Below are 144,179 nucleotides of genomic sequence, written 5' to 3'. Positions count from 1 at the left end.
ATCCTCCTTCTCTCCAAAGAGTAAAGCCCTAGCTCCCTTAATCTCTTATCATAATCCATACTCTCTAAACCAGGCAGCATCCTGGTAAATCTCCTCTGTACCCTTTCCAATGCTTCCACATCCTTCCTGTAGTGAGGCGACCAGAACTGGACACGGTACTCCCAAGTGCGGCCTAACTAGAGTTTTATAGAGCTGCATCATTACATTGCATCTCTTAAACTCTATCCCTCAATTTATGAAAGCTAATACCCCATAAGCTTTCTTAATTACCCTATCTACCCGTGAGGTACACAACACCCAATCTAAGATAGCTTTTCCCCTTGTAGGCTCAAGCACAAGCTGCTCTAAAGCCATCTCATAAGCATTCAACAAATTTCCTCTCTTGCAATCGGAGACCAACCTGATTTTCCCAATCCCCTTCCATATTGAGGTCCCCTATTACAATTGTGTCATTACCCTTATTGCCTCCCCTTTCAAGTTCCACTTGCAATCTCAACCTCACATCTTGGCTACTCTTTGGAGACCCATATATGATTCCCATAATGTTTTTTTAACCCTTGCAGTTTCTTAACTCCACCCACAAAGATTCAACATTCTCTGACCCTATGTCACCTCTTTCTAAAGATGTAATTCCATGTCTTACCAACAGAGCTACGGCACTGCGCATGCCTTCCTGCCTGTCCTTTCAATACACAGTATTGAAGTTAAGCTCCCAACTTCTTTCCCTCTGCCCAACATTCTCTGACCTGTGCAGCAAAAGTACAAAGAAAATATTTGTAAAATCTGTGCTCATGCTATCGAATGAGACTGGATCGTTAACATGCCAATTCATGCAGCCTCCCAGGAAGAGCATACAGTCCCTTAAGTCCTACACCTGGGATTGTGTTGTCAACCCTATGTTAATTAGTATGTATTCTTCCAGAGAATGAGAGATATTCAGTGAAGCATTAAACTGTAGTTTCAACTCATCCCCAAAACAATAAATGGGAACTTTGTGAAAAAGATTGTACCTGACTGTTCCAAGAAATCGGTCTCCCTGCCAAATTCCTGGAGTAAATGTTTTAAAAAGTATGTCAACTATATTGTAATTTTTCTGGGATGGTTCTTTGTCGATTCAAGAAATCTGATCTAGTCATAACTGTACTTTGGTGGATTTGTGTAGCTTATAAATGCTGTCACTTGATCAAATTACTTTGCAAGACAATAGGAATGTGTAAAGACTTTAGAAAGCATGGGGATGGTGTGCATGGATGTACCGATATTCAAGGAGGGACATTTGATGAACTTGTAATGTCAAAAACAATATCACAGAGTTGCAATCATCAAAAAAAGTAAATCTTGGACTATCATTTGTGCAGTACAATAGTAGCTGGACTGCTAAAGCACTTCACTGGTTGTAAACCAAGATGGATATCACACCATGAAATCAATTCTTCTCTTCTGATGCATCTAGAACTGGAGCTTGCCATCTCACAAGTTGAAGGCCAGCTATTTGGGATTGTGATGAGAGAAATCTTTTATCATTGCGAATCTTTGAAGGTGTCTGCCCCAGACAGCTATTGAACATAGAACAGTACAGGCCCTTTGGCCCATGATGTTGTATCAACCTTTTAACCTATTCCAGAATCAATCTAACCCTCCGCTCCCAGATAGACCTCCACCTTCCATTCATCCATCTAAGAACCTAATGTGTATCTGCCTCTACCACCAACACCCATGGCAGCATATTCCATACGCTCACCACTCCCAGTTTAAAAGACTTACATCTCTCATCTATACAGATAGACATTATTTACTTGGATTTCCATAAGGCGTTCGATGAGGTGTCGCATAAAAGACTTACCCATAAGTTAAGGATGCATGGAGTTGGGGATGATGTATTAGCATGGATAGAAGATTGGTTAACTAATGGAAAGCAAAGAGTTGGGATACATGGGTGTTACTCTGGTTGGCAATCAGTGGTGAGTGGTGTGCCGCAGGGGTCAGTGCAGGGCCTGCAACTGTTCACAATATACATTAACGATTTGATAGAGGGGGCTGAGTGTAGTGTATCAAAGTTTGCTGATGATACTAAATTGAGTGGAAAAGCAAACTGTGGAGAAGATACAGAGAGTCTGCAGAGAGATATACTGTTGTTAGGTTAAGTGAGTGTGCAAGGTCTGGTAGATGGAGTACAATGTTGGTAAATGCGAGGTTATCCACTTTGGAAGGAAAAATGAAAGCGCAAATTATTATTTAAATGGTAAAAAAAAATTGCAGCATGCTGCTGTGCAGAGGGACCTGGCAGTGCTTGTGCATGAATCACAGAAGATTAGTTAGCAGGTGCAGCAGGCTATCAAGAAGGCAAATGGAATGCTGGCCTTCATTGCTACAGGGATTGAATTTAAGAGCAGAGAGGGTGTGCCGCAACTATACAGGGTACTGGTGAGGCCGCACCTGGAGAACTGCATGCAGTTCTGGTCTCCTTACTTGAGGAAGGATATACTGGCCTTGGAGGCAGTGCAGAGGAGGTTCACCAGGTTGATTTCAGAGATGAGGGGGTTAGACTATGAAGAGAAATTTACAGTGGGAGGGATTAAAGGAGGAGGGATGGCATTACTAGTCAGGGGCAATGTCACAGCAGTTCTCAGACAGGGCAGGCTGGAGAACTCGTCTAGTGAGGCTAAGTGGGTGGAACTGAGGGATAAGAAAAGAATGACTACGTTAATGGTATAATGTTATAAACCACCCAACAGTCAGCGGGATTTAGAGGACCAAATTTGTAGGGAGATTGCAGAGTGTTGCAAGCAGCGTAAGGTTGTGGCAATAAGTAATTTTAATCTTAACAGATTAAGAACGTGCAGGAGTTCATTGTGTTATGATTTGTTGTGTTCTGTATTGTTTTGTCAACTCTGAGGGCATGGTAACACTTGCACATCTTGAGGCTATGTTGACTGTTGACATAACCAATTGTAACCCCTTGGGTCGCCTCAGGCTCGCTCAGCTCGTTCTCGTCTAGGGGGAGCAGCCTTCGGCCCTGCCAAACTGGGTAATCAGCCGGTGTGGATGCTGTGTGATGTCCCCGCCTCGCCCAAAAAAACAGACAGTACACCATATGCGATTAAATGAGTACAATTTATAAAGATTACTATAACTAAGTGATTAATAACGATACAGTATATATGAAGAGAAAAAGATAAAGAAAAGGCGCTAAACTTATCAAAGTCCAAACCACTTTGTGCACAACCGTTGGAGCTCAATTACTGAAATCTTCTGGCCACCATTCGATCCCTTCCGAACTCCTCGACTCGCAGCTCAGGACCCTCCGAGTGGTCAACCAAGCACATCTAGCTTCATCCCCCCTCCTCAGAGTACCTCCTGGCCTCGGACCCCCGCTTGGGGTCTGTTCCGCACCCAGCTTACAGCATTGCGTCCTCTCTCTCGACCCCCTCGCGCCGATCTGCCCAAAAGCTCGTCAACAAAAGCTTACAGACTCAGAAGAAAGAACATTAATCCCCATTTGGTTTACAAAGGAATACAATTCTTGTTATCAGTAAATTTTAACCCAAACAAGCTTCCAGCACTCTCTCGCAACAAAGAAACATTTCTGCTTTTAACAAAACAAAGAAACCCTTTCCCAACAGTAACAAAGAAAAAAGAAGAAACCCCCTTTATACTCTTCCCCCACCAAATAAAAGTCATGTCCTCATGACTATTAAATAACTCGCCACCTTTCCTGCCAACACACCGTAACCCAAGCACAAACAGTGACATCTCCTCCCCACACAGTAAACCTCACGCCCTGTTCCTCAGGCGCTACTTAGGCCAACTATCTGGGAGTTCCCTAACCCTTCTGAGACCTCCGTACCCCCTCACCTAAACCCTTCAGGCTCAGACACAACTGGGGATACCTTGGGCCCACTACCAACTCCTCTCTCAACCTCTCACTCATGCCCCACACTGCACACAGCTAACCCTCCCCGCTACACCTGACTCAATGGGAGAAGGGCCAAAGGTCTCTTCCTCAATTGAGGGAAAGTCAACAAAAGGCAGCATGTACCACACATCCAGCACATTATCCATTGAATCTGTATTCTTCCTCATTCCTGTGATCGGTAGCTGCTGTTTCATCTTCTCCAAACGGAATCACCAGGCCTGCACTGCTCCCGCAGTCTCTTCAGCCTCCTGTTCAGTATTCACTGCACTTCTCTCCAGCTTTTTCTTCCTCATGACTTCTTCCAGATCAACTTTCAGGTTTTGCACTTCATTTGAACTGTCGATGGTCATCTTCAGGTTCCCTTCAAGCTTCCGCTTCTCTCTTCTGAGATTTGTCTGTAATTTCTTCACCTCCGCAAACTCCCCTCTCCAGGTTCTCAGTTTGCTATTGCCCTCAGTCAGCCAACTTTCTTCATTCTCTCCAACTTGTAAGTCTTCTGAATGGTTCCAGATCACTTTCGCCAGTCTCTCCGTCTTCATTACAAACTTGATTCTGTAGAGACAGTCACTCATGAGCTGCGACCTTCACCAGCCCTGGCACGTGTCCAAAAAACACATTAACTCTGTAATTCTCAGCCGCTCCTGCAATGACCTCACCTCATATTCTCCTAAGGCAAGTCCAAATACCAAGAGATCATCCACATACACCAAAACTCCAAACGCCTCCACATCCCCTATGGTCTTCCACCTGCCCTACAGGAAGGTTGCAAGGGCTCCAGATATGCCCTGTGGCATCTTTTCGGACCCGAAGACTCCTAGGGAATTTATAACGGCCGTCTTCTCCTTGTCGGCCCCACTCATCGGGATCTGGCAACATCCACTCCTCAGATCCAGCACCTTAAACCACATCGCAACACTCAGATAGGCCATCACCTCTTCGGCCCTCAGGGCCATATTCTGGTCACTGACAGTGCGCCTCTTCAACGCACTATAATCCACACACACGCTGCCTACGTCTTCCACGGCTGTAGGGGCCAGTTGCCGCAACCTCTCTCTCTCCGAGGTGTCTTCAGCGGTCAACTCCCCTCCCTCGTGGTATTTCACAGCGTCCACTAAGAGGGTCTCACCCTCAGATACTTCCCCCAGGCCGTACCACCACTGGCTCTTGTTTGAATTCGGTATCGGCCCAATGCTGCTAAACACGTCCGCACAAGCAGCTCGAAACTCTGGGTGCATCGACAAGGCCTCCAAACAACGCTCACCCGCCTCCTCCGGGCAGGCCCCCAAGCGCACTAGCAGGATATTGGTTCTCTCTAGAACAGAAACGCTGCCCGTCTCAACAGTGTCCAGACACATCAGCATTAACGATTCACGAACCTCAGTCTCCTCCACATTTGCCTCTAAGAACTCCATTTTCACTGACCAACAACCGTTGTCTGGATAATCAACGGCACTGGTACCCGAAATCTCCAGTGCCCTCAATGTTGTCAAGGGTAAGTGCTTCCAATAACGGTTATAAAACAAACTGTACAGCAACTTAACTGACGCCCCGGTGCCGAGGATGGCTTTAACTTGACTTCCATCCATCCGTAACAACACCTGCGCACTTGGTCCCTCTAAGCCTTCAGGAATAGGGTCTGCTCCTTTCGGGAGTTTGTTGGTACATTGCTGGGAACGTGCTCCCCCAGAGACCCCAAGCCGTTCCCCCACTGGGCCTCTTCTAAGTTTCCCGACAAGTCTCGAATCAACGGAACAACTGATCCCCTTGACAGATCCCCTTGGCACCAAAAGCAATTTACCTGCGCCCCTAGGCAAAAGGGATACCCTAAAAACTTTCCACCAATCTCCTGCCACAGATATGATAAGCCCCCCAGCTGCAGCATTTGACTTCCAGTCGAACCACACGCATTTTCCCACACTTTCCCAGAACTGGCAGCTGTCACTTCGAGGTAATTGCGCCCAACAGTTCTAACAAAGTCACCAGCCCGCCTACTCAAACTTTCAACCCGTCCCTGTTGCTTTTCCTCAGCCAAGCAGTACGGACAGCCCATGGTCCCTCCACCATTTCGTCAGCACTAGTCGGAACTCGAACAACGACTTCCAGGCTACCAACAGCAGCCACCCCACCCAACACACACGCAGCGATAACCAGTAATCGCACACCCACAAAGGCACATCAGCGCTTCACCGCAGACACAATTTAAAGAGGGTGATCACACAGTTTCCACAGAAATCAGTCCCGGACGAGCACCCCACAATGTAACCCCCTGGGTCGCCTCAGGCTCGCTCAGCTCGTTCTCGTCTAGGGGGAGCAGCCTTCGGCCCCGCCAAACTGGGTAATCAGCCGGTGTGGATGCTGTATGATGTCCCCGCCTCGCCCAAAATCAGACAGTACACCATAAGCGATTAAATGAGTACAATTTATAAAGGTTACTATAACTAAGTGATTAATAACGATACAGTATATATGAAGAGAAAAAGATAAAGAAAAGGCGCTAAACTTATCAAAGTCCAAACCACTTTGTGCACAACCGTTGGAGCTCAATTACTGAAATCTTCTGGCCACCATTCGATCCCTTCCGAACTCCTCGACTCGCAGCTCAGGACCCTCAGAGTGGTCAACCAAGCACATCTAGCTTCATCCCCCCTCCTCAGAGTACCTCCTGGCCTCGGACCCCCGCTTGGGGTCTGTTCTGCACCCAGCTTACAGCATTGCGTCCTCTCTCTCGACCCCCTCGCGCCGATCTGCCCAAAAGCCCGTCAACAAAAGCTTACAGACTCAGAAGAAAGAACATTAATCCCCATTTGGTTTACAAAGGAATACAATTCTCGTTATCAGTAAATTTTAACCCAAACAAGCTTCCAGCACTCTCTCGCAACAAAGAAACATTTCTGCTTTTAACAAAACAAAGAAACCCTTTCCCAACAGTAACAAAGAAAAAAGAAGAAACCCCCTTTATACTCTTCCCCCACCAAATAAAAGTCATGTCCTCATGACTATTAAATAACTCGCCACCTTTCCTGCCAACACACCGTAACCCAAGCACAAACAGTGACATCTCCTCTCCACACAGTAAACCTCACGCCCTGTTCCTCAGGCGCTACTTAGGCCAACTATCTGGGAGTTCCCTAACCCTTCTGAGACCTACGTACCCCCTCACCTAAACCCTTCAGGCTCAGACACAACTGGGGATACCTTGGCTTCCAGCACTCTCTCGCAACAAAGAAACATTCCTTCTTTTAACAAAACAAAGAAACCCTTTCCCAACAGTAACAAAGAAAAAAGAAGAAACCCCCTTTTCGCTATGCATTTCAGTACATGTTTCAACGTTTCGATATGCACAGAACAAATGATATGCAGTAGACAGTGTCCCAACATGCTGCATCACTGCTTGGTATGGAAACTGCACTGTGCCAGGCAGCAAGGCTCTACAGCAGGTTGTCAATGCTGCCCAGCAAATCACTGGCATCAGCCTACCCACCATCACAGAAAGCTGGTGGAAAAGGGCCAGTAATGTAAGGCTCTAAGATATAGGAACAGAGTTAGGCCATTAGGTTCATCAAGTCTGTTCCACCATTTCGTCACTGCTGATCCAATTTGCTTCTCGGCCCCAACCTCTTGCCTTCCACCGAATCTGTTCATGCCCCGACCAGTCAAGAATCTATCAATCCCAACCTGAAATATACATAAAGTCTTGGCCTCCACAGCTGCTTGTGCAAAGAATTCCACAGATTCAACACTCTCTGGTTAAAGAAATTCCGTCTAATCTCTATCCTAAAAGGATACCCCTCTAATCTGAGGCTGTGTCCTCTGGTCTTAGACTCTCCCACTATAGGAACCATCTTCTCCACACCTACTCTATCAAGGCCTTTCACCATTCGACAGGATTCAAAACGGTCACCCTCATTCTTCTAAATTCTAGAGAATACAAGTCCAGAATAATCAAATACTCCTCATTTGACAAGCCATTCAACCCTGTAATTATTTTTGTAAATCTCCTTTGAACCCTCTCCAGTTTCAGCACATTCTTTCTAAGATATGGGGACTGAACTTGCTCACAATACTCTAAGTGAGGCCTCACCAGCGCTTTATAAGTGATCAACATTACATCCTTGCTTTTATATTCTCACCCTCTTGAAATGAATGCTGACATCGTATTTGCCTTCCTCACCACAGACTCAACCTGCAAATTAACCTTTAGAGAATCCTACACAAAGACACCCTATTTACCTAGTTTTTTCGTATTTTCTCTCCATTTAAAAAATAGTCAACCCTTTCATTTCTTCAACCAAAGTGCATGACCATACACTTCCCAACACTGTATTCCATCTGGCATTTTTTTGCCCATTCTCCTACTCTGCCTAAGTCCTTCTGTAAAATCCCTACTTACTCAACACTACCTACCCCTCACCGATCTTCATTTTGTATGCAAACTTTGCCACAAACCCATCAATTCCATCATCTAAATCATCAACATATAATGTAAAAAGAATCGGTCTCAACACAGACCCCTATGGAACACCAGGAGTCACTAGCAGCCAACCAGAAAAGGCTCCATTTATTCCCACTCTTTGCCTCTGGCCAATCCACCACTGCTTTATCCATACACAAATCTTTTCTGTAATACCATGGGCTTGTAGCTTGTTAAGCAGCCTGATGTGTGACACCTTGTCAAAGGCCCACTGAAAATCCAAGTATTCAACATCAACTGATTCTCCTTTGATTATCCTGCTTGTTATTTCTTCAAAGAATTCCAACAAATCTATAAGGCAAGATTTTCTCCTGAGGAAACTATGACAACTGCGGCTTAGTTTAACATGTGCCTCCAAGTACCCCGAGACCACATCCTTAATAATCGATTCTAACATCTTCCCAACCACCGAGGTCAGACTAACTGGCCTTTTGTTTTCTTTCTTCTGCCTCTCTCCCTTCTTGGAGTAACATTTGCAATTTTATAATCTTCTAGAACCACTCCAGAACCTAGTGCTCAGAACCCTGAGGTGTACACCAGCTGGTCCAGATGGCTTATCTTCTTTCAGACCTTTCAGTTTTCCAGGAACCTTCTCGCTAGTGATAGTAACTCCACACACTTCATGACCCCTGACACCTAGAACTTACACCATACTGCTAGTGTCTTCCCCAGTGAAGACTGATGCGAAATATTTATTCAGTTTGTCTGCCATTCCATTGTCCCCCATTACAACCTCTTCAGCATGGTTTTCCAGCAGTCCAACTTCTCTTTTACCCTTTATGTATCTAAGAAACTTTTGTTAACCTCTTTAATATTATTGTCTGGCTTACTTTCGTATTCCATCTTTACCTTCTTAATGTCATTTTTAGTTGCCTTCTGTTGATTTTTAAGTTTCCCAATCCTCTAACTTCCCACTAATTTTTGCTCTATTATATGCCCTCTCTCTGGCTTTGACTTTTCTTGTTAACCACACTTGTGTCATCTTTCCTTTCTTTCTTTTTCCAATAGTTTTATTAAATTTCATATACACAAATACAGAATTCATAAGGATACTTATTATAAATCAAAATAAAATAACACAAAATGCACTATATATAAATGACACTGATACAATCACAGTGTCCCATCTTCAAGATCAATCAAATAAAAGAAATTGAATTATGAAGTACAATAATATGGTTAATTATATTATATAAAAAACTACACCCACTACCAAGACAAAGGTGGTTGGTAAAAAAAAGAGAGAGTACTTTACCATGTAGTGTTTTATAATAATAGCCCAGATCTATATTTTAACAACAATTACAATTCAAAGATTTTTAAAATATTTCAGAAAGGGGCCTCACAGTGCTTGAAAATCTTGGTTAGAATCAGAAATCGAACAATGAGCCTTCTCTAAATTTAAACATGACATATCATCCCATAACCATGGAGCATGTGTGGGGGGGGGGGGGCAACCTGCTTCCATTTAAGCATCGCCCTCCTAGCCATAAGAGAAATAAAAGACAGTATACCCGCAGATGAGAAGGCTCCAAAGTTAGAGCTCTTTCCTCAACAATACCAAATAAGACAGTCAAAAGATTGGGCTTAAAATTAATTTTAAAAAGTACAGAAAAAGTTTGGAATACATCTTTCCAATAATCTTCAAGGCACGAACATGACCAAAACATATGAATTAATGAAGCTTCTCCAATCTTTCCTTTAGAATACTACTTCTTTGGGATGTATATATCCTGTGCCTTCCAAGTTACTTCCAGAAATTCCAGCTGTTGCTGCTCTGCCATCATCCCTGCCAGTGTTCTTTTCCAATCAATTCTGGCCAACTCCTCTCTCATGCCTCTGTAATTCCCTTTACTCCACTGTAATCCTGATACAACAGACTTTAGCTTCTCCTTCTCAGATTCCAGGTAAATTTCATCATATTATGATCACTTGCCCAAGGTAGGGGTTCCCAACCTGGGGTGCCCACACCCCCAGGGGCTGCAAGATGGAAATTCAGGGGGTGCGACAAACAGTGGCTTGTGTCCTTGAGTGACAAGTCACGAGTCATCACTCAGCCAGCTGCCAGTGTGCCTTGAGAAGTGGTAGTAACTTTTGTCCCAAGCACACTCCAGTCTCCCACTGCCTGAGTCGAGAGAGACGTAAACTCACTCCAGTCTCCTGCTGCCCGAGACAGCATTGAGGAGACTCATCAGTGTTACCTGGGAGTTACACCTCAGAGTTGAGGAGTTAGCTGGAAGGTTATGTGTCAGAGTTAAAAATCATCTCATAATGCCAAAATCTTTATACATCCCGAATCAACCATCGAGTAACGACTTCATCTTAAAACCAAACCCGCAGACAGTAGGCAAATTATTCAATTGTAAAATTTTAAAAAGCCACATTTTGATAAAAAGCAGCTGAGGTCATTCATTCGTATTTGTCTCAATGCATTGAAGAAGTTTTTGAATTTCAAAGGTTTTTTTTCTCTTAAAACATTTTTTTTCTTGAATTGTTGATAATTTTGAATTGTGTTAGTTGAGGAGGTATCATGGTTAGCACTGAGGACTTTGAATCATGTGATGGGAGTTCATGTCTCCAGTAATCATCGGAAATAGGTGTGTAAATTCAGTACAGAGTAGCCTAATAAGTTGTGTCGCATCCCCGTAGCATTTCCACCTGACGATTTTTCTTGGCGTAACCGCAGATACTGTCGCAATATAATATTTGAAAGCATATTTCTCATGATACTTTGCTATAGGCGTGTCTGGTTGAGTAAAGCGGTTATCAGATAGTTTCTCTCATATTAGCTCATATTTCTCTCTTTACCCTTAACCCTTCATTAACCCATCATCATGTCAAAAAGAAGGAAATGGAATAATGACTATGTGTGCTTTGGTGTCACTTGCACAACAGGAAATGATGGCTTGCAAAAACCCCAGTGCATTCTTTGTAGTGTTGTATTTTTCCATCTCAAATCTGAAGCCATCCAAGCTTCAAGAGCACTTCAAGAACAAGCATTGCAGAGCTGATGTTGAAGGACATGATGTTAGGTCATTGAAAATCAAAAGAGCTTCCAAAATTTCTGTTGAGAAACCATGACTTCTTGCTTCACAGCAAGTGGCATATAAAGTGGCCAAATCCAAGAAGCCCCATACAATTGCAGAAGATCTCATCAAGCCATGTGTACTGGAAATGGCAACAATTATCCTGGGCAAAGAAGCAAGAAAAAAATTTGAACAGGTGTCCCTATCTAATAATGTCATTCACAACTGAATCAGTGATTTGAGTGAAGATATTTTGGACCAAGTCATCTCAGACATCAGAGCTAGTCCTCTTAAAATCTCTATTCAGTTGGATGAGTCAACTGATGTCTCCAGTTGTAGTTAACTCATCACATTAGCGAGGTATGTCAATGATGGTGCTGTGAAGGAAGATTTCCTGTTTTGTAAAGATCTGAAAACAACCACAACTGCAAAGGATGTAATGCAGCTGGTGAAAGACTTCTTTGCCAAACATGATTTAGATATCAAAGTCATTGGTTCTATGTGCACTGACGGGGCACTTGCAATGCTTGGAAATAAATCTGGCTTTTCTGCATTAATGAAAAAGGAGATTCCAGACTTGCAAGTTACCCATTGTTTTCTTCATCGGCATGCTTTGGCATCAAAAACGTTGCCTCCAAATTTGAAGAAAGTCCTTGATACTTGTGTGAAGATCATCAACTGGATCGTGGGGGGGGGGGGGGTAGGGGCGTGCTTTGAACCATTGCATCTTCAAATCATTTTGTCAGGATCTGGGAAGTGAGCATTCAGTTTTGCTTTCCACACAGAACTCTTCCCTGGAAGAGAGCCCAATGATCCAAAAATTTATGCCCTCCCTCCTACACCAACTCCTTAGCCACGTATTAAACTGCATAATCTTCCTATTTCTGGCCTCACGAGCACGTGGCATGGGTAGCAGTCCTGGAAGGATCATGACGGACCCCACCCACCTTGCTAATGGACTGTTTGTCCCAGTCCCATCAAGGAAGAGGCAACACCACACCCAGACCACCAGACTCAAAAAACAGTTCCGTTTCCCAAGCAGTAAGGTTGATGAACACCTCCACCCTCTAACCCAACCCACCACTACTACTTCATCATTTCCTGTCAGAGTCACCTTATGTACAGTCACGTACAGTGCTTTGCATCTCCTGATGGACATCCAATTGACCTATGTGTATAAGCTAGCTAATATATTTATACTTACTGTGTGTGCTTTATCTGTTGTGGTTTTTTAGTGCTGCATCAGACCCGAAGTAACAATTATTTTGTTCTCCTTTCCGTTTGTGTACTGAAAATGATATGAAATAATCTTGACTCTTGAAATAAAGTTAATCTTTAAATCCTTACTACAAGAGGAATCACAGGCTTGAAATTAACGTAATCTTGCCAAATGATAAAAATGACAAGCAAGAACATAAAGAACAAGCTGGTCCTAGGCAAATGCAAACCAAGTGCAAGCTTTGATAATGGGAAAATGTCACCTAGAGCAAAAACGCCAACTCATTATAATTCATCACGAGTAACTCAAAATTTGTATACAAAATACTGAGTAAAATACTGTGGGTTTTGAAAATCAAAATAACACAGGAAGAAGTAATTTTGCATATACTTCTGTGTGTCTCAGTGCCACTGACAAATATTGCTTCCTTATTTTGGCTTTCTTAGTCCTGTTTATCAGGGCCTAATCTCACCACCATTGAGCATATCTACAAGGAATGCTGCCATATGCAAACAGCATCCATCATCAAAGACCTCCACCATCCAGGTTATGCTCTCTTCTTGCTACTATCATAGGGAAGGAGGCTCAGGATCCAGAGGTCCCGCACTACTAGTTTCAGGAGAGTTATTACTCCAGAACCATCGGGTTCCTGAACTAGCATAGATAACTTCACTTAGACTTCAACTCTGGACTGATTCCACAACATATGGTCTCATCATTGAGAACGTTTCAGTATTAATTATTTACTTAATTTTGTATTTGCACAGTTTGTCTTGTTTTGCACACTGGTTCCTTCTCAGGCTTAGTTTGTGTGTAGTTTTCATTTTCTCTGTTCCACTGTGAATGCCTGCAACAAAATGAATCTCAAGGTAGTATATGGTGACATACACATACTTCGATAATAAACTTACTTTGAACTTTGGATTTTGAAACTCAGCCAAATGCTAACAGCACAAGTCCAACGTTCAGAATTTATCATCGGTGAGATTTTCAAGCACACTGGTCTGGAAGACAACAGTAACTGTTGACCCACAGAAGAATAAGCAGTCAGCAAAGCCACAGCTGTGCATGCAGCTCCCAATGGGAGTGTCACAGGTCCCATTTTAACCTGTGAATGTGTCTGCTAAGCACTATAACACTACCTTTAACATACTTCTGCCTAGTTATTTTTAGGAGATCAGAGTTCTGAAATATACACAGCTCATGTTTAACGCACTGAAAGGGAGTAAGCTCAAATCTCTGGTCACTCACACTTTATGCAAATTTCTCAAACAGCATTAGGTTGAAGGGACCCACAAAACTGACTTAGTCCTATTAAAAGTCCAGGCCACTGTGTCCATATGCCCAACAGCAAATTCCAAGAAACAGACACAGCATTGTGAACAGAATATTCGGAGGAAGTTAACTGGTGGACAGAGGGAAAGATTCAAGGCTTCCTTGAAGGAACCCAGTATCCCCACTATCTCCTGCAAACATCTGGTCCAAGGCCATTCAAAGTATGGAAGAAGAATTCAGAATGAGATTGGGGAATACCATGGCAATATATCGGGTAAATACATGCACATAAGATGCACATAAGCGGGAAAAGGAGAAACTGCACATTCTCTCTGCCATCACGTTCCTGAATGGTCCATGAACCCATGAACACTACTTCGCAATTCCCCTTTTGCATGATTTATTTATTGTAACGATAGTAATTTTATGTCCTGCACTGTACTGCTGCCAAAAAATAACACGTTTCATGGCATATGTCAGTGATGATAAATTTGATTTCCACTCTGATTCTGATCCACCATCCTCTCAGCCAACATGTTGCCCCATCTTTGGAAGAATCAGTGGTTCCCACATTGGCCTAATTAGTCATCTCAGAACCCACAAAACTGAAGTGGAAGCAAGTTATCCTAGATCTTGAGGAACAGTCTTAGAAGTAAAAAAAAGTAGCAAGGCACCTTGCAACTCACTGCCAACAGACCAAGGGAGCATGTATTACCAGTCTTCATGTAAACAATAGATGTTAACAAAGAGAAGGGGTGAATATTAACAGAAAGTAAGAAAATCCAATGCTGGAAATCTGAAATGATCAAAAACATAAAAAAAAACACAGCAAGTGGCTAGATCTGCTAGTGTACACCTTCCATCAGAACCCAAGAACAAATAACTCCATAAATAGAAGGAACATGTATGAGACATCAGTTTCCAAGTCTAGAGTGCCAGCAAATCCTTGGCTTCCAGCTGTGGAGTAATGGAAACCACAAGTGTACTATCAATCGTTCTCTGTGCAGTAACATTGTATTAACATTAAGGTGCGTGACAGCTTCCAGTGCAGTGGCATTCAATTTATGTACATGGTTATGGGCTAGCTTTTCATTAATAGACTAGAGCCCCCATTTTAATTATAAGGGCTGAAGATGAGGGATTTATAACCAATTTTGTGGATATCTAAGAGATGATGTGGAATCACGGGTTGGCTCCTCTCCATATAAAAAGAGCTGGACCCACCTCTGAAACAAGACATCTTTCACCTGCTTTGTAAAATTTGGCATTTATCTCTTGATTAGTTCAAGAAACTGAGTGGTGCTGAAGACAAAAGAGATTACAGATGCAGGGCTCTGGAAGAGCTGAAGCTCAGGTCTATGGCAATTGGCAGAGACACCCGTATCTTGGAAACATCATTAAGATTCAAGATTCAGTTTACTTATATCATGTACATTGAAACATACAGTGAAATGTGTCATTTGCATTACCAACGCACCCGAGGATCAGGAAATATGCAAAAAGATAGCTCTAGTTCATGGGTTGAGATTCTAAATTGGGGAAAGGCCAATTTTGATGGTATAAGAAAGCATCTAGCAAGTGTGGATTGAGACAGGTTGTTTTCTGGCAAAAAACGTACTTGATAAGTATAAGGCCTTCGAAAGTGAAATATTGAGAGTACAAAGCTAGCATGTGCCTGTCAGAATAAAAGGTAATGGTAACAGGTTGACGGAAACTTGGTTTTCAAGAGATACTGAGGCTCTAATTAAGAAAACAATACTGGTACATAGCAGGTAGAAACAAATGAGGTGCTTATAGAGTATAAGAACTGCATGGGAACACTTACGAAATAAATCAGGAGGACTAAAAGAAGGCATGAGGTTACCCAGCAGACAAGGTGAAGGAGAATCCTAAAGCATTCTACAGAAACGTTGAGAGCAAAGGGATTGTAAGAGACAAAATTGGTCCTCTGCAAGATCAGAATAGTAATCCACGCATGGAGCCAAAAGAGATGGGAGAGATCTTAAGTTAAATTTTTGCAACTGTATTTACTCAGGAGATGGACACAGAACTTACAGAAGTTAGGGAATGCAGCAATGACTTCACAGATCCTATACAGATTATAGAAGAGGAGATGTTTGCTGTCTTTAGGGTGGATAAATCCCCAGGACCTGTGGAAGGCAAGTGCAGAAATTGTAGGGGCCCTAGCAGATATTCAAATCATCCTTAGTGACAGGTGAGGTATCAGAGGATTGAAGAATAGCCAATGTAGTTCGACTGTTTAAGAAAGGCAAAAATAAACCAGTAAAGTATAGTCCAGTGAGCCTGACTGGGTAGTGGGTAAAGTTATTGCAAGGTATTCAAAAGGAATGGATACATGAGTATTTGGACAGACATGGACTGATTAGGGATAGTCAGCTTAGCTTTGTGCATGTTAGGTCATGTCTAACCAATCTTAGAAAGTTTTTCGAGGAAGTTACCAACAAAGATGATGAAGGCAAGGCAGTGGATGTTGTCTATCTGGATTTTAGCAAGGCATTTGACAAGGTCCCCCATGGGAGATTAGTCCAGGAGGTTTGGTTGCTCAGTATTCAAGATGAGGTAGTAAATTGGATTTGACATTAGTTTCGTGGGAGAAGTGGTAGTAGATGGTTGCCTCTCTGACTGGAGGTCTGTGAGTAGTGGAGTGCCACAGGGATTGGTGCTGGGTCCATTGTTGTTTGTCATCTATAACAATGATCTGGAGGATAATGTAGTTAACTGGATCAGTATATTTGTGGATGACACCAAGACTGGGGGTGTAAGTGGTCAGCGAGGAAAACTATTAGAGCTTGCAGCAGGATCTGAAGTAGCTGGAAAAATAGGCTAAAAAATGGCAGAAGGAACTTAATGCAGAGAAATGCAAGATGTTGCACTCCGCTAGGACCAACCAGAATAGGTATTATACAGTAAACAGCAGGATATTGAAGAGTGCTGTACAGCAAAGGGATCTAGGAATGAAGTTCCAGAACTAATTGAAAGTTGCATCACAGGTAGATAGGGTCATAAAGAAAACTCTTGGCACATTGGTCTTCAGAAATCAAAGTATTAAGTACAGGAGATGGGATGTTTTGTTGAAATTGTTTAAGGCACTGTGAGACTTGGGAGTATTGTGTGCAGCTTTGGTCACTGACTTGCAGGAAATAAAGTTATGTTTTGTTATGCCTCCCCCTTACTATATTAGTGTGAGAGAGAGCCTGTGGTATGTCGAATTGTTGGGTGAACGATTAGTTTTTGTTGTACTGCAGGTGATGGTCTTTCTTGGGGGCTTTGCTATTGCTTGCTTATTGGGTGTAGGGTGCTGATGGTTTTTTGTGTAAGTGGGTGGGGAAGGGCCATTGCTTTGCTGTTGCTTGTGTGTGGCAGGGGGGAGTGGGGGTGCTTTGGGGATCTGTCGGTTTTACGGTTACTCATTCTTGGGGATACTCTTCTGTCTTAGAGAACGTCTGCAAAGAACAAGAATCTTAGGGTGTTTATTGTAATCATTCCTCTGATACTAAATGGAACTATTGAAACAATTGAAAGAGTACAGAGAAAATTTACAAGGATGTTGCCAGATTGGAGGACCTGAGCTATAAGCAAAGATTGAATAGGTTAGGACTTCATTCCTTGGAACATAGAAGACTGAGGGGAGATTTGATTGAGGTTTACAAAATTATGTGGGATAGAGATAGGGTCATTGCAAACAGGCTTTTTCCACTGAGGTTGGGTGGGACTTCAACCAGAAGTCATGGGAGTTAAGGGGGAAATGTGAAAAGTTTAAAGGGAATATGAGGGTAAACTTTACTCAGAGGTTCATGAGTGTGGAATGAGCTGAAAGCACAAGTGGTGCATGCGAGCTTGATTTCAATGTTTAAGAGAAGTTTGGATAGGTACGAGGATAGTAGGGGTATGGAAGGCTATGGACCTAATACCGGTCAATGGGAATAGGCAGTTTAAATGGTTTGGCATGCACTAGATGGGCTGAAGGGCCTGTGTCTTTGCTGCAATTTTCTACGACTCTATCTTGTTTCTGCTAATGACTCAGTATTTATCCACAATGGCTAATACTTGCAAGGAACACTGGAAATAGCAATGTCCATCATTAACAGTGGCCTGGCTGAGCTGTTCACATTCTGTGGAGCACAACTAGAAGCCTGTGTCTCAAGCAAATAGTTACCAAACTAATCAAAGGGATAAGGCCTGCTTGACCCACTCCCATCTCTCTGTTCTAGATGCAGCTCTGATTGCATAGAGTAGCGTGAAGATTGCCACTTTGACTCAACTCATCTATGCTGCCCGAGGTGCCAATCTAAGCTAGTCCTATTTGCCCACATTTGGCCTATATCCCTTTAAATATTTCCTTTCCATACTTCTTTCCAAATGTCTTTTAAGCGTTGTTATTAACAAGGATGAGTGACTACCCACCAGTCCTAGTGAATACTATGTTCCAGCTTCACACCAAAGAAACACCCTACCATGGTGGATAAAGGTGTGAAATGGAATGATGGAGGACAGATTTGGCAGCTCGCAACTGAGCATCCTTAAGGCATTTTGTAACATCCACAACAGAAATGCCCATCACCAGATCACAGCCCAGCAATTAAGCTTTCTCTAGTTCACTGAGGAGTGCAAAATGGCATGTCTGGTTTAGTGCTGGCCATAGTTAAATTGAGATACCAGCCTGGGCACCTATAACCTCTTACACTAAGAAGCAAAGCAATACGTTGCTGACGCAGTTGAGCTATTCACAGGCAATGGATCAGATTAATTCTCTGTAACACATACAAAATGCTGGAGAACTCAGCAGGTCAGGCAGCATCTATGGAGAGCAATGAACAGTCAACATTTCGTGACAAGATCCCTCATCGGGACACAGCTATTATTCAGCTATTGCACTTCAAAGGCTGCAGATGCTCAAAGAGATTGAAGCACAATAGGGTTTCTGCTGTGATTTAAGTCCTCAACGGCTCCGATGCAAGGCCTCTGCCAAAAACGTCGACTGTTTACTCCACTCCGTCGATGCTGCCTGATCTGCGGAGTTCCTCCAACATCTGCAGAATCTCTTGTTAATTCTCTGTAGTTCACCCACATCTAATTGGTGATGTTGGTAGAAAATTAAATACCTAATGGGAGGAGGCATCTGAAAGAAAATTCAAAGTTAGTGGAACCTGGTAATTCAGATATCATAACAAAGACTACATACTCTACTAGCCAGACTGTTCCAGTACAGCATACAGCTGCAACACTTGCATTTAACCAGCTATGTGGAAGATTATCCAGCTATATCAGCAATGTGGGAGTTCCTTTTCCTGATGGACTGGCAGAGTCCAAGACGATAGGTCACTACCTTCTCTGGGCAATGATGGATAGGCAATAAATGCTGACCTACTGTCAATGCCCAAATCCCAAAAAATAAATATTAAAAAAAGCAAATAGTTCAAAAATCAACCTTCATTTATATTTGCTAGTTAAAGGCCAAAACAAACCTGATATTTAGAGTTGTCAAATGTGATTTATCATTCATTAAAATGTTTTGACTATGACAAGTCAGGTTATGATATTCCAAGAGTCCTGTTTCCATTTCATTAACAATAAATTCCAGTACTTTCCCTATTCCCTATTAACTGCCCTTTAGCTACCTGCTTTCTCTCTTTTTCTCCTGAACAGTGGGTTTACACTTCCTGCATGCCAATCTAGAAGAGTAAATTGTCCAATTCATCAAAAAGTCCAATCTGTCCAAGATGTTTGATTTATTAAACAATCAGGAAGTCCCAAAGATTTTACATTCAGAAATCGGGACAAAAACACATTTCATTCATGCTGCGTAATTTTCATTCTCTCTTGTGCCATTTGTTTTCTCTGTATTTTAAATCATTTCTTCAAAATGTTACTTAATAATGGAATTGCCAATTCCAGGCAGTAATTTCAGACACTTCAGATTAGCATTCCTTTATGATGTGGTGCTCATACCTATTCTATGACTGCTATTGTTTTTTTGTGCACTTAACCAGTGATTCCAGAATAAACTCTACCCGGTAGAAACACTGACAGGGGGAGCTGACAGCAATCTTTCATCCACCATCCATGTGAGTTGACTCTGGATCATTTTTGTTCCTGATGTATTTACCACCAACATCAGGCAGGAGCATTTTATTCAGCCATTGCACTTCGAAGGCTGCAGATGATTGAAGGGTTAAAATAGGATGGTGCTTTTGCTGCGATTTAGGTCCTCAACTATTTAGTCTCTTTTGTTGATACCTTATTGGGCTGAAACAAAAGTGAGTGGTTGGCAGAGCTGAATAAAGTGGATGGTGCAGGTGTTGTGTAGCGAAGTACAACATATAGCATGCAACGAGATGTGTTTCTCAACAATTTCATAATGACCCCCTACTCCCTCCAATCATAATGAAATGTTATCCTCACAGAGAATTAATACTACATTACATAGTGCAAACTATAGCCCCATTACAGCAAGGGTGGTGTTGAATGTCTTAAAAGTGTATGAAAATACATTAATCTCAGATGTATCCAAGAACACTGTGGGAAACTAGAAAAGAAATTCAGAAAACTCAGGCTGAGATACATGCATCATCATTGCAGAGTGGCTAATTTTCTGCCATTATTTGAGAAAGACTGCAAAGAGTGGGTGGGAACTATAAACAGGCAAGTTTCACATCTGCCTGTAGCAGATGTTACCTTTGGGAGGTAAGTTACACTGGACAGCAAAGTTTCTCGAAAGTGTTGCTTCCTCAGAAATGTTTTCTTTGGTTATGAACGACCACTTAAAACTGAACACAAATAAAATTTCAGACTACTTGTACCACACAGGAATTTAGAGAAACAAGAAAATAACTTTTATTGGATATCATGTGTTTAATTGCATAACAGTGCTGATGCTTTGCAATTGTTCAACTAAGCTAAAAATGTTTTGATAATGATTCTCATTTCTATTTAGTGTCCGTGGCTTCTTGCTTAAGTGTCCAACAATAATCAGCCATCATTGATGGATTCCTGTTGCTCTGATAATGTTTCTCCATGACTGCAGAAATTGAATCTTTAGTGACATGATCAGCAGCCCATAATCCATAAGATTCACCCAAAAGTATTCAGAAAACAACATCTTTGTCGTCCAGTGTTACTAAAGGGGATTCTATGACTCTAGGACATCATTCCTTAGATTGGTGATACACTTATAATAAGTAACAGTCATGATAATAAACAAGGAATATTTTCAGTAAGTGAACTCCAAAGAGTTGGGTGAGGCTTGCTGCAGTGCAGGAAGGCACATTTTCATTAGTGTAGTTGACCATGTAAAGAAAAAGGTAGTCAATATTCAGATATAATACAGGTAAAATACAACTTCCTAGGACAACAGGCTACACACAAGAAACAACCTTTCCTCGAATATTTTCAGATCTTGAGCTTTATTTATTTGCCCTGGTGTGATATGAACATGACAATGGTACCTCACTACCAAACCCCATTGTACGAAGATAAGACAACCGTAAGACTTCATTCTGAAATAATCAACAGGCAGAGTCTGTTAAGTTTCAGGAAACATTGGGATCTGCAGTGTATAACATACCCTAGTGACCCACAGAAGCATCATTGCTCTATCTAACTGCATAAAGTAACATTTAGGCAGAAATATTCTAGCTCAATTTGCAGACATTAGGGCACTCAGTTCCTAATCTAAATGGGAGAAATGTTCAGATTGGTCTACCCATTTGTATCTCAAAATATGATCCTAATTAAATAATAGAATCCTGATTTGCATGAAGCAGGTTGCCTTCAGATGAGCAGCACCATATTACTTACCTTAAGATTCTACTCAAGATGAATGTAACTGCCATTTACATATGGACAGCACGCTCAATGACTGATTAATTCCTGGCAGTAATGTTAGTACTTTTTTTGAGGTGGATTGTTGGCAACATTGCTGCCTAGTTTTGATGACACAAAGGTTAGAGTTGTTGTGGATAATGTGGAGGGCTGTCGCAGGTTACAGTGGGACATCAGCAGGATTCAAAACTGGGCTGATAAATGGCAGATGTAGTTCGACCCAGATAAGTGTGAGGTGGTTTATTTTGGTAGGTCAAAAATGATGGCAGAATATAGTACAGTATTAATGGTAAGACTCTTGGCGGTGTAGAGGATCAGACGGATCTTGGGGTCCGAGTCCATAGGACACTCAAAGCTGCTGCGCAAGTTGACTCTGTGGTTAAGAAGGAATACTGTACATTGGGCTTCATCAACCATGGGATTGAGTTTAAGAGCTGAGAGGTAATGTTACAGCTATATAGGGCCCTGGTCAAACCCCACTTGGAGTACTATGCTCGGTAATGGTCACCTCACTACAGGAAGAATGTGGAAACTATAGACAGGGTGTAGAGGAGATTTGCAAGGATGTTGCCTGGATTGGAAAGCATGCCCTATGAGAATAGGTTGTGTGAATACGGCTTTTACTCCTTGGTGTGACGGAGGATGACAGGTGACCTGATAGATGTGTATAAGATGATGAGAGGCATTGATTGTGTGGATAGGCAGAGGCTTTTTCCCAGGGCTGAAATGGCTAACATGAAAGGGCACAGTTTTAATGTGCTTGGAAGTAGGTACAGAGGAGATGTCAGGGGGAAGTTTTTTATGCAGAGAGTGGTGAGTGCGTGGAATGAGCTACAAGGGACAGTGGTGAAGACAGATAAGATAGGGTCTTTTAAGAGACTCCTGGATAGGTACATGGAGCTCAGAAAAATAGAAGGCTGTGGGTAACCCTAGGTAATTTCTAAAGCAAATACATGTTCAGCACAGCATTGCGGGCCGAAGGGCCTGTATTGTGCTGTAGGTTTTCTATATTTCTAACTCATTTCCCAATGTTTGCAAATGTACTACCTTAATGTAGGAAATTTTACTAGCAAAATTCCAGGTTTAATGAATTTTCTGGTGCCAATCTCCTTGTGATTAATTTTATTGTCAGGTTGAATCAATGTATTGTTAGCCCTTTCCTGTAAGATTGAATTTGATTTAACATCAAAGGCTGCTGTTGCCTTTCTGATGGTCCTTAAGGATGCTGTTGGTTTCCATATCAGGGTAACAAGTGCAAAATTTTGACAGTCCACACATCTGTTCACAATTGTATTGTCTACCTTCAGCAATAATGACTTCTCTGTTGAGAGTGTTCTGAACAGTGTTAATGGTTCAAAATAATTTGCTCTCTAAGGATAACAGTCATATTAATAGCAGCTTCCTGAGTGACTGATAAAGGCATTTTCCATAGAATTACTAAGAAATATCGGCCAAATTCTTGGACTAAGTATATGCAATCAGGATGCTTGAACTAAATATTTCAATCATTACATATTGGAATCGAATGCAGTAGTTATTCAAAGTTCAATTCTAGAATCCAGTGCAGAATTGTTTAAGTAACAGGCAAAGAGTTAATGAGAACTACCAGGGTTATAAATCAAAAATAATAACAAAATAAAAGCTGGAAAGGCTCGTAAATTCAGCTTGGATGTGTGCAGAGAACAAATGAGTTCTATTGGGAGGAATTTTAAATGAACTCAGAAGACTTAGCCCATGGGATCATCTGGAATAATCCACCAAATACAAAAGTTCGTTGACTTTCATGAAGTGCAAGAATCAATCCTAACCCCAATATTTTGTTTATAGTCTTACTGTCAGACTAAGAATATAGATGAACCCTATAACCTTAAAAGAAGATGGAAACACATGGGGGATTAAGTAGGTCATGCCAGGAGCGTGGGTTGAAAAGATGAAGAAAGCTGGAAGGGACCATATGAATCATAAAACAGTTTAGGATATGACTGCTATGTGCATTTGGAATGAAATTGAGAGGAAAAGAAACTTCCAACAAAATGTGATGGGGAGAGACTGAACTCACTTGCTGAAAGGATAAAGAAGAAACCCTCTTCACATTATAAAGTTATGCCAAAAATATAGGGGTATACATAAGAAGAAAGGATTAATTGACTGGGTCACTACACTGAGTAGTAATACAGAAGTATGACACAAAGGTTGGGGGTGTTGTGGATAGTCTGGAGGGCTCTCAGAGGTTACAGCAGAATATCAATAGGATGCAGAACTGGGCTGAGAAGAAGCAGATGGAGTGGTTCATTTCGGTAGGTCAGATTTGAAAACAGCATTGTTGTATGAATGAAATCACCGGAGAGAGTTACTGGTAGATACAAAAGAGCTTCTTTATTCGACAAAACAAGGTACTGCAGGCATCATACGGAGACACTTTCAATGGAAAGGTCTGTTGGCCCAATGTGGGGCTCGATATTTATTTGCTAAACACAAAGGACAATTCCATATTAACAAAGTATAGACAATGCTTTCTTTTGAAGCTACATACAAACTTCACACTTCCTGGTTCACATCCATCCCACAGGCGCCAGCAGCGTCTGGACTGGGCTTTTAGGAATCCATTGTTCCAAACCGAATCCACAATATACTTATTTGGTATTTTACGTGGTAAACATAAAGGACAATTCCATATTCACAAAGTATAGATAATGCTTTCTTTGAAACTACATGCAAAGTTCACACCTTCTGGTTCACAACCATCCCACAGTTGCCAGCATCGTCTGTGGACTGGGATTCACAGCTTTTAGGAAATGCATTGTTCCAAATTAAGTCCACAATACATTGTCAAGGAACTGAAGATTGGTAGCCAAAGCCATTTGCTAAATGTAAATTACCTAAATCCAAAAATCATTCTAACATACATAATATTAACGGTAAGACTCTTAGCAGTGTGATCTTGGGGTCTGTGTCCATTGGACACTCAAAGCTGCTGCGCAGGTTTACAGTGTTGTTAAGAAGGCGTATGGTGTGTTGGTCTTCATCAATTGTGGAATTGTGTTCAAGAGCCGTGAGGTAATGTTATAAGACCTTAGCCAGACCCAACTTGGAGTACTGTGTTCAGGTCTGATCACCTCATAACAGGAAGGATGTGTATACTATACAGAGAGTGCAGAGGGGACTTACAAGTATGTTGCCTGAATTGGAGAGCTTGGCTTGTGAGAATAGGTTGAGTAAACATGACTTTTTTGCCTTGAAGCAACAATAAGAGATGACCTGACAGAGGTGCAAGATGATGAAAGGCATTGATCATGTGGTTAGCCAGAGGCTTTTCCCAGGGCCGAAATGCCTATCATGAGGAGGCATAGTTTTAAGGTCCTTGAAAGTAGGTACAAGGGTAATGTCAGAGGTAAGTTTTTCACACAGAGAGTGGTGGGTATGTGGAATGCACTGCCAGTGAAGGCAGTAGAGGCGAATGCAACAGGGTCTTTTAAGAGACTCTTAGATAGATACGTGGGGCTTAGAGAAATAGTGGGCGATGCAGTAGGGAAATTCTAGGCAGCTTCTAGCGTAGGTTACGTGGTCAGCACAACATTGTGGACTGATGGGCCTGTAATGTGTTGAATATTTTCTACGTTCTAAGGTTTTGTAAAATGGGTAAAGAGAGAATGTTTCCATTTGAGGAGAAAAACGGAATTAGAGACTGACGTTAAGATAGTGACCAAAGATTCCGATACAGAATTCAGAAGGAACTTCTAAATGCAAACATTGGCAAGAATATGGAATGACCAAAGCGAAGAGTGTAAGTACATCTACGGGGAGGTTATACAAGATCACGAGGAAGGTATACCTCTGGATTTAGATGGGGGAGGCTAGAGCAGATTATAAAAGCTGGCCTGGCCTGATTGTGTGTTGTAGATCCTGCATAATCTCATTTCAAATCTCGTGTATCTACATGAGCACCTGAAATAGACTACAAAATAATCCAAGAGCTGGGCAATGTGATTAACTTGAATCGCTCTTTGTTTGCTGAGATAAACTCTATGAGCCAAATAGGCTCCTTCAATGCTTTCTCCAAATTCTATGTTTATTTCTGGTTTCTATACTCTTGATATGCATGAACGGTGCAGAAAGACCAGAGATGGGCATGGATATGAGATAGAAAGAGCCAGATAACTTGAGAGGTGCTTTGTGGACAAAACAGGGTGTTCAGCAAAGTGGTTATCTGCTCTGGGTTTGGGTCCAAATTGTGAACAATGGATACAGTGTAGTGAGTCTACTCAATTGGTGCCTCACCAAGAAAGTGTAGTTGGGAGAATGGGCAGTGATTCAGAAGGAAGCACATAGTCTAGTTTGAATCAACTGTGTCTGTTTTAACAATGTTGGATAAACATCAGAGGCTATGTTTTACATGTGAAGTATTTGAAGAGTAGCCAATATTTTGATCAATTTTACAAAACAATAATAATCCTCAGATTCCACCTCAAGCAGGGGAAAAATAAATTTTGAGACTGAAATGTGTCATCTTCTTAAGTATTCAGTATATGACATAAGGTAAAACTTTACATTTTACTTGCTAATCCAGTTGAGTGACCTATTCAATCATTTGACAAGGAAGGCAGACCTTTCCTGTGCTCAGCCTTGGCAAATAGCTTGCTAACTTGTATCAAAGATCATGCAACAACACATCAGATTCACATCTCCTGCCTCCATTTTGGCTGGTCAAGAGATAACCTTAGTTGTAACTATTAGTGAAAAAGAGCATCCTTCATATAACTTGTTTAAAACTGGTCACATTTATCTATCAGTGAAACCATGTTATTAAAATAATTAATCTACGCACAGCTATGGACTGACTTTCAAGGACTCCTCTTGTGTTCTTGATATTTATTGTTCATTTATTATTATTTTTTACTTTTGTATTTGCAGTTTCTTGTCTTTTGCACTCTGGTTGTCTGCCCTGTTTGGTGTGGCCTTTCACTGATTCAATTGTGGTTATTGGATTTATTGAACATGTCCACAAAAAGGAAGCATCCATCATTAAGGACCCACACCACCCTTTTCGCATTGCTACCATCAGGAAGGAGGTACAGAAGCTTGAAGGCACACACACTCAATGATTCAGGAACAGCATCTTCCCCTCTGCTATCTGATTTCTGAATGGACACTGAACCCACAAAAACACTACCTCATTACCTTTTTATTTCTAATTTTTTGCATTACTAATTAACTATTATATACATATTTACTGTAACAGTTTCTTTCTATTATCATATACTGCTGCCACAAAGTCAACAAACTTCATGACATGCACTGGTGATACTAAACTTGATTCTGATTCTGAAAAAAATCTCAGCTTTGTATATGGTGACATACATGTACTCTGACAATAAATTTACATTGAATTTTGAAAAGACTTTTTTTTTACAAGAATTTCAGAAGTAAGTCGAACAACCCACAAATGTTGTGGGTCCCACAAATGTAATCTTAGATTACACTGTTGGCTTGGGAAAAGACAATGGTAACGTAAGGTGCAGATGTGGAGAGCCCGTACACCTGAGTTCTGTACTGGCTACAGTAGAGTTTCTATGTCTTGTGTGATTTACTGATTCAATTTAAAGATTACTACAAGCACTTTATATAAAAATTTATCTGAATAGATGCTTACATTTCTTTGTCCTGCTGTCACAGTTCAAGGAAACAATGCATTTCAGATTTATTCAAATTCAGTGAAATGTATCATTTACATTAACAACCAGCACACACAACTATATGATAGGGGCAAGTCCGGAAGCGCCACCACATATCCCAATGCCAACAGAGCATGCCAACAATGTTCCACAGAACAAGCCGGAACTGTAACAGCCAAACTAGCCCCTTTCCCATCTCTCCCACCTATCCACTCACCCACTTAATCATACAGGTCTCCAACCCCAGAACAAGCAGCTTCCTTAACATCCTTTCATGTCAGCTGTACAGTTCACAATCAGATATTTGAAATCCCCTTTAAGATTATTAGTTGTTCATTGTGTGCTTGTGCATGTTTTCGAAGTTTATACATTGTTTACCTCTTCCAAATGCAACTCCAGTGTTGCAAAGAACTTTATGCACAGTAAAAATATAATCCTCTACTGGAAATCTGCCCTCTTACCAATGACGTAAATTACTTACAAGAAGTACTGTGATGAGTAAGAAGAGTGTAAGAGTGTAAGCATTCTACCTCATTCACAGTCCAAATAAAAGTATGTCATTTTCAATTATAAGGTGGGTCATAGAGATTTAGAAGAGAAAAATACTATTTTTTTACTGTATGCATTCAACTTTCATTAATTTTAAAATGATTACACGAAGCAATTAAAATGAATTTAATTTTAACAAGCATTTCAAGTCAAGTGAAGTTTATTGTCATTTAACTACATACAGGTATGCAACATACTGTATATAATGTATAGAGGAATGAGACAATGTTTCTTTAAACCAGGATGTAAAGCACATAATACAGGATAGCATGAGGGTATGGATAAAATATACAGATGAATCACACATATATAACAAACAAATATTAAACACTATAAGACACAGAACAGATTAACCAATGACACTTCAAATATGATGTGGCCAGCAGTTCAGAAGCCTAATGGCCTGAGGGATGAAAGTTTCTCATCCTGACGGTTCCTTTTTTCTGCATCTTGGTCTCCTGCCTGATGGTGGAAAGTCAAAAAGGATGCTGAATGGATGGGTGGGATCCTTAATAATATTAATGGCCCTGTGTATGCAGTGCTCCTGATAAATGTCCTGGATGGATGGTAGGGAGACCCCTATGACGTCTCAGCTGTTGTCACATATACTGTAAAAAATATACTGTGGAATATACTGCATACTATAGGTTAAACTTACAGGTAGATGTATAGTCAAACCACTGGAAACACAGTATATATAATGAATGGTTATAATGTATTATATAGGGTCATAGCACGGAGACAGGCCTTTCAGTGCAACTATCCATGCCATACCGTTGCCCATCTTTGTCAGCCCTATTTCCCTATGTGTTCTCCACATCCCTCTAAGCCTTTCCAATCTATGAACCTGTCCCAAATGTGTTCTAAATATTATAAATGCACCCACTGATGCACCATCAATAACTCTCTCTGAGACATGAAGGCGAGATATCGGCTTTTATTGACTGGAAGAAAGAACAAGCAGTAGTTGACCACCATACTACATCCTGGAGACTGAGGGCCAGGCTCAGGCCTCAATCGCCTTTATACCGGGGTCTGTGGGAGGAGCCACGGTCAGTGGGAGGGGCCACAGGAGCAGTCAGCAGGGGGCGTGTCCAGACAGGTATATGTAGTTCACCACACCCAATGCCCCCACTTACTCTGGCAACTTGTTCCATACACTTCATCTGTGAAAAACTTGCCCGCCAGGTCTCTTTAAATCTTTTCCCTCTCATTTTAAACTACCATCCTTGAGTTTTAGTCTCCTCTATCCTGGAAAAAAGACTGTCAGCATTCACCTCTCTAAGCCTCTCACGATTCTGTAAACCTCTATAAAGTTACCCCTCAGCTTCCTATACTCCACAAAAAAAAAGATCCAATGTGAAAAGGCACGTTGGGAACAGTGTCCTCAACTCATTCTGTCTACAGTTATGAGTAAGGATTAAATCAGATCTAGTGGAAAAGTACGGAATTATGATAAGATAAGACAGGAGTTAAGGGGCATTGATTGGCAGTAGCCACTGTCGGACAGGTCCACATCTGACATACGTGAGTTGTTTAAAGACCAGCTAATCAGCATGTTACTGTAAGGAATAAGCACAAGGATGGTAAAGTAATTGAACCTTGGATGACCCGAGAGGTCCTAAATTTAGTCAGGAAGAGAAAGGAAGCATACATAAGGCTGAGGAAGCTAAAATCAGACTGGGCCTTAATAGAATATAAAGATAGCAGGAAAGCGCACAAGCAGGTGATTAGGATGGCTAAAAGCGGCCATGAAATGTCCTTGGTGAGCAAGATCAAGGTGAATCCCTAGGCATTTTATTAAGAGGATTACTAAGGAGAGGGTAGGCTCACTCAAGGTAAAGGAGTGAATTTGTTCAAGCAGTTGAGGTACTAAATGAGAACTTTGCACTGGTATTTACCAAGGAGGATTTGAAGGACTGTGAACGCAGAGTGTGAGGACATTTTGTGATTAAGGAGGTAGTTTTGGGTCTTCTGATAAATAGTAATGTGGTTAAGTTTCCAGGTACTGATGACATATATTGCAGAATTTTAAAAGGAGTAAGTGAGGAGATTGTTGGGGCTTTGACAAAGATTTTTTCGCCTTCTTCACAAAAGGTGAGGCCCCAGAAGACTGGAATGTAGCAAATGTTGTGCCTTTGTTCAAGGAAGGAAATAAGAGATTATTAAGGTAATTATAGGCCAGAGAGCCTCACATCTATGATGGGGAAGCTTTTGGAGAGGATACTGAAGGAAAGGATTTTTGCACGTTGGTAAGGCATGGTCAGTTGGCATCACTTTGCGCAGGACAAGACATGCCTTACAAACTTGATACAAGTTGTTTTGAAGAAGTGACAAAAGAGGCTTCATGAGTCTAAGGCACTGGACGTTATCTAATGCACTTTAGTAAGGCATTTAATATATAGTAGGTTGATTCAATTGGAAGATGAGATGCATGGGATTCAGGGTGAGTTGCAGCTTTGGATTCAGAACTGGTTTTCCCATAGAGGACAGAGAGTAGGGGTGGTCAGATGTTATCCTGGCTGGAGGTCTATGACCAGCGATGTCTTTTATTTAGAGATATAGTGCAGAACAGGCCCAATGAGCCACATTACCCAGCAATCTACAAGCCTAATCACAGGACAATTTACAATAACCAATTACCCTACTAACTGGTGTGCCTTTGGACTGTGGGAGGAAACTGGAGCACCCGGAGGAAACCTACTTCATGGGGTGAATGTACTAACTCCTTACAGATGGCACTGGAATTAAACTCTGAACTCTGTAACACCCTGAGCTGTAATAGTATTGCACTAACCACTACGCCACCATGCTGAAAACTCTATTGTGCTTGATTATATAATCAAGGATTTGGATGAAACCATAAAATGGTGGACGAGCAAGTTTACAGATGACACCAAGATTGGTGGAGTCGCTGACAGGGTAAAGGTCTGTCAATGAATACAGCTATAGATTGAGCAGAGATGTAGCAAATGCAGTCTAATTCAAAAGTCAGGTCAAATGAAAGGAAGTGTACACTTATTAATAGACCCCTTAATAGCATTGAGGTACAAAGATCTTGGGGTACAGGTTCACAGTGCACCAAAAGTGGTTACACAAGTGCTAAACATGGTGTAGGGAATGCTTGACTTCATCAGTAGAGTTGTTGAGTACGAGAGAAGGGAAGTTATACTGCAGCTACATAAAGCTTTAATCAAACTGCACTTGGGAGTATCCCATGTAGTTCTGGTCACTCCATTACAGGAAGAATGCGAGACTGTGGAACGGATGACAAAGCAGTTTGCTAGAATGTGCCTGGATTAGAGGGTATGAGCTGAATGGAAAGTTTGGACAGACTTGGATTGTTCCCACCCCCCACCCCCCCAGAGCGTCAACAACTGAGGGGAGAGCTGACAGAGATTTTTAAAAGTATGAGAAGCATAGTTAGGGTAGGCAGTCAGAATCATTTCCCTATGGTAGAAATGTCAAACACCAAGATGTATGTGCTCTTAAGGTTAGAGGGGCAATTCCTTTTACACAGAGAATGACAGATGTCACTTCAATGGAGGTTAAGAGGCTTCTGAATAGTCATATGTAGGGAATACAGGGATATGAATGAGATACAGGAAGAGGACATTCAGTATAAATTAGCATCACATCTGGCACAACATTGTGGGCCAAATGGCCTGTATGTGCTATAATGCTCTTTGTTCTACATGTCTAATCCCCCCTTATAGCTTGTATCCTCCGATTCATTTAAAACCTTGTGAATCTTTCCTGCAACCCCACTACCTTAATCACATCCTTCCTAGTTAGGTGGCCAGGACTGCATACAATATTATAAGTGGGTTTTCACCAACATATTGTACAAATGTAACATTATGTCTCAATTCTTGTACTCAGAAACCTGAGGGATGAGGAAAAGCATGCTTTTCTTCATCACTTGTCAACCAGCATTGCCACAATACAACTTTATTTTTCATTTCTGATTAATTTCTTACATTTCAATAACATTAGAACTTCATATTTATGGTTGTATGGATTACTGATAAAAATATTTTAAAATCTCATACAATGGGCCATAAACCTGCAATACTGCAATAACTATTAATAGTGTTTATGCTAGAAAAATATAGGTGAAATTCTAGAGTATTTTTAAAGAATTGCACTCAAGAGATTTTGAACCTGATACCTGACCAGACCATTAATCTTACATTAGCTTTGACAGGCACAACTAGATCTTGTAAAAGCTATTTCCTCCCCGAAGGCCTGAAGCAATTCAAAGACTATACCAGGCTGTGCTTAAGCACTCGTATCTGCCATGTTGAACAACCTATTCAGAAAAAGCCACAATTATCACGACCACACCTCTTCAAAAGCGACACTTTTCAGATTAATTCACCCTCTTTCACTTAAAATATGCCCAGGGGGACAGCTCAAACACAGGTGTGGGTGTTTTGCCTCTTATCAACAATCCCTGCAGCCTCTCTGCCACCCAATGGTAAAATACCAATTCTGCAAGTAGACGCGCATAATATAGACAATTCTCTATAAAGGCATCTACAGATCACTTAATAGTTTGTTTTTTTTTGTGTTTTTCCAATGTCAGCCTGATTTAAATATTAAACCATTACAGGCATATTTAAATGTTTCACTGTTTTAACTTCACCTAACTAGTAAACACTAGAGAGATAATTATGGCCAGATTATCATCACAACTTTTTCAATTACTTAACCAATTAACTGGAGCAGTTTAAGAAGAGAGTTCACTGACCAATCCTTAAAAGGTCACAAATCCCACAAATGAACAGAACATATTTTCCAAACCTCTGGGATTTGTTTTCAGCCCAGTGAAACATTCAATAATTCTCTTTGTAGTTGGCATTTCACCAGTTTAATTCATGAAACTATCTTCAGTTTCTTCATGGGAATAACTATATTAACATCATGACTATGGAAGAAAATGAGTTTGAAGGCATTCTTCTTTTCTCTTATGATCTATTCCAGATCCAAATACCACCTCTTCTTACCCCGAACTATTGCCAGGCTTCTTCCTTAGGAGACATCCAAATTTCACATCTCCTGTGATTTCTCTACCTTTTTTTTTACCATTGCATTTTCCAAGCGCTTCCATTTAAAGAATCCAACTTCATCTCTCTCAAGCCCCTGATGACTCAAATCTCTAAAGCCCCTGATGCTAATGCTAGCCAATTTTGTTTTATTTCCACCTCTTGTTATTCTAGCCTTTAATTACTCCCCACAGCACAAAGGAAAGATTCATCCCTCAACAGAAAATTTATTCAAAGAAAGTATATCCCAAGTATCATTGCATCTGCTTAAAAGAGCATTCTTACTCATTATAACATTGAAGTATATTAAAATGATGTGCTTCAAGGATTTAGTATAAGCTTCAATTTAAGAATTGATGCGATAACCAAATGAGCTATATAGATGGTCTCAAATACCTTTCTTCAACAGTCCATGATTCTAGTTTCTGGTTACTTTCCAGTGACTCCTTCTGGTATGTGTACGTCTGATGAATACAGATCACGGTTAGAATTCTTGTTTCGTACAGCAAATGGCCTACCAGCATTCATTTTCTTAGTTTGCCTGGTAATCTGATTTGATGGTAACAAACATCCAAATTTATCTCTATACCATTTAGAGGGGCTTAACTTTAATGGGGTTAAATCAGTTTGCTGCTGTAACTCTGCTGGGAGACTGGCGGACGCCCAGTAAAATAACTAAAAAGAAACAGATGAGAAAAAAAAAGAGGATAATTTCTGCAGCAACATTTCAAATGCCAACTCCTTATTGTGTGTGCGTGATAGAGACACACTTAGAGGCACTTAGTTGCATTCTTTCATTTAATTGCATAAAAGACCATCTGTACAATTTAAAAACTATAGTTCCTTCTGAACTGAAATCATATTTGGCATAATCATTTTAACAAATCTACTATTAAAGATGGATATAAATACAGACCAAACTGTCATAAAAATGCCAAAATATGCCAAAAATAGCATAAAATCAAACAAAAGGAGATTCTACACGAGATGTACATGTAATGACATTTCCGGAAGACAAATGGCAATTTAAAGTTCTTTTAGCAAGAAACATTCTGATGGATGTGTTTCAAAGTTATAAAATACTTAGAACAAAACAGAGCAACCAAATATTTTTTACTTTTGGAAATAAAAAGGAGCATTAACGAGCAGTGAGATTTTTTGCTTTCCCTGGAAAGCAATTTAAGTAGGCTTCTCTCTTGAAATTCTTCCCTGTGGCGATTAAAATCAACAAAATAAAAACATGGTGTGCAGTGACATCACCAAGGAATCAGGAGCCTCCTACCCATACTCTGGCATATCATTCTATATTGTTTCCTTTTGCAAACTCCAGAACCTTTCATGTGGCAGTAATAAACTTATAAAAAGTGTTAAAATAACATCAAAGCAGCATTTACATTGGAAGTACTAGTGTTCACTTGACGATACTACAAAAAAAGCAATGACATTATCTCCAGCAATTTATAGCCAATGAGGTAATACTTGAGGCTTTACATGCTGAATGAAAATACATATAATGATTTTCTAGAGTATTACAGGAGCTAATTTGTTTGACATTTCCATTAGGGCTCTAATCAACCGGTTGTAATGCACTTAAGGCTACTTGCCACTTTACATAGTGCCTGTAATGTGCATGGTATATGAATGCAGAGTGGACAATTGGTCAAGTTAATAGTTATGATGCATACTCTGTTAAATTGGGCCTTATGAATCCAGTTTACACAATATGAACAGTGGAAGGGCAGTTTGCCCTTTCCTAAGAAAAATCACCCAACCCTGAACCTCCTTGATTGACTTACATTACATTACCTTCAGGAATCACTGCCAGTTTATCAGGGGTATTTAAGGGAATAGAGCAGTATTTTCTGCAAAGTATGTTATATAGATGTTTTTCTCTCACACACACACACACCACTCTCCCCCCAACAAGACTTTTGCCCAGTACTGTACTGTACATGTCCATCTGACAAGGGTGAAATATGCCAAGGACTAAGACTATCCACAGGAGTGTTTATCAAGATACTCAACACCAACTGCTTCAAGTAGAGTTTCACCTACAAAGCAATATCTGGATTACTCTGCTATGGCAGTGAAAGTAGCAATGGCACTCTTTTTCTGGCTCATCTAATAGAACTACAGTAGACATCAACCATCTGCAGGGTTCGTAGCATCTTGTTCTGTTAGCTCTGGTTAGTGGTTAACTCTGTAAGGAGAGAGAGTCATCTTCTTGAATGGAGCACCAGCCAGTCAAGAATGCCTACTTCCTATGGTTCAAAGACTGATCAATTGAACATTAAGTACTCCGATGTAGGAAAAGCATAGGTTTCAATCTTTCTGCTGACAAAGGATCATACAATTGCGTCAGCATGGAAGGTAGCTCCTCTCTTTATATTTTTCTTAAGGTGTAACTCTCACTTCTCACACTACTCCAGTTGTGCAAAAAAGTGTTCATCATGATTTTAACAGTAAATGAATGTCAAAAATAGTAGATACAAAGCTGCAGATGCTGGATATCTTAAACTTCCCAACCAAAGCTCCAACAATGATGAAGAATGTTTTCCATTTGTCTGGATGAACAATTATCACTAATTTAGAAGAAAAACATAATTTGGTGACATTACACAGCCACACAGGAAATGACCTGTGAGGATACCAACAATTGAAAATAAATGTAAGTGGAGTTATAGCCATGGCGTCACCATGTTGTGCAGAATAGGAACAGGCCTTTAGGTACACCACATCGATAATGACCATCATGCCTAGCCCATGGCGGTCACCATATTCCATATTAATTCCATATCCTTCTATGCCTTGCTTTTTCATGCACCCTCCCAAATACTTCTTAAATATTAGAACTGTCCTAGCCTCCACCACCTCTTCATGTAGCTCATTTAAGATACCAGCTTCTTTTTGTGTGAAAAATTTGCCCCCCAGAACCCCTTTAAACATCCCCTCCAATTTTAAACCCAGTGCTTTCTAGTTTTAGATAAATTCTCAGCTTCTTCCTGAGATCCCAATCATCAAATATCCAAGTTTCAGACAGTTTGATTCACTTCATGTGTAAAGGAACAGTTGCATGCACAGGATACAGAAAATCTGTGATGCTGAAGATGTGCTCCAGAACTAGCTACTGTCAACAGCTAAGCTGTAGAAAGCTAAAACATTGGTAATGTAGAACTGAAGTCAAAGGAAATTAAAGGGAAAATTTATGTGCTGTGCCTATGCTGTGTTTCAGCTCAGATACTAATGCAAGAGTTCCTCAGGACAGTTCATCAACCTTCATCAGCTTTTTTATCATTTATCTTCTCGTCAACATATAATCATCATGGACTAGCTACATAACATAAACATTTTGACGAAGCAAACCTATGAGAGGGTATTGTAGTAACTGACTCAACACCTGGAGACCATTTACTGATTTCACTCAGAACTGATACTGTTAAATTTTAGGTTAGGAGTACCTGTAATAGGATAGAGTATCAAAATAGGGTTGAAATAGAAGATCAGCCACAGTCTTTTTGAATAGCTAGTGGGGCTACTCTTGTTTTTATTTCACTTATTTTATGTCCAGTTGCCTCAAAGTCTTTTACTATTCAGCAGTACAAGCTAAAGATGTGACGGTACATTTGCTGGGAAGAGTACAATATCAACTTGTTGAAATTGTACCCTAGCCAGTAAATATTCCACCGCAACTTTTTATCACTTCTTGAACATTACTCCTTAATCCGAACCTCTACTACTCACAATGACAAAGATAACAAGTTCATTAGAACATCATCAACTCCCCACCGAGTTGTACACCATCTTGATTTGAAAATACATCACTTTGACTTCCCCTCCTTTAATAGGGAAAAGGGTGTTAGAATGAGATTTATTAATCTAAATAGTGCCAAAGAACATTGTGTGGGAGTATTTTAACCTTATGGAATCAAGAAGGTGACGCACGATCAGCTTTTCATTGGAAACTGGAGATTGGTGATAAGTGTTACACAAAATGCTGGAGGAACTTGAAATGCTTGAGGACACGACAGTAGCGTAGCAGTTAGCACGACACTATTACAGTTCAGGAAATCATAGATCAGAGTTCAAATCCGCCGTTATCTGTAGGGAGTCTTTACTTCCTCCCAGTGGAGTGCATGGGTTTTCTCCAGTTTCCTCCGACAGTCAAAGACATACAGGGTAGGTTCATTGGTCATTGTAGATTGTCCCATGATTAGGTTAGAGTTAAATGGGGTTTGTTGTGAGTTGATTGGGTTGCGTGGCTCAAAGGGCTGGATGGCCCTATTCCACGCAGCACTGCTAAATAAACTCAGCAGGTCAGGCAGCATCTATGGAAAGGAATAAATGATTTATTTTTCTTCAGCCCTTTACCTTATCACTCCCAACTTCTCACTTTATACCCCTTCACCTGTCCTCATCTATCACATTCTCGCTTGTACTCCTTCCTCTCCCCCCTCACCAATTTATTCTAGCTTCTTCCACCATCTTTTCCGTCCTGATGAAGGGTCTCGGCTCAAAACTGTTGTAATGTAAGCATTATAAAAATAAGTTAATACTAATTAGGATAATGGTAATGTAACAATACTCCCGCTCGGGGAAGCTGTTTGCAAAGAGAGGCTGCTTCTGGGGTTGGGGGGGGGTTTTTACCTCCGTCTTCTCTGGTGTGCATTTGCATAGCTCGCTGCCATGCCGTATGGTTCAGTGAAAGCCTCTGTATGTAACTATCAGTCTTGCAGATAAAGTTGTTCTTTGGGACATGAAGTTGTCAAGTGGTCCTTTTTCAAAGTTACCACAAAAACATCAGCTCTTTATTTATTTCCATAGATGCAGCCTGACCTGCTGAATTCCTCCAGCATTTTATGGGTTTTTCTGGATTTCCAATGCCTGCAGAATCTTTTGTATTTATGTTGGCATTAAGTGTTAGCCATGCCAACAATGACCATATCCCAAAAATTAATTAGAAAGATAGATGGATGGAGTTCTATTTTTATTTGTGCGAAGATGCAATATGCAATATTAGAAATATTTTACATTAGGCAAAAGTGAAAAAAATAAAGGATTTATTGTACTCGATAAAATACATCTTAAAGAACTGTACAACGCTACACTATTAATTTGAGAATAATAAACCAGAATCATTAAAGGAGTTAGAGCAGAGTAAGTTCATGAGCAGGACCTTGGGTAAACATTGTATTCTTTTCCGTTGTCTGCTTGATATAAATCTTCAAATTTCTGTAATGCATAAAATTTAATGATTTCACTTTTAAGTTGTATTGTTTTATGTAACTTAATTACATGCTATCTTTTTCTAAATCCTTTAAATAGCTGTTGATATTTATGGTAGACATTAGTAAGGAGCCATTTGCCATTCAAGTTTCCCATAGCCCCATTTAATCTTCCATTCTATCTTGCCTTAGGTTTGCCCCAGGTGAGTCTCAATCCTTAAAAGGAGTAGCTCCCCATATCACCCAGTTGTATGTATGGTAATCAGATGGAATCATACAAAGGACTCAACCTGCTGAGCAATTAAAAAGATGAAAGTTTATCACAGGAACAGTAAAACTCTGATAATGAGGAAAGACTCAGTCGTGCTGTACTGATAGATTTTCCATACTATTGGATGTTACTTCAAATGTCCTAACGTTCACTACTCTTAGGTCTTAGATAGTACAATAAAATTTTCCAATGAACCAGGTCAATTTAAAGGTAGCAAGGGAACCAGGACCACAGCAACTTGAAAGGAAGTGCAGGCACTGGAGCCCTGGAAAATAAGAAGTGATCATGGGAACTGAGGCCATGCCAACTGGGAAGGGAGTGCAGAAATGGGCTTCCCAGCAAATGCGGAGGCAATGCAGGAACCAGGTCCCTGATGAGTGGGAAGGGAAAATGAGAAACAGTACCTCTGTGAGTCAAACATGAATGCATCAAACATCACCTTGTGGGCCAGATGGTGAAGCATAATATTTCTCAATAGCCTGATTGTGGATTATCCGGTTTAGTGTATATGGGAGAAAAGTTACAATCAGATCAGCAAACAGCTTATTAAATGGTGGAACAGGAGGGGCCAAATAGACGATCCTTGCTTCTAATTCACATTTGTTAAAACTGCTGCCTCCTTCACTTTAGCCTAATTAGATTAGTTGTGGCAAGTTAATTTAGTAAAGCAAGTTTAAATGTCAATTGGCTAATTTTAAATCTAAAGTCTTCTTGACATGAGCCAGTGGGAATCAAGGTGAGAGCAAAATGCTAATGAAAGAAAATGACTAAGACCCATGGAAATATTGCAAGCTATGGCATTCCTTACTACTTTCTTGTGAGCCATTATGATAGCATTTGTTTGAGTTACTTTGGATTACTCTTAACACTGAACAGTTTGGAGAGTTTCTGAATCACAGCCTGATGAGTTGTACTTCAGAAAAACAGCAGGAACAAGATAGGCCTGAAAACATAAGCGGAAGTTGCAGAAAGGCTATTACTGGAGAGGGAAAACTTGCAGAAGGACCATCAGATGTGCAAGGACACTCAAATCTAAATTATGAAATCTGTCAGAATCCTGAACAGAAGAGCAATAAATGCCATTTGATGTTGAGAGGTATTACTAAAGAAGTCAACATCATGCCAAAATAAATCTTTAGGCGTTTTCAGCTTCTGACTGAAAGCCTCCTCAATGATTATGGAAGGCTGCACTCTATGCAACATGCACACATGTGGGAGCTGACTCTGCAGAGGAACATGTTTTCACAGTTTTAAATTCAGAAACTCCAGATGTTGAGTCAGTGAATGGCAGTAGTTCATCTGGTTGCCAGGGATGCAATCAGTCATGCAGTTCTGACGTTAAATTCAAAAGTTACTTCCTGCTCGCATACTGTTCCTTACTGGAAGACCACAGGACTAGCAGAGGTATACAGAAACTCTACATGAAACTTCCGATCCCAGAATATGTGAAGGAATTTTAAAGGGCTAACACAGGCTAAAGAGATTTGAACCAATAGATTTCCCAGTGCACAAGTGGGAAACAATCAAGTCAAATGTCAAGAGATCCTTAAGGTTCTTCAGAAGGTGAGAGAGAACTATTGGGAAAAGCATAAACTGGAGAGAAGCATGCAGGATCTTTTCTTGCAGCTCCTGGAGGGCATCGATGGGGAGGAAAAATCCAGCCTTGTAAGGTGTCATTGCTCAACCAGCATGTTCTGAAAGCACCTCCAAATTTGTGACCTCTAGCACCCAGAATCTAAGCACAAGTTCTGAAAATACTAAAATAATTCAAAATTTCAGTCAATTCTGTTTTGGGGCTAGTGATTCATCCTGACCAGTCCTGCATAGATAAGGCAAAAAGATTTTTAATAGTCTTGCATTACACAATGGGATGTACAATTGCCTTGTCAAATTGGGTCAGAAGAAGACCTTTGATAGAGTCACATATGCAAAAAAACAGATTTGTTCTATTGAAAATCAGTTTAATCTGGAGAATGTCAATTTTGTGCACATTTTTAAATGTCTGAGTACCCACTGGGAAATTTATGCATTGTAAGTTTAGCAAGAATTCTGTTCTCCCAGCACTTTTATTCTGCCAAAAATCTCTCAGTGTTGTCAACAGTGGTGCAACATTTGAAGCACTGACATTTCCAGCCCAAAGGCCTGAAGAACAATCACTTACTCACAGAACAGATAGTTTTTACTAAAACTTCCCCTTAAAATGTACTATTTAAAAGGGCCACACACCCAGATTTTATTCCTTTTCCACAGTGAGAACTGTGAACTCCTCTGACCACCAACATAACCTCAAAAATGTGCCTTTACTGCTTCTGCCCACAGAGGTATGGGTCACAGTCAGTATCAAATTGTTGGCCTAATGGTTGTTCCAAGTTGTTGATGATGATGAACTTTGTCACATTCCAAGGCTTGCTGCTGCATTAGAAAGTCTCCAAAATTCTGGAATCAAGAATAGTTTAACTATTTTCCCTTCTGCCTGAGGGGCAGGCAATAGGGCATTTTGCTTCTCAAGGTGCAGGCATTCATAGGCTGCACACATGACCAACTGAGCCTACACTGGCAAACTCCTGCCAGAAGTGGCACCAAGGCCAATTGCTTCCTGTAAGCACTGTTCTTCACCAGTTCATTCATGTGTCCCCTAATCCTTTAGGAGCACTCTCCCACCAACCTCTCTTCACAGAGGCATCCATTCATTCAGTTACCATTTTCAGTGATATGTTACACAGGCAAACCTAACAGCATTGTTCGGTAATCTTGAACTTGAGTTTTCATTCCTTATGCAATCCTTTTCCAACTTTCATGAATATCAAGGGCTGCCTGCAATGTTTCTGCACCTAAAAAAGGCGTAGTCTACTTCCTAGCCCATGACTTTCAAGTATTGAGATTTTAAGGATGTTACCAACCATTACTGAAGACACAACAATACTTCAGTTAACAATGCCCATAAAAAAAGTCCAATTGTGTAGATAAATATATCAACATACAACAGATTCCAGTTTCCTAGTTCCAATGGGATTATCCTCATCATGTATGTATAATCCCTCTACATCTCCATCTCAGGAGGCTCTGGGATCCTTTGGTTCTTCATGAGCTGTCCAACTAGTTACCCTTCACCAACAAATTCATCTGCCTGGCTGAATATGCTGAACAATTTTTTCTCTCAACCAAAGGTATAGGTAGATGAACATGCATGAGCCCAAGATATTCTGGGGTACATGGAGCAGTCCTTGTTTCACTCTTGCTTGGGCCACTTAACAACTCTTTTTGCATTACATTGATAACTGTATTGTCACTGGTTCCTAGATTCACAAAGAATTTGAAAAAATCACTACTTTTGATGCTAATTTGCACTATGTTCTCAGTTAAGAGCAGACGCAGGCCACCTGGACCCTCAAGTATGTTCCACAATTAAAATGATCATAGCTGTCTATGTTGGCCTCCTCTTTACTGCCAGTTCTTCATACATCCTCAATTCCCTTATCTTTCAAAATGTATCTACCTCTACCTTTAATACTTCTAATGATCTAGTTTCCATAATTCTCCACACAGATAATTTCAGATTTTTGCATCTCTCTGTGAAAAGATATTTCTGCACACCTTGATTTTACATGGTCCATCTCTGGATCTTCCTTTCTTTGATCTCTCTGATTCTATGCCAGCAGAAAAATTAACCATATAAATTTGATGCTCAAAACATGGTCCCTAAACAGGAGGAACCAAATGCAGATAGGGTTACTATTTTACAATTCCAATTGCCCGCCATTTTAATTCTCTATCATATTTCAATTCTGAACCATTTGTGTCTTCCTGCATTTTTATATTAAGGCTCAAAATAAGCTTGAAGGTTGACACCTTGTATGGGCATGTTACATCCATCTGGACCATTATATCACATTGAACAATTTTACGTAACTCACTGGTAAGTTCAGCTGCAAGTCATATATCTGTAATACTAACTCAATTTTCTGACTCCAGTAACAGTGGTGAGCATTTCCTATAACTCTGCGCTTCATGAATTTTAGTTATCCCTCTCATTTTCATATTAACCTACCAACCAGACTGTTTTACAATTTATCACTAAAAATAACCTTAGCCTTCCCTTTATCACAGAAATTCCTTTTGTCCTATCCACCCCTCCCTTCTCTGCAACTTAAAAGTAACTTATTTCCCTCTTTTGCAGAGTTCTGACCTGAAACAATAACTCTGTTTCTCTTTCCACAGATGATGCCTGAGCTGTTGAGTGTTTACAGTATCTTAAGCTTTTATTCTATGTTCAAGTTTCTTTCTCACATATTTGCACTTGTGTAAACAACCAACACATCAGAGTAAGTGTTGCCCATATTACAGCACCAATAGTTCTCAACAGAGCAACACAGAACACAACAAGCAACAAAACAAAAACAGTATAAACAAGCCCTCTTCCTTCCTTCCACCTACATACACAGTCCTTTAACCCCAGGTCAGACCATCGGGTCAAAGGTTCAAAAGTTCATTTTATTGTCACAGTATGCATGTATAATACAACGCCAATATTTGTCTACTCCAGATAGCCATTAAATGCAGAAAGACTATGGGTGCTGAGGAAAGAAAAGACATCAACTCCCCACCAATCAGCACAAAAAAAAGAAAACTTGTAGACCTGAAAATCTCTCACTTGCCCGCCGCAAAAAACAGCCACAACAACAATCAATGACACCCTATTCATAATAATCCCTGACCCTTTCACTCACAGAAAAGACATTAACACCAAGCTCTCACACCCCTTCACACACAAAAAAATTAACAGATCACCCAGCAGCCGCTTGTCTACTGAGAGAAAACATGGAAAAACTGAAGGAAACCAATATAAATTCTAGTTCAATAATCACATAAATCTCAGAATATGGGAATCATCTTTTCATCTGCATATGAGGAGAACAGCCACACATACTCAGTCCTTCTGTAAAGAGTGATCGCTAGCCTGGGCCCAAATGTCACCGATCAAGGTTAAACGTGCCAATTTGCCTACTGACCAGCTCTGTTGGGAGCCATCACCGACCTTCTGCATTCACCTCAATGTTTCAATCTTCCTCGCCACTTCAAGGTGGAATTATTCATGACCTTGTGCTTCATCGCTGGGCTTTTCCATGAGTTAGCTTGTGTTCTCAGACCTTTTTGGCCACCCCACCTCTGATCTCCATGAGGCAGGTCTCCTGACACAGCTCAGCACTGGATCTTTCGATTGAGATTTGGACTGTATGTCACAGGCTTCAACAGCTTCCGTAACACAAACAAGACAAAATGAACAAGCAGAAGGTATAGGAAATATAAAATAATTTGAAAGATTTGCTATCTGGAAGCTGTCGCCTGAGGAATTGTTGTTTGCTGGTGCCATCTTGAGAGAGAGACACACACAAACACACACACCTCGATCCTGAGCATCGACCTGGCTCCATCTTGAAATCCGAGATGGAATTGGAATATTTCAGGTTTCTAGCAACTGCAGAGTTTTGATTCTCATGATCCTGAATAGTTTCTGATGGACTATATCAGGACTATATTCGGGTAGATGGAGCTCGTCAGCCTGGGAAGGCAGTCCATCTAAGAGAGGGAAAACTGATTTCAAACCTCCGCTGTCTTGCAGCCATACCCACTTATGGGAAAGGCTTCGGGAGTAAACTCTGAGGAGGACAAATCCAGAGCTGGAGTCCCTAAGACAGTCCGACGTTGCCTTCAACCTCGCTCTGGCAACTCCTGCGACGACACTGGGGCCAAGTTGTATCTGCCTTTGCCCTTCCCTTGGACAACATCGGTGGCATGGAGAAGGAAACTTGCTGCATGGGCAACAGCCAGTCTTCCATACAACCTTGCCCAGGCCTGCGCCCTGGAGAAGACTTTCTAGGTGTAGGTCCATGGTCTCGTGAGACTAACGGATGTCATACATATCAGAATCTTAAATGTATTGATGAGGTTGGAGCACGTGACCATGTTGCACCTCACAAATATGTCAAATATCACATTTTAAGTAAAAGCATAACCTAATATCTATTATCAAGGATAGCTACAAGACTGATAAAAGAGAGGAAAATGAATTTATGCTGACAATCAGTGATGACAGAAGAAAATAAACAAAAGCAAGATAACCAGACCCATTTTGTTAATGCTTTCCAGGGCCAGCATTGAGCAACACCTACATGTACTTCCCATCATACTGAATTCTGACTACTATATACATGGTAAATAGTAGGGCATTGAGGAATGCAGTAGAACAGAGTCATCTAAGAATAATGGTGCATAGTTTCCTGAAGGTAGAATCTCATCTGGACAGGGTGGTGAAGAAAGCTTTTGGTATGCTGGCCTTTATAAATCAGAGCATTGAGTATAGGATTTGGGATGAAGTGTTAAATTTGTACAAGGCATTGGTGAGGCCAAATTTGGAGTATTGTGTACAGTTCTGGTCACCGAATTATAGGAAAGATGTCAACAAAATAGAGAGTACAAAGGAGATTTACTAGAATGTTACCTGGGTTTCAGCACCTAAGTTACAGAGAAAGGTTGAACAAGTTAGGTCTTTATTTTTTGGAGCGTAGAAGGTTGAGGGGGGACTTGATAGAGGTATTTAAAATTATGAAGGGGATATATAGGGTTGATGTTAATAGGCTTTTTCCATTGAGAGTAGGGGAGATTCAAACAAGAGAACATGAGTTGGGAGTTAAGAGGCAAAAGTTTAGGGGTAACACGAGGGGGAACTTCTTTACTCAGAGAGTGGTAGCTGTATGGAACGAGCTTCCAGTAAAAGTGGTAGAGGCAGGTTCGATACTGTCATTAAAAAAAAAAAATTGGATAGGTATATGTACAGGAAAGGAATGGAGGGTTATGGGCTGAGTGCAGGTCAGTGGGACTAGGTGAGAGTAAGCACTCAGCATGGACTAGAAGGGCGAGATGGCCTGTTTCTGTGCTGTAATTGTTATATGGTTATATCTAGGGAAGCAGTCCAGGCTACCTCATTAAATATATTTAAGACACAGTTAGATAGACTTTTGCCTAGCAAGAGAATTAAGAGTTATAATAAAACGGCAGATAGCTGGAACTGAGACCCCAAACAAATCAGCTATGAACTTACAGAATGGCAGACATAATTCTTGTTCCATTTCTTATGCTGTTGGGTGCTTATTGCTCTTAAGTTCTTATACATTAAAAAGATAACAAATCCTTAAAATCAACTGGATCATACTTCGGAAGACTGAAATCAAACAGGACAAATAATTTCTCCATCAAGCTTCTGATTGCTATTCCTAAGATAAGCATTTAAAAAATAAGAGATGTGAAATCACACTTAATTGTCCTACATTACCATGAAGTAAAAAGTAACAGCGGTTAATTTATTCAAACTACAACTTTATTCATCTAGATAGTCTTTCTAAACAACTCAACCACATTTTAAACTACATTTATTAAACAAATTCACTTTGCCCTACCTGCCATTTTTGTTATCCAAGTGATTTATGGTCCTGAAAGCAAAAAAATTACCATGAGAGAAACCAGCACCAAAAAGCACAAGGTACAAAGTATGTGTAAATTGAAAATTAACATCTGCAGCAAATTTTATTTATAATACTTCAAAATAATGTTAATTCTGGATCATACTTTTCTCACTGCTGCATGATATCACATTTTGATGTTCAATCTGGTTGTTACTTTTTCTTAGAAGCCAATGTAAACTGTTTCTCAGTCATGAACAAACAGACAAGTTGGCTTTGAACCTGCTGTGTAAACTTTCAGAGGATTATAGGAAATAAGACAACTACTTTGATATTTTCATGTGTGAAAGTTGCTGCAGTAATAAACTGTTATAATTGTAAATCCTTCAAGGGCACTCAATGAATCTCCAATGGTTAACCATGTTACTTCTAACTCAGGAAATGTTTACGTTCTTCTTGAATGTGAGAATGCAGACAAGGGAGATGATAACTTGTGTGCCAAATCCTTTGGCAACTGAAATTTATTATGCTTATAAATTCATGTTTGCAATAAATGAATGCACAGACTTTGATTTTAGCATATGTGCACATGTGTGTGCACACATATGCATGACACATGTATGGACGTGATGGCATTTAAGTCTTACAAGTACATTGTTGTAGTCCAATAGATTGTGAATAGAGGGATGTATTACACAATGCTAGGAAGTCCAGTTGCGAGGAAGGGAGTGATAAGGGGTTGCTGCTACAGTGGTTAACAAAACTAAATGTAAGGCTAGGAAGCAAGAGGTATGTGATGTTGCAGGAGGAATAGTAGAGCAAAGAATAATCAGAGTATTAGGTTCCAATAGTAATCAGGGGAACAGACAGTTTCCAGGGAATCCTCTTATGGACAAAAACATCTGCAGACATACTGACAGTGCAGACTGAGAGATGAGCGTAGGGAGATGGATGTGGAGGACATGCCCTTACTCCACAACACAAAAAAATCTGTAAAACCATTTATCTTGTAGGTTAATCCCTCTTTACATACTAGAAAATCAATCTCCATGTGGTTAAAATAAACTTGCTCTTAAAAAAAGGGACGAATTGCATTATGAAATTCTAATAGTCCACTATGGCTTGTGATCAGACTCACGTTAAAAAACTGGAGGACTGTTCCAATGTTAACCACTTAAGTAAATTCAACCCACCTATTTACATGAGTTAATATTTAACAAGTTATGAATCTTCAGTGCAAAGTCAGATATATAAAGGTAAGTTAAAATAAGCAATCTGCATGTTTTACTCTTTTAGGAAATGTTAGTTTATAACGATAGTGAAACATATTTACCAAAACTTACATATGCTATAAGTCTTCAGAAATTCATACAATAGTCTACTGAATTGTACACAACCATCAGCGTACAATGTATACCATCTACAAATATACTAAGGCAGCAGAACTTACATTCACAGTCTCAATTCAACCTAGATGGATAAGGTCACCAGCCACACAGGAACACTACCTCATGCAAGCTTCTGAACACATCATGCCTCATCCCAAATTTAAAATAGTTTGCTGATCCTTTAGTATCTGAGTTAGACAGACAGACATACTTTATTGATCCTGAGGGAAACTGGGTTTCGTTACAGTCGCACCAAGAATAGTGTAGACATATAGCAATATAAAACCATAAATAATAATAATTAATAATAATTAAGTTTTTCCAAGTGGAAATAAGTCCAGGACCAGCCTATTGGCTCAGGGTGTCTGACACTCCGAGGGAGGAGTTGTAAAGTTTGATGGCCACAGGCAGGAATGACTTCCTATGACGCTCAGTGTTGCATCTCGGTGGAAAGAGTCTCTGGTTGAATATACTCCTGTGCCTAACCAGTACATTATGGAGTGGATGGGAGACATTGTCCAAGATGGCATGCAACTTGGACAGCATCCTCTTTTCAGACACCACTGTCACAGAGTCCAGTTCCACCCCCACAACATCACTGGCCTTACGAATGAGTTTGTTGATTCTGTTGGTGTCTGCTACCCTCAACCTGCTGCCCCAGCACACAACAGCAAACATGATAACACTGGCCACCACAGACTTGTAGAACATCCTCAGCATTGTCGCATTGTCCAACAGATGTTAAAGGACCTCAGTCTCCTCAGGAAGTAGAGATGACTCTGACCCTTCTTGTAGACAGCCTCAGTGTTCTTTGACCAGTCCAGTTTATTGTCAATTTGTATCCCCAGGTACTTGTAATCCTCCATGTCCAAACTGACCCCTTGGATGGAAACCGGTGTCACCGGTGCCTTAGCCCTCCTCAGGTCCACTACCAGCTCCTTAGTCTTTTTCACATTAAGCTGCAGATGATTCTGCTCACACCATGTGACAAAGTTTCCCACCGTAGCCCTGTACTCCGCCTCATCTTCCTTGCTGATGCATTCAACTATGACAGACTCATCAGAAAACTTCTGAAGATGGCAAGACCCTGTGTTGTAGTTGAAGTCCGAAGTGTAGATGGTGAAGGGAAAGGGAAACAGGACAGTCCCCTGTGGAGCTCCAGTGCTGCTGACCACTCTGTCTGACACACAGTGTTGCAAGCGCACGTACTGTGGTCTGCCAGTCAGGTAATCAATAATCCATGATGCCAGGGAAGCACCCACCTGCATCATTCACGAGGAAATCTGCAGATGCTGGAAATTCAAACAACACACACAAAAAACTGGCGGAACACAGCAGGCCAGGCAGCATCTATAAGGAGAAGCATTGTCGATGTTTCGGGCTATGACCCTTTGTCAGGACTAACTGAAGGGAAAGATACTAAGAGATTTGAATGTAGTGGGGGAGGGGGAAATGCAAAATGATAGGAGAAGACAGGAGGGGGTGGGATGAAGTTATGAGCTGGAAAGGTGATTGGCAAAAGTGATACAGAGCCGGAGAAGGGAAAGGATCATGGGACGGGAGGCCTCGGGAGAAAGAAAGGGTGAGGGGGGGAGCACCAGAGGGAGATGGAGAACAGGCAGAGTGATGGGCACAGAGAGAGAAAAAAAAACAACTAAATATTGTCAGAGATGGGGTAAGAAGAGGAAGAGGAGCATTAACAGAAGTTAGAGATGTTCATGCCATCAGGTTGGAGGCTGCCCAGCTGGTATATAAGGCGTTGTTCCTCCAACCTGAGTCTGGTTTCATCTTGACAGTAGAGGAGGCCATGGATAGACATATCAGAATGGGAATGGGACGTGAAATTAAAATGTGTGGCCACTGGGAGATCCTGCTTTCTCTGGCGGACAGAGCATAGGTGTTCAGGGAAATGGTCTCCCAGTCTGCGTCAGGTCTCACCAATATATAAAAGGCCATACCGGGAGCACCAGACGCAGTATACCACACCAGCCGACTCACAGGTGAAGTGTCGCCTCACCTGGAAGGACTGTCTGGGGCCCTGAATGGTGATGAGGGAGGAAGTGTAACGGCAGGTGTAGCACTTGTTCTGCTTACAAGCACTTGCATCACTGTCAGCTTCTCACCCAGCAGAGCAGGGCAGATGGTGTTGAACGCACTGGAGAAGTCAAAAAACATGACCCTCACAGTGCTTGCCGGCTTGTCCCGGTGGGTGTAGACACATTTCAGCAGGTAGACGATGGCAATCTCAACTCCTAGTTGGGGCTGGTAGGCAAACTGGAGGGGGTCTAAATGTGGCATAACCATAGGCCAGAGCTGCTCTAGAACAAGTCTTTCCAGGGTCTTCATGATGTGGGAGGTCAATGCCACCAGTCTGTAGTCATTGGAGCCACTGGGATGCGGTGTCTTTGGTACAGGGACGAGGCAGGATGCCTTCCACAGCACAGGAACCCTCTGGAGATTCAGGCACAGGTTGAAGACATGGTGAAGTACTCCACATAGCCGGGGGGGGGGGGGCACAGGCTTTGAGCACCCTGGAGCTGACACCATCCGGGCCTGTAGCCTTGTTTGGGTGGAGACGTTTCAGCTGTCTTCTCACCTGTTCAGCTGTGAAGCCCACCGTGGTGGTTTCCGATGGGGGAAGGGTGGTCATGAGAGCAGGGCGGGGGCTGTGAGGAGGGGTAGGAGGGGAGAGTGGAGTCTGTGCTGGTTGGGGGCCGACAACAGATGAATCATGTGGGGGATGGGCAGGGGCCCACAGTGTCAAATCTGTTGAAGAACAGTTTAAGTTCATTGGCCCTGTCCTCACTGCCTTCAGCTCCTCTGTTGCTAGTTTGCCAGAACCCACTGATGGTCCTCATCCCACTCCAGACCTCTCTCATGTTGTTCTGCTGGAGTTTCCACTCAAGCTTCCTCCTATACCTATCTTTAGCCTCCCTGATCTTGGCTTTCAGGTCCCTCTGTATTGTCCTCAGCAACTCCCTATTTCCATCTCTAAACACCCTCTTTTCAGCATTCAGGATGTCCTTAATGTCCTTTGTTACCCATGGCTTAAAATCCTAGAAATTCTTACCAAGCAGCAAGAAGTTAGCACATATGCAAGAAGACAGTTCATATTTACTTAAGAGGCAATTAGAGATGAGCAATAAAGCCAAGCTTGAATTGCAAAGCCCACATCCAAATGCAAATCAACTTAAAAGATTGAAATGCTTGTTTTATTTACAACAAACCTTTGGCTATGGACTGAACATCAGTTAAGAAAAAGGATTTGGCCATGTGGTTCCTCTAGTTTGCTCCATTATTCAAGAAGATCATAGGCAATCTTCCAACTTAGGTATATACTTCTATGTGGTCCAAAAGTTCTTCAATTCCTGAACTGTCCAAATTGATCTCTGCCTTAGATGCCATTGAAAATCAGAACAGGCTTGCAAAAGTTCTATCTAAAATGTCAAAATTAAACAATTATCACAAATTAAAGGTCATGAATAGTATTCTCCACTCTGCTTATCCTGAAATTCTATTTTTCTCAGGACTGTATCCCACCTTGTGCCTTGATCTGTTCAAGCATATTTTATCTAAGAAGGCCCTTCTTATTCACTTGACCAAAGTGTCCAAACACAGCTTCACTTCCAGACTAATCATAATTTGTTCCTTCTACTCAAGTATTTTTCTACTTTCTATTCGAATCTGCCATACTCATACCTCACCATTAACCTGCAAACAACCTAAATTGATTTACAAATATTTTAAAATTGACTTGCAAACATCTAAAATCTCCTTTCCATCACAAAGTCCTTGAATGTGCTGTAACATCCCAAGTTCATGCCAATTCTTTTTGCAGAATTTTGTTTAGATCCCTCTAATCTGGTTGCCAACCTTTTACACTGTCCTTCTATCAAAGTTAACCACAACACCCAATTCTGCTGCCTTTTCTACCTGACTCTTATGTTCTGAAATTCCTTAAAACTACTCCCTCTGTCTAATTCCTTACTCCTTTAAAATCAGAATCAGATATATTGTCACTGGCAAGTGTCATGAAATTTGTTAATTTAGCAGCAGCAGCATATGAGTGCAATACATAATATAGAAGAAAAAAAAATCAATTACAGTATATGTATATTGAATAGATTAACATCATGCAAAACTAGAAGTAATATGTGTTTAAAAAAGTGAGGTAATGTTCACGGGTTCAATTAGGAATCGGTTGGCAGAGGGGAAGACGCTATTCCTGAATCACTGAGTGTGTGCCTTCAGGCTTCCTTACCTGCTACATGAAGGTAACAATGAAAAAAGGGCATGCTCTGGTACTGGGGGTCCTTAATAATGGACGCTGCCTTTCTGAGACACCGCTCCCCAAAGATGTCCTGGGTACATTGTAGGCTAGTGCCCAAGATGGACCAGACTAAATTTACAACCTTCTGCAATTTCTTTCAGTCCTGTGCAGTAGCACCCCCCGCTCCCCCACCAGACAGCGATGCAGCCTGTCAAAATGCTTTCCATGGTACTATAGAAGTTTTTGAGTGTATTTGTTGACATACCAAATCTCTTCAAACTCCTAATGCAGTATAGATACTGTCTTGCCTTCTTTATAACTACTTCAGTATGTTGAGACCAAGTTAGGTCCTCAGAGAGCTTGACACCCAGGAACATGAAGCTGCTCACTCTCTCCACTTCTGATCCCTCAATGAGGATTGGTATGTGTTCCTTTGTCTTACCCTTCCTGAAGTCCACAATCAGCTCTTTTATCTTACTGACGTTGAATGCAAGGTTGTTGCTGCGACACCACTCCACTAGTTGGCATATCTCACTCCTGTACGCCCTCGTCTCCATCTGAGATTCTACCAACAATGGTCCTACCATCAGTAAATTTACAGATGGTATTTGAGCTATGCCTAGCCACATTCATGCATATTGAGAGTACAGCAGTGGGCTAAGTACATACTCCTGAGGTGCACCAGTGTTGATCGTCAGCAAGGAGATGCTATCACCAATCCACAGATTGTGGTCTTCCAGTTAGGAAGTCGAGGATCCAATTGCAGAAGGTGGTACAGGTTCTGTAACTTATCAATCAGGGTTGTGGGGATGATGGTATTAAATACTGAGCTGCAGTCAATGAACAGCATCCTGACAAAGGTTTTTGTGAGTCCAGATGGCCTAAAGCCATATGGAGAGCCGTTGAGATGGCGAGCGCCATTAATCTATTGTAGTGATAGGCAAATTGTAGTGGGTTCAGGTCCTTGCCGAGCCAGGAGTTCAGTCTAGTCATGACCAACCTCTCAAAGCATTTCATCACTGTCGATGTGAGAGCTACTCGTCATTAAGACAGCTAACATTATTCTTCTTAGGCACTGGCATAATTGTGGCTTTTCTGAAGCAACTGGGAACTACTGCCCATAGCAGTGAGTGGTTGTAACTGTCCTTGAACACTCCTGCCAGTTAGTTGCCACAAGTTTTCAGAGCCTTACTAGGTACAGGTGGCCCCCGTTTTTCGAATGTTCACTTTACGACAGCTCGCCGTTACGAAGGACCTACATTAGTACCTGTTTTCGCTAACCAAAGAGGATTTTCGCTTTTACAAAAAAAAGACACCCGCTTTATACGTGTGTCTACCCCGAGAAAGACTACAATGACTGTGAAGCCTTGTGCAGGCAGCTGTTTGCGCATGCATGTACATACGTATGCGTGTACGATTTTTTCTTATCCAAATCAATTTTGGCTTGCTGTCTTCCTGAGTTTGATAAGTGAAACTACACTGAACATACAATATTTCTACTTTATATAGGGTGTATATTTATCACATCATTCCTGCTTTTACTATATGTCTGTGCTATTTTAGGTTTTATGTTATTTGGTTTGATTTGGTAGGTTTTTTTTGGGTCTGGGAATGCTCAAAAATGTTTCCCATATAAATTAATGGTAATTGCTTTGCGATGGTAATTGCTTTACGACATTTTGGTTTACAAATGGTTTCATAGGAACGCTCTATCTTCAGATTGTGGGGGAAACCTGTAATCTGTCGGGGCCTTCTGCCTTGCAAGGGTTCACGCTCTTTAAAGGCAGCCTAATATCAGCCTCAGAGACAGAGATCACGGGGATCAGAAATAGACATTTGGTTTTCTGTTCTGATATCTTTCTATGGTGGGATCAAATTTTGTTTGATAGTGCTCCTGTTAAATAAATGTTAATATCTTCTCGGCACAATACTGACACCCCCCTTTATAAATGTTATAACACCAGAATGTTGTTATATTACCAAAGACAGATTTTCAGACTAATACAAATATGATTTCATATTCAAAATCTTCTGGGAAGCAGATGATTCAAACTGGAAAAGAGACCAAATTGGAATAACTGGAAAGTAAATAAAATGTCTGGCAAATGCAATTAAACCATTTAGTTATTAACACTACTTTCCATAGAACACTACAGCACAGTACAGGCTCTTCAGCCCTCCATGTTGTGCCGACCCATATAATCCTTAAAATAAGTACTAAACCCACACTACCCAATAACCCTCCATTTTTCTTTCATCCAGGTGCCTGTCCAAGAGGATCTTAAATACCTCTAATGTTTTAGCCTTCACCACCATCCCTGGCAAGTCATTCCAGGCACTCACAATCCTCTGTGTAAAAAACTTACCCCTGATGTCTCCCCTAAACTTCCCTCCCTTAATATTGTACATATGCCCTCTGGTGTTTGCTATTGGTGCCCTGGGGAACAGGTACTGACTATCCACCCTATCTATGCCTCTCATAATCTTGTAGACCTCTATCAAATCCCCTCTCATTCTTCTACCCTCCAAAGAGAAAAGTCCCAGCTCTGCTAACCTTGCTTCATATGACTTGTTCAACATCCTGGTAAATCTCCTCTACACCCTCTCCAAAGCTTCCACAACCTTCCTATAATGACATGACCAGAATTGAACACAATACTCTTAAGTGCGGTCTCACCAGAGATTTGTAGAGTTGCAACATGACCTCTCTACTCTTGAACTCAATCCCATGTTAATGAAGCCTAGCATCCCATAGGCCTTCTTAACTACCCTATCAACCTGTGCAGCGACCTTGAGGGATGTATGGATTTGAACCCCAAGGTTCCTTTGTTCATCCACACTCTTAAGTAACTGACCATTAATCCTGTACTCTGTCTTCTGGTTTGTCCTTCCAAAATGCATCACCTCACACATTCAATACTGCCTCACATTAAAAGCTGGACTCTAATTTGTTAAAATCAAATATTCCATATTATTTTTAATGATGGCTGAGTCACAAATAATTTGCCATTGTGTGGTACCAAAGCTGGTTTTCTATATATCCCATTTCTAAGCACCAATTTTACTCTCATCATATAACACATGGGAATTGAAAAATACTGATACTTACTCATTAGGAGATTTGTAATGGTTATGGGAGCCCTTGAGGTAGGTGTTTGTGATGAAGATGGCATTGAAGGATAAGATAGCATGCTTCTGTAGCTGGAAGTATCCCAAGACCCTCCTCTGTGACTCATAGTACCAGATGACTGTGGACCTGAAAGTCCAATGTGCTGCACTGCTGTTGAGTGAGGTGCAGTCCTATTTCAGAAAAGCATAGAAATGAACAGGGTCAATTGCCAACCGTAAAATGTTGTTGTTTCATTGAAAATTCCTCCTCAAAAGGTTTAACTGACTTCCACTGTATTTTAACTATAGTAATAAAATTGTAAAATAAATGTTTTTGTTTCATTTCCCCACTGAGTTTACTTGTTGAAGTTCAAGTTCAAGTTAACGGTTATCTCACAGTGCATACATGCAACCAAACGAAACAACACTCCTCTGGACCATGGTGCAACCACAAAACATATATCACACACAGCACATAAAACAAAATATTATCATAAATAAGTTAATAAAATGTAATTGAAAATGATGCTCAAGAGGTAGTAACGGAGGACAACGAAATGGCGAACGAACTTAATAAGTATTTTGCATCCGTCTTCACTGTGGAAGAACTTGCAGAATGCATGAAAAGCAAGACTGAACTTCAGGGGCTGAAGTGAGTATCATTGCTATTACCAAAGAGAAGCAGCTTGGGAAACCGAGAAGTCTGAAGGTAGGTAAGTTACCTGGACCAGACGGACTACACCCCAAAAGTTCTGAAAAAGGTAGTTGAAGAGATTGTGGAGGCATTAGTAATGATCTTTCAAGAATCACAAGATTCTGAAATGGTTCCAGAGGGCTGGATAACTCCAAATGTCACTTCACTCTTTAAGAAAGGAGGAAGGCAGAAGAAAGGAAATTACAGGCCAGTTAATCTGACTTCAATGGTTGGAAATATGTTAGAGTCTATCATTAAAGATGAGTTTTGGGGTACTTGGAGGCACATGACAAAATAGGCCGAAGTTAGCATGGTTTCCTTAAGGGGAAATCTTGCCTTACAAAACCATTGGAATTCTTTGAGGAAATAACAGGTAGGATAGACAAAGGAGAATCAGTGAATGTTTTTTCTTTGGATTTTTGGAAAACCTTTGACAAAATGCAGCACTTGAGGCTGCTTAACAAGGTAACAGCCCATGATATTATATGAAAGATGCATGGATAGAAGATTGGCTGACTGACAGGAGGCAAAGAGCGGGGATGAATGGGGCTTTTTCTGGTTGGCTGCTGGTGACCAAACCGTGCCCTGAAGGGACAATGTTGGGACTGCTTGTACCTTACTTGGTATGTTGTGAGCAGTTTTGAGCTCCTATCTGGGAAAAAAAACAGATCTACAGGCACTATAGAGGGTCCAGAGAAAGATCACGAGGAAGAACCCAGGAATGAAAGGATTAATAGATTAGAAGTGTTTGAAGGCTTTGGGCCTGTACTCACTAGAGATTAGAAGGGGGGGGGGGAGATCTCATTGAAACCTATTGAATATTTAAAAAATAGATGTGGACAGGATTCCTCTGGTGGGGGAGTACTGACCAGAGGGCACAGCTTCAGAATACAGGAACACCTATAGAGAAACATAAATGAGGAAAGCTTTCTTTAGCCAGAATGTGGTGAATCTGTAGAATTTATTATCACAGTCAGCTGTGCAGGCCAAGACATTGAGTATATTTAAAGTGGAGATGGATAGCTTCTTAATTAATTAAGGTATCAAATATTATAGGGAAAGGTAGAAGAATGGGGTTGAAAGGGGTAATAAGTCAGCCATGATGGACTGGCTGAGCAGAACAGCTCACTGTCCCAGTGACAAAACCTCAGTGGTGGCAGGGTATTAGTCTCACAGGCCAAGGAAAGAAGCTGTTCCACACCTGAGAAATGGCAGATGAGAATTTAACGTAGATAAATGTGAGGTGCTGCTCCTCAGCAGGGCAAATGAAAGCAGACAGTACACTGTTAAGGGCAAGGTCCTTAACAGCATTGCGGAGCAGAGAGATCTTGGGATCCAAGTACATAGCTCCTTGAAAGTGGCTACACAGGTCGATAAGGTGGTTAAGAAGGCTTAAGGAATGTTTGCTTTAATTAGTTGAAGCATTGATTTCAAAAGTCAGGAAGTTATGTTGCCACTTTATAAAACTCTGGTTAGGCTACATCTAGAGTGTTGCATGCAGTTCTGGTTGCCTCTCTATAGGAAGGATGTTCAGGCGTTGGAGAGGATGCAGAAGAGGTTCACTAGGATGCTGCCTGGTTTAGAGGGCATGTACTATTATGAGAGATTTTAAGGAAGGGTAAAGTTTGGATGAATTGGAAGATGAGATCCCTCCCATCCTTTCCACAATCTCTTTGACCTCCTGCCATCAGGAAGAAAGTATCACAGCACACAAATCAGAACTATCAGGCTGGATAACAACTTCTTCCCCCAAGGTGCCAGATTCCTAAACACCGTGCTGCCACCCAGCACACATGTACACCCTGTCTGAATGCCCTGCCTGTCCCCATCCTTAACTCCCAAGTCACAGATACATTCTTGTCCTGCATTGGTCACTTTCACCTTTTATTGCTGCTACTTCACATACAGGTGTCCACCGCTTTATGAAAGTTCACTTTACGCCACTTTGCTTTTACGAAAAACCTACATTAATACCTGTTTTTGCTAACCGAAAGAAATCCAAAGAGGATTTTCACTTTTACGAAAAAAAGGCGCCTGCTTTAAACTTGTGTTTACCCTGAGAAAGACTACCATGACTGTGAAGTGTTGTGAAGGCAGGTGTATGCACATGCATGTATGTGTGCATACATGTACGTGTGTATGCACATAAGTGCCAATTTATTTTTTCTATAAATTGGTTTTTGGCCGAATCTTCCTGATTCTTGTAAGTGAAATTATACTGTACATACATTATTTCTATTTTATATAGGCTGTGTATTTATCATATCATTCCTGCTTTTACTATATGTTAGTGGTATTTTACGTTTTATGTGCTATTTGGTTTGATTTGGTAGGTTATATTTTGGGTCTGGAACGCTCAAAAATTTTTCCCATATAAATTAATGGTAATTGCTTCTTCGCTTTACGCCATTTCGGCTTACAAAAGGTTTCATAGGAATGCTCTACTTTCGGATAGTAGGGGAAACCTGTATTTACTTCTTGTTTTCTTATAATATTTCCAGTAATATTATATAAACATATGCACCTCACAATTTATGTCAATGTATTATTCTTCAGGCTATGCCACTCAGGAACTTGTGTTAATATTATTTTATATAATGGTAGGTGCAGGATCGTAACTCCATGTGATGTGTATGACTATATGTACTGTGTTTTGCACCCCGGCCTCAGAGGAATGATGTTTCGTTTAGCTGTATACATGTGTATGGTTGAATAAACTTGAACTTAGAAACAAAGAAAACCTACAGCACAATACAGGCCTTTCGGCCCACAAAGCTGGGCCGAACATGTCCCTACCTTAGAACTACCTATGCTTTAACCATAGTCCTCTATTTTTCTAAGCTCCATGTAGCCATCTAGGAGTCTCTTAAGAGAACCTATCATTTCTGCTTCCACTGCTGCTGCCGGCAGCTCATTCCACACACTTACCACTCTCTGTGTAAAAAACTTACCCGACATCTCCTCTGTACCTACTTCCAAACATCTTAAAACTGTGCCCTCTCGTACTAGCCATTCCAGACCTGGGGGAAAAGCCTCTAACTATCCACATGATCAATGCCTCTCATTATCTTGTACACCTCTAATTTGAACTTGATTAGGTTATAACACAGTTGGACTTAACAACTAATGAAAAGATATATTGCAAGTTCCTGATACTATTTCCAGAGAGATAGACTTGTATACTTGTACAAATCAGAAACTTATTCCTCACCCCACTACATTCATTTCAGCCATTCAGCTCATCCACACAAATCTTATTTGACTGCACTGGTTCATAGCTTCCATGCATTGCCTATTTAAGTGCTTGCCTAAACATCCCTTAAACAAAGTAATTCTGTAGGACTCCAGCACCTCTTCTGGCAACAAGTTCAAAATCTGACCACAAAATTTACCCTCTTATCCCTATTAAACCTCCTTCCTCTCGCCTCTCACCTTACATGTTTTTAATATCCCTAACCATGGGCAGTGGTTCTTACTGTCTGCCCTATCTATGCCTCTTATAATTTTATATACTTCTATCAGGTCACCCCACTATTTCCATTGTTCCGGGAAAACAAGCCCAGCCTATCTATACTTTCCAATAACTAAAGCCTTCCAAACCAGGCAACACCCTGGTGTATCTTTTCTGCTCTGTCTCCAGGGCTACTAGGTTCTACCTATAGTGTGGAGACGAGGATTGCACACAATACTGCAAGTGTGGCCTAACCAGTGATTTATGAAGTGGCAATATAATGTCCCAGCTTTTACGTTCCAACCATAAAGCTTTGAAAGCAAAAGTGTCATACATCTTCTTCATGACCCCTTTCACCTGTGTTGCCACTTTCAGGGAACTACAGAGTTGAACCTCACGGTCCCTTTGTTCATCATTCTTCAGCACTTTACCATTTGTTGTATATATCTTAACCATATTTGATTTATCAAATGCATCTCAAAGCTCTCATCAAGATTAATCTGCTAATGTTCTACCCAACCTTCTATATCATATATCCTGCTGCAGCCTTGCACAAACTTTCTCACTGTCCACAAACCACCAGCTTTCATGTTAAGCTTACTAATCATACCACGTCCTCTGTATTCACATGCAATATCACAAACAACATGGCTGTCAGCAATAATTCATGCGGTCATAGACTTCCACCCTACCCTCTGCGACCTCTTAATAAGCCAATTTTGGATCCAATGAGCTAGTTTGCTTTGGATCCCATGTGCCTTAAAACCTCTGGACCAGCCTACCATACTGGACCTTGTCAAATGTCTTAATAAACTCCATATGGACAACAACTAAGATCATAGCATCTTTCAACATGGAACTAGGCCCATCAAATCCAATTTGTCTACGCTGTTTTGCCCAGAGAGCTAGTCCCACCTGCCCATACTTGGCCCACAGCTCTCTAAATGTCTCCTATCCATGTACTTTTCTAGATGGCTTTTAAATGTTATAAATGTGCCTGCCTCAACCACTATTTCTGGCAGCCCATTCCAGATAGGCATCATCCTTTGTGTGATAAAGCCATCCTGATGCCCCTTTTATATCTCTTGTCTCTGATCTTAAACCTATGCCTGCTTGTTTTTAGCACTCATTCCCTGGAAAAAAGTATGTACTTACCCATTCCGATGTTTCTCATGATCTTATATACTTCTATCAGTTCACCCCTCAATCTCCTACACTCCAGGGAGAACAGTCTTAGTCTATGCAACCTTTCCTAATAACTCAGACTCCCCAAGTCCAGACAACATCCTGGTATATGCCTTCTGCACATAAAAAGTGGTACTAATTTGAAAGTGTACAAGAAAAGAGGAGCTATGGTTGCATATTCACATCTCATTGAAGTAGGCAAAGGTAACTGATAAGGCTACTTCACAAAATACACACGAAAATTTCTTGGAAAATAAGGAAGTCATGCTAAACCATTGCAAATCTCTGATGAGCCCTCAGCTGGCATATTATATAAAACTTTAACCACCTCATTTTAATGAGGAAACAAAGCCACTGAGGAGTGAAGAGAAAAGACAGACTTCATTTATTGGAGAACCTGATTACTTCCAGGAACAAAGAATGTTATGGAATGATTAAATAAAATATTCCAAAGTTATGACAGAACAAGTAAGTGAGTGTCAATATGAAAATTTCATAAATTGATTAGATGAGTACTGGAAATGCAGGGTACCGGGGGGGGGGGGGGGGTCGGGGGGGGGGCTGGAAATCGGTTTTCTGACACTAAATCAGCCAACTTACAATGGTGTAAGATTCTGAGGCACAAATTCAGAGGAACAGGGTATGAACACAGAATTGAAAGCAGTTTGGCAGGTTATCTCCAATAAGTATCCTCAGATTGTTTAAGCTATAAAAGGTAGGATACTAAAGAAAACAATGATTGAGGGGAGATTGAATTGAACTGTGTGGATTATGAAAGAGTGAAGAACAGAGGGAACAGTGAAATTATTAGAGTGAACTGAGTGAGCAAGAGTGGGAATGGGCAGAATAGAATTGCAATTTAACTGGGTAAACCTTCATTTTTTGGGGGGAAATGTATCACTAACAGATCAAAAACAGCCTTGAATTACATTCACAGTACCTGATCAGGAAACCTTAGAGTGACGTGAGGAATTATATGCAGAATTAAAGGGCTAAAACCTAACTGACATTTGCAGCTTGGCTCGTAACAATGCACGATAACTAATCCGCTAACTATGAGGCAGATGCAGGGAACAAAGAAGTGTTTGTGCATGAGAAAGTTGCTTGTGTAACCATTAACCAAGGATGCCTAGGAACAATCAGAATATGTATGTGATAACGAATGTTTAACAAGCAGCCCCAGACAACACTCGGGGCTCACTTGATTGCAGATTTTGCCAGGCTCTATGAGCGGGGACTCTGTTGTATCAACTCAGATACAAGCTTGCTAATAAACAGTATGCAATTTTAAGTAAACTGTGTTCTGAACCTAAAGTCTTCTGGTAGAGAGGCAGACCAACAGAGGTAAAGGATGAAATGAGGAAATAGGAAGACTGATTATTCATCTTTGACGGGATGGTCTTGATTTACAATGTTCCAGTCTCATAAAGTGGATATAGAACTGGAGGCAGTACTAGGGAGAGCAAAGCCACCAGAAACAAGGACATAGACTACCGTGCTTTTGACCAAGCCTACTCACCTTTAACAGAGTGCATAATCTGCTATGATTATATTTTAGGCTGAGCTAAACCAGCATCTTGGTGCAAACATTAGCAGCAGAAACTCCAATGTTGTCCACTCTGTGGTGACCTCATCACTACACCAAAATCAAGGTGCAAAGAGAGTTTGTACTTCCTCTCTACCACCTTTACTATGAGAGTTTGAGAAAAAGTATACTTTAAAGACCTACTAAGTTTACAATGTACAATTAGCTTGATATCTCACATCAACAAGCCCAACCATGCTAAAACAAGTCTTCCCCATTCAATAGGCCAGATCATCAACTCTCCCATTCTCTTTAATTGCTTTCTGTTATTAAATGTGCAATATACACACAGAAAATATTTTAACCTGGGAAAGAAATCACAGTTGTGTACCGTACATTTTATGGTTTCAATAAGAACTTGTTTTCAAGACAACTTTTTTTAAACTACTTATTAATGAATCCCCAAATGTGGGAAAGGCTTTCAATACATACCTAAAAGACCCTACTTTGCCAACGCCTCTATAAGGCACAGTACCTAAAACAGTGAAATATAATTTTTATGAATGTATATTATACACTTAGAAAATAAAAGATAATCAATATCTTTTCTAGTATCCACAGACAATAGAACTCCACTTAGATAAGATTCAGAACAAGAGTAACTATTAGTTACATTCTGCATACATACTTTGATAAGAAAATGAACCTTTGAACATAAACTCACAGATCCACCACAACAACAGCTGACTTTCAGTGTTTAGCAAATAGCGATTTGGCTTTGGATGGGAGAATCTGTGCATGTGCCCACCCAAAAGCATCAGAGAGACACATTAAAAAGTCATTTCAATTGCTTTCAAGTATCTCTAGCAATCAAGGCTTTTAAAAGCAGCAAAAGCATACTGAAAATATTTTTTAAAAGGATAGCTCAAACAATTTAATGATACTAAATTTACTTATAACCCATTTAACTTACAAAAGTGAGTTAAAATGTTAAAATCCATGTTTATTCTGCATTGTTATTATTTTACTTTGAACTATCACAATGAACTTTTGTAATGAATTGATCTGTATGAACAGTACACAAGACAAGCTTTTCACTGTACTTTGGTCCATGTGACAATAATAAACCAATTCTATTTCCAGAAAGCATATGAAACAGAAGCAGAAGTCAGCTTCATTGCCTTTTGAGTCTGACATACCATTTAGCAAGACCATTGGCCAAAGGATGGGAGAGGGAATTGCTTAGCCTTTTTTCTGAGTCTTTAACACCTGGTTCCACTCTCCTGTAAGAATTCTTCTGAACTCTTGATAATATAGGCCTAATCTCTTTAATCTCTTCCCACCATGTCCCAATATTACTGCAGTGAGACATCTTTGTTGTGATACTCAAAACCTCTCACAATGAAGGGCAATCTATCACTTGTCTTCCTAATTATTTGCTGCATCTGCATGCTGGCTTTCAATAACATGCTCTTGGCCACCTTGATTCATTTTATCTAGAACATTACTCAATTTCTTATCATATAGATTTCTGCTTTTCGGTTTTATACATTAAAGTGGATAACGACATTTTTCTACATTGTATTGCATCTGCCCATTCCCTCTGTGTGTCTATATCGTCTTGAACCTTTTTTACATCCTCTTCGCACTCATATTCCCACCCAGCTTAGCAAAATCAGTAAACTTCAAAAAATGACACTTGATCCTCGCAATTGTTAATATTGATTATGAACAGCACTAATCACAGCCGACCAATCTAAGAAAGATCTATTTAATTCTGTGCTTTGCTTCCTATCAAGTAACCATCTCTCAATTTGTTGAACAACTGCCTGTTTGGCAATTCATCAGAAAACTTTGGAAAACATCCAGACACACAATATTAAGAGGTTCCCGTTATCTATTCTACAACAGTGGATTCTGGTTAATTGGGCCATTGGTTATTTGGAACAATTCTTAAAAAAACAAAAACTAATCAAGAAAATACCCGGAATTCCATTTGTTTATTGCGACTGGAGATAGTTGCCAAACACTTTCTAACTAGCATCAGTTGTGTGCACTTGAGTGGCTGTTACACACTACACTGTGCTTAGAACGAACAGTTTAATAGCGTCTGTTGTGTGTGTTTCTGTTATGTTATCCATTACAGCCAGCGTATGCCAATTCAAAATTCAGTGATCTTTGATCATTTTGTTTTTCATGTTGCCTTTAAAAATTCAAAGCCTTGCCAAGATGCCACAAAAAGATTTGACACTAGCCATAAAAAGTTACCCCATGGGACCAAATTAAAAGCCATCCTCCTAACATCACTCATTGTCAGCTGTCTGTTACCTATGCTAGGAGTCTGTGCTGATTTTGTTCATTTACAGTCAATCTAAAAGAACACAGTAGTGTACACTGGATAAATTCTTCTATTGATAACTATTAGGAACTAATACACAGTTTTATAGTACTATCATACTATTGGTAGTGTTCTAATTTATTCTGTATTTCATTTTAATACATAATTTGTTACTCAGTTAAACCATAGTTTGTCTTTTTTATACCTTTTAACTATTTCCATGAAACTTTGGCTATTTGGGGAAACCAATTAATTGCAGCAAAATTACTGATCCCAATATGCCCCAATTAACTGGAATCCACTGTAGTTATATTCTCAGAGAACTCCAGTACATTACTTTAATGTAACTTCTTTCATATACCCAAAGACAAGAAAGACTGATCACTGTTACATCCTCTGATTATTCTCTCAAGTTCTGGTAAACAAGCAAAATGTTTTCATTGGAACATCACAGCCCTATGCTATCAATGTATTAATACAGATTCCCTATGGCTTAAGATAATTAACCTCAGAAAACCTACAGCACAATACAGGCCTTTCGACCCACAATGTTGTGCCGAACATGTACTTACTTTAGAAATTACCTAGGGTTACCCATAGCCCTCTATTTTTCTAAGCTGCACGTACCTATCCAGTAATCTCTTAAAAGACCCTATCGTATCCGCCTCCACCACCGTCGCTGGCAGGCTATTCCACGCACTCACCGTAAAACTTACTCCTAACATCTCCTCTGTACCTACTTCCAAGTACCTTAAAACTGTGCCCTCTCATGTTAGCCACTTCAGCTCTGGGAAAAAGCCTCTGACTATCCACACAATCAATGCCTCTCATCATTTTATACACCTCTATCAGGTCACCTCTCATCCTCTGTCACACTAAGGAGAAAAGGCCAAGTTCACTCAACCTATTCCCATAAGGCATGCTCCCCAATCCAGGCAACATCCTTGTAAATCTCCTCTGCACCCTTTCTATAGTTTCCACATCCTTCCTGCAGTGAGGCAAACAAAACTGAGCACAGTATTCCAAGTGAGGTCTGACCAGGGTCCTATATAGCTGCAACATTACCTCTCAGCTCCTAAATTCAACTCCATGATTAATGAAGGCTAATACACCATATGCCTTCTTAACCACAGTGTCAACCTACGCAGCTGTTTTGAGCGTCCTATGGACTCAGACCCCAAGATCCCTCTGATCCTCCATACTGCCAAGAGTCTTACCATTAATACTATATTCTGCCATCATATTTGACCTACCAAAATGAACCACCTCACACTTATCTGGGTTGAACTCCATCTGAAATTCTCAGGCAAACACAAGGAAATCTTGAGTCCTGATGAAGGGTCTCGGCCCGAAACGTCGACAGCGCTTCTCCCTATAGATGCTGCTGTGTTCCACCAGCATTTTGTGTGTGTTGCCCGAAATTCTCAGTTTAGTTTTGCATCCTATCAATGTCCCACTGTAATGTCTGACAGCCCTCCACACTATCCACAACACCCCCAACCTTTGTGTCATTCAAAATTTACTAACCCATCCCTTCACTTCCTCATCGAGGCCATTTATAAAAATGACGAAGAGGAGTCCCAGAACAGATCCTTGAAGCACACCACCGACCTCCATGCAGAATATGACCCATCTACAACCACTCTTTGCTTTCTGTGGGCAAGCCAATTCTGGATCCACAACGCAAGGCTCCCTTGGATTCTATGCCACCTTACTTTCTGAATAAGCCTTGCATGGGGTACCTCATCAAGTCCCTTGCTGAAATCCATACACACTACATCTACTGCTCTGCTTCATCAATGTGTTTAGTCACATCCTCAAAAAATTCAATCAGTCTCATAAGGCACGATCTGCCTTTGACAAAGCCATGCTGGCTATTCCTAATCATACTATGCTGCTCCAAATGTTCATAAATCCTGCCTCTCAGGATCTTCTGCATCATCTTACCAACCACTGAAGTAAGACTCACTGGTCTATAATTTCCTGGGCTATCTCTACTCCCTTTCTTGAATAAGGGAACAACATCCTCAACCCTTCAATCCTCCAGAATCTTTCCCATCCCCATTTATGATGCAAAGATCATTGCCAGATGACCAACTTGTGACTGCAAAATTATTATACCTGGAGAACTTCTATTCATTGCAACGTGTTACTTTTAAGGTAAATATTGTCTACTTCTAAAATCAAAAGAGGTTAGCTTTCAAATGTCCTCAAATTAACTAAGAGAAAAAAAAAGTGGAACTTACCCATTCGCCCATCCTGAGGTGGACTAATTACTGATAATCTAGGTGGACCCATAGACGAATCAGACTGTAACATGGCAAAAAGATCAAAAATACATGTAATTAAGAAAAGGAATAAACTGTCCATCCTCAAAAGAATATAATTACCCTCGTTAAAAATACAGTTAAAGCAGGCAAAATGGCTAAGTGAAATTTAGAGGGAATCTCACTGAACCTATTATTACAAACATTCCAGCCCTTCTAGTGCAATAAAGAGGAACTCTACACACTAGTTTTATTAGTATTTAACATACATATTTAATGATATGACCACCTGTATCTATATGATTGCCTTTACCCACTTTCAAAGAGCAAATTCCAAAGCTGGAAGGTTATGGTACAGATGGTAATGAATCATTTGTTACAGAGCTCACCTTGTTATGGGTTCTACATACTTACTTTTCCCGATGAACTTGGTTTTCCATTAAGCTCCATTTTGTGAGCCCTGAGTGGGAAAAGGTATTTAGTTATTTTGACTGAATGGTTTGCAAAAAATAAGTTGCTCTTTTTCTGTCAAAAAAAGCTTCCAAATTTAAATGTTAACAGTATTTTGTTGTATTTAACAATAAAACATCTTAACAATAAGATATTTTAATCAAGGGCATTACTGACAAAATTAATATTTATTCTATTCTGAAAACCCTTGAACAAAGTAACTTCTCCCCATTATATGGATTTAAATGCCAGATCATTAATCCAATTTCTGTACCACCAGTCTGGTAGTATAACCATTGTACAAACATACCTCTGAATATTTATGCATTTATTTGTTGGCAAAAACAACTTTAAAGTACAAGCTTCACTTTTCATTCCAAAATTACGTAGTTGGATCAATTTGCAGTATTGTATTTCATTTCTGCTGAAGCACACTGGCTGAGAAATTCAGATGAGTATCGCATAATATTCCTATTAGTGTTGTACATGTGAAAATCAATTTTGCCCAGAGCGGAACATAATTGCTGTGATTTCCAGGTTGAATCGTGCTATGTCACAATTTTAACTAGATATTTCTGATCATGAATCATGTTTCTGTCTACATGCTTTTGCTTCACTTTTGAACCTAGTGGTGTAATTCACAGAGCCACTGGAGAATCAGTTCATCTGATTTAGATTCAGATATATATTACATACAGTATACATCAAAACACACAGTGAAATGCATCATTTGAGTTAACAACTGACACAACCTAAGGATGTGCTGCGAGCAGCCCACAAGTGTTGCCACACATACCCACAATGTTCAGCAGAACAACACACAGCCAAAACAACAGCAGCAAAACAAGCCCCTCTTCTCCCTCCCACTCTCACACACAGACAAGCCGCCTCCACCTGGCTTGGTCTCGTAGACATCAGGCCGCCAACTTTTATTTATTTATTTACAGATACAGCACAGTAACAGATCCTTCTGGCCCATGGGCCCACATCAACCAATTATCTCGTCGTCATCATGGCTATCCCTCAAGGTCGAGGATGATGGTCTTCATTCCGTTGATCTATTTATGGGCTCTCAAGTGGCTTATGAGTACAATCTTGGCTTTGAAAGTTCTTCTGCATTCAGGACAGATAGTTGCAGATGGCAGATTGGGCTTTGGCTGTTGTTGCCTTTCTTTCCATTTTTTTCTCTTTTCTTCTAATTCTGCACATCTATTGGCTTCAGAAGTTGCTGTTCCTTCTCAGATGATGGCTTCCCACAGTTTCCTGTCTTTGGCGTTGGTTTCCCAATTGTTGATGTCGATGTTACATTTCTTCATGCCGGTTTTGAATCTCTTCTGTTGTCCGCCTCTTTTACCTTTGCCTTCTTTGAGCTGGGAGTAGAAGATTTGTTTCAGCAGACATTCACCTCTCATCTGAACAACATGACCGCTTCATCTTAGTTGGTTCTTGATGATGTAGGCTTCAATGCTCGTTGTTTTTGCGTCACTTAGCATGCTGACATTGGTTCTTCTATCTTCCCCACTGTTATTTAAGATATTTCAAAGACAGCGTTGATGAAACTTTTCAAGTGCCTTCAGATGTCATTGGTATGTTGTCCAGGTTTTTGATGCTTACAGGTGCGTTGGGATCACCGCTGCTTTGTACACTAACATTTTGGTGTCTGTTCAAATGTCAGCGATCATAAAGGACTCTTGTTCAGAGACGTCCAAAAGCTGTTCCAGTGCATTTAAGACGATGTTGTATCCCATCATTAAGGTCGACATTGGAGCAGAGGTGACTTCCAAGATACAGAAAGTGGTCCACGTTTTCCAGGGTTGTTTTGCCAAGGTGAATTGTTGGTTTTGTCTCAGGTGATGATTGGTAGATGATCTGAGTCTTCTTGGAATTGATGGTAAGTCCAAGTTGCATGTATGCACAGTTAAAGGCAGTCAGAATCTGTTTTAGGTGGTTTTCTGAGAGAGCTGTTGTCATCTGTGTATTGGAACTCGATGAGGGAACTTGTGGATGTTTTGTTTTTGGACTTGAGATGGGCAAGATTGAAAAGTCTGCCATCTGTTCTGTAGACAATTTCGATTCCTCTGGTAGATTGTCCTTGAAGATGTGGATGGTTGTCGCAATGAAGATGGTGAACAAAGTTGGGGCAATCAAGCATCCCTGTTTTACTCCTGATCTGACTTGAAAAGGCTGACAGTTACTATTGCTGACCATAACTGTGGCAAGCAATTATACCCATGTGACCAATTAACCTACTACCCTGTACTTCTTTGGAACGTCAGAGGAAACCAGAGCACCGAGAGAAAACCCACGTGGTCACAGGAAGAATGTACAAAGCAGGAGTGAACCCAGTTTACTGGATATGCCAACGGAGGGGACTCAACATAGGACCTCAACTTTTGGATCTGCCAACCTCAGGGTTCAACCTTCAGGCTTTAAGTTTTGTTATCAACCCCAGAACTTGCAGATCAAGGAACTCTGAACTCCAGACTCACACTGACCTCTGACCCTGGGACTTTCCAACCTTGGGGGAGGGGGCAGGTATTATCTCTAGCCCCAGAATTAACATACTTGCAGACTTCAGGCTTCTAACTACCAGAAACACTGGCACAACGGTATCAAACATTGGGCTTCAACTTCTGGACTTGGCGGAATTAGCCTTCAACCTTCAACATCCAATATCAACCCCAGGACTCGCCGATCACAGGGCTTTCAACTTCAGGCTTCGAACTCCAGACTCGCATGGACTTCCAAACCCAGTGACTGCTGACCTGGGCGAAGGGGTCACTAGTCCTCGTGCCTACTGCCTGTACAAGTTGGCAAGTCCTGGGACTTGTCAATATGAGGGAACTTGTCGAGCTAGGGCCTCACCAACTGTTGTCTACTGGACCTGCCGACCTCAGTTACTGACCACAGAGAGCCCTGGTCAACCTGGACCAGGACCACAGCCCTCCATATCCTTACTAACCATATACCTAACTTCTCTTAAATGTTGAAATCGAGTTTGCATGCACCACTTGTGCTGGTAGCTCATTCAAAACATTTACTACCCTCTGAGTGAAGTTTCCCCTCATGTTACCCTAAAATTTCTCACCTTTCAACCCTTAACCAATGATCTCCAATATAGTCCCACCCAACTACTGTGGGGGAGAAAAGGTGTAGGTAGGAAGTGATGTAGATCTACTGTTCTGTCATTGTGAAACCTCAGGCTTTGGGGTAGTAGATCTACTGTTCAACTTGAAGTACATTACCTATATGGAGTCATTTGATCTTGTCACACATTCTAATAATATTCCTTCCTCCATTACCTATCAATCTCAGCCAACTTCATCTTCTTGATATTCTGCCAAATCTTCATTCAGTGATCTTTCATCCCCAAGATCACAAACCAATGTCTCCTCACCAGGCCATATTTTGACATGCTCTTCTCTCTTTGCCAATAATATCCCAGATCGGCTATGCCTCTCAAAAAGTGTATACCTAGACTTTACCTCCTGACTGGACTTTATTACTATTTTTCTTTAAAAGATAGAGCTCATTCAGAAACTTTCACACCCTGATACTCAAGCACTAATGAATTTTCAAAAAACAGGCCCATGAACATATAAATCATTGAGTGACAATAATCTCATGCTAAAAACTTAACACCGCTCAAGACTCAGAATAGTTTACTGATTGGGCCTTATATGCTTCCCATTGTAGTCTGCACTACAGTATTAGTAAGCATATTCCAGGCATGCAACTGTCCAGGTATGGTGGAGATGAAAAATAATGCTTCAGTGGGCAAGGTGTTAGCGTTAGGACCTATGAAAGGGTCACCTTGACATGGGGATTAGTAAAGATCGTGAGAAAAACAGGTATGCCCAGTATCATGTTCCAAAGCTACCATCTTAACATAACATACTTTTCACTGGTGGATGGTCTTGAGTGTGGAACTGAAGAGTACACTGCTGATTTCATGGAAGGTGCTAATGAATAAACAAAATAGTTGCATGTTAACATTTGAAGTTACATTACATTTTTTAAACAATATTGTGCAAAATGTGCACAAAAATTAATAAACACCATTATTACTAGCATAGTGGCAAGTGAAATGAGTTGCAGAAATACAAGTTAAAATCATCTTATTAAAGGCCTACTTCTTGTTTCTTACCAGAATAAAATAGAAATTATGCCTTTTCTTTACACAGCAATTAGAAAGGCTATTGATATATCTTGGTTTATTAAAACAGTGAGATGAAGAATAATTATTTAGTATTGCAATCCTTGTTACTTCAATTATATTTTCTTTCATGTACATTTAGCTTTAGCTCAATTACAACTGAAATCCATTTAAAAGGTAAAAAAATTCACTTTTTCTAATACCTCCTGCTTGAATTTCAACTTATCCTGAACCCTGTTGATTCCTTCCAGTGTTAAAATAAACAGAAACACGTATATCACCCTAGCCCTTAGGGAACTACACTGGCTTCCTAGTGCATTTTCTTCAGAATTCAATAGTTATTACAAATTAATATGATTCATTTCATATGTTATGTCAACTCTGGCTCATGTTGGTAGTATTCTCAACTCCAATCCCAAGGGGTATGTCTTTAATTTCATCTCTTGCTTTTAAAATATTAACAGATTTCCACCATGACATCCAACAACTTTGATTCTAACAACAAGCGTCTCTCTCACCTTTAATATTCTGGAATGACCAAAAGTTTAACTGGACCAGCCAATAGAATACTGTAGCTACAAGGACATTTAAAAATAAAATGAATCTTGCAGTGAATGACTCACCACGTAAGATCCTTCACCTAGTCAGGGACAGCAAGGAGGTGATAGAGAGGGATTATAGGCAGGTGGTCACACCAGGGCCATGGGAGACAGACAACTGGGTCACAGTCAGAAGCGGGAAGGGGAAGGGTCAGGTACTAGAGAGTACCCCTGTAGCTGTACCCCTTAATAATAAGTACTCCTGTTGAGGACAGCCTACCTGAGGGAAGTGGCAGTGGCCGTCCCTCTGGCACGGAGTCAGGCCCTGTGGCTCAGAAGGGTAGGGAAGGGAAGAGGAAGGCAGTAGTGATAGGGGACTCTATAGTTGGGGGTCAGACAGGCGATTCTATGGACACAGGAAAGAAACTCGGATGGTAGTTTGCCTCCCAGGTGCCAGGGTCCGGGATGTTTTGGATTGCGTCCAAGATATCCTTCAACGGTGGTGGAGGCAGATAAGATAGGGTCTTTTAAGAGACTTTTAGGTAAGTACATGGAGCTTAGTAAAATAGAGGGCTATAGGTAAGCCTAGTAATTTCTAAAGTAGGGACATGTTTCGCACAAATTTGTGGGCTGAAGGGCATGTATTGTGCTGTAGGTTTTCTATGTTTCTATCCTCTCCACCATAGGCAAAACTCTAATCAAGAATGCAATCTCTCTATCTGCCTGGATCAGCACAGTCCCAACATTCAACAAGCTTGCCACCATTAAGAACAGAGTAGCCTCCTTTGATTGACACTTCATCCACCACCCTATACATTCATTCCCTTCACTATCAATGCATAGTGTCATGTGTGCCATCTAAGCAAAGGAATACCAATATATTTCGGCCAGGATATTAAGTGTATGGAAGGTAATTTGCATGCATTCTTATGCATCTGCTATCATGTCCCAATAAGTAGCAGAAGCTGTAGGATTGTGAAAGGTGGTTGAAATGTTCCTTTTTGAAATTGCTTGAATGCATGTGGACCAGATCAATTAAACACACAATTTCATTCTGGATTGAATTAAGATTTGTGAAAGTTGTTTGAACTGCATTCTCTAAGGCAAGTGGAAAGTATTCCATCACATTACTGATTTGCCTTGTAGGATGTAAAAACCTGAAGAGAGTAGTGAACACTGCCCAATATCACCAACACATCCTACTCCATTACTAGTAATATCTACAGAAGCTCCCTCAGAAAGACAACATCTATCATCAAAGATTCCCACCATCTTTTCGCAACTACCATTCGGTAGAAGGCCTGAAGTCCCACACTACCTTTTTAAAACAGCTAATTCACTTCAACCATTCAGTTTTAACCCTAATAACTACAGGTGAGCACACTATGACCACTTCCCACTAAATGGGCTTCCTTTGTTCTAATTGTGTTTTCTTGTACAATTAAGTATAATTTATGTTTAATTTATATTTTGCTTGTGAATGTCTGCTTTTGATGCTGCGTGCCTGTGATGCTGCCTCAGATAAGTTCTTCATCACATCTGTGCATACATGTACTTGTGCATGTGACAATAAACTCAAGCTTTGACTTTGAGGTTGTGAAAGGACATCAGGAGTCAGTAGATGGAGCTACTCTAGATTGAAAAAGATTCTGGCAATTACAGGGTTGATACATTTGGCATCAAGACTGGAAAATGCTTGAGTGAAAAAACATTAAAGAATACCAGAGGTATTAGGGGAAAATTCAAAACCACTGTGTAACACGCCTCAATCCAGGCCAACATGCATTAAATTATTAAAATTTGTTGGATAATGGGATTTCTGAAATTGTGCAACCTCATTTTCAGTCAAAATCAGATATTACATTTTTGTAGTAACAGCCCAGGTCTTGGGATCAAAAATATTCCCTGTAAATTCAGACAGGGAATGTTCACCATAAGAAGTGACTAATATTAAATATGTATCATTAAAACTGTTCCATATAGCTCTCTCCTATGCAATTCAAAAAGAAAGTACTTTTTAACAATAGGAACATCTTTACCCTGAATCTGTTTGCACATATCTAAACTTAACATTCACCAAAGTATGAAGTATTCTGTTATGCAATACAGATATTCATCATTCTGATACACAGAAAAAATTATGTGAAATAATATTAGCAGAGTATTAGATGAAGACCTGATTACTAAAATTATCTAAGGATGTAATGATTAGGATTCAAAGAGAGCTTGAACTGAAACTACAAAAAAAGTCAAAAATGTATCATGCTTTTAGATTATTTATCTATGGCAACTAGGGAAGTTAAGAGATTTTCAGATGAAAACAAAAATGCTCAACAAGGTTATCAACTATGCAAGTTATAAGACTCCAGTAACTCTCAAAAATATCACTATAAAATATTCATCAAAGCCAATGGTCTTAAGTTATGTTGCATGAAACACAACTCTTGAGTATTACACTCATACGACTAAACATTTATTTAAAGAATATGCAGATATAATCCAAGTTTTAAGACTGCAAATGTATCAATTGGATAAAAGCAAAAATAGTTTATGGGAACCAGGGATATAATTATGAGCTCAGGAAGTCATAAAAAAAAGTTAATCAAAAATGAGTAAACTTATGAAACGGTCGATTCCAATGCAAAAACATTCTAGTTTAACAAGTAATGGTATATGTGTTTTAGGTCAGGATTGGCAGAGATATGGAATTGAATAACAAAAAGTTTGGAAAGGCTGAATGTTTTTCTATTCTCATTTTCACTTATTTTATTTTAAGATCCAACAGAAATGCCATTCAAATTTAAAAAACAGCTGCAGAATTCATTTGTTGTTCAAATGATCAGAAAATAATAATTCATACCATATATTCAAAAAAGGTGCTGAAAACCAACTTCCACCCAATGAACCTCCCTCCAGAATGGATCGTTAAAAAACAAATAATTCCATTTTAAATAAGTTACCACTGCTTCTAGGTCAAACAATAAGGTTAAAACAAATCACTGAAGTTAGTAAGGAAGTAGTGATTTTAACCTGGATTTTGAAAGCTTGATGATTGTTGGAGGAAGGAAAGACTAAAAAAAAAACTTACATTCAATTCAAGTTCACGTGTACCACCAAATCAAACAATGTTCCTCCAAACTAAAGTCGACGTGAGAGCATCCTTCAGGAAGGTGAACCCATGGAAAGCATCCGACCCAGATGGTATACCTGGACAAATACTAAAAGACCTGTGCTGATCAACTGGCTGGACTATTCACTGCTACCTTTAACCTCTCACTTTGGCACTGAGGTACCCACCTGCCTAAGAACGTGGTAAAATGCCTCAATGACTATTGTTCAGCAACACCTATATTCATTGTGATGAGCTGTTTTGAGAGGTTGGTGATGAAAAATATCAACTCCCACCTAATTAGCGACTTGAATCTACTCCAATTTCCCTACCATCACAACAGGTCAACAGCAGATGTCATTTCAATGGTTCTTCACTCAATCCTGAAACAGCTGGACAGTGAAGGAGCATACATCAAAATGCTCTTCATTGACTGCAGCTTGACATTCAATACTACCATCCCCTCAATAGAAATCAATAAGCTTTCATTTCCAGGCTTCAACACCACCTCGTGCAATTTGATCCTCAACTTCCTCACTTGCAGACCCCAGTCAGTCAGTTTGGATTGGCAACAACATCTCCTACATAATCTCCCTCAGCACAGTTGCACAAGTCTGTGTGCTTAGTTCCTTGCTACACTCATTTCAATTCTTCACCTGCAGCCTATTTAACTCCAACTCTCATTCATAATCCTTGTTCACCCATAGGATCAGCCAACTTCAACCAGTTGCTCGTAGTCTTCAGTTACCTTGCTGCCGGTCAGTTTAGTATCTGTTCTTGCTTGTTTTTTTGTCCTTCATGGCATTTTATTTTGAAATTTATTATTGAATTCACCATTCACCACTACATATTCTCTGCTGCTCTGTGCTCGGGTCAGACTTCCTCTACATTTCCTGACAGGATGAGTGAAAGAGCAAATGACCCAGCAGAATTTGCCTGCTGAAAGGAAGCCATCTGTTGATAGGAGCACATGATCGAGAAGGAGCAAGAAACTATTAACCATCATCTCATTACTCTCAACCAACCAACCCCTAGTGCACCTTACAATTCGAGCTCCAGCCATCTCTGTATGTTATGGACTATGTCAAGATTAGCTTTGTTATTTCTCTCTTGACTAACTGGGTCTATCAATACTCCAGTTGCAATGAATATGAAGATTTTACTACTGAAGTGTGCTGGGTTTTTAACCATCCGGGAAGTGGAAGTAAGTTGGCAAATCAGATATTTCTCCTGCTTCAAGGCTCACCCTCAGAGCTGGATTAAGTGTGCTGGAATGTAGAAGTACTGCTGGCCCATTACCATCACAGCCTCTCGGAGCACTTGGAAAAATGAGTTGAGTCCCCATGAGATGTCCATCAACTAGAAAGCACGCCGTGACGGCTCTACACACAGTGCTTGAGCCTACTCGGAGAAAGGCCATCTTAGATTGAATGTTGTGCAATAACCCAGACCTTATTAGAGAGCTTGATGCAAAGAAACCCTTAGGAGGCAGTGATCATAATATAATTGAATTCATACTGCAATTTGAGAGGGAAAAGCATAAGTCACATGTATCAGTAACACAATGAAATAAAGGGAATTACAGAGGTATGAGAGAGGAGCTTGCCCAGGTGGACTGGAGGAGGATACTGGCAGGGATAATGGCAGAGCAGAGATAGTTTAAGCTTCTGGGAATAGTTAACAAAGAACAAGATAGATATATCCCACAGAAGTTCTCAAATGGCAGGAGCAGACAACCATAGTTGACAAGGAAAAAGGATTGCATAAAAACTAAGAAAATGGCATATTAAGGTAGGAAAAGTGAGTGGGAAGTTGGACGATTGGGAGGTATTAAAATCCAACAAAAGGCAACTAAAAAGCTATAAATAGAGAAAAGATTAAATATGAGGGCAAACAAGCCAATAATATAAAGCAGGATATTAAAAGATTTTTCAGTTACATAAAGAGTAAAAGGGAGGTTGCCTGGAGCATGCCATATGAAAATAGGTTTTCCTTGGAGCGACGGAGGATGAGAGGTGACCTGATAGAGGTGTATAAGATGATGAGAGGCATTGATCATGTGGATAGTCAGAGGCTTTTTCCCAGGGCTGAAATTGTTGCCACAAGAGGACACAGGTTTAAGGTGCTGGGGAGTAGGTACAGAGGAGATGTCAGGGGTAAGTTTTTTACTCAGAGTGGTGAGTGCGTGGAATGGGCTGCCAGCAACGGTGGTGGAGGCGGATATGATAGGGTCTTTTAAGAGACTTTTGGATAGGTACATAGAGCTTAGAAAAATAGAGGGCTATGGGGAAGTCTACTGATTTCTAAGGTAGAACTTCGGTACAACTTTGCAGGCCAAAAAACCTGTATTGTGCTGTAGGCTTTCTATGTTTCTATGAGTTGAGAGCTGATAATTAGGCCACTGAAAAATATGCTGGTGAGGTAGTAATAGGGTCCAAAAATAGAAGATGAACTTAATGAGTACTTTGCATCAGACTTCACTGTGATAGACACTAGCAGCGTGCCAGAGGTCTGTGAGTATCAGGGAACAGCAGTGCCGTTGCTATTACAATGAAAAAGTGCAAGGCAAACCCAAGGGCCTTAAAGTGGGTAAGTCACCTGGACCAGATGAACTACATCCCAGAGCCCTGACAGAGGTTGCTGAAGAGATAACGGATGCATTGGTCATGATCTTTCAATAATCACTTTATTCTGGCATAATCCCAGAGGACTGGAAGATTACAAATGTCACTCCACTCTTTTAGAAGGGAAGAAAGCAAAAGAAAGATTATAATAGGCCAGTTAGTCTAACCTCAGTGGTTAGGAAAGTGTTGGACTCGATTATTAAAGATGAAGTTTCCGGGTACTTGGAGACTAATGATAAAATAAGTCAAAGTCACCATGGTTTCTGTAAAGGGAAATCTTGCCTGACAAATCTGTTAAATTTTCTTCAGGGAAGTAACAAGCTAGGAGGACAAAGGAGAGGAAGTGGATGTTGTTTAGTTGGATTTTCAGAAGGCATTTGATAAGTGCCACACGAGGCTATTAACAAGATAAAATCCTATGGTGTTACAGGAAAGATACTGGCATGAATAGAGCAATGGCTGACAGGGAGGAGGCAGCAAGTGGGAATAAAAGGGGCCTTTTCCGGTTAGCTGCTAGTGACTAGTGGTGTTCCTAAACGGGTCAGTATTGGGACGGCTACTTTTTGCATTGTTTGTCAATGATTTAGGTAGTGGAATTGATGGTTTCGTGGCAAAGTTTGCAGATGATATGAAGATAGGTGGAAGGGTAGGTAGTTCAGAGGAAGCAATGCTTAGATAAATTGGAAGAATGGACAATGAAGTGCTGGATAGAATACAGTGTTGGGAAATGTATGACAATGCATTTTGGTGAAAGGAACAATAGTGCAGATTATATATTTAGGGAGAAAATTGAAACATCAGAGGTGCAGAAAGACTTGGCAGTCCTTGTCGGAAAAAACTCCCAAAAGGTTAATTTACAGGTTGAGTCTGTGGTAAAGAAAGCATAAGCAATTTTGACATTTATTTCAAGTGGAATAGAATATAAAATCAAGGAGATAATGCTGAGTCTTTATCAAGACACTAGTCAGGCACACTTGGAGTACTGTCAACAGTTTTGGGTTCCATATCTCAGAAAAGATGTGTTGCCATTGGACAGAGTCCAGAAGAGGTTCATGATGATGATTCCAGCAATGAAGCATTTAAGATATGAGGAGTATTTGGCAACTTTGGGCCTGTACTCATTGGAATTTAGAAGAATGCAGGAAGATCTTATTGAAACCTACCAAATTTTGAAAGGGCTAAATAAGGTATAAGTGGAGTGGATGTTTCTTGGTGGGGGCATCCAGAACTAGAGGGCACAGCCTCAAAATCAAGCGTCAACCTTTTAAACAGACAGACTTACTTTATTGATCCCAAGGGAAATTGGGTTTCATTACAGTCGCACCAATCAAGAATAGTGTAGACATATAGCAATATAAAACCATAAATAATAATAATTAATAATAATTAAGTTTTTCCAAGTGGAAATAAGTCCAGGACCAGCCTATTGGCTCAGGGTGTCTGACACTCCAAGGGAAGAGTTGTAAAGTTTGATGGCCACAGGCAGGAATGACTTCCTATGACGCTCAGTGTTGCATCTCGGTGGAATGACTCTCTGGCTGTATGTACTCCTGTGCCTAACCAGTACATTATGGAGTGGATGGGAGACATTGTCCAAGATGGCATGCAACTTGGACAGCATCCTCTTTTCAGACACCACTGTCAGAGAGTCCAGTTCCACCCCCACAACATCACTGGCCTTACGAATGAGTTTGTTGATTCTGTTGGTGTCTGCTACCCTCAACCTGCTGCCCCAGCACACAACAGCAAACATGATAACACTGGCCACCACAGACTTGTAGAACATCCTCAGCATTGTCGCATTGTCCAACAGATGTTAAAGGACCTCAGTCTCCTCAGGAAGTAGAGATGACTCTGACCCTTCTTGTAGACAGCCTCAGTGTTCTTTGACCAGTCCAGTTTATTGTCAATTTGTATCCCCAGGTACTTGTAATCCTCCATGTCCAAACTGACCCCTTGAATGGAAACCGGTGTCACCGGTGCCTTAGCCCTCCTCAGGTCCACTACCAGCTCCTTAGTCTTTTTCACATTAAGCTGCAGATGATTCTGCTCGCACCATGTGACAAAGTTTCCCACCGTAGCCCTGTACTCCGCCTCATCTCCCTTGCTGATGCATCCAACTATGACAGACTCATCAGAAAACTTCTGAAGATGGCAAGACCCTGTGTTGTAGTTGATGTCCGAAGTGCAGATGGTGAAGAGAAAGGGAAACAGGACAGTCCCCTGTGGAGCTCCAGTGCTGCTGACCACTCTGTCTGACACACAGTGTTGCAAGCGCACGTACTGTGGTCTGCCAGTCAGGTAATCAATAATCCATGACACCAGGGCGGATGGTGTTGAATGCACTGGAGAAGTCAAAAAACATGACCCTCACAGTGCTCGCCGGCTTGTCCAGGTGGGCGTAGACACAGTTCAGCAGGTAAACGATGGCATCCTCAACTCCTAGTCGGTGCTGGTAGGCGAACTGGAGGGGGTCCAAGTGTGGCCTAACCATAGGCCCGAGCTGCTCTAGAACAAGTCTCTCCAGGGTCTTCATGATGTGGGAGGTCAATGCCACCGGTCTGTAGTCATTGGAGCCACTGGAGCGCGGCATCTTCAGTACAGGGACAGAGGTAAAGAGTAATTTTTTTTTTAGCCAGAGAGTAGTGAATCGGTGCAATGTTCTCCACAAACTGCAGCAGAGGCCAAGTCCATGGGTATATTTAAAGCAGTAGTTGATAGTTTCCTGATTGGTCAGGGCATCAAAGGATATTGCAAGAAGGCAGATGTATGGGGTTGAGTGGGATCCAGGATCAGCCAAAATAGAATGGCAGAACAGACTCGATGGGCTGATTGGCCTAATTCTGCTCCTATGTCTTATGGTCTATACATACAGGAGGCTCTGGTGGATTCCAGTGCAGCAGGCAGCTTTCTGGCTTGGGCTCTCTACCAAGCCTATCACTCACCCCTTCTACATCACAGCCATTGACAGACGTTCCTGGAGATCTGGGATGCTCAGAGCATGCACACGGCCTATGCATGTGAGCATCAGAGGACACCACGAGTTCATCCAATTCCTCCTTACTGTCTCACCTAACTCTCTTCTCGAGTTACTCCTGACTCTCCACTCACGAGCCTCACTTCACCCTTGTAATCCAGTTCACTACTGATTCAGAGGCTGACCTGCCAGACAACTTGCCTGGAATCCCTGCTGACTTCACCTTGTAAATTTGTTGAGACAGAGTAAACTCCCGACCACACCAAACTCCCAAAGGAATACCATGACTTAGCCAGCACCTTCAATAAAAAGGGAAGCCAGCATCCTGAAGCCTCACACACCACACAATTGTGCAATCAACCTCTTTCTGAACACCATCGCTCCCCTAGATAGTTTGTTCTCCTTCTCCCCTCCTGAGACCCAAACTGTGAATGACTACATCGTTGAAGGTCTACAGCAGTTCTACAATTCTACATTCAACCATTCCAGTCCCCAGCTAGTGCCCAATTCTTCTTTATGTCAATGAGGGTCTTTGTCCGTGCTCTACCGTGGACTCAAAAAAATCACATTAACAACTTCTACCCTTGACAGACAGCATATTCAAAATACTCCGCACGGCCTAGATCTTCAACAAACTGGATCTAAAGAGTGAGTACAACCTGATCTGCATCCACCATGGGGATGAGTGGAAGACAGTGTTCATAACCCCCTCTGGCCACTATGAATACTTGGTGATGTCTTTCCAACCTTCAATGAGATCCTCCAAGACACTAACAGGTATGTGTTAGTCTATCTCAAAGACATCCTCATCTTCTCCAAGGGCACCCAAGTCAATGCATGTCACATCCATTCAGTACTCCAGCATCTCAAGAACCAGATGTGCTGCAAGTTAGGAAAATGCCAATTCCACACCCCAGAGATTTCCTTCCTGGGTTACATCCAAAGCATTACCAGACACAGAGAAAGTATGACCGTCACTGAATGGCCTTGACTGCGTTCCCACAAGCAGCTACATTGCTTCTAGGACTTCTCCAAAGTTAACTGTCATTTCATCAGCAATACAGGCAAATTGCTGCTGCTCTCACCTACCTCACAGATAAAATGGTTTGCTGTCACGGACCATGCTTTTCAGGAGCTCAAGGGATGCTTCACCACTGCCATCCAAACCCTTCCAGACCTTTTATGGTAGAGGAAGACACATCTGACATGGGTGCCAGAGTCATTCTCTCCCAGGACTGGATGGGAAGACACACGCTTGTGCCCTCTTCTTGCACAAGTTCAATTCTACACAGCATCTTTTTTATGGCAAAGCAGTTAGAAAGCTACTTGCCATTAAATAGGCCTTGGAGGAATAGAGACATTAGCTGATGGGAAACACCAAGCCCTTCCTGATCTGGACTGACTACCAGAACCTCATACATTCAGCAGAACCACCAACTCAGCCCAAGACAGCCTGGATGGGCCCTCTTCAAGCAATTCAACTTGTCCATCTCCTACTGACTGGGTTCAAAGTGCACTTACAGCAGACACCTTGTCACGACAGTTCAACCCAGTTAAAAAGGAGATCAACCTTCAGCTCATCATTCCATTCTTCCAGATCCTCGCACCAATTATCTTGGACCTTGAGAACGAGATCCACTAGGCCCTAAGCACAAGCCTGCACTGACCAACACACCTGACAGCCACATGTACATGCCAGCAGTGGAAGGCACTCTGGAGGGCCAACTCCTCACATTTCTCCAGCTATGTCAGTGCATGACAGACTCTGAATTTTCTGTAATGCTAGTTCTGGTGGCCCATCATGTTTACAGATTTAAGTCAGTTCCTTGCTGCCTGACCTCAATGTGCCAAGTCCAATTCTTCCAACCAACAATCCCCAGGACTCCTGTGGCCCCTGCTGGTCCCTTGATGTCCATGGTCCCACATCACTACGAATTTCATCACTGGTTTGTCAACTTCTGATGGGAATATAGTGATCAATAGTGGTGAACTGGTTTTTCAAAGGGCCCACTTCATTGCCCTCCCCAAACTTCCATCAGCCATTGAAATGGCAGAACTGTTTCTCCAACATGTGGTTTGCCACCATAGCTTCCCTAAGGACACTGTGTCCCTTCGGGGCTCACAATTCATCTCTCTCTTCTGGTGTGCTTTCTGCTCCCTCCTCAGCACTTCAGTGGGTTTGTCCTCTGGCAATCGTCCATAGACCAATGGTCAGTCAGAGAAAGCCAATCAGCAAATGGAGAAGTTTCTGCAATGCTTTGCAGCCTTTAACCGTTCCATGTGGAAGGAGTGTGGCTGAACTGCAACACAATCTACACACCTGTCAGGATATGTCATCCCTCAAATTGTTTCATGGTTATCAACCCTCTATTGTTCCCTGCAAAAGAGCCAATACTGGTGGTTTGCCAATGCCATAATGCCTGGAAGGGGCATAATACCTAGCTGTTAACCATGCTTACTGTTGCCAGGCTAACCATTGTTGGCACCTAATCAAACAATTCTGGCCTGGGGACTTTGTATGTCTACACAAGATCCTGGGTGCCGTCCAACTTCTTCTTGAATCCATCATTCATTGGAGTTCCACCGGACCCATCCGGATCGCCCTAGCTGTCAGGTGCCAGCTGTAGGGGATGTAGGTGCTCCTTTCAGGCCTGGGCAGGCAGACACCTCCCAGTATCTACCCAGCTAAAGGTATTCACCTGGCACTTGTTTCAACTCAGCACCTGCTTTTATTCACAATCCTTCTTGATAAAAGAGTTAAAGGAGACACAAGAAGCAACTTTCCAAAGATCATTTACAATTAGATGACACATTCACTTACAGTTGTATTAAAAAGGCTACTCACCATATTACTGGTTAGTACTGCAATGAATAACCTTGACAAAGAGCAATAGCCATGCAGTTGGAGTTTCAGGATTTCACAGGCAGGAACCTCCCAGTCTCCACCTAGCCATTTGTTTCAATTCATCACCTGCAGCCTATTTAAACTCAGCTTTCATCCACAATCCTTGTTCATCCATTGAACCAACTAGTTGCTCTTAGTCTTCAGTTACCTTGTTGCCCGTCTGTGTAGTATTGTAATCACTTGTTTTGTGGCCACTAGTGACTTATTATTTCGCAGTTTATTATTCAAGTCATCATTCACTGCTGAATCATCTCTGCTGCTCTGCATTTGGGTCAAGACTCTTACAATTTCTGACATGGAGATCATTTCAAATGTAAGTTGCAGCCCTGCTCACCTTTCACTTTCTCTAGAAACTGACTAAATTGCTTTAGCAATACACTGGGAATCCAGACTTCAAAAATTTCATATTCCTTTCACAAAGTCTATAAAGAACTTTTCTTAAAGAGATTGAATGCTGTGTTAGTGCACTTCAGTTGTCACTGATCGCAAGGAGTGCCAGGGACCAATATCATTGCGGGCAGGTTCATTAGAGCTGTTGGAGAGGGTTTAAACTAATTTGGTGGTGGTGGGGGGGGGGGGGGGGGAAGAATGGGAAACAAAGTCATAAAGCTGAATATGGGGAAGTTGGTATACAACTAGATGCAGTGTGTGGTGAGACTAAGGAAGGACAGGCAGATTATAAGGCAAAACTGCATTTAATGTAAATCAGTTGAAGTGTAGCATGGGGGCAAATTTGAAAAAGGTGGTGAATACAGGACTGCAGGTGTTATTATTTGAATGTATGTGGTATATGGAATAAGGTAGATGATCATATAGCGCAATTAGAGATTGGTGATTATGACATTTTAAGTAGTGGTTAAAAGAAGATCATAGTTGGCAGCTTAACATCCAAGTATACACATTGATAAAATTATGGAGCAGACTTGATAGACTAAATGACCTAATTCTGCTCCATGTTTTATGTTATAATGGTGTTATGGGTTTCCCAGTGACTACAAGAGAGAGTGATGTAGTTGGGCATAATGTTACCAGCAGTTGTAGCAGTAAATGCGAGATTTTTAGAGAATTACCACATGCTACACAATGGGGTGATTGACAGAAATTATCCATTACTACCTGAGCCAAAAAGTAAGAAGGTGAATAAAGAAGGAAGACAAGGAGATTCAGATGCAGCATTGGAAGTTACCAGATTTATGGGCTGCACTTGAGCAAGGTTTTCAATTCCAGCAAATCAAAGCCCATTTCTGGCAGCTGCTTTCATCATCAGACTTCAAAGCTATGTTGTCCACTACTTTAGTGCATGTTTGAGATGTCTGAGATGCCCTGCACACCCAAAGTCAAATATTTGAGTGACAGCAATGAAAGCCCAAATCCTGCCATCCAAAAGGTGTAGAAGTTTCCTTTTCCAGGATTCTCTTGCTACTCCATTCAACAGGGCAACAACTAGCCCTGTGACCTGACAGAGGACAAGGCAACTAAGACAAGTTCTAAACAACTTTCAATTTAATAAACTTAAGAAAATCTGCAAATGCTGGAAATCCCAAGCAACTTGCTTTCAATTTAAAACCCTGGACAGCTACATAGACCCTAACTACAGCATTCTGACATTTATCGCAAGACATCTGAACTCCAAAAAACTGATGGGTAATTTCTGAAAGCTGCTGTAATGCAAGTTAACAAATTTCATGACACATGCCTGTGATAATAAAGCTGATTCTGAATGGTAGTGGAAGTTGTAGCAACTAGTATTGTTATCGACCATACTGTTGGGTTCCAAAGAATGCAAATCAAACTGGCTGACCTCTCCATGTTGGAGAAGACACTTCCCTAGTTCTGCATCAAAATAAAGACTGAACTGCAAGGCAATCTCTCCATTTCCTTAGTCAGGATAACTCTGACAGTCTGCCCATTGGGCTACTATTTGAGTTTCAAGCCAATCATGCTTCTTCAAACTTTAACCTTGTGAGGTTCTTGTCCTGAGTAGAACAAGGCTGACCCTACGACAATCCCAAGAGCAGTGGGTCAGTGGATGGGGCTCCTGGAATCTGAAGAGAAGCCACTTGACAAGCTTCTGCCTTATGCATGCTTATGTGCACTTGAATATGACATTTCAGTGATTATTCTTCTACCTTAGGGGAAGCATGAAATTGCAAACTTTTTATTCACTTCCATAGCCCTTTGGCATGAGATATAAAATCCATGAGTCCCTGATTAACTTATTCCAACCCTGCCTGTGCTTTCAATGCAGCACATGGATATTCACTTGCACACAAACAGACAGCACTTCTGAACAACAGAATAACAAGCAAAACAATAAGCAATTTTGCCCAAATTGTAGATTTCCCAAACAAATGAGGGGTGAGAAATTGCATACACGGTACTCAAGGATCCACATGAGAACCCATACCAGCTTGTCAACATGAAAGTTTATCACTTTTTATAAATACAGAATGTATAACCAACACAGTTCCGCACATAGCAAGAGCATAAGAATATTAGAAAAAGATGCATGAGTTTCCCATTCAGCCTCCTGAACTTGCTCTACAATTCAGCAAGTTATGGCTGATCTTTTAGCTCTAAAGTTATTTTCATTTCCATTTGCCAAATCCATTATGCAGAAATAAATCACTCTATTTTGAATTAATTCAATGACTGAGCTTCCACAATCCTCAAAGGACTTCCTCCCTCATTTGTTCTACTACATACGTACATTCTCAAAATATTTCAATAGACCAATCAAACATGGTTTTCCTTTTGTAAATCCATATTGGCCTTACTCATTATTTTCTAAGTCTCTAGATAGCACATTCTTGATCATAGATTCAAGGATTTTCCCTATAAACCATGCCAGACAAAAGCTTAAAGATTCCATGTTTATTCTTTCCCTCATTTCTTAAAAAAGTCAAGATATAATGTTGCCTTGAAATCATTCCAGAATCTGCATTTAGTGTTTTGAAAGATACTAACCAGTACAGGTGCTATCACAATAGCTACCTCCTTCAAAACTCAAGGATGTAAATCATTAAGTCCTTAGGACCTATCAAGTTTTGAGTTCATTAGCCTTGCTGGAAGATCACCCCCCCGCAACTCCCCGAATATCTACATATTCCCCAGAGCCTGAATAACTAAGTAATTATAATGGGTGACTTCAATCTACATATAGATTGGGTGAACCAAATTGGTAAGGGTGCTGAGGAAGAGGATTTCTTGGAATGTATGCGGGATGTTTTTTTTTATATGAACCAACATGTCGAGGAACCAACTAGAGAGCAGGCCATTCTAGATTGGGTATTGAGCAATGAGGAAGGGTTAGTTAGCAATCTTGACGTGCGAGGCCCCTTGGGTAAGAATGACCATAATATGGTGGAATTCTTCATTAAGATGGAGAGTGACATAGTTAATTCAGAAACAAAGGTTCTGAACTTAAAGAAGGGTAACTTTGAAGGTATGAGACGTGAATTAGCTAAGATAGACTGGCAAATGATACTTAAAGGGTTGACGGTGGATATGCAATGGCAAGCATTTAAAGATCGCATGGATGAACTACAACAATTGTTCATCCCAGTATGGCAAAAGAATAAACCAGGGAAGGTAGTGCACCCGTGGCTGACAAGGGAAATTAGGGGTAGTATCAAGTCCAAAGAAGAAACATATAAATTAGCAAAAAAAGTGGCACACCTGAGGACTGGGAGAAATTCAGAGACCAGCAGAGGAGGACAAAGGGCTTAATTAGGAAAGGGAAAAAAAATTATGAGAGAAAGCTGACAGGGAACATAAAAACTGACATAAAAGCTTTTATAGATATGTGAAAAGAAAAAGATTTGTCAAAACAAATGTAGGTCCCTTACAGTCAGAAACAGGTGAATTGATCATAGGGAACAAAGACATGGCAGACCAATTGAGTAACTACTTTGGTTCCTGTCTTCACTAAGGAGGACATAAATAATCTTCCAGAAATAGTAAGGGACCGAGGGTCTAGTGAGATGGAGGAAGTGAGGGAAATACATGTTAGTAGGGAAGTGGTGTTAGGTAAATCGAAGGGATTAAAGGCAGATAAATCCCCAGGGCCAGATGGTCTGCATCCCAGAGTGCTTAAGGAAGCAGCCCAAGAAATAGGTGAAGCATTAGTGATAATTTTTCAAAACTCCCTAGATTCTGGATTAGTTCCTGAGGATTGGAGGGTGGCTAATGTAACCCACTTTTTAAAAAAGGGAGAGAAACCGGGAAATTATAGACCAGTTAGTCTGATATCGGTGGTGGGGAAAATGTTAGAGTTGGTTATCACAGATGTGATAACAGCACATTTGGAAAGAGGTGAAATCATCAAAGTCAGCATGGATTTGTGAAAGGAAAATCATCTCTGACGAACCTTATAGAATTTTTTAAAGATGTAACTAAGAGTGGATAGGGGAGAGCCAGTGGATGTGGTAATATTTAGATTTTCAAAAGGCTTTTGACAAGGAGATTAGTGTGCAAACTTAAAGCACACAATATTGGGGGTATGTTATTGATGTGGATAGAGAATTGGTTGGCAGACAGGAATCAAAGAGTGGGAGTAAACGGGACCTTTTCAGAATGGCAGGCAGTGACTAGTGGGGTACCTCAAGGTTCAGTGCTGGGACCCCAGTTGTTTACAATATATATTAATGATTTAGACAAGGGAGTTAAATGCAGCATCTCCAAGTTTGCGGATGACACAAAGCTGGGCGGCGGTGTTAGCTGTGAGGAGGATGCTAAGAGGATGCAGGGTGACTTGGATTGGTTAGGTGAGTGGGCAAATTCATGGCAGATGCAATTTAATGTGGATAAATGTGAGGTTATCCACTTTGGTTGCAAAAACTGGAAAATAGATTATTATCTGAACGGTGGCCGATTAGGAAAAGGGGAGATGCAACGAGACCTGGGTGTCATTGTACACCAGTCATTGAAGGTGGGCATGCAGGTACAGCAGGCGGTGAAAAAGGCAAATGGTATGTTGGCATTCATAGCAAAAGGATTTGAGTACAGGAGCAGGGAGGTTCCACCACAGTTGTACAAGGCCTTGGTGAGACAGCAACTAGAATATTGTGTGCAGTTTTGGTCCCCTATTCTGAGGAAAGACATTCTTGCCATAGAGGGAGTACAAAGAAGTTTCACCAGATTGATTCCTGGATGGCAGGACTTTCATATGAAGAAAGACTGGATCGACTAGGCTTATACTCACTGGAATTTAGAAGATTGAGGGGTGATCTTATTGAAACGTATAAAATTCTAAAGGGATTGGACAGGCTAGATGCAGGAAGATTGTTTCCGATGTTGGGGAAGTCCAGAATGAGGGGTCACAGTTTAAGGATAAAGGGGAAGCCTTTTAGGACTGAGATGAGGAAAAACTTCTTCACACAGAGAATGGTCAATCTGTGGAATTCTCTGCCACAGGAAATAGTTGAGGCCGGTTCATTGGCTATATTTAAGAGGAAGTTAGATATGGCCCTTGTGGCTAAAGGGATCAGGGGGTATGAAGAGAAAGCAGGCACAGGGTTCTGAGTTGGATGATCAGCTATGATCATACTGAATCGCGGTGCAAGCTCGAAGGGCCGAATGGCCTACTCCTGCACCTATTTTCTATGTTTCTAACTCTTCAGGCAGTCTGCTGTAACAGATGTTTGTCAGAGCTGCACCAGAGGAATGTCCAACCCTTGTGGGTCAAAGGCTAGCATCCACAACCAAGGCTTTTAGTTTGAATCAAGGTGAGAGAGTTGAAATTGCACTGTTGCCACAGGTCTACGAGAAATATTGAGGAGCTGGCTTTGTTGTGATTTCGTTCTGTTGCCTTCACTCTTCCAGGAGCATCCTGCAGTTATATCCAGGGAATCTCCTGTACTATTGTTATCTTCTTTGTAATCTCTTCATCATTACAACCTTACTCAGAACAAGAGATGTAACAAGATGGTGTGGGATACCATCTCTGGATTTGCTGACACATTGTGCCTTATATTGATTAGCATCCCATTCTTCTGGATAGGTGCTTAATAAGAGAAGCAGCCCACAATTGAAACCCGTATGAGCTTGCCACCATCTAGATGTGGTAGAATTAGCAAGTTAATAACGTGCCATACTCAACTGAGCACAAGTCTCAGCAAATCCTCTTGACCACTGACTGACATAACCAATCTCCATTATTCCATCAGGCACATCCTAGGGTAACCACTAACCAAATACTGATCTAAAATAAGGCTGGGATGTTGCATCAGGTTCTCTCTCTAAATTATTACAGTAACATGAAGAAAGCTTTATTTTCCCCAATAAATACAGCTCCAGAGATGAGGAAAACTCTTTGTGCCATGAGTACAGCCACAAAAAGACAAAGGAGCCTTTTACTTGCCCCTATCAGAATAAAAGAATACTCTCCACCTGCCACAACAAGGCAGATCTGAAGAATACGTGTCTCTTCTCTGCAGCTTATTTGGCACATTGTAATTCTTTGCATTGCTTTATCCAATAACAAGTCTGAACTTCCAATACAGCCCAAATCAACACAATGCCTGCAGCATGTACCATATGGATAGCAGCAGTACAACAAGGGTTCCTCCTACATTAGGGAAAAGCTTTGGTCTACAGGTATCGTGGCTGCATAGTGGTTAGCATGATGCTATCAGAGCTCAAGGTGTCGCAGTACAGAGTTCAATACTGACACCATCTATAAGAGGTTTGTACATCCTTCCTGTGAGTGCATGGGTTTCCTCCAGGTTCTCCAGTTTCCTTTCATAGTCCAAAGACGTACCCATTAGTAGGTTAACTAGTCACTGTAAATTGTCCTGTGGTTCGTTCAGGCTGAGCAGTGTGGCTTGTTGTGCCAAAAGGGCCTATTCTGTGCTGTATAAAATATTGCACCTTGAAAATCAAGGTACTCTAAAGCCTGTAAGTGAAACTCCAATTAGATGTCACTTACACTTTGAAACATATTTTCACTTCCCTTACAATAATAGCACTCCCTCTGCAACAGCACCACAGTTGATTCAGGAAGGCTTCATCTCATCACATTCAATAGTAATTAGTGATGAGTAATAAATACTGACCACCCAGAAACATATAATATTTTTAAAAACTATAAAATGTATTGCAATTTTTATACAGAGCAAATAAGCCAAGTGGTGAAATAAAGAAAAATCCATACTGAATGAAAAAAATATGAATAATATAAAATCAAATGATTAGGACACCAATGTTGTAATGTAAATATGCAAAGGTTATAAAAGGAAAACCTGAGGAATGTTTTTGTCCTGTAGCTGGTCTTCTTTATTCATTTTCCCATTTTCAAATATTACTTTGTGTCAGTTTATTTTTTCATTCCATTTATTTGTTCTTTTATTACCTCAAAGAGAAAGATGGCAGTAATTCATCCAGTCCTGATGAAGAAACTGGACCCAAAACTTGACTTTTCATTCCTTTCCTTAGATGCCGCCTGACATGCTTGTTTGTGTGTTATTCATCAAGTATTTCATTTCTGTTTACTGCTTTGTATTGTCAGGTTTCAGCCTCTAGGTGGTACTATGTAGACATTCTGCAACAGTACTGCATAGTGCCACCTGCAGCTGAAACTGAGAACATTGCTTGGTGCTGATGCAAAGTGCACTAACTGTGAAGATCTCATCAATAAATATATTAAGTACACAAAGTTGATACAGTAATAACTTTTGTAACAAGGTGTAATTAAAACATACCATAGCTGGTGAAGCATTTTAAGGTTTTGTAACTACAATTTCAAATAAATGTTTAGAACAGAAACAATTTTATACTTCAGTCTCAATTGCAGATAATAGAGATTGACATAGACTATTAAGGCTTTACATTAAAAATTGCCCGAAAATATACAGTGCCTATAAAAAGTATTTCCGCACCTCCCCACCCCAGAAGTTTTCATGTTTTATTGTTTTACAACATTGAATCACAGTGCATTTAATTTGGCTCTTTTTGACACTGATAAAAAGAAAACAACTACTACACACAAAATGCTGGTGGAACGCAGCAGGCCAGGCAGCACCTATAGGAAATAGTACAGTCAACGTTTCCGGTCGAGACCCTTCGTCAGAACTAACTGATAGAAGAGATAGTAACAGATTTGAAAGTGGGAGGGGGAGATCCAAAATGAATAGAGAAGACAGGAGGTGGAGGGATGAAGCTAAGAGCTGGGAAGTTGATTGGCAAAAGGGATACACAGCTGAAGAAGGGAAAAGATCATGGGATGGGAGGCCTAGGGAGAAAGAAAGGGGGAGGGGAGCACCAGAGGGAGATGCAGAGCAGGCAAGGAGTGATTGTGAGAGGGACAAAGACAGAAAGAAAGAAAAAAGATGGATAGATAGATAGATAAATAAAAAAGGGATGGGGTAAAAAGGGGAGGATGGGCATTAACGGAAGTTAGAGAAATCAATGTTCATGCCATCAGGTTGAAGGCTACCCAAACTGAATATAAGGTGTTGTTCCTCCAACCTGAGTGTTGCTTCATCTTGACAGTAGAGGAGGCCATGGATAGACATATCAGAATGGGAATGGGACGTGGAATTAAAATGTGTGGCCACTGGGAGATCCTGCTTTCTCTGGTGGACGGGCATAACACCACCTTATATTTCATCTGGGTAGCCTCCAACCTAATGGCATGGACACTGGTTTCTCTAACTTCCGTTAATGTCCCTTTCCCCATCCTTTATTTATTTTCCTTTTTTTTCTTTTCTCTCTCTCCCTTTTTTCTCTCTCTCTGCCTCTCTCACAATCACTCCTTGCCTGTTCTCCATCTCCCTCTGGTGCTCCCCTCCCCCTTTCTCTCTCCCTCCCTAGGCCTCCTGTCCCATAATCCTTTCCCTGCTCCAGCTCTGTATCCCTTTTGCCAATCAACTTTCCAGCTCTTAGCTGCACCCCTCCCCCTCTTATCTTCTCCTATCATTTTGGATTTCACCCTCCCCCTCTCAAATCTGTTACTATCTCTTCTTTCAGTTAGTTCTGATGAAGGGTCTTGGACCGAAACGTCGACTGTACTTCTTCCTATATATGCTGCCTGGCCTGCTGCGTTCCATCAGCATTTTGTGTGTGTTGCTTGAATTTTCAGCATCTGCAGATTTTTTCATGTTTGTGAACAAAAAACAACTATTTTGTGTCAGAGTGAAAACAGATCTCTACAAATTGGTCTAAATTTATTAAATATAAAACGCAAAATAATTGATTGCATAAGTATTCACCCCTTCAAGTCACTATTCAGTAATATGCAACTTTGGCAGCAATTACACCCTTGCATCTGTGTGGATAGGTCCCTATCAGCATTGCAAATCTGGACACTGCAAATTTTTCCCCATTCTTCTTCACAAAACTGCTCAATCTCTGTCAGATTGCTGAGGATCACGAGTGAAAAGCTTTTTCAAGTTTTACCACAAATTCTCAGTTGGAGATTGGACTCTGGACACGGTCACTTGCAGGACATTAACTTTGTTGTTCTTAAGCCACTCCTGTGTAGATTTGGCTTTATGCTTGGGATCATCGTCTTGCTGGAAAACAAATCTACTCCCAAGTTGCAGCTCTCTTGCAGACTGTATCATGTTTTCCTCCAGGATTTCCCTGTACTTTGCTTTATTTTATCCTTTACCTTCACACGCCTTCCAGTGACTGCTGCAGTGAAGCATTCCCACAATATAATACAGCTACCACCATGCTTCACCATAGGGACGGTGTATTTTTGATGACGTGTGGTATTTGGCTTATGCCAAACATATATATTCTGATAGCAAAAATCTCAATTTTGGTTTCATCAGACCATAGAACCATCTTCCAGCTGACTTCAGAGTTTCCCGCATGCCTTTTGGCAACCTCTAGACAAGATTTCATGGGAGCTTTTTTCCCAACAATTGCTTTCTCTTTGCCACTCTTCCATTAAGCTACAACTGGTGAAGCACCCAGACAAGTTGTATACGAAGTATCTCCCATCTCAGCCAATGAAGCTTGCAACTCCTCCAGAGTTGTCATGGGTCTCTTGGTGGCCTCCCTGACTAATCCTCTTTTTGCATGGTCACTCAGTTTTTGAGGACAACCTGCTCTAAGCAGATTTACAGTTGTAACATATTCTTTCCATTTCTTGCTGATTGACTTAACTGTACACCGAGGAGTATTCAGTGGCTTGGAAACTTCCTTATGTCCATCTCCTGACATACTTTTCAATAACCTTTTCTCAAAGTTCTTGGAGTGTTCTTTTGTCTTCATGGTGTAGTTTTTGCCATAATACTGATTTACCATCAGTTGGGACCTTCCAGATCCAGATGTATTTTTACTACAATCAATTGAAGCTCTTTGACTGCACACGGTGATCTCCATTTAACTAGCTGTGTGACTTCTAAAACCCATTGGCTGCATTAGTGGTGATTTGGTGAGTCATATTAAAGGGAGTAAATGTGTATGTAATTATTTTGCATTTTATGTCTGTAATTAATTTAGATCACTTTGGAGAATCTGTTTTTACTTTGACACAAAAGAGTCCTTCCTCTTGATTAGGGTCAAAAACAAGCAAATTAAATCCGCTGTGATTCAATGTTGTAAATAAAACATGAAAACTTCCAAAGGGGTGAATACCTTGTATGGGCTCTGTTAAGTCATTGTTATATTTTTAATTGGTTAATGCAATGACTGAATTGTTATACACACTGGCTCTGGATGAACATAACAATCTAACCATATAAATACAAAATATGTCTGTTGAGTTGCACTCTAATGTTAAGGAAGAACTTACTTGAAACAAATTCCCTTGATGTGGCTGGGGTAGACAATCGTGGTGTTTGCTGTCTGATACCAGAGAGAAGAGCATCAGTAATACCTACAGTATTTTCATTCACTAATATTGTATTATACAAATCAACGTAGACACTTAAATAACTCAGAAGACATCTATGAAGGTCATAGCAGTAATTTACATGGTGTTCTCCTGGAATGGCAAACACCCCTGTGTCTGATAAATGGGTTAAGTTATGAATTCCATTCCCTCCCACAGAGTTCTTCACTTGGGAGCTCAACCTACTTAAAGCAGTGAGCCACTCAGAATCAGAATCAAGTTTAATATCACCAGCATATGCTGTGAAATTTGTTAAACTTTGCAAAGGTAGTACATGATAAATATAGATTAAAAAAACTTATAGTAGTATACATATATGTTTATGAAACAGTTAAATTAAATAATTAGTGCAAATGCAGAATATGTTAAAAAGTGAGGTAGTGTTCATGAGTTCAATGTTCATTTAGAAATTTGATGGCGGGGGAATGGAGCTGTTCTTCAATCGTTGAGTGTGCGCCTTCAGGATGTTAACAATGCAAAGAGAGCATCTCCTAAGTTGTGGGGATCCTTAATGATGGACTCCAGCCTTCTGAGGAACAGCTGAAGATATCGTGGATGCTACAGAGACTAGTACCCATAATGGAGCTGATTAATTTTACAATCATTTGCAGTTTACCTTGATCTTATGCAGTAGCGCCCCACCCCTCTCCATACCAGACGACGATGCAGCTGTTTAATCTAAAACAGCTCTTGATGAACTCCTGTCAAAGTATGACATTAATAACTACCATAGTAAAAATGTTGTGATAGAAATGCTCAAGTTAAGTGGAATCAGAATCTCAATCAGGTTTATTATCACTGAGATACAGTATGTCATGAAAATTGTTGTCTTGCAATTGCAGTACGTTGCAATACATAAAAACTACAGTAAGTTACAATAGAAATATAAATAAATGTAAATAAAGCAAAAAAGTGAGAAAAGTGAGGTGGTGTTTATAGGTTCATGGACCTTTGAGAAATCTTGACAACTAGGACAACTAGCTATTCCTTAAACATTGGATGTGCCTCTTCAGGCTCCTGTATCTCTCCCTGATTGTGGTAATGAGGAGACAACAAGTCTTGGATGGTGATCCTTCAAGACGGATGCCATCTTCTTGAGGAGCTGCCTTTTGAAGATGTCCTTGCTGGTGGGGAGACTAGTGCCCATGATGGGGCTAGCAGAATCTAAAAACCTCTGCAGCTTGTTTTTCTGATCCAGTGCATTGGCACCTTCATAACAGGCACAGATGCAACTTGTCAGAATGTTCTCCATATTACATCTGTAGAAGTTTATTAGATTCTTTGGCTAGAAAAAAAAGGAAGAAGATGGCATCAGTGAACAACATGACCAAGGGCAACATTCTCCAGACTGTTCACGAAACTACCTCTTTCACTTCTTTTACGTCTTCTTACAAATGTAGTTCTGCTACTATTGGAGCCTATAATCTATATTTTGGCGATGTGTTTTCAGGTCAACTGAGAAATATGGTGCTTTGCTGTCTCCATGAGGTTTCCAGTGAAGCGTGTGGCCTCAAAGCCATGAAGCCTGGAGAAGGATTGCCAGCCCATGGTCAAATCCATTTCTCACCAATCCTGCTAATTAAAGTATCAAGGAAGATTGAAATTATCGAGGCGTGACCAGAAGGCTAATGGGTGTTCAGCACTGTCTACCAGCCTCTCGCTCTCTGCAGCTGGAGAAAAGTGTCTGCATGGGACAGTCTCTCTCTCTCTCTCCCACGTGCTCGATGCTGCCGGAGGACTGTGTTGCGAGTCCTGGGTCATGGGTGTGGTGTGTGTTCTCTCAACTTCCCCTTGGTGAAGTCTGCAATCAATTCTTTGGTATAACAGACTAAGGATTAAGTTCAGTGGGAAATGCAGCTAAACAGCAATACATAAATTGTAGATGCAGAAACATCTTTCCAAAGGGGGCTTTAGAGAGCAGGACAGCACTTCTAACTGCTTTATTAGTAGGGAAATCTTAAATGAGGCACTCCTAGTAATAATCAATGCAGAACTTTTTTTTTTCAAGAATAATGCAACTGTGACGAAGCTTACTCTGGTTAAAGTTTATGAAATTTCTTCAAGTTTCCAAATTGGTAACGGAGACTAACGAAGGGTCTCGGTCCGAAATGTCAACCGTACTTCTTCCTATAGATGCTGCCTGGCCTGCTGCGTTCCACCAGCTTTTTGTGTGTGTTGCTTGAATTTCCAGCATCTGCAGATTTCCTCGTGATTGCATTTAATAAATTGTTTTTCCTTTCCCTTTTTCAGGTGTACTGGATCACCTGAACACTTATCTGTCTTTAGTAGTACCAACAAAATTTCAAATCTCTTCACAATGATTAAGACCCAGTGACCCCCTCCCCCATTCAATTTCACTGATACAAAAAAATTCAGTTGGATTTTACCATATGGTTGTTTTGGCACTACAGCACATTTTACATGAACATATATACAGTCTGTGCATACATGTATGATTCTGTTGTCACAGACCAACAGTATTTACTGGATAAACAACCTACCATTTTTGCAACAGTGGACTACAACTGAGATGCTGCTAATGTTGTTGGATCTAACTAATGGAGGAGCCAGTTACATAAAAGTTCACTGCATCAGACAACTTCATATCTACAAACATTCCTTGTCCTGCTCTGAACTGCAATGGTTGACAGATTTATTTGAGAACCCCCTTTGTGAACAGACGTTACAATGATTGGTACTGAAGTTTGGGTAAATGCATTGCTCTCTAAATGGCCTCAATCAATATAATTTTCTTGCAAGACCTCCTTTCCCTCCCCACACCCTGTTTCCAACTGAACAGCTTTGTCCTTGCTATTCTCCCAAAAAAGGAAAGCTCTGTAGCCGCATCCGTGTCTGGGGACATCAGTTTCAGCAACAGTCTTTAAATCAGAAACATACTTCTGCCCAGTTACTACGGGCAGTCAAAACTTGAAAAATTGTGGAGATCAGAAGTGTGTAAAGTTATAGCAATAGTTAGAAGAAATCAAACAGCAAGAATTCTGTAATGCAGCAGTTTCCTTCTTGCTGCTTAATGTGTTCAAGTAGCATATTGAGTGTGACCCCTAAATTTCTACTGACATCACATTTTAGCAGAACTTTATAAATGGATCTACCATTCATTCTTTCGATCTACGAAAGACTTTACCTTTGTTGAAATGTATTCTCTAGTTTTGTTATGTAGTTCTTATTTTCTGCAAGTTCACTGAAAGATAAATATACAATCCATTACGAAATCAAGTTTTATGATTACATTGCATTCTGTAACATATGAGACTGTTATTTTCCCCAGTGCCACAATGCTAAATAACACCTTTCCAACAAGAAAATATTTCATAAATTCAACCAAAATAATTGAAATTCTGCTGTGGTTGTTTCAGATTTCCATAAATAATGATAACTATCAACTTTTCAGTGTCTCAGTGTTAAGATTTTCAGTGGGATGAAAGCTCCAGGAAGGGTTATCAATTAATACCGACACAATTATCTTAACCATATAACAATTACAGCATGGAAACAGGCCATCTCGGCCCTTCTAGTCCGTGCCAAACGCTTCCTCTCACCTAGTCTCACTGACCCGCACTCAGCCCATAACCCTCCATTCCTTTCCTGTCCATATACCTATCTAATATTACTTTAAATGACAATACTGAACCTGCCTCTACCACTTCTACTGGAAGCTCATTCTGCACAGCTACCACTGAGTAAAGAAATTCCCCCTCATGTTACTCTTAAACTTTTGCCCCCTAACTCTCAACTCATGTCCTCTTGCTTGAATCTCCCCTACTCTCAATGGAAAAAGCCTATCCACATCAACTCTATCTATCCCCCTCATAATTTTAAATATCAAGTCCTCCTCAACTATTTACTTTCAAAGGATTTATTACATGCACTGCCAAAAATGAATGTAGGGTTCTTATTTTAAAAAGGTATAATTGTGTACCTGACCAAAAACTAAATATAGGTAGATAGCACCAACAGACTAGTGCATTGGCGACAAAGATTGCATGGTGAGGGTAGAGAAGAAAAGCAAATCTGGAGGAAAATTACCTTCAGCTAGGAAATACAATAAACGATAATGTCTTGATATACCAAACATCAGAAAACTGATGAAGGTAATACATATTATAAACTAGAACCCAAAGTTTTAAAGTAGCCTTAACGTGGCTTAAACATGGCATTTGAGATTAAGAAATATTTACCGCTGTAATTGTTCTTTCTTCTGTATAATATGCTCTGCATAGGCCTTCAATTTTTCATGCTGATTGTAGAAGAAATAGATACATTGTTGGTAAACTTCCACAACTAGTAACAACTTAAATCATTATTTCTACCTTCCCAATAATAAGATTGCTCAAGTAATCTTATTAAAAATGCGAATCACCAGAAAAATCTTAAGTATTTTAACTTATACCATTTTATATCCTATACTTCATTATTTACTCAAACTTGCCTTGTCATTGCACTTAATGCAGCAAGTAAATATGGTCCCAAGAATGAGTCAAGTTCAAATTCAAGTTTATTGCCATTCAACCATACACATGTTTACTGCCAAACAAGACAACATTCCTCTGGACCAAGGTGCACAATGTAGTACATATAACTCACACACAACGCATGCTGTTACAACAAACAAATAATAAGGTACATATACAAGTTAAAAAGTGAACTGCATAATGCTGCTGATGCTTCATATGTGATGAAACCTGGCTGGTGCCACAGTGTTTCAGTAGTCTTACAGCCTGGGGATAGAAGCCATTTCTCATCCTAACATTTCTTGTCCTAAAGCTATGCTACCTCCTGCCTGATAATAGAAGGTCAAACTTATGGTTAGATGGATGGAAGTGATTACTGGCAATCAAAGGCCCTGCGTATGTAGTTCTCCTGAAAAAAAAACATCTCTAATGAGTGGAAGAGAGACCCCAATCCTTTCAGTAGTCCTTGCATTCCTTTGTAGGGACTTGCAGTCAGATGCCTTGCAATTCCTATATCATATGGTAATGCAGCTGGTCAGGACACTCTCTATAGTGCTCCTGAAAAAATTGGTTAAAATGGGCGAGGTAATCCTTGCTCGCCTCATTCTCCTCAAGAAGTGGAGATGTTGCTATGCTTTCTTGTCCAAAGAGGTATCGTTGAGGGACCAGGTAGAATTGTTCACTGCATGCACCCCCAGAAACTTGGTGCTCTTTCCAAGGGGGAGTTGCATATGTACAGTGAGGGAGGAGTCAGCTTGCACCTTCCTAAACTGCACAATCATCTGTTTGGTCTGATCCATGTTGAGACTCCAGTTGTTGCACTCGCAACATTCTACCAGCTGGATGCTGTCTCGTTATCATTTTTGATATGGCCAACTACAGTTGAGTCACCAGTGAACTTGATAATACTTGTTTAAACTGGATCTAACAATGTAGTCATGCATCAGCAACATGAACAGCAACAGACTGAGGACTGAGCACCGAGGAGTGCCAGCTCTTAGCGTGATGGAGCTAGAGATGTTTCTGCCAACACAGACCCAATGGTGGCTAGGATTCAGTTAGGGAGGGAGGTGTTGAGACCCAATGAAGACAGTTTACCCATCAGCTTCTGAGGGAGGATCATATTGAACATCGAGCTAAAGCCAATAAACAACATCCTGGCATATTGATGCACCATCAATAACTCTAGGAGACTGGAAGTTAACGATAGGCTTTTATTAACAGTGAAAAGGGAGCACGACATGTTGAAGACTGAGGGAAGAGCAGTGCCCCAATCGCCTTTATACAGGGGTCTGTGGGAGGAGCCACAGCAGCAGTCAGCAGAGGGGCGTGCTCAGACAGGTATACATAGTTTACCACACATATGAGGTACCATTTTCCAGGTGGGACAGGACTGAGTTTCTTGCTTGATGTTGGGCAAAATTCCACGGAATCTTGCCAGTTAAACAATATTGCTTTCTCGTTGTTCTATTTGCTCAAAACCTTGTGTCAACCGACATCCCCTCATGTACAGTGGCATGCAAAAGTCTGGGCACCCCTGGTCAAAATTTCTGTTACTGTGAATAGCTAAGCGAGTAAAAGATTACCTGATTTCCAAAAGGCATGTTATTTCTTTAATATTTTAAGAAAACTTTTTTATTTCCATCTTTTACAGTTTCAAAATAACAAAAAAGGAAAAGGGCCCGAATCAAAAGTTTGGCACCCTGCATGATCAGTACTTAGTAACACCCCCTTTGGCAAGTATCAGTTTGTAAATGCTTTCTGTAGCCAGCTAAGTCTTTCAATTATTGTTTGAGGGATTTTCACCCATTCTTCCTTGCAAAAGGCTTCTAGTTCTGTGAGATTATTGGGCCGTCTTGCAAGCACTGCTTTTTTGAGGTCTAACCACAGATTCTTGAGGATGTTTAGGTTGGGGGACTGTGAGGGCCATGGCAAAACCTTCAACTTGCACCTCTCGAGGTAGTCCATCATGGATTTGAGGTGTGCTAGGATCATTATCCTGTTGTAGAAGCCATCCTCTTTTCACCTTCAGCTTTTTTACAGATGGCGTGATGTTTGCTTCCAGAATTTGCTGGTATTTAATTGAATTCATTCTTCCCTCTACCAGTAAATGTTCCCCGTGCCACTGGCTACAACACAAGCCCAAAGCATGATCGATCCACCCCCATGCTTAACAGTTTCTTTTCATGAAATTCTGCACCCTTTATTTCTCCAAACATACCTTTGCTCATTGCGGCCAAAAGTCAGCGTCAGAAGTTTCCAAAGGAACATCTAAACAAGCCTGATGCATTTTGGAAACAAGTCCTGTGGAATGATGAAGTTAAAACAGAACTTATTGGCCACAATGAGCAAAGATATGTTTGGAGAAAAAAGCTTGCGACGGAAACACTGTCGTGATGGTGCCCTCATAACTCCACTGCCGAGTTAAGGGCTATTCTTCTTCTTCTTCTTCTACTGTAGCCTCCTAACCCCACCCTCCCCCAATCATTCCCACAAGGAAAGAACAATTTTTGTGAGCATATGATCAGTTTCTTAGCAGTTGCATAAAAGTTCCGAATTCATGAGACTTGCACGTGTGGCTTAACAAATATTAATCCATGACATCTGAAAATTACAGCTAAAATAGAAAAACTAATTTAATCAGTAGCTTTGTAACCAGAGATATGGTTTTGATATTAGGGGTATCTATGTAAATATATTAAATAGTCATATATTCCAACTCTCTTTCAAAACATTGCTTATGAATGGTTACCAATAAATATTCTTCAATAAATAAGCCACACTACATGGGAGAAAAGTTACTCTGTAGATACGGTCATGAAATAAATTCCGGTAGGTTTTAATTGAATATCATGCAGATGCATTTTAGTAGCAATGGTTTCAGAGTCCTTCAGCTAGCAGAACACATTACCTCCTCTATTTCTTTTGCACACAAATGTCTTCTGTGTTTTTCCTGAAAGTCCATTATCTAGGATAGAGCAATTAGAATCACAATTATTACTTTGCTTTCAGAACTAATAAAAATAGTACATTCCATAATAATATTAGATACTACAGTGTATATAATTTTTAGATATCAGTATTAGAGCTTAGTTAAGATGATTTGCTACACAAACAAACTCAAACTAAGGCAACACTGCAATCCTTAAGAGTATTCAAACTAGTCAGGACAAACTGTTGAAAGAAGGATGCCATGAAATGCCTGTGTAAGCGGCTGATGGTGGGTTTTCAGAAATATATGTAAGAGAACATAAAGTCCTGTCACACTAGTAGTGTTAATACTTGTAACATTGCTTGCATGTAATTGCTTATGATATTATTTGCAGCTTACTGCTTCAAAATTCAAAATGGGATGACAAGATATACTGTAAAATTCATACTTGTCAACTGTTACTGTAAATACTTGTGATCACTTTTTTTGAAAAAATGATCACCTTTTTAAAAAAAAAGATAATCCAGCTTTAGAAAGCACAATGCACTTTAGTCAATGATTGTTAGATGCCACAGAAAATTAATAGATCATGCTGACAACCAGCCAGGATATGGTAATGATCTGAGCTCAGGTAAGGTACACCTCAGCTTTAAAACCAGCTTAAAACCAGTTGCTCCGGGCAGATGGGGCTCATTAACCACGGATGGTAGCTCACCTAGGAGAGGGAAAACTCCAATTTCAAACCCCCACTGCTTTGAGGCTATACCCGCTCACAGGAAAAGCTTTGGGAGTAAACCTCGAGGAAAAATCCGGAGTCACAGTCCTGAAGCTGACTGACTGCTGTACCCAGCACCGGCACACAACTCCTACAATGCTGCTGGCACCAAACTGTATTGACTTTCATTGTTCCTTTGGACCTGTCATTAGCAGGGAGAGGTGGTCCCACTGCATGGGCAACAGATGGATCTCCGTATCAACTCTGCCCTGGCTTGCGCCCTGGAGAAGCCATTCCCAGTGACTACCAGAGGCGCAATACCCACGGTTGAGCACAACCGACGGAGGCCACACAAAGACTTCTGCACTGTTATTGTTTTCCCTTATACTACCTCAGTTCACTGTTGCAGTGAAATAACTTGTATGAAAGATTCCTTAAGGTTGTTATAGTCAGGGGTGCTGGAGGGATAAGCTCCCACTACTTATTAAATGCTCCCAGTGTCATGCACCTCGAACAGTCTCAACCATGTCCCTTCTAGCCTTCTCATGTGGCTTAGCTACTAAACCTGGTAGAACCTTTTCTATCGACAGCAGATGGGGCAAAGGCAGGTTACTGATGCCTTAAAACCAGTCTCTGCAGGCAGATGAGGCTCATCAACTGTGGTTGGCTGCTCATCTAGAAGGACAATTTTGATCTCAAACCTCCGCTGCCTTGTGGCTATTCCCGCTCACATAGAAGGCTTCGGGAGTAATCCCTAAGAAAAAATCCAGATCTGGAGTTCCTAAGGCAGGCCTACATTGAATGCAACACTGACTGGCAACTTCTGTGACGTTGTTGGTGCCAAACTGTATCAGTCCCAGCTGCATAGAGAAAGGGAGCCCACAGCATGGACCACAGTTTGCTCTCCATATCATACTGCCCTGGCTTGTATATCACGTAAGCAGCTAGGACACAATATCCATGGTCAAGTCCAACCAATGGAGGGCCACTTGGATGAATGGCAAAGGTTTTTCACTGTAACTCATGTTATGTCCGCACCCCCCTCCTTTGTGAGAATCGCAAGAGCACTAGTTGGGGGGGGTCAGTAGACCCAGGAAACTGGAGAGAGAGACGTGCCGAATACCTCGTTCCACCGCGATGCATTGACCATTGTCTCCTGGAGACGACGTTTGTGGAATGGGGACTATGCTACATGCAAGCCCTCGGGCAAAGTGGGCTGGTTGAGAGAGAGATTGCATCATCCCAACCTGACTGACATCTGAGACCCCGTGAGGAAGTATAAAAGAGGGTCTGGGGGAAAAACCCCTTCAGACACACCAGAAGAAACGCTAACGATCCCGTAGTAGTGGGAAGCCATTTGAAGGAAGTCACGTGCGTTCCATTCCGCGACTGGAATCGGTGACTGGAACCACGGAAACCAGCTTTTAGCTAACAACGGGGAAGCCCGCTCCCCTGATTCAACGGATTTGCTTCATAAAAGACCCGGACAAGTTTCTTTTCTCACCAATCTCTCTCTCTCTCTCTCTCTCCAACAAGTGGAAAACACAGCGGTCCCCAAAAGACTGAAGCCTGCAGGAACTGAGTGACTTTTATATTTCCATCGGACAATATATTATCCCCTAGACCGGGGGTCGGCAACCCGCGGCTCCAGAGCCACATGTGGCTCTTTTACGTCTGTGCTGCGGCTCCCTGTTACTTTGGGAAATAATTGGTTGTGGCGACCCTTTTCCTGGCACATCCGAACCGACTCACAATTAGATAGCCTACGGGGGTTTGCGAGCACAGAGCTTTGGAGCCTCTGCGCCATGGGGGGCAGGTTGAGGGAGGCTTAAAAGTGAGGCTGAAGATTTCGAATAAAGTTTTTTTCCTTCGACTGCAGTTACCGACTCCGTGTCGTAATTTTAGCGCTGCGTGTAGCACACCGCTACATGGTCAGTATTTAATTAAAATGTATTTTATGTTAGTTTGTTAGTTTTTGAAATGTAAATCTAAATTTGAAGATTATGGTGATCTTGTACAATCTAATTAAGACGTTGTGGCGACCCATTTCCTGACACATCCGAACCGGCTCACAATTAGCCAGCGTTCAGGAGATAGCCTACGGGGGTTTGTGAGTACGTGTCTTTTGCAGCATCCGCGCCCATGGGGGGTGGGTTGAGGGAGGCTTAAAAGCAAGGCTGTTTAGTTCGAATAAAGCTATCTTTGACTGCAGTTTACTGACTGCGTGTAGCAACCGCTACAACGTGTTTTTATCGCTGGCTGTCCAGAGGGAAGGTGCTGAAACGCTTTGTCGCGTGTCTGGAAGAAGTGAAAACTTTCCTGGGCAGCAAAGGGCTCAACTTTCCTGAGCTGGAACAGCCAGAGTGGCTGGAAAAGCTACACTTCATGGTAGACATGACAGCGCACCTGAACACGCTGAACACAGCTCTTCAACGGGGTAAGGACGTACAGCCCTGCACATGTTGGAGGATGTTTTGGCATTCGAGCGCAAGTTGACGTTGCTTGCCAGAGATTTACAGAAAGGCACATTGTCTCACTTGCCCAATTTGAGAGAGTTCAAACAATGTCACGACATGATAAATTTGGAGTATTTACATTCTGCAATCATCGCAATGCAAACATCGTTTGGGAAACGCTTCTGTGAGTTCAGAGAGGAAAAAAAACACATTATCCTTCCCGGTCACTCCCCTAAGCATCGATCCATCCCTACTGAATACGACTGCATTGTCAGGTGTGAGTCAACCTGAACAAGTATGATAAATATTTTAATTGCCTATTATTTTACGTATATTCATATGTTTTCATTGTTCAGTGAAATAGTCCTTTTATTTTTCAGGCTGACAGCTGGCTGATGTTATTTTTGATTTGCTGCTGGCGGCAAATTTAAGTTTGGCGTTTTTCATAAATACAAGAAGGACTCAAATAGACGTTGAGTATTTTACTTAAAAGTAACCTTTAACCTAACGTCTTTTTTTCGGAGTTCAAAATGTTTCTGTTGCATGCAGAAATGTAATTTCGTTTTCTCTGCAGGAGTTCATCAATTTCATAAATGCAACACATTATAGTTTGTTTATACATAGCATAAAGGCAAAACAAAACGTTGTATGCAGTGTTATTTCATTTTAAATGTCAAACGGGTTTTGCGGCTCCCAGTGTTTTCTTTTCTGTGGGAAACAGGTCCAAGTGGCTCTTTCAGTGGTAAAGGTTGCTGACCCCTGCCCTAGACAAACGATCAAGCTGTTTCTTATTGATGGTTATTATTAGACCCGCGCTTTTAGATTGAGTAGTGACGACGTATATTATCTGAATGTTTGTATTAATCTTATTTTTGTGCCCCTTTATAAATAAAGACTTTTAAAAATAGTACCATCAGACTTCGACAGACCTCTCTATCTTTGCTGGTAAGTGATCCAGTTACGGGATTTCGTAACACTCAGTACAGGTGACAATATAACAAACCAATTTATCGATTTATTATTTACCTGTACAAACATCTTTAAATATCTTTCACAAACTTTATCTGGCTGTGTAAAAAGTGCCTTAAGATCTGGATCCATCTGTAAGAAAATAATTGTAAGGAAGTATATAAAAAAAAATTTCGGGTTACAAACTGAACCTTAATAAGAGCAAACTGTTTCCTCTAAATATGCAGGTTCCAATTTATGGATGGTTACCGACTATTTTACATACATAGGGGTTAAAATTACAAAAAAACATAAGGATTTATTTAAGGCTAACTTTTTACCTTTAATTGATCCGATTAAAGTTATTTACCAATTGGTCACCAATGTCTTTGTCATTGATAGGTCGGATCAACGCTATCAAGATGATTATACTACCTAAATTTTTATATTTATTTCAAGTGGTACCAATTTTTATTCCGAAATCTATTTTTGATAGAGTTGATTCTAAAATTTCTTCTTATATTTGGCAGAATAAAAATCCGAGGTTAGACAAAAGATACTTTACAGAAGTCTAAAAAGGAGGGTGGTCTGGCTCTGCCGAATTTTGGATTTTATTATTGGGCAATTAATATCCATTATTTTAAATTTTGGCTATGGGACTTGGATATAACTTCGAGCCCTCATTGGGTAAATCTCGAATGTAAATCGGTACAAGGGTTTTCACTGAGTTCTATTTCAGGGACTTTGCTTCCCTTTGCTCTTTCCAAATTGTATAAACAATTAGATAATCCAATAGTTAAATACACTTTATGAATATGATTTCAATTTTTGAATTTTTTTGGGTTGAATCAATTTATTTTAGCAAGTCCTATTACATCTAACTTTTATTTTCTATCCCTCTATTATGGACCAAGCCCATCTGACTTGGAAAACTAAAGGTATATTACAATTTTGTGATTTATTTTGGATAATTGTTTCATGTCATTTGAACAATTATCTAACAAATATAATTTACCTAGGTCCCATTTCTTTCTTTTCTTTCTAAATCTTTTTATTAATATTAGTAATATGGACAGAATACAGATGATATATTGATAAAGAAATTACCAACATACACATTCCCTTACATATGAAAAAAAAACATACATAATAGTTAAATGAGTTTACCAAGACATAAGCCATAAGATATATGTATGGACATAGTAAATCTAAATATTTCATAATGTATAATATAAAAAAAACAGAAAAAAGAAAGAAAAAAAAAACAAAAAAAAATTTATATAATGCAAAACTAACTAATCTAATCTAATAACTATAACTAATAAGTAATATAAAAGAAAGAAAAACAAACAAAAGAGAAGGAGAAAAAAAAAAGTGGGCTGTTTATAATATCTCACAAAAATAAGTATTCATCAATGCCGTCACTTCCGGTCCTCTCAAAATACATAAGCTAAAAGCTGGGAAATCAAATGTACTTGGCACAGGGTCATATTACATCATATGAAAATGTTGAATAAATGGTCTCCATAACTTTTCAAATTTAATAGAAGTCTCAAAAGTACCACTTCTAATTTTTTCTAAATTTAAACATAACATTGTTTGAGAGAACCAATTAAATACAGTGGGAGGATCAATTTCTTTCCAATTCAACAATATAGATCTTCTAGCCATCAGAGTTAGAAATGCAATCATTCGACGGGCTGAAGAAGATAAATGCTGTGAATCTAACATTGGTAAACCAAAAATTGCGGTAATAGGATGAGGTTGTAAATCAATATTCAAAACCGCAGAAATAATATCAAAAATATCTTTCCAATATTTCTCCAAAAATGAACACGACCAAAACATGTGAGTTAAAGACGCAATTTCAGAATGACATCTATCACAAATAGGACTTATATGAGAGTAAAAATGAGCTAATTTATCCTTGGACATATGGGCCCTATGTACAACCTTAAATTGTATTAGTGAATGTTTGGCACATAACGATGATGTATTAACTAATTGAAGAATTCTATCCCAATTCTCACTAGAAATACTAAAACTAAGCTCTCTTTCCCAATCCTGTTTAGTCTTATAAAGGGGCTCTGAACGTATCTTCATAATTATATTATAAAGTTTTGAAATAAGCCCTTTTTGAAAAGGGTCTAATTCAAATAAACTCTCCAAAGTATCTGAAGGCACAAAATTTGGAAACGTAGAGAGTACAGAACTTAAAAAATGTCTAATCTGTAAATATCTAAAAAAATGAAATCTCGGCAAGTTATATCTGTTGGATAATTGTTCAAAAGACATGAAACAATTATCTAAAAATAAATCAGAAAATCTTAGTAATCCCTTAGTTTTCCAAGCTGAATAAGCTTGATCTATAATGGAAGGGTGAAAAAAACAATTAGATACAATAGGACTATTTAAAACGAATTGAGTCAACCCAAAAAATCTCCGAAATTGAAACCATATACGCAATGTATGTTTAACTATCGGGTTGTCAATTCATTTTGGCAATTTAGAAAGAGCAAAAGGGAGAGAAGTCCCTAAAATAGAACCCAAAGCATAAGCTGATACCGATTTAGTTTCTAAACTCACCCAACAAGGGCCAAAAGATCCACCCCCATCTTTCAACCAGCATAACAAATATCTAATATTAGCTGCCCAATAGTAAAATCTGAAATTAGGTAATGCTAACCCGCCTTCCTTTTTTGTCTTCTGTAAATATGTTTTACCTAACCTGGGATTTTTATACTGCCATATATATGAAGAAATTTTAGAGTCAACATTAGTAAAAAAAGATTTCGGGATAAAAATTGGTATCGCTTGAAAAATATATAAAAACTTAGGTAAAATAACCATCTTAATAGCATTAATCCTGCCTATTAGAGATAGAGACAAAGGTGACCACTTAGTAAACAAACCTTTAATCTGATCAATTAAGGGTAAAAAATTAAATCCAAACAAATCTTTATGGTTCTTTGTGATTTTGATCCCTAAATAAGTAAAAGAGTCATTAACTAATTTAAAGGGTAAATTTCCATAAATTGGGACCCGTTTATTTAATGGAAACAATTCACTTTTATTAAGATTTAACTTATACCCAGAAAACTCACTAAATTGAGCCAATAATGATAAAACTGCTGGAATGGATTTCTCCGGGTTAGAAATGAATAGTAATAAATCATCTGCATACAAAGATAACTTATGAATATCTGTCCCACGATTAATACCCAAAATATCCTGTGATTGTCTGATGGCAATTGCCAAAGGTTCTAAGGCAATGTTAAATAGTAATGGACTAAGAGGACATCCCTGTCTAGTGCCCCGAAATAGGCGAAAAGAGGGAGATCTTTGATTATTGGTAACCACTGAGGCTACTGGAGTATGATAAATCAATTTAATCCATGATATAAATATCGGACTAAAATTAAACTTCTCCAACACATTAAATAAGTAAGGCCATTCAACTCTGTCAAATGCTTTCTCCGCATCTAATGAAATCACGCATTCTGAAGTATCATGTGAGGGAGTATAAACAATATTCAACAATCTCCTAATGTTAAAAAAAGAATAACGATTTTTAATAAAGCCAGTTTGATCATCTGAAATAATTTTGGGTAATACCTTCTCCAATCTAGATGCCAGTAACTTAGAAAAAATCTTGGAGTCTACATTCAATAAAGATATAGGTCTATAAGAAGCACAATTAGTAGGGTCTTTATCTTTCTTCAATATTAGAGAAATGGAAGCTCTATAAAAAGATTGTGGCAAATTCCCTAATCTAATGGCCTCCTCAAAAACCTTACCTAACCAAGGGGAAAGAGTAGCAGAAAAAAATTTAAAAAATCCAACTGTATAACCATCTGGACCCGGTGCTTTCCCAGAATTCATTGAGGAAATAGCCCCTTTAATTTCTACATCCGTAATAGGAGTATCCAATATCAAAAGATCATCAGATGATAACCTTGGAAAACTTAATTTCCCCAGAAAAGCTACAACATAAAGAACAGTTGCAACTGCACAGGAAATCTGTCATCTTGCTGATAACTATAATATGCATGAGTTTTTCAGCACTGTCAATACCATGTATGACCTAGGCCCAATCCACTGAAACTAAGGATAGAAAGGAGCTTTACAAGGAAAAATGGGCAGTGTCCGCTAGAAGTAATTTCAAAGAGTTCTTCAACCAAGATACTGTTTTCCACACAAGTATCCTCAACTCCATCCTAAAGCAAAAATTCACGTCATCCTCCCTATCAACCTTGGATGACAAGATGTTGTAAAAGAAATATGCAAACTGATTAACAACAAGGGAATAGGCGGCATTCCATCTAAAGCTAAAATATATCAGAAGAGCTTCAGAAACAAATTCACAGCTTCCTGTCTGAATTGCTTTCTGAATCTTGATCTGGTACCATGAAGCACAAAGGACAAGAAGCTTGAAAGAGGAATTCATGGAGCAGTATCAACTTCTCTAGATAACCATTTCTGACCTCACAAAATCCTTTGACTACATCAGTTGTGATGAACTATAGAATATCCTTCTCAGATCTGGCATCCCTCAGAAATTTAGCTCCATTCTCATTGTGAGCTGCATCAGACCAAGTATCAATGTAGACTGATGTCAAGTAAAACTATGGCTTTGCTTCAATAACCTTTTAAAATCGTTCTCACCACACTTCATCTCCAACAAATTTCTTAATGGAGTGGAGCTAATCTGCATCACAGAAAGACTCAAAATCCCTCACTTTCCCTTCATAATGAAATTTACTCCAGTCTGTCATCAAACTGACACTTTCAAAGGTGTGCAGTAAGAGACTAATCTCAATCTCTTCACAACTTGTAGTCACAAAACACAGGTCTTCCAATCAAGATTTTCCTGCTGTATAAAACCACTCAAAGACACTAAAGGTCCAGAACCAAACTCAGAAAAATGGAAAATTTGATTATCACATGAGCTGCCTTTCAATGAAGACAAACATCAATGAGTTTTACGACAGCCTCCCATGATTTCCATTTTTGCTTTCAGTGCCTACAACCCTGTAACACAATAGCAGTAGGAGTAGGAATAGGTCACCTAACTCCTCAAACGTGTCCTGGCATTCCAAGAGATCGTGGCTGATCTATGCTGGCCTTAACTTTGTGCTATTTCTCCATTTGATCAAACGCTTGATCTTCCAAAAAGTTATCCATGTGCACCTTAAGTACTTCTAATGATCTACTTTTCATGACCCTCTAGGGTATTCCTCATCCACTAAGAAAAGAAATTTCTACACATTTCCCTTTTAATTGACCAGCGTTTTGTATAGTAACTATGTTTCCTTGTTTGAGGCATAACACCTTTAGCATAAAAGTTCTGGAAAAGTGCTATCAACTTGAGCCTTTTACATCCAGTAGGAGGATAGCCAAACAAATGTCAGAGTTTTCTTCCAGAAATATACACAGATCAAATGACTAATTATACTCAGTTGTTTCCAATGGTCAGATCACTTCTTTTGCATGTCTGACACAAATCCCAAAATGTAATGTAGATTAGAAGATGAAATCTTCCAAAGATGTTCTTAATGCTTCTTGAAAAAGTGTAATATAATCCTTGGAAATCTATGGCACATGACAGATTGGAATAGGAACATTCAGGATGCAACTGAGAAATTGAGTACATGCATCAGGAACACACAAAAGCTGAGCATGAACAGTGGAAGGAGTGCACTGTATCTTAACCCACCTCCCTACCACACGGACCATCTCTTAACTCACCTTTGCCAGAATGTGCAAGTACTATATTTAACACATCAGTCACCTCGGAACCCAAAGAATCAAAGAAGGAAGTTATCTTTGAACCTAAAGGACTAACTAACGAAAATGACATGGGATGCAATTCTATCATCTCTCTATTCCTAACTGCATTGTTAACACAGAGATACGATGTACAAAATCATGATTATTTCATCTCACTTGTCTCCATTACAGTGAATGGTTTGCTTTTCTTTCCATATCCTTTACCCAATTCCCTTCCTCCTCCTATTTTCTGTATGCTACTCTTTTGTCATCGTTTTTAATCCCATTTTCTATGTGGGACTCTTCTTTCTGTTCTATGCAGTTTCCTTTCTCCTCTACTTTTATCAATTCTTTTGGGCTTTCAGGAGTTGGAAATTAGCAAGGGGTTTATCCAGGTACTGATCCACACCTTTGGGAGTGATGTATTGGAGAAGATATCTATGTCAGGCCACACTTCAAGCTTGGTTAAAGGATGGGATATACTTAAGATTATAAGATAGCTTCTGGGAGCGGCCAAGTCTGTAAACAGACAATGGCCAAGGCTAAAACTAAATGTCATGCAGATGGCCACATGACAAGTTGGAGTTGGTAAAACTATAAGATTAGGTGTTAAATGTAATTTAAATTTGCTAGCTTGGTTTAATAGCCATGTGTGTTGGAAGGAGCATGAAATGATATTTCCAAGCAATAAAGGAAAAACATTTGTGTAAAATCTTTTACTTGTTTTACACGTATCATTATTTGCCAAGCTGTGTTTTCTTTAGAGAATATACCAAATGGATTTCTTACAGCAAATTTTATATGTGGGGCACTAAATGGTTTAGTGAAGACACACATTCCTTAATTTCACCTGAAAAAGGGAACAGTTTCATCAAACTGTTCTTATTCAAATTCATTTGAGGTTTTTCATATTACAAAAAACTATTCAAATATTGGTTTAATGACAAATCAGTTGTTGAGGTCGCTGACAGCCAAAACAAGGATCATCTGTTATTTATTAAAACTGATAAACAATAAAATATTTAACAAAGTTATCCACACATTTTTCTAAATTATTAGGTAATATTCATTACTGTCTCCTTAAACACCCTACTGACATATTTTACAGTGGTAAAGTGGGTTCTAAAAAGATGAAAATTGGAGGAAAAAAGATTAAGCAGGATATTTGCTTTCATAATACCTTATCTGAAAGGAATACAGTGTGACATCGCGCCTTGCAGACACAGCATACATCTATACTTCCTAAAAGAGAGAATAAATGGTTATAGGTGTTGTTCCTTTTACAAAATATATTTAGAACCAGGAACCAGAAAGGCAACTCAACATAAAATAAATTTGTTTTAAAACAGCTAAGTATAAAACACCATTATTCAAAAAGGGCAGCAAAGATAATGCAAATAATTATAACCTGTGATTCCAATAACAGTGGTAGGAATGATGGTAGAAGAAAATCTAAAATGCAGGATTAATCTGCACTTGAAGAGGTGGGGATTAATCAAAAACAATCAGCACAGTGTTGTGCCAATAAAATGCATTCATGAAGTCAGAATGATTGATGTCGTGACTACATTGTAGACTTCAGGACTTTGAAAGGGGCCAGTATGGAAGGCCGGTCTAAAAGTTAGAATCCAATGAATAAAAGGCAGATTGAAGAGATTCACCAGGATGTTGCGTGGTATGGATCATTTCAAATGACTGGCTGCATTTGGTTTGCCTTTGAGCAGAGGAGTCTTAGGCATACAAAAAAAAATGAGGAGGGCACAGATCGAACAGGTAGGAGGAAACGTTTTCTCCAAAGCAAAGGTATCTAAAATTAGAGAAACATTTAGGGTAAGGGGTGTTAGATTTGGAGATGATACTGTCCATAAGGTTCTTCATAAGTCAAAAGTGAGGCACCAATCTTCTGGTGACTGCAATGTTTTTAATTATACAGTCATCAGAGAGTGTACAGTTAAGTAGCGTCAGCATGTGGCAATAAGTCTAAAGTAGTAACAGCAGGGAACATGCTGGTTTGACTGTTCAATATGTATCTGTTCACACTGGGATAACTTGAAATCTATTTGCCATTTCTTATCCCATCTTCCTAAGTGATCAAGATTTCTTTGCAATTTATGGTAACCTGTTTGCTAACAACAAACCCCCTAACTTAGTTTGATCAGCAAATGATCACAATTTCTCTAAAGTTGATGTTAACATCTTATCTTTATATCCATGCAATGATCAGATTTCAGATCGTTTCCTTAGATGGCCCATTTTCCAATATCCACATATTTTCAAAGGTCCTTTATGAAAATAGTAGTTTGGTTTCAGAATTAATAACCCACTGTTCTTATAGTAAATGAAAGCATAATAAAATTCTGAATTCTTTGTGGACATTAAACAATTTGTTTTACAAATTTTTAATTTCAATATCCTCTTGTGATTCATGGAATTATATACAAAATAGTAATTTTGCAAAGTAATTAACAGCAGTCAATTTACAATTTGTTAAATGATGATGTTATCAATAATGGTATCATGGGGCAAATAGCAGATTAATAACTTACTACCATATAAATGACATTAGGATGCCACTGAATATTACTGGGCTAGAAAACTAATGCAAGTTGATGTAAGCATTGCAGAGCATAAGGTTTTGTCTACCTTTACATTTCAATTGTCACTGTTTATTCTTTCTCTTAACTTCTATTAGCCTAAAAAATAGTCAACTACAACACACACAATTCTGGAGGAACTTAGCCCATCCAATCTGACTTCATCATTGAAGTGATACATATTGTGCGGTACAAGAACTACATTGAAATAGTAGGATTAAACATTTTTACTGAGTCATGTAAGTAAAAATTTCACACTGGATGACTTACAGTGCAGGAGCTATGAACCAGGTATGCACACTCAAAACCTCATGTCCAAAACAGAGTGCCTCCTGTACATAGGAGATCCAAATGATTCACTGTGCGATCAATCGGCCACATCCGCACTCACCACATTCTCGCCATCGATCTGACACAGTATATTCCTCTTCCCCTATAGATGGGAACCAGAGGAATGGGATAAATGAGATAAACTGAGAAAAATGATGAAAGGTCTATCCCACTTGATAGCAGTCAACTGGCTGGCAGACCATCGTGTACCACCATAGGGGGACAGCTTCCCACTTTGTGCCTTCCTGGTTAGCTGATGTCAGGAGCAGTGGACTGAGAATGTCCCCTTCTTTTGATGAAGTATTCATTGACTCATCTGCTGGCTTCCCTGGGACGTCTATCAGTTCACTGATGTATATGATCCAAATGTCACCTAACAATTTGTCCATCTGTCAGCTCAAGGTCTGCTACTTGACCACACAACAGCTGGGAGCCAGTTGTCTTCCTGTGAGATATGCGAGACATTGTGAGACATTGTGAGACATTGTATTTTTGTTTCATGGCCTCCTGCTTCCCATATATTTGCTCCAGCAGTATCACATCTGTTCTCTATAGTGGGTCAGGTTCTTCTACCTTTGTGCCCACTACATACAGCACTGGCTGGGCCTTGTAGAACTTTGGCTGGAACCTGAACTTAGCCACCAGACCACTGTAATGACCTGAAGCCATCAGCTTGGAAAACCCACTAGTGCTTTTGTAATAGAGAATTCAATATGGGGCTCCCCCCAATATGATTGATGCAGAACAGCACCAATGACATTATTTTAATCAAATTTCCGCCGACCAAATTAGGCCATTTGTGCCCCCCCCCCCCAACAACATGCATGGGTAAGTGAAACCACTTCTGCAGAAAAGTCATCAGACACATCCACACTATCTACAGAGTAGCTGAGGAATGCCGAGTTTGGCAATCGTTATTTTTGGTTCTGGTATAATTTGCTTACAGTAGTGACAGCTAACCCTATATCCACGTCAAATTTCACAGGCTAACTGTCCACTTTGGGTGTAACCAAGTAAGGAGGTTGGTTCTGAAAAACAGTGCCCACTTCAGTCCGGCATTCCCCTTGTATGGAGTCGATGATTTTATTCTGCCATTTACTCATGTTGTGCTGCTTGGTGAAGCACCACTTCCAAGGTGCCCTACCTTCTGACAGAAGCAGCAGACTGACTTTTGATGCTTGCAATTGCACCAGTGGGCATGACTTTTACTACAGCAATAGCATCTCTGTGGGTGAGGAGCTAACGGCAACTCTGTGGAGAGTGCAGGCTGCAGGCTGGTGTTTGCTGGTAAACACTGACATTTTTGCAATGGGACAGAATCTCTTGACTGTTTCGTACCAGAAAAAAATCAAACTTTTCAGACAGGAAATCTATCTGGATAAGCATTGCTTCCTTGAATTTGCTCAGGAATATTTTTGTACTTACGTTCCTGTGCTACCAGGGCCGTTCTTGCCATGAAATCATCTATGTTCTCATTAGTAGTCTGTTGCAACTGTGAGGCTCTGAAGTGTGTTGTAAAGACATTGTCCTACGTCCCCAAATGTACAAAGCATCCAACACATCTATCAATTCAGATTTGTTCTCTAGGTGCATGGCATCAAAATCTTTCTAGCCAAGTTATTCATGTTGCTTCAAGTTCTCACTTGAAGCAACATGAAGCAACTTGAGTGAAGACTGTAAGGTATAGGGGCAGAATTCGGCCATTTCATCATAGCTGATCCAATTTTCCTCTGAGACACAATCTCCCCATATCGCTCCAGCCCTGACCAATCAAGAATTTATCAACCTTTGCCTTAAATTTACAAAGACTTGGTCTCTACAGCTGCCTGTGCAAAGAATTCCACAGATGCACAACTCTCTGGCTAAAGAAATTTCTCCTCATCTCCATTTCTAAAAGGGCACTCCTCTATTCTGAGGCTGTGTCCTCTAGTCTCAGACTCTCCCACATCCACTCTAACAAGACCGTCCATAATTCAATAGGTTTCAATTAGATCACCTCTCATTCTTCTGAATTCCAGTGAATGAAGGCCCAGAGCCATGAAATACTCCTCATATGACAAACCATTCAATCCTGGAATCAGTTTCATGGACCTCCTTTGAACCCTCTCCAGTTTCAGCATATCCTTTCAAAGATAAGGGAGCCAAAACTGCTCACAATACTCCAAGTAACACCTCATCAGTGCTTTATAAAGTCTCAACATTACATCCTTGCTTTTATATTTTAGTCCTCTTGAAATGAACACTAACATTGAATTTGCCTTCCTCACCACAGACACAACCTGAAAATTAACCATTAGAGAATCCTGCTCAAGGTCTCCCAAATCCCTTTGCACCAGTTTTATGTATTTTCTCCCCATTTAGAAAATTGTCGACCCTTTCATTTCTTCTACCAAAGTCCATGACCATACACTTCCTGACACTGTATTCCATCTGCCACTTCTTTGCCCATTTTCCTGATCCTTCTGAAACCTCCTCTTCAAAAGTACCTGCCCCTCTATCTTTGTATCATCTGCAAACTTTGCAATGAAGACATCAATTCCATCATAAAAAGACATACAACATAAAAAAAATTGGTCCAAATACAGATCATGTGGAAAACCACCAGTCACTAGTAGCCAACCAGAAAAAGTTCCCTTTATTCCAGCCACTCCAGCCAATCAGTCACTGCTTTATCCATGCTAGAATCTTTCTTGTAATACCCTGGACTTGTTGAACAGCCTCATATGTGGCACCTTGTCAAAGGCCTTCTGTAAATGCAAGTATACAACATCAATTGATTCTCCTTTGTCTGTCCTTCTTGGTATTTCTTCAAAGAATTCCAATTGATTTGTCATGCAAGATTTTCCCTTGAGGAAACTATGCTGACTACAGCCTATTTTATCATGTGCCTCCAAGTACCCGAAACTTAATCCTTAATAATCAATTGCAACATCTTACCAACCAATATAATCAGACTAACTGGCCTATGGGTTCCTTTCTTCTGTCTTGCTCCCTTCTCGAAGAGTGGAGTAATATTTGCAATTTTTCCAGTCTTCCAGAACCATTTCAGAATCTACTGATTTTTGAAAGATCATTACTAATGCCTCCATCATCTCTTCAGTCACCTCTTCAGAACCCTGAGGTATACTCCATCTGGTTCAAGTGACTTATCCAGCTTCAGACCTTTCAGTTTCCCAAGAACCTTCTCCCTAGTAAGGGTAACTTCACAAACTTCATATCCTCTGACACCTAGAATTTCAACCAAACTGCCTGTGTCACCCAAAGAGAAGACTGATGCAAAATACTAACTTATTTTGTCTGCCAATTCCTTGTCCCCCATTATTACTTCTCCAGCATTGTTTTCCAGCAGTCCAACATCTACTCTTGCCTCTTTGTTTGTACTTTATGTATCTGAAGAAACTTTTAGTATCCTTTTTAATATTATTAGGTAGCTTACTTTCATATTCCATCTTTACCTACTTAATGGCTGTTTTAGTTGCTTTCTGTTGTTTTTTTAAAAGCTTCCCAAACCTCTAACTTTCCACTATCTTTTGCTCTATTAAATGCTCTATCTTTGGCTTTGACTTCTCTTGTTAGCAACCATCGTGTCATCCTGCCTTTAGAATACTTCTTCCTCTTTAGGATGTATTTATCAGTGCCTTCCGAATTGCTGCCAGAAACTTCAGCCATCACTGCTCTGCCATCATCCTTGCCAGTATTATTTTCCAATCAATTTTGGCCAGCTCAGCTCTCATGCCTCTAATTTCCTTTAATCCACTGTAACACTGATACATCTGACTTTAGTTCCTTCTCAAATTTCAAGGTACATTTGATCATATTATGGTCACTGACCACCCACCCCCCCCCCCCCCGGTTCTTTTACCTTAACTTCTCTAATCAATTCTGATTCATTGGACAACACCCAATACAAAATAGCTGATTCCCCCAGTAGGTTCAACCATGAGCTGCTCTAAAGAGCCATCTTGTAGGCATTCTAAAAATTACCCCTCTTTGAATCTACTGCCAGCCTGATTTTCCCAATCTACAGGTACCTGCATATTGAAATTCCCGATGACCATTGTAACATTGCCCTTTTGGTATGTATTTTCTATCTCCTGTTGTAATTTGTAGACCACATCCTCACATCATAGTTTGAGGGTCTATATGCAACTCCCATCAAGATCCTTTTACCCTTGCAGTTCCTCAGCTCTATCCACAATGATTCAACATCTTCCCACCCTATGTCATCTCTCATAACCTGATTTCATTATTTTACCAACAGTGCAACACGTCTGTCTTTTCAATACAGTGTGTATCCTCGGACATTAAGCTCCGAGGATCTTAATCTTGTTTCAGCCATGATTCAGTGATGCCTACAAGATCATGCAGACCAATCTTAAACTGCTACAAGTTCACACACCTTATTCTGAATACTGAACGCATTCAAATATAACACCTTCAGTTATGTGTTCACCGTTTTCAATTTTGTCCACTTTTACATTACAACTCATCCTGTTGACTGCAATTTTGCCCTAACAACAGCTTCTCCTCACTACATTGCTTACTCCAGCTTTGCTGCTGATGTTAAAATTGGTCGGAGCTCAATTCAGTCCAGACGGTTTTCTTCCATTGTAGCCAGCTTCCATCAGTTAGTTGTCCCACAGCTGTGGCCTGGAATGGATTAGGTGCTTGAAGTAGAGAGGCAAAAACTACGAAGGACTAGTTTTATGATTATACTTCTTCACTGAGTTATGTAAGTAACTGTACACTTAAAGTGTATGCAACTTAGTGTGGAAGCTAGTAACCAGGCCTGCCAAGATAAAAGATGTGCACTTGAAGGCTGATGGGTAAAAAACAGTGTCTCCCGCATAGAAGAGGTCCAGTTGATTTACCACCCAATTGACTGGATGCAACCACACCCACCACATTCATGCAATCGATCTGATATAGTACACGTGGTGGAGGAGGCCATGGACAGTCAGAATGTGAATCTGAAGTCAAATTGAAATGGGTATCCACTGAGATATCCTGCTTTTTGCAGTGTATAGGGTGAAAATGCACAATAAACCAGGCCACAGTCTGTATCAGGTCTCATCCCCCGGTGGCTAACCATACTTTTAAAAATTCTCTGAATGTTGGCATTATTGGTATTGTTTACGTTGCCTCGTTCTACAATATCAAACAAGTAGCTTACTCAGTTAACTCAGAGAGTACTTGTGTGTCAGCCACTTTAGTGGGTGACTGGCATCACCTGTAGACAAGTAGCTGAGAAAACATGGAGGGCTATGTGGGAGGAAAGCGTGAGTTTGATCTTGGAGTAGGTGAAAAGGACAGCACAACATCATGGGAGGAAGGGTCTGTAATGTGTTCTATAGTTCTATGTTCTTCCCTCAAAGAAGGTGTACTGTAGGACATGACTATGATATGACAATAAAATAGTTATTGAGCTGTACTATTAATCCAGGTCTGGATCATTAGTCCAGTAACCAACACTATTGGAGAATTTATTCCAAACAGGCATGAGAGTTTCTATCAGTGCCTTAACCACTATTTCTTACTCTAACAACATTGTCTTTTACCTCTGTGCCAAATTTTGTGACTATGCTATTCACTTTGTTTGCTACACCGAAGTTTCAAAAGTGCTTTATTACTCTGAAAAGCATCAGATGTCTAAAAACATTGACAGGACTTATAAGATAATTAATCAGATGCTAGGATTTTGAAAGATGCAACTACATAAAATCACATGTACTCTTAATAAAAGAACAAATTAAGTTTTTTAAAATTGACAAATCAAGGCTAAAGTCAGCATGGTTTCCTTAAGTGGAAATCTTACCTACAAATAGTGCCCACTGCATATGTTTGTATTCAAAAAGCCATGGTTTTTGTCACTGATAGTTGGCGAGAAATAAGCAGTAACACAATCCTGTTTTACTCACTGCAGTTTCAAGCATTCAAGCTTGGAGATGCCAGAAATGGCCGGAGGTGAAGATAAGCATAAGAACATAAGAAAGAGGAGCAGGAGTTGGCTATCTGGTCCATCGAGCCTGCTCTGCCATTCAGTAAGGTCATGGCTGATCTCCATCTACCTGCCTTTTCCCCATAATCCTTAATTCCCCTACTATGCAAAACCTTGTCTTCAATGACTTCATTACTTCAACAAATTAGGAGCTACAAAGGAATTGAACCATTCAATAAACTTCTTGAATGTTACAATGAAAATGAAGATTTGAAAGATGCAATTGACCACACTGTATGAAGTCAGTCCATTATCTACATTAGGTAGGTGTCTATGCTGATTTAGTTCATTTACAGTCAATGAATTTTAGTGTACACTGGATTAATTCACAAACAAAAGAAAATCTGCAGATGCTGGAAATCTGAGTAACATACACAAAATGCTGGAAGAACTCAGCAGGCCAGGCAGCATCTGTGGCAAAAAAGCACAGTCAATACTTTGGATCGAAAGCCTTCAGCAGGACTGGAGAAAAAAAAAGCTAAGGAGTAGATCTGAAAGGTGGGGGAGGGGGAGTGAAAAACACCAGGTGATGGGTGGAACTTGGAATTATGAGAGTATTTGTAGGTTAAAGTGCGTATGACGTCAGGACGGGGGTAAGAAAAATGGAAGTCTGTTGAATATACGTGGTTGTTCAATCTACAGCGGTGTCTGAGTCACATCAATACTACACAGTGTCAGAAGAAATCACGGAAAAAAAAAAGGAAGAGAAGACATGTAAAAGATGTCACAGTTACAGCCACCGTCAAGTTTAAGCCTACAAGGTAATCTTGCTGAGAACTGGAAAATATGGATCCAGAAGTTTGAGCTGTTTTGCACCGCTAGTGGCATAGCTGAAAAGACAGAGAAAGTGCAATGCGCTACGTTTCTGCATGTGGCGGGGGAAGAGGCAATAAAGGTTTGCAACATGTTTATCTTCCAAGATGATGAGCAAGATAAAATTGAAGTGTTGAAGAAAAAGTTTCAAGATTACTGCGAACTGAGAAAAAACCTACTGTACATCCAACATGTTTTTCAGGAGGTCTGAAGGACCAACCAAATGCCTATGTAACAGATTTGAAGAACAAGGCAAAAGACTGAGTTTGGACAACTGTATGATTCTTTAATACGTGACAGGATTGTATGCGGCATACAAGATGATCAAGTGAGAGGCAGGCTATTGAGAGAGGCAGATCTTACATTAGAAAAGGCAATTGATGTTTGCTGTGCCCGCGAGATCATGTCAAGTCAGGTTAAAGTGCTCAATGAAGAGATTGAAGTGCACAAAATAAAAACTGAACACAAGCTAGGCCTGGTGAAGCGAAGCTATGGTGTTGAAAAAGAAAATGACATTCTCAAAGACTTTGCTGACTTGTTTTCTGGATTAGGATGTTTACCAGGGAAACACCATATCCAGACTGATCCAACTATTGCACCAGTCATGCATGCCCTGATAAAGATTCCAGTAGCTCTCAGGGATCAAGTAGTGGAAGAGCTACACAGAATGGAACAGATGGGAGTCATAACGAGACAAATAGAACCGACTAACTGGGTGAATAGTATGGTGACAGTGGTCACAAAAAAAAGATGAGAATTTGCATGGATCCACAAGATCACAAACAAGCTATCAAAAGAGAGCACTATCTGCTGCTCAGGGTTGAAGAGGTTGTCTCCTGCATGCCTAATGTGAAACACTTTTCAGTATTAGACACAAATCAAGGTTTCTGGCAGATCAAGCTGGATGAGAAAAGTTCCAAATAATGAAGTTTCAACACGCCCATAGGGAGATATCATTTCCTGCGTCTACCCTTTGGGATTTCTTCTGCATCAGAGGTATTCCAGAGGTCAGTGGCACAAATGATTGAAGGCCTGGACGGAGTGGTCAACATCATTGATGATTTACTGATATGGGGTGACGCAACTGAGGAACATGATCAGAGACTGAGGAGGCTCCTGGAGAGAGCACATGAATACAATCTAACACTGAACAAAAGTAAATGTAGGATCAGAACTACAGAGATCAAATACATAGGTCACATACTCAGTGCTGATGGGTTAAAACCAGATAATGAAAAGGTCGGGGCTGTGGTACAGCTACCACTATCCGAAGACAAGCAAGAACTATTGAGATTCATGGGCATGATACAGTATCTTGCCAAATTCATTCCCAACTTATCAGAGGTCAGCGCTCCACTTTGAAAGTTACAAGACAGCAACACTAAATGGCATTGGGAAGACGAACAATAGAAAAGTTTTGACACATTGAAGCAGTTGGTTACCAATGCACCAGCACTCAAGTTCTATGATGTCAACAAACCGGTGACGATGTCTGTGGATGCCAGTTCAGAAGGAATAGGAGCTGTTATACTGCAAGATGGGAGGCCTGTGGCGTATGGATCATGAGCACTTACAGACCCAAATCGAGAAGGAATTACTCGCCATAGTTTACAGGCGTGAGAAGTTTCACCAATATGTATATGGCAAAGAAATCCAGGTTGAGAGTGATCACAAACCACTTAAGAGCATCTTCAAAACGCCACTCCACCAAGCTCCTATGTGGCTGCAAAGGATGCTTCTCAGGCTACAGAGGTACACTCTCACAGTCACCTATAAGCCAGGAAAAGAAACGTACATCGCTGATGCTTTGAGCCATGCTTACCTCAAAAAGCAAAAGGAAGAGTTGCTAGGAAGAGAGCTGGAGGTCAACTGTGTTACACCTCAGCTACTGATCTCTGAGGAGAAGTTGAACATGTTCAGGAAAGCGTCTGCAGATGATCCTGAAATGCAAATGCTAAGAGACATTACAATGAATGGATGGCCAACAGAAAGAAAAAATGTTCCAAAGGAAATGCAGAAATACTGGACATTTAAAGAGGAAATCAGCTATGCATCAGGACTAATGTTCAAAACGGCAAAACTCATCGTACCAAACCAAATGAGACAGGAAATGCTCAACAGAATTCATGAGTCACACCTGGGGATAGTGAAATGTAAAGAAAGAGCAAGGGGCATTCTCTATTGGCCAGGCATGTCAACTCAGATAGAGGACATTGTGTCTCAGTGTGGTGTCTGTAATGAAAACAAAAACAGCAATCCAAGAGAGCCTCTGCTTCCCCACCCACTACCAGGAAGACCATGGGAGAAGATTGGCACAGATCTCTTTCACTACAATGGTGCAGAATATCTGCTTTGTGTGGACTACTATTCAAAATATCCGGAGATCACCAAGTTATGTGACAAGTCCAGTCAATGTGTCATTACCACAATGAAGTCGACATTCGCAAGACATGGTATTCCAGATTGTCATTAGTGACAATGGTCCACAATATGCCAGTGGTGAGTTTAGAGGGTTCTCAGAAAGCTAGGAATTTCACCATGTTACTTCTCATTCCAGGGCATGCTCAGTCTAATGGACAAGCAGAGAGAACTGTACAAACTGTCAAGAACATGCTCAAGAAGACACAAAGCAGCAACGGTGACCTGTACATTGCTCTGCTTGAATACCGTAACACACCGATTGAGGGTGTGGGGTTCTCTCCTGCGCAGCTATTGATGGGACGTTGTCTGAAGTCCAAACTGCCAACTTCCACAACACTACTGACTCCTGAAGGTAATGCTCAAGTACACAACGAGCAAAAATATAAGCAAATAAAGCAAAAGAGACAGACATACAAGACAGTTGCCATATCTGCATACAGGTGAAAATGTCAGAATACAGAGGAGACCCTTGGCAACCAGCTGTGGTTGTGAACAGACATCAGCAACCAAGATCCTTCATAGTTCACACGCCGGATGGAAGAGTCAACAGGAGGAACAGGAAGCATCTACTGAAGACAGGCGAGAGGGAGTTTCCACGTACAGATGCACAGGACATTTCCACAGATACAGACATGGAAACAAACGACACCCTGAGTGATGCAGACCGCGAAGACACAGAGGTCACTCGAGAGACTGGCACTGATGAAGGGCAAGCACAGTCGCAGCTGTGTTACACAGGGTCAGGGTGACAAGTCAAACTTCCAACTAGATACAGAGACTTACAATCTCACACAGTTTGAGGCAAAGTCACACATGCTACAAGTTCCAAGGTGTGAAATAAAAGGTTTATTAGTCTATGTTAGTAAAAGAAAATACACTGCTGTTGGTATTGTAAAATACAATGTAGAACACAGTATAGGTTGTTAAGATGTTTTTTTTAGTTTATGTTATGGCTGTTGCAATGTAAGAAAGGCATACCTAGAGGCATTGTTTTGGTAATTCACAGTGTTGTAAAACAAATATCTTGAGAAGGGGGATGTAATGTATTGTGTGAGTATTTGTAGGTCAGAGTGCCTATGACGTCAGGACGGGGGTAAGCAAAATGGAAGTCTGTTGAATAAACGTGGTTGTTCAATCTACAGCGGTGTCCAAGTCACATCAATACTAAAGGGGAGGGATGAACCAAAGAGCTAGGAAGTTGATTGGAGAAAGAGACAGAAGGCCATGGACGAAAGAAGAAAGGTGGGAGGGGGAAGAGGAGCACCAGAGGATGACAATGGGCTGGCAAGGAGATAGCATGAGAGAGGGACAAGGGGATGGGGTGAAGGGGAGGGGGAGTGGAGGCATTACTGGAAGTTTGAGAAATCATTGGTCATGCCATCAAGTTGGAGGCTACCCAAACGGAATATAAGGTGTTGTTCCTATAACCTAAGTGTGCCTTATCCTGACACTGGAAGAGGCCATGGATGGACATATTGGAATGGGAATGGGAAGTGGAATTAAAATGGGTGGCCACTGGGAGATCGCACTTGTTCTGGCAGATGGAGCATAGATGCTCAGCAACGTGGTTCCCCAATCTACTTCAGGTCTCACTGATATACCAGAGGCCACACTGGGAGCACTAACACAGTATATGACCCCAACAGACTCATATGTGAAGAGTTGCCTCACCTGGAAGGACTGGTTAGGGCCCTCAATGGTAGTCACGGAGGAGGTGCAGGGGCAGGTGAAGCACTTGTTCTGCTAGGAAGGCTAAGTGCCAGGAGGGAGATCAGTGGGGAGGGACGAATGGACCAGGGAGTTGCATAGGCCACGACCTCTGTAGATTGCAGAAAGTGGGGAAGGGAGGGAAAGATGTGTTTGGTGAGGTGGGGGGGGGGAACAGTTGGAGGTGGCGGAAGTTTTGGAGAATTATGTGCTGGACACAGAAGCTGGTAGGGTGTTAGGTGAGGACAAGAGGAACCCTATCCATGGTAGGGCTGTGGGAGGATGAGGTAAGAGCAAATATGCGTGAAATGGAAGAGATGCAGTTGAGGGCTGCGTTGATGGTGGAGGAAGGGAATCCCCTTTCTTTGAAAAGGGAGGACATCTCCTTCATTCTAAAATGAAAGCCTCATCCTGAGAGTAGATGTGGTGGAGACTGAGGAATGACAGAAAGAGATGGCATTTTTTACGAGTAGCAGGGTGGGATGAGGTATTGTACTGGATTAATTCCTCTGTCGATAAATATTAGGAACTAATTCAATATTTTATAGTACTGCAATAGTTTTGGTAGGGTTCTAACTTATTCTGTATTTCATTTAAATACATAATTTGTTACTCAGTTAAACAGTAGTTTGTATTTTTCTATACCTCTTTAATTATTTCCTTTAAACTTTGGCTAATTGGGCAGCTGCTTAATTGGACCAAAATGACTGGTCTCGATGAGTCCCAATTAACTAGAATCCACTCTATATGTCAACTATTTGGATGTCAGAATTGATGGTTTTGTGGCCAAGTTTGCAGATGATACAAAGAGACTGTAGGTGGAGGGGAAGATAGTGTTAAGATCATTCATGCTTGGAGATGTCAGAAATGGCCAGGAGTGAATATGAACATAAGAACTTAAGAATTAGGAGCAGAATCTGGTTCAGCATTATGTCCTTCCTTTTACATTCTATTCCTCTTGAAATAAATGGCAACATTGCATTTGCCTTCTTTGCCAGAGAATCAACCTGTTAAGTTAACCTTTTGGGAGTCTTGCATGAGGACTCTCAAGTCCCACTGCACCTCTGACATTTCAGCCTTCTCCCCATTTAGATTATAGTCCGCACTATTGTTCTTTTTATCAAAATGTATCATCACACATTTCCAAACACTGTTTTCCATCTGCCACTTTTTTGCTCATTCTCCTAATTTGTCCAAGTCCTGCTGAACTCGCATTGCTTCCTCAGCACGACCAACCGCTCCACCCATTTCAGAATCAGGTTTATTATCACCAGTACGTGACATGAAATTTGTTAACTTAGCAGCAGCAGTTCAATGCAATACATAATCTAGCAGACAGAGAGAAAAAAACCCAAATAAAACATAATACTAAATACACAAGTCAATTATGTATATTGAATAGATTTTTTTTTAAATGTGCAAAAACAGAAATACTGTATATTAAAAAAAGTGAGGTAGTGTCCAAAGCTTCAATGTCCATTTAGGAATTCAATGGCAGAGGAGAAGAAGCTGTTTCTGAATCACTGAGTGTGTGCCTTCAGGCTTCTGTACCTCCTACCTGATGGTAACAGTAAGAAAAGGGCATGCCCTGGGAGCTGGAGGCCCTTAATAATCGACACTGCCTTTCTGAGACACCACTCCCTAAAGATGTCCTGGGTACTTTGTAGGCTAGTGCCCAAGATGGAGCTGACTGGATTTACAACCTTCTGCAGCTTCTTTCAGTCCTGTGCAGTAGTCCCATACCAAATAGTGATGCAGCCTCTCATAATGTTTTCCACATACAACTACAGAAGTTTTTGAGAGTATTTGTTGACATGCCAAATCTCTTCAAACTCCTAATAAAGTATAGCCACTGTCTTGCTTTCTTTATGACTATATCAATATGGTGGGACCAGGTTAGATCCTCAGAGATCTTGACACCAAGGAACTTGAAGCTGCTCACTCTCTCCACTTCTGATCCCTCTATGAGGATTGATAGATAGATAGATACTTTATTCATCCCCGAGGGGAAATTCAACATTTTTCCAGTGTCCCATACACTTATTATAACAAAACTAATTACATACAGTATTTAACTCAGTATAAATATGATGTGCATCTAAAATCACCCTCCCAAAAAGCATTAATAAATAGCTTTTAAAAAGTTCTTAAATAGTTTACTAAAGTGCATTGAGTGGTAACTTAAGCTCAGTCCTAACCCCGGCACTTAACATGTCTTGCCCCTGGTGGTGAATTGTAGAACTGTAGATTGGTATGTGCTCCTTCGTCTTACCCTTCCTGAAGTGCACAATCAGCTCTTTCGTCTTACTGACATTGTGTGCCAAGTTATTACTGCAGCACCATTCCATTAGTTGGCATATCTCACTCTTGTACGCCCTCTCGTCACCACCTGAGATTCTACCAACAATGGTTGTATCGTCAGCAAACTTTGCCACAAAGCCATCAATTTCAATACCTAAACAAACCATATGAAAAGCAGTGGTCCCAATACTGACCCCTGAGGAACACCACTAGTCAAAGGCAACCAACCAGAAAAGGCTTCTTTCATTCCCACTTGCTGTCTCTTGCCTGTCAGCCATTCCACTATCCATGCCAGTATCTTTCCTGTAACACCAGAGGATTTTATCTTGTTAAGCAGCCTCATGTTTTGGAAGCAAAGAGTCTGCAGAAGGACTTAGATGGATTGTGAGAATGGGCAAAGACGCTGCAGATGGAATATAGTGGAGGAAAGTGCATGGTAATGCACTTTGGTAGAAGGAAAAAGATGTAGATTATTTTCTAAGCCAGGAGAAAATTCAAGTATTATAACTGTAAAGGGACTTAGAAGTCCTTGTGCAAGATTCTGTAAAGGTTAACTTGCAGGTTGAGTCAGTAGTAAGGAAGGCAAATGCAATGTCAGCATTCATTTCAAGAGGACGACACCGTATCCTCGTTATATGCTTCTTCATACTATGCGGATTCAGTTATGCGAGAAACCTATTTCTAACAACGTCTCCTTATAGGAGTCTGAAACTCAGAGTTATGCGAGGAGCACTGCTTTCCCGCCAATACAAGTCACATGCACACGCCTCACAGTCTAACTCCCGCCAGTCTCGCATTGGTTTTGGCAAGGTGTGGATGTGCGATCTTGTGCTCTTAAACTTTTGTTGGTTTTACCTACAGTGCAGTGATTTTATGCTTGAAATATTTAACTATACCTCCTAAACATTCGATGTCATGTCCTGGGCCATCAGCCAAGCAGCAGAGAACTGCTTTCACACTTGAAAAAAAGTTGGAAATTATAAACAGTGTGGCATCAGGTGAAAGTAACACAGCTCTGGGACGCTACTGCCCGGAACAGAATCTTGCCTTTTAAAGTTCTTTTGCTGCTTGACAACACACTAGCCCATCCTAAACATTTGGACATTCATCATAATATAACAATGCTTTTCCCACTGCCTAACACAACATCTGTGATTCAACCGCTCAACCAAGGTGTGATCCACATTCAAGGCGTATTTTTTTTTTTTTTACGGCAAACTCTCTCTCAGATGCTGCAAGCAACAGATGATTTTGAAATTCCCAGGAGGTTACCAATGGTGAGGGAATGGTGGAAGTTGGAACATTTGGCACAAATGGCGGTGGACATGGACCCAAGTTTAGAACAGAGCCAGCATTTCAGTCGTTCCCTGCTATCAACCCTTCTTCCCTACAAGCAAATTTATGCTGAAAAACAAAATGCTGCCAAGCAAACAACCCTCACCACTTTCTTCAAACCGGTGTTATCTCCTGCTGCCGTCAGTTCTTAGAGTTCTGTGAGTCTTCCTTCACCCCTTGCTGTGCTTGATATGATCCTGACAACCACGACCATCCACCTTATCCATGTAAAGCTGCCCGACACCACAACAACCACTCATCTCCTGTAGCGAACACACCTGCCACTGTTGGTGAGCACTGTACACCCTAGTATGTTAACTTTCTATAATTTATTACATTGAATATTCCATTAAATTGATGAAATATAATACAAATGTTGCCTTGTGGTACTGCTTTTGTGTTGTATTTTTATGAAAATATGAATAAATTACAGATAAAACATATTTAGGAAGCCCTCTGGATCGCATCCCTATTTTCTCCATTTAAATAATTATTCACATTACGTGTCGGCTACGAGGAACATATGCCCCTGCATAATAACGAGGATAAGGTGTATTAATTTAAGAGCAAGGGTGTAATGCTGAGGCATTATAAGGCATCGGTCAGACTGTACTTGGAGAATTGTGAGCAGTTTTGGGCCTGTTACTTAAGAGAAGACTTGCTAGCATTAAAGAGGGTCCAAAAGAGGTTCTCAAGAATGATTCCAGGAATGAAAGGGTTAACATACTCGGAGCGTTTGATGGCTCTAGGCTTGTACTCGCTGGAGTTCAGAAAAATGAGGATGATCTCACTGAAACCTACTAAATATTGAAAGAGCTAGACAGAGTGGATATGGAGAGGAGGCTCCCTTTATTAGGTGAGCCTAGAACCAGAGGGCACAGCCTCAGAATACAATGACATCTCATTAGAACAGAGATAAACAGGGATTTCTTTAGCCAGAGGGTGGTGAATCTGTGGAATTCATTGCCAGAGACAGATGTGGAGGTCAAGATATTGAGTATATTTAAAGCGGATGTTGAAAGGTTCTTGATTAGTAAGGCTGTCAAAGATTTTGGAGAGAAAGCAGGTGAATGGGGTAGAGAGGGATAATAAATCAGCCGTGATGGAATGGCTAAACACACTCAATAAGCTGAATAGCTTAATTCTGCTCCTATATCTTATGGTCTTAAGCTCTTATGGTTGACTCACTATCTCACGAGTCAGGGTGTCAATGTTTGCGGAGAGTAGATAGGAGAACGGGGTTGAAAGGAATAATAAATCAGCCATGACTGAATGGCAGGGAAGAAGCAATGGGCTGAATGGCTTAATTCTGCTTCTATGTCTTATGGTCTATTGTCTTAAAACACAGATTAAACTTTCAGTATCCAGAACTGCATTGCAATTGTTCACCCATCAAGCCATATATACCTTTTAAAAAGATAATACGGTACTTCATTCCTACCTTTTCTCAGACATAATTCACAGACAACATGTCCACAATTAGACAGAGCAAATCTGCAACCATTTGCTTTGGGCTGTTGAAAACAGTTGTTACAAAAAACACAGAGAGCCATGTCATGAAGATAATCTGAAAAATAAAATTCAAATGATTTTCTTCAGTTCTTAGCTTCAAATATCACAGAATTTCCCTAATAACAACAATGGTATGGTTAAAAAAATTCACAACATTAAAGGAACACAATTAAGTATCAGTTTCTGACAAAAAGAATTTCTTCTGTGATTAAAATCTTAAACAATAAATACAAATACCTTTCTCATTTATTCAATATCTGAGCATTGTGGCAAAGTCGATACAGCAGCCTTAGGTCCCACACCACTGGATTCACCAACAGCTATTACCCTTCAACTATCAGGCACCTGAATCAGCATGAATAACTTCATTCACCTTGACACTGAAGTAATTCTACAATCTACAGACTCACTTTCATAGGCTCTACAAATCATGTTCTCAATATTATTTAGTTTTTTTTATATTTGCACGTCTTTTTTGCACATTAGTTTTTTGTCAGACTGTGTGTGTAGTTTTTCTTTAATTCTATTGTATTTCTTTGTTCAACAGTGAATGCCTACCAGAAAATGAATCTCAGGGTAGTATACGATGACATATATGTACTTTGATAATAAATTTACTTTAAACTTTGCTGAATGTCTGTGAAAACTTGATAATGAACCATTGCAGTCCTAATAATGGAAATCCCACACCAAGCAACCGTGAAACAACAGGGATACATTTCCACATCAGGCTGACAGATGACTTGGTGGTATCTCTATGCACCTGCTGTCCTTGTCTTTTTCAAAGATAGTAGATTGCTGTTGTGAATTTGAGAGCTAGAGTCATAGAGTCAGAGGGAAGTACAGTGCAGAGGCCCTTCAGCCCATCTAGTCTATACTGAAACCATTTAGATTGCCTACTCCCAACACTGATACTATAGCCCTCCATATTCTTACTATCCACATACCCATCCTAAATTCTCTAAAACATTTCAATCGAGCTTAGATGCACCTCTTGTTGCATACTCATTCCACACTCACAACCTTCTGAGTGAAAAAGTTTTCATCATGTTTCCCTTACACTTCTCACCTTTCACTTTTAACCTATGATGTCCAGTTGTAGTCTAACCCAACCTCAGTGGAAAAAGCCTACTTGCATTAACCTATCTATACCCCTTATAATTTGTAAACCTTCATCAAATCTCCTCTCAATCTTCTATGTTTTGAATAATGCAGTCTTAACCTATTCAATCTTTCCTTATAACTCAGGTCCTCCAGACCCAGCAACATCCTTGCAAATTTTCTCTATACTCTCTCAACCTTGTTTACTTCCTTCTTGTAGGTGGGTGACCAAAACTACACACAATACTCCAAATTAGGCTTCATCAATGCCTTATACAATTTCCCATCTCCTGTACTCAATACACAAACTTATGAAAGCCAATATGCCAAAAGCTTTCTTTATGACCTTATCTACCTATGATGTCACTTTCAAAGAATTATGGACTTGTATTCCCAGAACCCTTTGCTCTGCAGCACTCCTTAGTGCCCTACCATTCGCTGTATAAGACCTACCCTAGTTGGCCCTGTGGAAATTCAAATCCTCACACTTGTCTGCATCAAATGCCATTTTCAGCCCATTTTTCCAGCTGATGCATGTCTCTCTGCAAGCCATGACAGCCTTCCTCACTGTCCACTACACCCCCAAAAGTGGTGACATCCACAAATTTGCTAATCCAGTTAACCACATTAACATCCAGATCATGGATATAGATGACAAACAACAATGGACCCAGCACCAACCCCTGTGGCACAACACTAGTCACAGGCCTCCAATCAGAGAGGCAACCCTCTACTGCCACCTCTGGCTTCTCCCACAAAGTCAATGCCTCATCTAATTTACTACTCAAACTGAACCTTCTTGACCAGCCTCGCATGCAGGACCTTGTCAAAAGCCTTTCACAGATATTGGTGAAGTAGCCTGGGCAAACTACTGCATTGCACATATCGAGGCAAATTAAGAGCTTTCCATTGCATTCCTGACTTGCATCTTGTAGATGATGACCATGCTTTTACCTGTCAGGAAGTGCACTTTTACCACAAATCACCCACCATCTGACCTGCTCTTGCAGTCACAGTATTGTGGCTAGTCCAGGTGAGTTTCCAGTAAATAGCTTGCTTCAAGCTGTTAACAATGGGCAAATCAGCAAAGTTAATCTAATTGTATGTTAAGGGTAGCTAGTTAGATTTTCTCATGTTGGAGTCTATCTTTGACCATTATCTGACCACTTATTAGACCATCTTGAATGTTGCCCAGCTCTGCTACGTGCACTTGCTGATGACTGGTAAGAGGATGAGAACAGTGAACTATCAACAACGAACACTCCACTTTCGACTTTGTGAAGAAAGGTTGGTCATTAATGAAGCAGTTATAGACTGATGGCCCTCCACACTGCCCTGGGGATAGAATGTCAACCATGGACATTTTCTTTCTGTGAAGTGAAATCAATGGAGATTTTATTCATTGATATAACCATATAATATATAAATTACAACACAGAAACAGCCATCTCGGTCATTCTAGCTTATGCCGAATGCTTACTAGTCCCACCTACCTGCACTCAACCCAAAACCCTCCATTCCATTCCTGTCCATATACCTATCCAATTTTACTTTAAATGACAATACCGAACCTGCCTCTACCACTTCTACTGGAAGCTCGTTCCACCCCGGTACCACTGAGTAAAGAAATTCCCCCTCATGTTACCCCTAAACTTTTGCCCCCCAACTCTCAACTCATGTACTGCTTGAATCTCCCCTACTCTCAATGGAAAAAGCCTATCCACGTCAACTCTATCTATCCCTCTCATAATTTTAAATACCTCTATCAAGTCTCCCCTCAACCTTCTATGCTCCAAAGAATAAAGACCTAATTTGTTCAACCTTTCTCTGTAACTTAATGCTGAAACCCAGGTAACACTCTAGTAAATCTTCTCTATACTCTATTTTGTTGACATCTTTCCTATAATTCGGTGACCAGAACTGTACACAACACTCCAAATTTGGCCTCAGCAATGCCTTGTACAATTTTAACATCACATCTCAACTCCTATACTCAAAGCTCTGATTTATAAAGGCCAGCATACCAAAAGCTTTCTTCACCACCCTATCCACATGAGATTCCACCTTCAGGGAATTATGCACCATTATTCCTAGATCATTCTTCAATGCCCTACCATTTACCATGTATGTCCTATTTTGATTAGTCCTACCAAAATGTAGCACCTCACACTTATCAGCATTAAACTCCATCTGCCATCTTTCAGCCCACTCTTCTAACTGGCTTAAATCTCTCTGCAAGCTTTGAAAACCAACTTCATTATCCACAACGTCACCTATCTTAGTATCATCTGCATACTTACTAATCCAATTTACCACCCCATCATCCAGATCATTAATGTATATGACAAACAACATTGGACCCAGTACAGATCCCTGAGGCACACCACTAGTTACCGGCCTCCAATCTGACAAACAGTTATCCACCACTACTCTCTGGCATCTCCCATCCAGTCACTGTTGAATCCATTTTACTACTTCAATATTAACACCTAAAGATTGAACCTTCCTAACTAACCTTCTGTGCGGAACCTTGTCGAAGCCCTTACTGAAGTCCATTAAGACAACATCCACTGCATTACGCTCACCAACTTTCCTAGTAACCCCTTCAAAAAATTCAATAAGATTTGTCAAACGTGACCTTCCATGCACAAACCCATGTTGACTGTTCCTATCAGACCCTGTCTATCCAAATAATTATATACACCATCTCCAAGAATACTTTCCATTAACTTACCCACCACTGATGTCAAACTTACAGGCCTAAAATACCCAAGAAAATTTTCAAAACATCCTTGAATACCTTCCATGTGATTTTCTCCAGTTCCCCTAGAAGTTCTGCAAATTGTCTGTCATTCATGCACCTGTTTTGATTTGTGGACCAACAAAAATGCCTTACTTTGTTTTGGCATCAGTTAATCTGACTTGAATTATGAATAGAATTAACAAATATAGGTGATTTTTTTTTTAAATGGTGTGCGAGAGGCAAATTTCATGGTGGTTTTCATGATCAAACCAAAATCCATCAGATAAACCCAAAGGTATTCAGGAAGTATAACCTTTCTTGTCCAGTGTAGTCAACGCTCAATTCACTACAGCCTAATGGAACAGCTATTTGTGATGCTGTCTCACAGATCAAGTAGCCCACATTCTATCCTAATGTCCTCTGCTACCAGAATGGAGTCTGAATGTCCTGTTTCCTCCCGCATACTAAACATGCAGTTTAGTACAGTCGGCCCTCCTTATCCACGAGGGATTGGTTCCGGGACCCTCGTGGATACCAAAATTCACGGATACTCAAATTTCTTATTCAACCTGTCTCAATGCAGTGGACCTTAGGACCCAGCAGAATCCAAGACCTTTTTTAACCTGTTTCAGTGTTGTGGACATTAGGACCCAGCGGCAGAGTTCTGAATCCGCCGTGTTTCTGTTCACGAAAATATTCACAATAATGATTGAAAATAAAGTGGAAATAAAGCAATCGGAAAGAGGTGAAACGCCATCGGTCATTGGAAAAGCATTAGGCTATGTCAGTCAATGATCGGAACAATTTTAAAGGATAAAGTGAGAAAAGCTGTGCCCCGATGAAAGCTACAATTATTACTAAGCAACGCAGTGGTTTAATTATTGGGTTTTGGGTTTTTGATTCTCCACATCAACCCGGCATGGTAGAGAGCGCCCTCAATAGTGATCTGTCACTAGATCCAACCTGGGAATTTCCCAAGCCCAGCACTGAAACATACGTTCTAAAGTGTTTTATATGCATAGAAAGGTAAAATATATACTATATACAAATATAAATGTTTGACTGACACTAAATAATACTGGATGTACCTGTTCTGACTAACTTAGTAAAAGAAAATCCCGATCCACGCACATCATCCCATATACTTTAAATCATCTCTACATTACTTATAATACAATGTAAATGCTATGTAAAATAGTTGTTATACTGCATTGCTTAGGGAATAATGACAAGAAGTCTGTACATGCTTGAACAACAAGTGCTGGAAGAGCACTTCCAGATTTTCGCAATTCACGGTTCGTTGAATTCGCGGATGCGGAATTCATGGATAAGGAGGGCCGACTGTACGTTAATTGACCAATGTAAGTTGCCCCACTGTTAGATAAGTGGCAGAATCCGGGAGAGTTGGTGGGAATTTGGGAAAATATATAGTATTGCTGTAAATAGGTATATGATTGCCAGCACAGACTCACTAGACCATTGTGCTTCTCTTCATGATCTCTCATAGTGGTATCCTTTAATGGAGTTTCCCAATTTACCATAGCTAGCACATGCCATATATTTTTTACTTTATTCAGATTGAATTATTATGATCACAGCTATAAAAGATCTTTAATTGCCATATCATGATTAATGCACGTTAGAGTCAGAGTACTATAGCATAGTAACACCCATCTAGTCCATGCCGAACAGTTATTCTGCTTAGACTCATCAACCCATACCTGCACTATAGCTCTCCAGACCCCTCCCATCCAAGTACTTAAACAAACTTTGCTTTAATGCTCCAATCAAACTCATATCCATCACTCCGCTGGCAACTGATTCCACACCAGTACCACCCTCTGAGTGCAGAAATCCCCTGGGCACTTTGAGAGAACAAACCAGGGTAGGACTTACACAGTGAACAGTAGTGCACTGAAGAGTGCAGTAGAACAAAGTGGATCTGGAAATACAGATCTATAATTCCTTTAAACACTGGCCTTCATGATCCAGAGTACTGAGTACAGGAGTTGGGTTGTTATGTGGAAGCTGCCCAAGAAGTTAGCAAAGCCTAATTTGGAGCACTGAATAAAGTTCTGGTCACCTACCTAAAGGAAAGATATCAATATAATTCAAAGAGTACCTAGAAAATTTACAAGGATGCTGCTGGAACTCGAGGGCCTGAGTTATAAGGAAAGACCGAATAGGTTAGGATTGTTTCCCTGGAGCATTGGAGAATGAGAGGAGATTTGATAAGAGTATACAAAATCATGAGGGTTACAGATGGGGTACATGTAAGCAGGCGTTTCCACTGAGGTTGGGTAGAGCAGAACTAGAGGTCATAGGTCAAGGGTGAAATGAAACAGCTTGTTTCACTACTGATTCCTCAACACGCAGTCCGAGAATACAAGAACATGAGAACATAAGAGCAAGAGTAGCCCATCAGGTCCCGCAAGCCTTTCCCACCATTCATTACCATTGTTGATGTATGCTGGTTCCCATTCCTCTTCTCTGCCAGTTCCCCATAGCCCTCAATTCCCTGAACTTTACAATATTTACCTGTCTCCTTCTTACATATATTTAATGATCTTGCCTCCAGCACCCTCAAGGCAGAGAATTCCAAAGATATGCACATTAGTTTTAAAAGATTGGCCCCTTATTTTGTAGCTATGCCATCTTCCTTGTGACTTTCCACTGGTGAAAACATCTCAACATCTGCACTGTTAAGCTCCTCAGATCTTACATGTTTGAGTATAGTCATCCTTCTAAACTCCAAGGAATACAGACCCAAACTGTATGGCCATTCTTGGTACAACTCTCATTCCCCAGGAATTACCCTGGTGAATCTCTTTTAAACTCCTACATATCCTTTGTTAGGTAAGGGGACATAATGATGCAGAGTATTGCAAGTGTAGCTTCACAAACATTCTGTACAAATGTAACAAAACGCAAGCTCAAAGTTGATGACCTGGAATCTGAGCTTCAACCACTATGATTAACAGGGAGGAGAGTCACATATGGACACAATTTGAGGAGGCAGTCACACCCATTAGATTAATTACTTAAAATCTGGTTTGTGGCCAGAACAAAGGGTGCGCCAATGGGTGAGGCTGATAGGAGTATCCAAGAGGTAACGTTGAAGCAGCTTCAGCCCTTTTGAGTTTGTCTGGATCTGAGAATGTTGCTTATCTATGGGTTGTACGAAAGATTACTACTGTGGTTCAGAGAGCCATTCTGGAAGGGGGAATAAGACATGTAGCTCTAATTGTCAGGGAAATAAATGGGCATCAAAATTCAGAAATCAGAGGTGCAAAAGAAATTGGGTGTCCACGTGCAGGTTGGAAAATAAATGCAATATTAGCATTAACGGAAAGGAGTAGAATACAAAAGCAAGGATGTTATGCTGAGGCTTTGTATGACATATGACCGCACTAGAAGTATTGGGGCCCTTATCTAAGACGTGTGGGCATTGGAAAGAATCCAGAGGAGGTTCATGAGAATAATCCCAGAAATGAAAGGATTAACATATGAAGAGTTTGATGGCTCTGGGCCTGTACTTGCCGGAGTTTAGAATAAGAGACGATTACCGCATATCGCTTACATACACAGACCGGCAGAAGCCCAGACTTACCCTTCCTAAACCGAGTTTACTTGCACCCTGTTCCTACAGAATAAATCCGGACTACAATTTGTAGCAGTGACGCTATTTGACCATGAGGCCCGAATGCCGGTGACCAACGACACCTTCCTCTATCCCTCGGAGACCACACCTTCGTACCCTACTCACATGGTTCTCAAAACGCATGCGCGCCCATACGCGCTGCCCTTCCCTTTCTCGTCCGCAGTCCCTATCGTCCCTTGCCGTGCGCTGGCGCCACAACGCATGCGCATTCGCTCGGCCGGCAGTTACTGTCCGCCCTCTCCACCGTGAAATCGCATGCGCAGAAGTTGCTTGCTGCGACAGCACGTGGCTGCAAGTCGCTGAGGGCTGATGGCGGGAACGTCCGATTATGTGTTACTATAACGTGAGGTGAAGCATACAATTCAAGTGAAAGTAGTTTGGGGGATGAGTATTGTGCCAGGTAACGTTGCCAGCTGAATAGAACACGAAAATACTGAAGCAGGATGAGCAGCTAGTGTTGAATGAGGAACAGAACTGGTCAATGCTAGCAAAAATTTCCAAGACCTAGGCTTCGATATCTCCTTGTGAAACTGGATCCTTGATTTCCTCTCTCGCAGACTCCAATCAGTTAGAATTGCCAATAACATCTCCTCCATGATCATAGGAACACAGTTTGGTGTGGTATTTAATTGATTCTATTGTGCTTCTCGGATTTACTGTGTATGCACACAAGAAAATGAATCTGATGGTTGTATATTTACTTTGATAATAAAATTGCTTCGAACCTTGAACCACAAGGCTGTGTGCTTAGCTACCTGCTCTAATTGCTTTATGCTATGACTGTGAAGCTAAGTACAGCTCCAATGCCATATTCAAATTTGCTGATGACTTCACTGCTGGCTGAATCAAAAGTGGTAACCAGTCAGTATATAGGAGGGAGTTAGAAAATCTGTTTGAATGGTGTTAGAACATAAATCGTGGGTTGCTGGACTGTGCGGCAGGAAGGGCCTATTCCAAGCTGTATCTCAATCAGCAACCACACGCAACGTTAGGAAAACCAAAGAGCTGATTATTGACTGATGAAGAAAAGAGAGATCCATAAGCCAGCCCTCATTAGGGGAGGATAAGTGAAGAGGTAAGTAAATTTAAATTCTTTGGTATTATCATTTCCTGGGCGCAGCACGTAATTGCCATTACAAAGAAAACACGATAGCACCTCTGTTGGAAGTTTGCACAGATTTGGCTTGTTAAAACTTTGACTAACTTCTATAGATGCACAGTAGAGAGCGTGACTGGCTGCATTGCACCTGATAAGGTAACACCTATGCTCATGCCCAAAAAAGCCTACAAATAGTGGTGCTGTCTTCTGGCTGCTGCACTCATCTTCACTCACCCACTGAACTGTTCCTACAACCTATAGACTCACTTTCAAGAACTCTACAACTCATGTTCTCAGTGTTATTTAATTATCTATTATTGTTATTATTTTCTTGCATTGGCACCATTTGTCTTTTGTACATTGCCAGACGAGACAATGAATCTCAGGGTACTGATATATAAGATAATAAATTTACTTTATCCTTGAGGTATATCTGGAAAATGCTTGACAAATAACCACTCTAATGTAAGAAACATGGCAAACAATTTGAATACGTTAAGCTACAAGAACTGCAGTGAGATCTTGAGCATGCAGGTTTTGTTGAAGGATACATATTGGCTAGTATACAAAGGAAATTTGATCGTTAAACATGGGTGCTGCTTCCTTTCAGTGACTCCTCTGAAAGGTGACTTTTCCACTCATGCCTCTGGAGTAGGATTTGAACTTCCTCATGCATTTCTCATTTATTGTCTCATGAGCTGTAAGTTACCATGATGAGAGATGGATTAGGATTCCATACATGTGCTGATAAACAATCATAATAACTATTCTGTAGCCAATGGGGAAAAAAGTCTTTGTATAAATTTCATCTTTTGATTATTTCTGGCTGCTTGTAGACATTTTTATGTGTGTGTACATCAAGCTACATCTATGATTAGGTCCATATTCTTCAAACAATAGACAGCAATGCAAATAATAGAAATGCTCAAGCGGATTTTATTTATTTATTTAAAGATGCATCACAGATCAGGCTCAATGAGCTGCACCACCAAGCAACCCACCAAATTTAACACCAAACTAATCACAGGACAATTTACAATGACCAATTAACCTACTGACCGATACGTCTTAGGACTGTCAGAGGAAACCGGAACACCCAGAGGACACCCATGCAGTTCATAGTGAGAACATACAGGCTTCTTACAGACGGGGTCAGAATTGAACTCCGAACTTCAGACTATGCCAAGTGGTAATACCACCTTGCTAAGCCCTATGTAACTGGCGCCCATGGTAAATGTGTAATGTTCTACTCCCAATAGCCTAGCAGTGTGTCCTGTTATGGACTGCTAGATCTGTTATTAATGTGCCCTATCAAGTGCTTCTGCTACAAGTATGATGAAGGAAATTCCCCAGTGATGACTTCATCTTTTGAAGGGATTGCAACCATCACTTATGTACCAGGTTTGTTGGTGAAAATGAGATCGATTAAGTTACTTTATGTTTCTTTGCATCCGACATGGACCACCCTCATTGTATCTCAGAATTCGTTTGGTAAGATTACTACTACCAAGTAACTTCCTGAAATAGAGTAATACTGTACAAAAATAGGCCCTTCAATGCAACTGGGGTCCATGCCGACCACAGCATCCTCCTTGTTAGTCCCAGATGCCCACACTCAGCCCACAACCCCACCCCCCCCGAGCCCCTTCCCACCATGTACTTATCCAAGTACCACTCAAATGCTGCAGTTAAACCACTTTGACCATTTCCTCTGGCAGCTTCTTACAGGTACTCAATACTCTCTGTATAAAGAGGTTACTTCTCTGGTCTCTTAAATCTCTCTCCTCTTGTACCTGCCCTCTAATTTTGTATCCCTCCCTCCCCCAACCCTGGGGAAAAGACAATGACCACCCACCTTATCCATATCCCTCATGATGTTATAAACTTATATGAGGTCACCCCACATTCTCCTAAGCTTCAGGAAATAAAAATCCGTTGAAGCCAACCTTCTGCTATATTTCAGACCCTCTAGTCGAAACAACATTCTCAAAAACCTCCTTTGCCCCTCTGCAGCTTGACAATGTCTTTCTTATAACTGGGTGACCAAAGCTACACAGTACTTCAAGTGTAGTCACAGCAACTTTCATAACTGCAACATTATTCCTTAGCCCACTTCCTTAATTGACCAAGATTTCTTTACAATTCTTTACCTGTTTCACTGCCAACAAGACCCCCTAATTTAATATCAACGAACTTGCTGATTGTGCCACGTACATTAATTTCCAAATTACTTACATAAATAATGCATAACAGAGGCTCCAACACTGCCCCCGGGGAACCCCATGAGTCACAGGCTTTAAGTCGGAGAATCAACCTTCAACCATCACCCTCTGCTCCCTACCATCAAATCAAACCTGAATCCACCTCTCTCCACCCCTCCCCCCACCAATCGCATGTGACTTAACCTTCCAGATCAACCTCCAATGCAAGACCTTGTCAAAGACCTTAGTAAAGTCCATAGAGACAACATACACTATCATACAACATTTCTATATTTATTCTATCTTCTTATTTACTTCCTTGACGAACACCAGAAGATTTCTCAGATCTCCCATGCACAAAATGATGCTGACTTTTCCTGATTAGGCATTGACTATTCAAATGATGGTGGATTGTGTCGCAGAAATGTTCCATTTCAGCTGTTTAATTGATGTTAAATGTATAATCAAGCGTATTCAAGAAATCGTGGCACGACTGCACAAACACGCGGACATCAGCGAGTTAGAGCAGCAGGAAGGATTTAAAAGGAAGACAGCTTTACAGAGTAGAGGGAGTCTGAGTAGTTGGGCTTTGGCTCAACAGGGCTTCGGCGATAACAGATCAAGGTGAGGTAAGTTACTTGTGAAGAATAGGAAGTATTTCTGTGAGGCTGATGTTCTGTACTGGGTGTCAGATGTGGGATGTCTGGGAGACTCCCAGCCTCCCAGACAGCCAGGTCTGCACCAGGTGCGTCGACCTGCAGAGCCTTAGGGACTGGGATAGGGAACTGGAGATGCAGCTCAATGACCTTCATCTGGTCAGGGAAAATGAGGAGGTGATAGAGAGGAGCTATAGGCAAGTAGTCACACTGGGTCTCAGGAGACAGTTGTGGATAACAGGAGAGGGAAGGGCAAGAATCAGATACTAGAGAGTACCCCTGTGGCTGTCCCCCTGAACAATAAGTACTCCTGTTTGTGTACTATTGGGGGGGGGGGGAAGGAGGCAGCAGAGGTAGGGGACTATAGTTAGCAGGTCAGACAGGCAATTCTGTGGACGCAGGAAAGAAATACAGATAGTAGTTTGCCTCCTAGGTGTCAGGGTACAGGATGTTTCTGATCGCGTCCACAATATCCTAAAGTGGGAAGGTGAACAGCCGGAGGTTGTGGTACATATTGGTACCAATGACACAGGTAGGAAAAGGGGGGAGGTCCTGAAAAGAGACTACAGGGAGTTAGGAAAGAAGTTGAGAAGCATGACCTCAAAGGTAGTAATCCTGGGATTACTGCCTGTGCCACGCGACTGAGTGTAGGAATAGAGTGAGACAGAAGATAAATGCGTGGCTGAGGGATTGGAGCAGGGGGCATGGATTCACATTTCTAGATCACTGGGACCTCTTTTGGGGCAGGCGTGACCTGTATGAAAAGGACAGGTTGCACTTGAATCTGAGGGGGACCAAGATCCTGGCAGGGAGGTTTGCTAAGGCTATTTGGGAGAGTTTAAACTAGAATTGCTGGGGGGGTGGGGACCGAAATGAAAAGACAGAGGAGGGGGTGGTTGGCTCACAAATAGAGAAAGCTTGTAGAGAGTGCGCGAGGGAGGATAGGCAGATGATAGAGAAGGGGTACACTCAGACCGTTGGTTTGAGATGTGTCTATTTTAATGCAAGGAGTATCATGAACAAAGCAGATGAGCTTAGAATGTGTATCAGTACTTGGAGCTATGATGCTGTGGCCATTAGAGAGACTTGGATGGCTCAGGGTCAGGAATGGTTACTTCGAGTGCCAGGCTTTAGATGTTTCAGAAAGGATAGGGAGGGAGGCAAAAGAGGTGGGGACGTGGCACTGCTGATCAGAGATAATGCCACGGCTGCAGAAAAGGAGGAAGTCATGGAGGGATTGTCTACTGAGTCTCTGTGGGTAGAAGTTAGGAACAGGAAGGGGTCATTAACTCTAGTGGGTGTTTTTTATAGACCACCCAATAGAAACGGACATCAAGGAGTAGATAGGGAGACAGATTCTGCAAAGGTGTAATAATAACAGGGTTGTCGTGGTGGGAGATCTTAATTTCCCAAGTAGCGATTGGCATCTCCCTAGAGCAAGGGGTTTAGATGGGGTGGAGTTTGTTAGATGTGTTCAGGAAGGTTTCCTGACACAATATGTAGATAAGCCTTTAAGAGGAGAGGCTGTACTTGAACTGGTATTGGGAAATGAATCTGGTCAGGTGTCAGGTCTCTCAGTGGGAGAGCATTTTGGAGATAGTGATCACAATTCTATCTCCTTTACCATAGCATTGGAGAGGGATAGGAACAGACAAGTTAGGAAAGTATTTAATTGGAGTAAGGGGAAATATGAAGCTATCAGGCAGGAACTTGGAAGCATAAATTGGGAACAGATGTTCTCAGGGAAATATACAGCAGAAATGTGGCAAAAGTTCAGGGAATATTTGCATGGCATTCTGCATAGGTACATTCCAGTGAGACAAGGAAAGGATGGTAAGGTACAGGAACTGTGATTTATAAAGGCTGTTAAAAATCTAGTCAAGAAGAAAAGAAAAGCTTGCAAAAGGTTCAAAAACTAGGGAGTGATAGAGATCTAGAAGACTACAAGGCTAGCAGGAAGGAGCTTAAGAATGAAACTAGGAGAGCCAGAAGGAGCCATGAAAAGGCCTTGGCAAGCAGGATTAAGGAAAACCCCAAGACATTCTATAAGTACGTTAAGAGCAAGAGGACAACACATGAGAGAATAGGACCAATCAAGTGTAACAGTGGAAAAGTGTGTATGGAACCGGAGGAGATAGCAGAGGTTCTTAATGTATACTTTGCTTCAGTATTCACTACAGAAAAGGATCTTGGCGATTGTAGGGATAACTCGCAGCAGACTGAAAAGCTTGAGCGTGTAGATGTTAAGAAAGAGGATGTGTTGGAGCTTTTGGAAAGCATCAAGTTGGATAAGTCACCGGGACCAGACAAGGTGTACCCCAGGCTACTGTGGGAGGTGAAGGAGGGATTGCTGAGCCTCTAACAATGATCTTTGCATCATCAATGGGGACAGGAGAGGTCCCGGAGGATTGGAGGGTTGCAGATGTTGTTCACTTATTCAAGAAAGGGAGTGGAGAGAGCCCAGGAAATGATAGACCAGTGAGTCTTACTATAGTAATTGGTAAGTTGATGAAAGGATCCTGAAAGGCAGGATTTATAAACATTTGCAGAGGCATAATATGATTAGGAATAGTCAGCATGGCTTTGTCAAAGGCAGGTTGTGCCTTACGAGCCTGATT

The 144,179-nt window shown here is 40.7% G+C and overlaps 1 protein-coding gene across 1 annotated transcript; it reads right to left on the bottom strand.

The window, feature by feature from the left end:
• Window positions 1-33,615: 33,615 nt before the first annotated feature.
• On the bottom strand, window positions 33,616-137,698 carry LOC132390874 (probable E3 SUMO-protein ligase RNF212). Its single transcript, XM_059963416.1, has 14 exons — window positions 137,555-137,698; window positions 130,030-130,155; window positions 112,270-112,331; window positions 105,399-105,473; window positions 101,181-101,237; window positions 97,997-98,055; window positions 96,943-96,999; window positions 93,699-93,751; window positions 70,543-70,606; window positions 66,609-66,654; window positions 66,174-66,237; window positions 62,082-62,124; window positions 54,736-54,926; window positions 33,616-33,693 (listed from the first exon to the last, which is right to left on the bottom strand). The coding sequence occupies exons 2-14, from the start codon at window positions 130,139-130,141 to the stop codon at window positions 33,641-33,643; spliced, it is 936 nt and encodes a 311-aa protein (XP_059819399.1). The 5' UTR covers window positions 130,142-130,155; window positions 137,555-137,698; the 3' UTR covers window positions 33,616-33,640.
• Between the last annotated feature and the right edge of the window lie 6,481 nt (window positions 137,699-144,179).

This window comes from Hypanus sabinus, chromosome 3, assembly GCF_030144855.1.
Source record: "Hypanus sabinus isolate sHypSab1 chromosome 3, sHypSab1.hap1, whole genome shotgun sequence".
NCBI lineage: Eukaryota > Metazoa > Chordata > Chondrichthyes > Myliobatiformes > Dasyatidae > Hypanus > Hypanus sabinus.
This window is presented reverse-complemented; position numbering and strand designations above follow the sequence as displayed.

Excerpts from the sequence above, each read along its gene's own strand:
- LOC132390874 (XM_059963416.1), bottom strand. The coding sequence starts at position 130,141 with ATGGCTCTCTGTGTTTTTTGTAACAACTGTTTTCAACAGCCCAAAGCA. Across the intron at positions 105,474-112,269 it reads CTGTATTCCTTTCAGATAAG|ATGGATCCAGATCTTAAGGC; the intron begins GTATTATGAAAG and ends ATTTTCTTACAG. Across the intron at positions 54,927-62,081 it reads GGCAAAGTAGGGTCTTTTAG|GACTGCACCTCACTCAACAG; the intron begins GTATGTATTGAA and ends TTTCTGAAATAG.